General features: G+C 45.0%; 1 protein-coding gene across 1 annotated transcript; it reads left to right on the forward strand.

Moving 5' to 3' along the window:
• Positions 1 to 34,280: 34,280 nt before the first annotated feature.
• On the forward strand, positions 34,281 to 75,719 carry BMP10 (bone morphogenetic protein 10). Its single transcript, XM_075342917.1, has 2 exons — positions 34,281 to 34,599; positions 74,722 to 75,719. Exons 1-2 carry the CDS (start codon positions 34,281 to 34,283, stop codon positions 75,654 to 75,656), a joined length of 1,254 nt encoding a protein of 417 aa, XP_075199032.1. The 3' UTR covers positions 75,657 to 75,719.
• The last annotated feature ends 68,460 nt before the right edge of the window (positions 75,720 to 144,179 follow it).

Here is a 144,179-nt window from a genome sequence, read left to right on the forward strand (position 1 = left end):
CGTTCAGCAGTTTTCAGTAACTTTAACCCTTTAAAGGGGACCGTCACCTGCCACTTAGCATAACATTATTAGTCTATAGATAGTCATGTTCAAAAGTGTTGGCACCCTTGAAATTGTTCCAGAAAATTAAGTACAGTATCTCACTCAGAAAAATACCGGTACTGCCTTTATACACGTTTTGTTATTGACGTGTTTATTTCCTTTGTGTGTATTGGAACAACACAAAAAAAGTAAAAAAAAGTTTATTGGACATGAAGGCACATAAAACCCTAAAAATGGGCTAGAAAAAAATTCTTGACACCTTTCTAAAATTTTGGGTAAACAACTTTGTTTCCAGCATGTGATGCTCGTTCAAACTAACCTGTGGCAAGTAACAGATGTGGGCAATATGAAAATCACACCTGAAACCAAATAAAAAGGGGAGAAGTTGATTCAATCTTTGCATTGTGTGTCTGTTTGTTCCACACAAAGCATGGAGAACAGAAGAGAAGAGAACTGTCTGAGGTATTGAGAACCACAATTGCTGAAAAATATCAACAATCTCAATGTTACAAGTCCATCTCCAGACATCTTAATGTTCTTTGTCCATGGTGCGCAATATAATCAATCAGTTTACAACCCATGGCACTGTAGTTAATTTCCTTGAACGTGGACGGCAGAGAAAAATTGATGGAAGTTTGCAACACAGAATAGCCTGCCTGGATGGTGGATAAGAAGCTCCAATCAAGTTCCAAAAAAATTCAAGCTGTCCTGCAGGCTCAGGGTCTATCAGTGTCAGCGCGCACTATCCGTCGACAGGAGACTTAACTGAAACACTATGGGTGCAGACCCAGGAGGACCCCACTGCTTCACAGAGACATAAAAAAGTAGACTGCAGCTTGACAATATGTACTTTAGCAAGCCAAAATCTTTCTGGAAATCATCTTGTGGACAGATGAGACCAATTTAGAACATTTTGTTGAAGCACATTATTCTGTTTACTGAAAATGGAACCATGCCTAGAAAGAAAAGAACACATTACCTACAGTCACAAATGGCGGAGGTTCAAATTTGTTTTTGGGTTGTATTATTGCCTCTGGCCCTGGTTGCCTAGACTGTGTGCAAGAGATCATGAAATCTGAAACTTACCAAAGGATTTTGGATTGCAATGTAGTGCCCAAAGTCCGAAAGCTGGGTTTGCATCCTAGGTCACGTGTCTTTCAGCAAGATAATGACCCCAAACAAACTTCAAGAAGGAACCAGAATTGGATGGAAACAAAGCGCTGGAGAGTTCTGAAGTGGCAGCAATGAGTCCAGATCTAAATCCCATTGAACAGATGTGGAGAAATCTTTAAGTTGCTCTTAAGAGAAGGTGCCTTCTAATATGAGAGACATGGAGCAGTTTGCAAAAGAAGAGTCCAAAATTCCAATTGACCATTCGAAGTAACTTGTTAATGGTTATAGGAAGTGATTGATTGCAGTTATTTGTTTCTAAGGGCATGCAACCAAATATTAATTTGAGGGTGACAATCATTTTTTCCAGCCCATTTTTGGAGTTTTTGTGAAATTATGTCCAATTTGCCCTTTCTTCTGTGTTTTGGGGGTTTTCCTAATACACACAAAGGAAAAAAATATGTGTATAACAAAATATGTGTAATTCCAATAATTTTCTGGTAGAAATATTTTTTCTGGAGTAATTTCAATGGTACCAACACTTTCAAATATGACTATATGTGGTTGATCTGCATATTAATAGCGTTACAAGCTTCCTGACCATCATAGTGGGGAGTGGGAAAGTGGAGGAGGCAGTGGCAATCAGTTGTACAGGCATGCTAGCATGGCTTTAGTCAGCGTTCAGTTAACATTAACAGTAAGCGGGGGTTGTAAGTACGCCCTGCACTTTTAAATACAGCCGGTTAAGCAGTGTTTCAGTACAGAGCTGGCTGTCAAAGTGCCGAGGTGTGTTTACTTATAGCCATTTCTCAAAATGCAGTGAGCACTGACCACCTGTATGAATGAAAGCTGGCAGATTCTGGGATGAATAAAGTACATGTTCTCCCAGGAGCCACACTTTCAGTGGACAGGCACCTTCCTATCTTAATTAAAGGGAATTTGTTAGTAAGATTAAATGTCCTAAGTCATTTATATGGGAATGAAGTTCATAGGAATTTGAATAAAATCACACCTTGCGATCCAAAGTTTTATTCCAGCAATATCCAGGTTGTCTTATTCCAGGCTATGGGTAGGACACTGATCTGCATGAGAATCTGCATCCAGGGCTTATTATAAAACAGGGCATTTACCAGCGTGATATGTGATGGCCATTCTCTGATCTCCTGATCTCACTGCGGAGCTGTGTATGATTATAACTGACACATCCTGTTAGAGCTTCAGCCTCTATCTCACAGGCAGATAGTTTTTCTATACTGTTGATATACATCAGAGCTGCGAGAGCTGCAGTTGCTAACGTGTTTGTAAGAAGACACAGTTCAGTTTTCCTGTTCTGTGTTTAGTTCCCTGTCTCACACTGGTAACTCACACTTTCATTTACATAATCTATGGAGTCAGATTCTCATGCAGATCAGTGTCCTGCTCATGTCGGGGGTGGGGGCGGCGGTGGTACAGCAAACAGGAGTCCCTTCCACCTGCACTTAATGTTTGTGTCCTTAGTTTGACTACTCCGCTTGAAACGGGGAAGTCCACTCCCGGGGATTCTGTGTGTTGGGAGCTGTGGCCTGCAAGAACTGACCCGTGGGATCTTAGCAGGCAATTGCGGAGCCCTATACCCCTCGTTGGGCTTCTGTCTCGCTCTCTGGGCTTACTGGTGGGACAAGACGTGGAATCTTGTCCCCGGCTGGCTAATTGACAAGGGGTTTGAAGCTGTCCTCGCCCTAGGGTCCAGGCACCCAGACTGTGCACGGCCTCCGGACCGGATTCCCGCTGTCGGCACCGGCGGGCTACAACCCTGCCCCAGTCCATTTAAGGTTTCACGCAACCGGATCTCCGTCGCCTGTGGCCCTGTCTGCCGACTGCCACCTAGTCTGTAGTCCGGTAGTTCAGAGGCTCCAACCCCTGACTACCCTCACTGGACTCCTCTCACTTCCACTGTCCAGACTCAACTCTCTCACTATCTGACTGAGACTTAACTTAACTGACGTGTTCCCTCCCCTGGCACCTTAGGACCCATAGGTGGGTGTCACCATCCGCTTGGCCCCGCCCACTGGTGTGTCCCTATTGCCATGGGGGGTGACTAGGCTTTGCTAGCTGTTGTTGTGTACCTGGGTGGGGGTTTGTGTTGGTATACCAAGGAGGATGTAGTCCTGCACCTTGAAAATTTGTGCAGTCTCTGTGACAACCTGGTTTTGCCAGGGCGTCACACTCATAGCCTGGAAAAGCTCATTTACATACAAGAAAAACCTGGCTTTCTCTTGAATAAGATATCGGATATTATGGTATCATTTTATTAAGCTTCCAATGACTTACATGCCGATATAGATGGCTGAGGAGAGATGGTCCTTCTAACAAATTTCCATTAACTGCATATCTGCAGATTACTGGTGCTATCCAGTGAAACAGTTTCCCTATTGAATAAGGGATTGCTAATTATAATCTCATTAAAAGCATTTTTGTTTTTTCTGCTTGTTGGTTGGATTGACCAATATGGTTTATTGGAAAAGTAGAACATAAACATATAGATTGGCAAGAGATCTGCTGATACTGCTTAATGGTTTAAAATTGATCACACAGAAACTAGCAGACATACGAGGGTGCAACCTCATGACCTGAGCAGGGCTGTATTTTGCCTTCGTGCTGCCCTAGGCACTTTAAGTGGTCGCGCCCCTTAGTGACAACGTAACACTGAGTTTTCGCACACGACATCTGTTTAAGGCAGATCTACTCTGTAAAACACTTGAAAAAGTATCAATGAGAAACGAAGGGCACTAACTCCCCCAATGGGGATCATCACAGGCACATCAAAACATAGCATGAGTATAAATATTCCCACCACACCGTCCCCACTTATATACTGTGACTGTCACACTGCCCCTAATAAACTACACACTGCCCTCCCTTATAAATTATACCCACCACACCTTCCTCAATTATGAAATATGATCTGCACATTGACCTCACATCATGCTGCCCCCTCCTCACAATGTCCCATGCATGCTGCCCCCTCCTCACAATGTCCCATGCATGCTGCCCCTTCCTCACAATGTCCCATGCATGCTGCCCCCTCCTCCCAATGTCCCATGCATGCTGCCCCCTCCTCCCATTGTCCCATGCATGCTGCCCCCTCCTCACAATGTCCCATGCATGCTGCCCCCTCCTCCCAATGTCCCATGCATGCTGCCCCCTCCTCACAATGTCCCATGCATGCTGCCCCCTCCTCCCAATGTCCCATGCATGCTGCCCCCTCCTCACAATGTCCCATGCATGCTTCCCCCTCCTCCCAATGTCCCATGCATGCTGCCCCCTCCTCACAATGTCCCATGCATGCTGCTCCCTCCTCACAGTTTCCCATGCATGCTGTTCCCTCCTCCCAATGTCCCATGCATGCTGCCCCCTCCTCCCAATGTCCCATGCATGCTGCCCCCTCCTCCCAATGTCCCATGCATGCTTCCCCCTCCTCACAATGTCCCATGCGTTCTGCCCCCTCCTCACAATGTCCCATGCGTGCTGCCCCCTCCTCATAATGTCCCATGCGTGCTTCCCCCTCCTCACAATGTCCCATGCATGCTTCCCCGTCCTCACAATGTCCCATGCATGCTGCCCCCTCCTCACAATGTCCCATGCATGCTGCCCCCTCCTCACAGTGTCCCATGCATGCTGCCCCCTCCTCACAGTGTCCCATGCATGCTGCTCCCTCCTCACAGTGTCCCATGCATGCTGCTCCCTCCTCACAGTTTCCCATGCATGCTGTTCCCTCCTCACAATGTCCCATGCATGCTGCCCCTCTCCATGAGCTCCTAATGCTGCCTTCCTCTTTTTCATAATGACACCTCCATGCTGCCCCACTCATCCTAAGACCACCACACTAACGCTTATGCTGAGACACCCCTCCCACACACACACACACTACCCCACTCTTGATATTGACTCCCCTACATTGCTCCACTCCATACTGAGCCCACACATGCTGCCCCTTCTCCATAATGAGCTCCCAATGCTGCCCCCTCTCATTCTGAGTCCTTACACTCCCCCGCCATCGATTTCGTCATTGCACTATCCCTCAACCCTTGTCCTCTGTCTCTAGGATTGGCCCCTCTCTCCCATTCCCCCAGCAGCAGTCGCTCTCCCCCGCCTTCACCAGCAGCCTCTCCCCCAGCATCAACCTCTCTCCCCCAGCCTCCCCCAGCATCAACCTCCCCCAGCATCAGCCTCTCTCCTCCCAGCCTCCCCCAGCATCAGCCTCCCTCCTCCAAGCCTCCCCCAGCATCAGTTTCCCCCCTCCCAGCCTCCCCCAGCAAAAGCCTCCCCCCTCCTAGCCTCCCCCAGCATCAGCCTCTCTCCTCCCAGCCTCCCCCAGCATCAGCCTCCCTCAGCATCAGCCTCTCTCCTCCGAGCCTCCCGCAGCATCAGCCTCTCCCAGCATCAGCCTTCCTCAACATCAGCCTCTTTCCTCCCAGCCTCCCCCAGCATCAGCCTCTCTCCTCCCAGCTTCCCCCAGCATCAGCCTCCCTCAGCATCAGCCTCCCTCCTCCCAGCCTCCCCCAGCATCAGCCTCTCTCCTCCCAGCCTCCCCCAGCATCAGCCTCCCTCAGCATCAGCCTCTCTCCTCCGAGCCTCCTGCAGCATCAGCCTCTCCCAGCATCAGCCTCCCTCAGCATCAGCCTCTTTCCTCCCAGCCTCCCCCAGCATCAGCCTCCCTCAGCATCAGCCTCCCTCCTCCCAGCCTCCCCCAGCATCAGCCTCACTCCTCCCAGCCTCCCCCAGCATCAGCCTCCCTCCTCCCAGCCTCCCCCAGCATCAGCCTCCCCCAGCACCAGCCTCTCTCCTCCCAGCCTCCCCCAGCATCAGCCTCTCTCCTCCCAAACTCTCCCAGCATCAGCCTCCCCCAGTATCAGCCTCTCTCCTCCCAGCCTCCCCCTCTCTCCTCCCAGCCTCCCCCTCCCTCAGCATCAGCCTCTCTCCTCCCAGCCTCCCCCAGCATCAGCCTCCCTCAGCATCAGCCTCCCTCCTCCCAGCCTCCCCCCTCCCAGCCTCCCCCAGCATCAGCCTCCCTCAGCATCAGCCTCCCTCCTCCCAGCCTCCCCCAGCATCAGCCTCCCTCCTCCCAGCCTCCCCCAGCATCAGCCTCCGCCAGCATCAGCCTCCCCCCTCCTAGCCTCCCCCAGCATCAGCCTCTCTCCTCCCAGTCTCCCCCAGCATCAGCCTGCCTCAGCATCAGCCTCTCTCCTCCGAGCCTCCCGAAGCATCAGCCTCTCCCAGCATCAGCCTCCCTCAGCATCAGCCTCCCTCCTCCCAGCCTCCCCCAGCATCAGCCTCTCTCCTCCCAGCCTCCCCCCTCCCAGCCTCCCTCAGCATCAGCCTCCCTCCTCCCAGCCTCCCCCAGCATCAGCCTCCCTCCTCCCAGCCTCCCCCAGCATCATCCTCCCCCAGCATCAGCCTCCCTCAGCATCAGCCTCTCTCCTCCCAGCCTCCCCCAGCATCAGCCTCCCTCAGCATCAGCCTCTCTCCTCCCAGCCTCCCCCAGCATCAGCCTCCCTCAGCATCAGCCTCTCTCCTCCCAGCCTCCCCCAGCATCAGCCTCCCTCCTCCCAGCCTCCCCCAGCATCAGCCTCAGGAAGGAGCTGATTGGCGCGCCTGTGACCCCGGAAGTGCAGGCGCCGGCAGTTCCGGGGTCAATCAGCTCTCTGTGCCCGGCCGCTGCAGTTTGTCTGCATTCGCGTCTTAATTGACATGGATACAAATAAATAAAGGTGCGCCTCTCCCCCTCCCCCCTCCGAAAATACAGCGGATTTAATGAATGTGTAAAAAAAAAAAAAAAAAAAAAATTTTTTTTTTTTTTTTTATTTTTTTTTTTACTGCTAGAAGGTGCCGCCCCCTGCATCCTGCCGCCCTAGGCACGGGACCACGGGTGCCTAATGGTAAATACGGCCCTGGACCTGAGAACAATAATGTGACGGATATCCATAATACTATATTACTTTACAAATTAAAACTTCATTATTATAGCTTTTGTAGTTCCTGTAAAATTACACTTTACAGTATGAGCCAAATAAGCCCTGCCCAGGTCTTAAAGAATATCTGTTGTTTCAAGCGATTTTTCAGAATTGACTGTCTTTTTTTGTACACATGGCATAACTATTTCTGACCATTATATGACTTGTATACCACATTTTTCACCAGATTTTACCTTTTGCAGGCTCCATCTCTGATTTTCAGTTAGCCCTGAGCTATTGGCTGGAATCTAGCTTCTATGCACAGCACACAGAGACATGAGGGATTCCTTCTCTCTTGCCTCTATATAGCAATCTTTCAGAAACAGCATCAGCATGCAGGATGTCATACAGTAGTAGTGATTGGCGGACCCACTGTAAAAGTCCAGATCTGCAAAGTTTTAAAAGTCCCCGAGTGCCGGGCTTGGGCCCGGAGTTCGGGATGTTGATCTGGATCTGGCAACTCAGGAAATAAAACAAAAATAAAGAAAAAATAAAGAAAATAAGAATGAAGCAAGCGGGCTGTGCTTACTGAGGCTCCGGCGTGGTCGTAATTGCTCCTGCAGCCACTCATTCACTTCAAGGGCCGCTCATCCATATACACTGCTACACTGCTTTCCTTGACCACCAGTAGTCCTGGCGTCTGTGATTGGTTGCAGTTAGACGCGCCCCCAGGCTATGTGACAACGTGTCTGACTGCAACCAATCACAGACACTGTCTACGGGTCTATCTTACAGTAAAAATAAATAAATAAATAAATTGGTATAGGTTCCCCTATATTATGATACACAGCACAGATAAAGCCACGGCTACAGGCTGCAGCCCCCAGCAATGCACTTATCTTGGCTGTGCATCAAAATAGGAGGAACCACATGCAGGTTTTTTTAATTATTTAAACCAGCGTGCGGTCTACCCAATTTGGATACTCAGGCATGACACAGCCCGACAGTTGGGGACTGGTATTCTCAGGCTGGGGAGACCCGAGCTTATTGGGCCCCCCAGCCTAAAAATAGCAGCCTGCAGCCACCCAGGATTGTTGCATTCTTAGATGTAACCATCCCGGAACTTTACCCAGCTCTTCCCGATTGCCCTGGTCTGTTACGGTGGCAATCGGGGTAATAAAGGGTTAATGGCAGCTCACAGCTGCCACTAAGCCCTAGATTAGTAATGGGAGACATCTATGAGACCCCCTATTACTAATCTTGAAGTAAATAAACACAAACACTCAAAAAGTCCTTTATTGGAAATAAAATACAAAAATACCCACCCTCTTTCACCACTTTATTAACCCCTAAAACACACAGGTCTGACATGATCCACATGAGGTCCCAAGATAATTTCAGCTCTGCTACATATCTGAAGGAACATGACCGCCTGCTGTGCACTTCAGGCAAATAATGAATGAGCCACTTGAAGAGCAATGACATCACTCAGGTTAGTTGCAGTCACAGCTGGAGGTTCCCACGGTCCTCCACCTGTGACCACAGGTAACCAGACCTCAGGTGACTTCAGTGACCTCACCTCAGGTGAGAACTGCATCTCCCGGCAGAAAATCACGTTTTTTTGTCAAGAGATGCAGATTTGGTGCTGAAATTTTTCTATCATAGTCCTGCCTGCTCCCAATCTACACCAACTGGCATTGCAATTAAGGTACATAACCAGCCCCAGAAGAGAATGAGTGACCTGGAAGTAGTTACAGCCATTCTGGAGCATCGGTAAGTACAGCTCGCTTGCTCCTATGCCCCTATCCCTTTTATCTCTATTTTTAATCACTGGATTCTGGTCCCCATAGACTTATATGGGGACCAGCATCTTGCCCAGCACCAGATTTTTTTTTAATCCGGGGCACACGCTGGTAACGGTTATTTGGGAGTCCGCCCATCACTAGCAGTGAGCAGTGTAGTGTGAATCTAGTGACATAAACAACTTACTAGAAAGTAGCAACAAGGTCTGTCTGCATGTGTCTTTCTGTTTCTCTCTGTCACTCTGCTTCTCGCTCCCCTTACTCTCCCCAACATAATGATTTGATTAAGTAGCTATAATCTGATCCTTCAGTGAGCTGGCAGTCAATCTTGTTTTGATTTTTAAATAATGAGTTGAGAAGGTAAGAGAACAAATAGTTGATAAGTGGTGAAAGAAGCATTTTTTTTGTAGCATACTGTAAATTCCTTACATTTGCTTGTACATTTGATTTTTGCAATGTTTGTTGAAATGACAGTGACCATTTTACACTAGGGCTAAACAAACCCGAACTGTAAAGTTTGGAGTTTGTACCCAACACCGGTTGTTTGGGTCTTGGACCTGAACACAAACTTTTACCTGTATGTCCAGTTCCTGTTCGAGTTTCTCATCTGAATAAATCTTGTTGAAAGGTTGCAGAGCAGCTAAACATGAAGCTTTTCCCATGTGGGCAATTCTGTGCCCATCATAGCCATGTAAAGTACCACTGTAAAAGAAAAAAAAAGTGATAGCTCCCACTCTCTTTTTGATAACCAGCATTGGTAAAGTAGCAGCTACAGACTGCACCCCTCAGCTATCAGCTGTCAGCTTTAGCATGGCTGGTTATCATAAATAAAGTGGATCCCACACTGGTTTTTGTTTTTTTTTAATTATTTAAATATATAATTTAAAAACTGGTTTAGGGTCCCCCATTTTTTTATAACCAGCCACGGTAAACCTGACAGGTGGGGGCTGGTATTGTCTAGGTGAGAATATCCACAGGTCCGCTCATCTCTATTTAACATTACCACATCTCAAACCACTTGGAATTGGAGGATTTGAACCATGTTTGCACACATACTTCTCTACAAAACTGTGTGTTAATAACTCAGACCCTTTTTTGCTAACATTGTAGAACCATGAACATCCTCATAGCATTGCCCAGACTACCATTGAACTATGTGCGCAATTATTAAACAATTTGTAGGGTTTTATTAATTTTTTTTTCCCTACAGTGCTGTTGGTCAATCCAAGAGGTTAATAAACCTGAAGCTTGAATATTTAAGAAAGTAAAAGTGAGGTTTTGTCTTTCCATGGAGAATATCTGTGTGCAGAATTATTATACAACTAAATGAAAATTGTACATTTTCCCATTTCAGTTGTTTATTTTTGTTTAACATGAGAAAAATAACAAAACTACTCAAAATATACAAAAATAAAATTCTGACATTTCCCCAAAAATATCAGTAAGCAAAATAGCCCCCTTCTATTCCATAAAAGCCATGTCTTCCATCCATGAAATCTATCAGTTTCTTTATCTGTTGATGATCATTTTTTTGAGAAGCACCAACCACAGCCTCTGAGACACTGTTCAAAGTGTGACTTTTTACTCCCATTAAAGAAGGGCTCACAAGTTCTCAATAGGGTTTAAGTCAGGTGAGGAAGGGACCATGCTATTAGGCTGCTTTCACACTACGTTTTTTTAACATGCGTCCTGAACGTTTTTTTAACGCAAAAACGGATCCAGTGCAAATGCGTTTTCATTTCAATGCATTTGCAATGGACTCGCGTCAACATGTGTTCACATGCGTTTGCGTGCGTTATAGTCGGGATCCAGCGACTTGCAGTTTTTTAACATTTTTCAAAAACGCTACTTGTAGCGTTTTTGAGCTGCGTCCAAATACTGCAAATTGCTTGATCCTGACTAAACAGCATGCAAACGCATATGAACGCTGGCATGCTGATAGACAGGATCCTGCTTGCTCTACTGAGCATGCACAGAAACCAGCCTCGGGTGATCAGTCCCTCTCACCCCCTCCCTCTCTCTCCCCTCCCTCTCTCCCCTCCCTCTCTCCCATCCCTCTCGCTCTCCTCTCTCTCTCCCCTGCCTGAGAGCTGCGGACATTCGTAACCAAGATAAATATCGGGTAACCAAGGAAAGCGCTTCTCTTAGTTACCCGATGTTTACGTTGGTTACGTGTGCAGGGAGCAGGGAGCCCGGCTCCTAGCAACTGTAGACACTCGTAACAAAGGTAAATATCGGGTATCCAAGCAAGTTACCCGATGTTTACCTTGGTTACGAGCCTCTGCAGCTGTCAGAAGCCGGCTCCCAGTTTATCACGTTCAGTTCCACTGACTCCCGATCACATGACTCCAATGCCCGCCGATAAACTTAAAGTGACAGGATCCTGTAAAATAACACATGCGTTTGCATGCTTTTTTTTGCTGTAAAAGCAGGATCCGCTTTTACAGCAAAAAAACGTTCATGACGCATGTTAATAAAATGTAGTGTGAAAGCAGCCTCATTCTGTCATCTTTAATGCCTTTAATTGCAGCCGAGCAGTGGAGACTTCGCTGCATGTGATGGAGCATTGTTCTGCATAAAAATTATAGTTTTCTTAAAGGATACATACTTTTTTGTGTTGTGCTTAAAGAAAGTGTACTCTAAAAACTGGCACTAAGTTTAGGAGTTGATTTTGAGTCTCTAACTCGAAAAGGTCCAAATAGTTAATTTTTAGCAATACCAGCCCATACCAGCAACCCACGTGCACCTTGATGGTGTCAAAGTGGAGGTCTGTGATTGAGCCATGGGTCCATAATCTGGACCCTCAAGAGTCACTCTCTACTCATCATCGCTCCATATCACCCATTTCCAAACTTCTTCTGTACACTTTTCATACTTCTTTGCAAATCTGAGCTGACGCTTGTTTTGTCCATATTGAAGTCGAGGCTTTTTCACCTTTTTTCAGCCACCATTCTAGACTTGTGCAATGTGCATCGCACAGTGCTTGTCTGGACGTCTGTGATCTCACTATTATGAAGCATATGAGTCACCTCCACTGTCATGTTTATCGCCCCAGACCTGATAAACTTGTGATGAGCCGACTTGTTGACTCCAATATTTTGCCTTGCCTTGCCTTTGCCTCTTGGCTTTTGAATGGATGGACTGAATTCATTTTGTATTTTGCCAAGTGTCATGGAACATGATGCAGTTTGACAATTTTCTTAGCTGTGAGACCGCTATCGATGAGCTGGATGATGCGGTTTCTCTTTCCTTGGGAAATCTTCATGGCTGCTACTTAATTTGAGCCAGTATAAATTGAAGGTAGTCTCATGCTCAAAGATGTAGTGGATGGTGAAATATACAGCCTGAAAGTCAAAAGTTCAAAACATTGTTACCCTTTTGCTTGTCACTGTAAATTAAATTTTCAAAGTCAGTTAAATCTTTTATTTTTGTCTGAGAAAAACAAGCTATCTAATAATCCTGCACAACTTGATAAAGGGTGTATATATCTTTAGGCATAAAAATGCATAAAAATAATGATATGGTCAAAATACTCACTTGCCTAAACATTCTGTTTATACTGTATGTAAATACTTACTAGACACATTACTTGTTGTAGAAAGTAGCATAGCCTACATGTCCTTGTATCGTGTTTCCCTGAAAATAAGACAGGGTCTTTAAATTATTTTTTGCTCTGAAGATTGGCTAGGTCTTTTTTAGGCTTTGTCTTATTTTTTTTCCATGAACAGCAATCTACATTTATTTTTGAACAAAAAAAATAAAAACATTAATTCAAATATAGTCATATCGCATTCTGGAACATCAACATAACTCTCCAAAACATGTGAGTATCTATCTATCTATTCATCAATATCTATTCATCCATCCATACACACCTAACACACCTGTCTCCTCTACAGATTTAGATTACTGCAATTAGGAGACATTTTGGTGACAACCTAGTCACATAACGTGATGTCACAAAGGTCCTGAAGCAGTGTTATTATCAGAATATAAACAATGGGACCCATAGGAGAATGGGGACCCTGTGAAATTGCTCAGTTTGCCCTGCCCTCTGCCCTGCCCCTAATACCACTCCTGCATACCAGCCGGTCTCCTATCCAGTTATTTTAGATTTTTTTTAACTAAGAGACCTTTGGTCACATGACTGTGAAGTCATCAAAGATCCTTAAACAATCTGAATCTCGGAATATAACTGCTGGGGTCCCTAAGAGAGTGGGGACCTAACAAATTGTGAAGTTTGACACCCTGGAATTTTAGCCTTTACTGTAACTAGGTCTTATTTTTGCAGTAGGCCTTTTATTTGAGCATAATCCAAAAATCCTGTAAAATCATGCTAGGGCTTATTTTTGGGTTAGGTCTTATTTTCGGTGGAAAACATGGTAAATCTCATAGATGTAACGCAATTAGGACTGGGAAAACCATATTTTCTACAATTTAAGACTATTTCAATGAAAAAATAAAAAATAAATGGGAACACAACCTAAAACAACAATTGTAGTTCTAAAATGCTGCTCATTTAAGGCTCTTTGATATCACTCATGCTAGAAAATGTTCCCTAAACATGTTCTCTTAAATCTTATTTATTTCCTATGTTCTCCAAAGACAATATAAACTTTGTCCTATATGGTCATAAAATAAGAAGCTCTGTGATCCCAGTCAGCATAGACACTAGAATAACCAAGTAATCTTCAAATTGTTGTAGTAAAACTCTAGGTACAGAGTATAAGTGCAAAAAATGAACTTACTAGGGTCATTTCACATATCGGGGCTTACACCTTTTTCACTGTTTTCCCAAAATGTAAGAAGTACTTTAGAAAAGTGCATACAATTATTGGAGGAGGGCCCAGAAGAAAGTCTGCGTGAAGCTACTTCAGCCAATAGCAGCAAGGGTGAACACTTTTCAAAGATATGTGTGAAGAGTGTCTCTCACAGTTGAGAGATGTGTGACAGTCCTGTGATCTGAGCTTCACTCATTATTGGGTGGCTCAGCATATAAATGTATTTGCTTTCTGTTGGAATTTCAAGAGTTAATGTCAGTTTTTTCCTGCTAGCAGCTCCTACCTAATCACCTTATGTGCAGCCGGTATTTATCCCTCCCACCTCCTTTAAGTAGCCTCTCCTTTCAGCTTCCGCCATAAATAGAAACTTCTGACCCTGACCACCAGACTGTATGTCTCTAGGAGCTGCTGGATTTCTGCTACTTTTCCAGTTGTCCGGAGTCGTGTCATAGCAGCTATCAAGTTTGTGTTGTGCCATTTCCCCTGTCTGTCTATCTTTCCCTTTCTGTTGATTATTACAGTGGGGAGGCTAGTGTCTCTCACCGGCCATCTCACTAGCTAGGGTGTTTGAAGGGCTAGTGAGGGATTATGTATACGGCTCGGCAACGGGTTGAAGCACCCCATATAGAGATGCCAGGGAACTCAGGAAACAGCTTGAGGTGAATCCAAGAAGTGACCTTTAAGCCCACTCCCTAGCTGCAGGGCCCGCGTTATTCCCCTTGTTTGTTTTGTATTGTGTAGTGCACCAAACGTCCGTGAGTCAGCTGTCACGCAGAATATTCAGACACTACCTACTCCGAGCTTGACATTATGGTTCTGATTTTGGCAACTTCCACTCTACAGACTTAGGCTATGTGCACACGCTGCGTTTTTATGACGCTGCATTTTTGTGCATTTTTGGCCGCTAAAAACGCACAAAAATTCACCCGTGGCAAAAAAACGCAATTTGGTGCGTTTTTGGCTGCGTTTCTGATCTCTGCGTTTTTCTGCGTTTTTCCAATGCATTGCATGGGGGGAAAACGCAGAAAAACGCAGGAAAGAATTGACATGTCCATTTTTTTTTTTAAGCAAAAAACGCAGCTTAAAAAAAAAAGTTGTGTGCATACAACAAAAATGAAAACTCAGACTTTGCTGGGGAAGCAAAGTCATGCAGTTTTGAGGGCAAAAACACACCCGAAAAACGTGCAAAAAACGCCGCGAAAAACGCACTGTGTACATAGCCTTAAATAGACAGGAAAAAACTGTGGATATAAGGAGCGCAATAGGGTTTTACCAGTGTAAAATATGGTGACTTTTTAATAGGAAAACCGCTCACCTGGAAAGGTTGTGAGACTCACAACCAGTAGAGAGACAAATAACTGCTGCAGCCGATCCCACATGCCAACGGCAGAAGCAATACAAAAACCAGGATAATTGTGGTATACTCCGCGCTGCTGTACAAAGAATCACTCAAAAAAATAAAACCAATGGTGATGGTTTATTCTACGCGTTTCGAAGAGATATCCCCTCTTCTTCCTCAGGAAAATCCACCTTTTTCACATTTTCCTGAGGAAGAAGAGGGGATATCTCTTCAAAACGTGTAGAATAAACCATTACCATAACTTTTATTATTTGGAGTGATTCTTTGTACAGCAGTGCGGAGTATAGCACAATTATCCTGGTTTATTGTATTACTCTACAGACTTGTAACATAGAGTGCTAGTTATTGCTTTTGGTGTAAGGGACCCTTATTGTACATTTCTTGCACAGTAAAAGAATAATAGGGATTTTCTTGGACTATAATATTTTTAGGTCATCATCAATACTAATGATGATCCAACAGTCATTATTATTCTAATCCTGTATTATAGGAAGGTAATATTACACTGTGCAGAAAACATCTACTAACATTTTTTTAGACATTATAAGGAAACCAGAACTTATATACATAAGAAACGGCATTAGAGGAAAGCCTATGGCAATTATTCTTTCATCCTGCAATTTGTTTTGTGAAATCCATATGTATACTATAAGTGTAGTAACATGAGACTTCACTCGCTCACGTGTTTTTGTTTAGTTTCTATTCTTAACCATTAATGAACAGAATGAACATAAAGTATGTCAAAAGTGAACACAACCCTCACATTTTTGTAGCCATTGTTTCTACGTTTTTCAAACAGCAAACTTGTTGCTGATCTCAAAATAGGGATATTTTTTGAGCAGCTTGTTAAAAAGCCACTGCTTCTTCTCTTTCCTAAACAGCAATCCTACTACTGCTCCCAAAAAATGGATCATATTTGGAAGTCTTCTTAAAAAACAATAGCTTTATTTAATTCTTAATTTAATAAACAACAAATTCGTTGCGGTTTCCTAAACAGGGATAATTTTTGGACCATCGCTTGCCAAAAAATCATAGCTTCTTCCAAGCTACACTGCTTTTTTTTTTTTTTTTAAATACCAGAAAGTCAATTATTTGCCCCCAAAAAGGTATAGTTTTTTAATCATTTTTACATTTTTAAAAAGCATAAAACGTTTGTTAGAGCAGTGTATTGTTAAACAAGTTGTTGGTTACCACTTATTATCCATTTAGTCATAGCCATATACAGTATGCTGAGTTTCTATGGACATTACTAACGCTATGTTTGCGTTAAAGAGTTTAAAAGAGGTTCAATACAGTCCTAAGAGACCTCAGAGTGTTAAACATGTATTTGAGCAATTGAAAATTTTGGACCCCTCTAATTTTTATAAATATTTTATTATATCTATTCATGGGGACAACACGAAGATATGACAATTTTATATGATGTAAAGTAGTCAGTGCACAGCTTGTATAACCATGTATATTTGTTGTGCTTTCTGAATAACTCAACACACAGCCATTAATGTCTAAACCACTGACAACAAAATAGGCCAAATTGTGACCACAATGTTAATATTTTTTGTGACCACCATTATCTTCAAGTAGTGCCTTAATACTCTTTTGTATGGCATGGAGTTCACTAGAGCGTCACAGAAGCCACTGGAATCCTCTTCCCTCCTCCATGACAACATCATGGAGCTGCTAGCTGTTAAGGTACTGTCACACATAACGAGATCGCTAGCGAGATCGCAGCTGAGTCACCGTTTGGTGACGCAGTAGCGATCCCATTAGCGATCTCGTTATGTGTGACACTTACCAGCGATCAGGCCCCTGCTGTGAGATCGCTAATCGTTGCAGAATGGTCCAGGCCATTTTCTTCAAAGGCGATGTCCTGCTGTGCAGGACACATCGCTGTGTTTGACACTGTGTGACAGGGTCACAGTGACTGCTGAGATCGTTATACAGGTCGCTACTGCGACCTGTATTGTTCCTGCATCGCTGGTAAGATCTGACTGTGTGACATCTCACCTGCGACCTCCCAGCGACTTACCAGCGATCCCTATCAGGTCGCATCGTTTTCGGGATCGCTGGTAAGTCGTTGTGTGTGACTGGGCCTTTAGATACTTTAAGCTCCTCCACCTTCCATTTAGGGATGCCCCACAGATAATCAATAGAGTTTTAGTCTGGAGACATGCTTGGACAGTCCAGTACGTTTACCCTCACTTTCTTTAGCAAGGCAGTGGTCTTCTTCGAGGTGTGTTTGGAGTTATTATCATGTTGAAATACTGCCCTGCAGGCCAGTTTGCAAAGGGAGGGGATCATGCTCTGCCTCAGTATGTCACAGTATATTTTGGCATTCATGGATCACTCAATGAGCTGTAGCTTCCCAAAACGAGCAGCACTCATGCAGCCTCAAACCATGAAATTTCCACCACCATGCTTAATTGTAGGCAAGAAACACTTGTCTTCGTACTCTTCACCTATTTCTTACCACACACGCTTGACACCATCTGAACCAAATAAGTTTATCTTGGTCTCATTAGACTACTGGACATGGCTCCTGTAATCCATTCCCTTAGGGTCCCGTCAAGCAACGTTCTAGCGATCCCACCAGCGAGCCGACCTGGCAGGGATCGCTGGAGCATCGCTACATGTTCGCTGGTGAGCTGTCAATCAGGCGATCAGAGACCAGCCACCAGCGACCCGTGTAACAACGCTGTGCTTGGTAGGCAGGGTACACATAGGGTAACTATGCAAAGCGCTTTGCATAGTTACCCAATGTGTACCCTGGCTACGTGTGCAGGTAGCCGGCGTTTGGCAGCCTGTAACCGGCGTACGCTGGTAATCATAGTACACATCGGGTAACTAAGCAAAGAGCTTTGCATAGTTGCCCGATGTGTACCATGGTTTCCAGTGTACCGCCGCTTACAGGCTGCCAGACACCGGCTCCCTGCACATTTAGATAGTTGGTCTCCCACCGTCAAACACGCCGATGCATGCTGCACAGCGGGAGACCAACGAGCAAAAAATGGTCCTGATCGTTTTGTAACGATCAGCGACCTCGCAGCAGGAGTATGCTCGCTGCTGCTTGTCACACACAGCGATATTGCTGGCGAGGTTGCTGATACATCACAAAACCTGTGACGTTTCAGCAATCTCACTAGCGATCTCGCTGTGTGTGACGGGGGCTTTAGTCTGCATGTCTTCAGCCAACTGTTTATGGCTTTTCTTGTACATCATCTTTAGTAAATGCTTCCTTCTGGGATATAAGCCATGCAGATCAATTTAATGCAGTGTGCGGAATATGGTCTGAGAACTGACAGGCTGACTCCCCATTACATCCTTTTAAGCTCTGCATCAATGCTTAAAGCACTCTTACATCTATTTTGAAAAGACAATCTTGGGATATAACGCTGAGCATGTGCACTCAACTTCTTTGGTTGCCTATGGCAAAGCCTGTTCTGAGTGGAACCATGTTCTGTTTTCTGATGAGACCAAAACAAACTTATTTGGTTCAGATGGTGTCAAGCATGTATGGTGGCATCCTGGTGAGGCATACAAAGGCAAGTGTGTCTTGCATACAGTCAAGCATGGTGGTGGGAGTGTCAGTTTGGGGCTGCATGAGTGCTGCCGGCTGCGAGGAGCTACAGTTCTTTGAGAGAACCAAGAATGCCAACATGTACTGAGACATAGTGAAGCAGATGGAATCGGCTTCACTACGGACATTTCTGCAGCGATTTAAAGCGCACATGTGCTCTTCAGATCGCTGCAGAAATTTCTGCAGTGAACTGTACGCAACGTGCGCACATAGCCTAAAGGTGCTGGACTGGCTAAGCATGTCTCTAGACCTAAACTGTATTGAGCATCTGGGGTGAATCCTCAAATGGGAGGTGGAGGAGTGCAAGGTCTCTAACATCCAACAGCTCTGTGATCTTGTCATGGAGGAGTGGAAGAGGATTCCAGCAGATCCTATAAAGCTCTAGTGAACTGCATGCCCAAGAGATTTAAGGCAGTGCTTGAAAATAATGGTGGTCATACATAATAGACACATTAGGCACAATTTGGCCATTTCCATTTAGGTGTGCACTCACTTTTGTTGCCAGCGGTTTAGAGATTAATGGCTGGGTGTTGAGTTATCAGGAGGGCACCAAATTTATACTGTTATACAAGCTGTACACTGACTACTTTACATTGCAGCAAAGTGTCCTATCTTCAATGTTGTCCCATGATAAGATATAATAAAATATTTACAAAAATGTAAGGGGTGTATTTACCTTTGTCATATACTGTATGTGGTTTGTGGCAATTTGTTTAGCTGCTAATCAATTAAAAGAAAAAAAATCAACAAAATTAGTGAATTGGAATTCGGAAAATTTGCTCTTCTCTATTAGACCCCATTCTGTACCCATAGGCTACTGAGATAATCTAATTTTGTGGATAACTGATAAAATATCCAAAAATGGAGAATCTTTAACAGGTTAGTTTTAGACTTTTACATCTAGGATAGATTGACAGATTAGTTAAATAAGCTTTTCCAGTAGTGAAGTCAAAATATGGTAGAAATGCAAAGACTATTATTTTGCTTTCTTTATGAAGAAAGGATTAATGTTTTAAGTTGGAAGTGGCAAAAATGATAGGTGTATAGATGCACAGTGTAAATGAAAAGTCCTGGTCTAATCCTATGCCCAGGGGAGTTTTCATGATGGGATTATCGCAGGAGATAATGATTCTTAGAGTACCGTCACACTTTAGCGACGCAGCAGCGATCCCACCAGCGATCTGACCTGGTCAGGATCACTGCTGCGTCGCTACATGGTCGCTGGTGAGCTGTCAAACAGGCAGATCTCACCAGCGACCAGTGACCAGCCCCCAGCCAGCAGCGACGTGCAAGCGATGCTGCGCTTGCACGGAGCCGGCGTCTGGAAGCTGCGGACACTGGTAACTAAGGTAAACATCGGGTATGGTTACCCGATGTTTACCTTAGTTACAGCGCACACCGCTTAGCTTAGCGTGTGCAGGGAGCAGGAGCCGGCACTGGCAGCGTGAGGGCTGCGGAGGCTGGTAACGAAGGTAAATATCGGGTAACCACCTTGGTTACCCGATGTTTACCTTGGTTACAGCTTACCGCAGGCTGTCAGACGCCGGCTCCTGCTCCCTGCACATTCAGGATTGTTGCTCTCTCGCTGTCACACACAGCGATGTGTGCTTATCAGCGGGAGAGCCACAATAAAAAAACGAGCAGCGATCTCACAGCAGGGGCCAGATCGCTGCTCAGTGTCACACACAGCGAGATCGCTAATGAGGTCACTGCTGCGTCACAAAAAACGTGACTCAGCAGCGATCTCAGTAGCGATCTCGCTGTGTGTGAAGTACCCCTTACAGGTAGAGGGGGAACATATGTTAAGCTAAAGAAAAGACAGATAAAAATAATTCCAAGCACAAAAGAAGGCTTTTAAATTTGGTCAACATCAATGTATTTTTGATAACGAAATCCATAGTTGATGAAATGGACAAGTGTATAGGTGCAGATGTAAAATAGGAGCAATCCAAGAAAAATTTCCGGCATGACATGAAAAATGAAGAAAAGAGATTACATGGGAGCAGAAAATGCTAAATTAAAAGAAAACATTCTTGTCAAAGTTAATTTTAAACTTAAAACCTACTGCAGCTCCTACAGTCAACTTCTTTCAGGTAACAGTTATACCTCATTGGTTATACCTCATTGTCAAACTCTAAATGTCTAACTGCAACAATTACCACTATCCAATTTATGTGCACTGGCCTAGTGTAACTATAGGGAATAAGAGTTTAAGCATCCTAATGTCAATTCTGCATAACAATACACCCATACTCTAAATGGCACAAACTAGATGGTGACCAAATCTTCGTGATTTGGGCTCTGCTTGACACTTTTTTATTTAAAATAAAACAACTGAGATGCAGTTGAAGTGCAGACTTTCAAGTTTAAATTGAGGAGTGGAACAAAAATATTCTATGAAACGTTTAGGAACTGCCACCATTTTTCTGCAAAACCTCCTCATTTCGTGGACTCAAAAGTAATTGGTCAAAGTAAGTTTACCATTAATAAAATGTTCATTTATAATACTTTTCAAAGAATCCTTTGCAGGCAATGACTGCATGAAGTCTGCAAGGCATGGACGTCACCAAACACTGAGTTTCCTCCTTTACTGGCTTTTAATGCAGCTGACCAATTGTTGCTTGTTTGTGGGTCTTTCTGTCTTAATTTTTTTTACTTAAGCATGTTAAATGCGGCCCAATGGGGTTAAGATCTGGCAAATGACTCGGCCATTGCGGAATATTGTACTACTTTACCTAAAAAAATCCTGGGTTGCTTTTTCAGTATGTTTTGGGTTATTGTCCATCTGTACTGTGAAGCACCATCCAATCAACCTTCCCACATTTGGATGAATCTGAGCAGAAAATATTACCCTGTACACTTCAGAATTCATTCGGCTCCTTCTGTCTTCAGTAGTCACATCATCAATAAATACTAGTGTCCCAGGGTCACTGGAAGCCAGGCATGCATGGCCATCACACTGCCTCCATCATGTTTTACAGAGGTTGTGCTGTGATTTAGATCACAAGCAGCTCCAAGACTTCTCCATACTTTCTTCTTCCTATCATTCTGGTACAGGTATCAAAGGGTGTGATGAATAAATAGGAATGGGGGAGCCTAAACTGGCCCTGAGGCTAGGAGAACTCTAGCTGACATTGATCCCAAAGGTGATGATGTTTAGGCCGCCTTCTATGTGTCGCCAGGGGTTAAGGGGATACCCAGAACCGGGCCAAGGGGTCGCTTCTGGAAAGGGGATCACGGTGTCGTGACCCGGTCTGTGCTCCCTGGTTCCACAATAAAAAGGGGGGTTATGTTCGTGACACCACCCATGGAATGTGATCAGAGATGACCACCGCTGCTGCAGAACCTCCGGGGGTGATGGAAGGCAGCTTGAGACGGGACGGCTCCCCACGGGTAGAGCCTTTTCCCCGGGGCAGTGTGTTAGTCTATGGGGGGGAGTGCAGGACACGAGCACAATAAACAGGCAGACTCACGGTTTTGAAGTTTCTTTGTCCATTACTGATGATGGTATTCAGCAGAGTACTGTCGACTGAGTCTGTAAGGGGTTCAGGGTTTCTCCCACCCAGCCGGGCCATTTTGGCTTCCTTGCCTGCACTGTGTGTCTGTGGCCCTGCTGCTGTGTGAACTAGGCAGCCGGCTCTGCTCTGCTCCTAGGTACCGGCCTGACAGGCAACTCGAGTCCTTCCTAGTATGTTCCTGAACTCTGCGTTTGTTGCGGTGTCTGTGGTACAGATAGAGAATGTGGAATCCTCACTTCTCTGGGGTTAACTGTACAGTATGTAACCTGCAGTCTCAGATCCAGCATCCGTTCTGTGTGCTCCACTGGGGTGAGCTCTGCAATGCTCTGCCTCCCAGGAATGTTCCTCTGTGTAATCTGTCTCCTTTCCTCAGCCACTCGGCTTAGGCCTGGAATTGGTCAGTGGATCCTGAGGTGAGCTAGAGCCAGCTTCCAACCTGCAGAGATCCTTTCTCCTCAGTTCTCTGCACTGAACTGACTAAACAAACTAAACTGAAAACTGACCACTTCCTGTCCACACCAGAATATACAGGGAAGCAGCTTGGTCTCCCCCTTCTGGCCTGGAGGTCTTGGTGTTGTGTGTGGGGAGTTAACCCTTTGTGTTGTTACTGTGGCAACCCTGGGGTGCCACATCTATACCCTTGTTCCTGAACAACCAAGGTCTTGTGGCCCCCATCACACCACCCAGAAGAGATCCGCGACTTATGTTGTTAATCCCACACAAATAAACAGATGGAGGGAAAACCGAAACTCAAACTCACAGCAATTACTCACAGAGGCATAGACAATATGTGATTAGGAGGAAACTAAAGGAAAGGAGGCAATAATCAGACACAAAGTGTTCACAACACACACAGAAATTCAGCAGCAACAGGATAATGAAACACAAGGACCGATCGCATTAAACTATCATCAGCATGGGAGACCTGGCTCCACCATCATAAAAGGGGTGCAGGCGACTGTGATAGGTCTCTTGCAACTGACTCGCCCACCCCAGGGCTATGGGACACTCGGTGCCGGGCCGGACTAGTCCAGTGGTAGTCAGTGGTGGCTGGGCCCGGCTCCGTGGCCCTGGTGGGTGTCAGTGGAATATGTGGCTTGATTAATAAAGTTTGTGTTCGTGACGCCACCTGTGGTATGCGGCTAATAGGCCGCCGCTGCTGTATGAGGCCTCCGGGGGATGATATAGCAGCAATGGTAGTACTACTCCCCACAGGTGGAGCAATGCCCCGGGGCACAGTTGGTGCTTGTGAGTGTCTATGCAGATGAAATAACAGAGGCAACTTCAAGGGTGCAGTTTCAAGTTCTTTACTCACAATTCTTGTCACAGTCCTGCAGGGACCCTTGGACTGCTGGGACCACTGTCAGGGACCTCCGACGTTTCTGGGTGATTCTGAGAGTGAAAGCCGGTACCCTTCTCTTAAGTGTCTCTGCCTTCAGCTGTCTTCCTTAGCTTTGCCTTGGTAGGTTGAACCTGGCTTGGCCTCCACAACAGCCTCCAGGCTGGGGAGTCACCTGTCGGCTGATTATCCCTTTTCTAGAGGTACTGCTGTGGGCTGTGGCCCGGGGAGTTTACAACATTCCCTGGGCCTCGGTTTTTACTGTCTGGAGATAATTTTGCACTCCTCCGGTTTCTAGGGACCGTCCCCTGTTGCAGCTTGATCCCTCCACCGATGTTCTTGTGGAACAGGCCACCGTAGCTCTAAACTGCCCTGGACAGCTATACAGACTACCCGTGGCCCTGCGACTCCTTCTGTTCTCTGCGTGGTGTCACCTGGACCCTCCAAGTCCCAGGATCTTCACCAGTAAGCGTCTCTTTCTGTTTCTCAGCTCCTGACTGACTTGGAGCTCTTTTCCTTTCTCTTCTCCTCCTTGCCTGCCTCCAGCAGGCCTCCTCCTCCTTCCCCACTCTCTCTCCAACTCCTTCTTCAACTGACTAAACTAGACCTTCCTCTCTGTGTCTGCTCTCAGATGGCTCCTCCCACCTCCCCAGTTGCCCTGTTCAACCCTATAGGAGCAGGGATGGGTCTTACGACCCCTCCCAGCATGCAGCATGGGAGGGTTTTCTGCCACTTTCCCTGTTCCCAGTGTGTTCCTAGCAATGGGTGTAGTGTGGATTTACCAGGGGACCGGAGTTCACTCCCTTCCTCTCCCAGAATGGGGCATCACACCGCTGGATGGGGTGCAATGACCTGTGGCGACGGAAGCCTCAGGGGCGCCACACAACATGTGATTCAAGCAGTAATCCACAGGCTAGTAGAACTTAATTGATGAAAGCCCAGGTATTAACAAGAGCACAGCAGGTTGACACCTGAGCCTGTCTATGCAACTCAAAAGCAGCATCATGTGGAGTGTCTGACTCTGCTGTGTGGACAGCATCAGATGTAGTCTTGACACTTGGTGAGTTTTCAAACAGACGCCATGTGATGACAATAGGTTAATCTTAGTTTCATCTGTACAAAAAATGCTTTTCCAGAATCTGGCTGGATTTTTTACATGTTTTATGGCAAAGTCTAAGATTGTCTATAACTTTTTAAGGCTGATTAATGGTGTCCACCTTGTGGTGAACTCTCTGTAATTACTCTAATGAAATCTTCTCTTTATGGTTGGCTTAAATACTGGAACACCTACTTACTGGATAGTGTTTTTCATTTGGGTGGACGTTGGGAAAGGGATTTTCTTCACCATGGAAATAATTCTGCAATCATCCAGCACTGTTGTCTTCTGTGAACATCCAGGCCTTTTTAAGTTCCCTTGCTAACCAGTGCACTTTATCTTTTGCAGAATGTACCAAACTGTTGGCTGGGCAACTCCTAACATTTCTGCCATCTCTCTGATGGGTCTGTTTCTCTTTCATTGAGAGCTCATTTGACCATATACTGTGGGTTCTCAGCAACAACTTTTAAATGCAAATGCCACACCTGCAATCAGTTCCAGACCTTTTTTACCTGCCTAACTTTTGACAGATTATAGGAAAAATAGCCCATACAGCCCATTAAAGAGCTTTTGAGATAATTGTCCAATTACTTTTAGTCTCTTGAATAATAGGCATCTAAACCTTTACACCAATTAGGATGTGAATACCCTCAAATTAAAGAGGAGAGTCTGCACTTTAAGCTTATATCGATTACAGTATCTTGAATATATTTTGGTAAACAGCTAAATTGCAAAAACTTGTGTCATTATCCAAATATTTCCGGACCTAACTGTAAGTTTAACAAGTAAAATCCTTGATATCACTGGGTGTGGTAGATAAGTCTTCAATACTCTCCAATGTTCAAACTTCCTTACATATTCACCACTTGAGGACTTTCAATTTCCTTGAAAAAGACTGTTACTTTCAAGAAGTATAACATATCAAAAGCGATTTTTTGATCATGAGAGTTCAAACAAGAATGAAATTTTGTTTGTCATTACATCAACATTACATCAAGTACTGTATTTTATACGCACAACCACAACTGTTTGTGTCGGTCATAGATCACAGAAAACCAGCTGTACTGTTTGCTTATTTGTCCTGGAGTAAATAGGCATAGATCTGTTTGTCAGACTTTGCTATCTCATGTATCTCAGTGTCCAAACTGTAATACACAGTATATGCTGTTGACAGGGACAGAGAAGTGTCAGGTCACAGAGCAGAAAACAATGCAAGGCAATAGATAATCACACAAGGGTAGAGAAGGTTAGAGGGGCTCAAGAAGGGAAGAGCCAGGACATAACGATACAAGAAGGTTACATGACGTGAATCAGATAGGCAATTTTCCTTTTATGGACCTTCCATTCTGTCCAGAACTACAGTGAAGGAAATAATTATTTGATCCTTTGCTGATTTTGTAAATTTGCCCACTGACAAAGATATGAACAGTCTATAATTTTAAGTGTAGGTTAATTTTAACATTGAGAGATATAATATCAAAAATTAAATCCAGAAAATCAAATTGTATGAATTATAAAAATGTATTTGCATTTTGCAGAGAGAAATAAGTATTTGATCCCTCTGGCACTCAAGACTTAATACTTGGTGGCAAAAGTTTGGGTCATAGGCAGCAGTTCTCTTCCTCCAAACACGGCGAGTTGAGTTAATGCCAAATAACTCATTTTTTGTCTCATCTGACCACAGCACCTTCTGCCAATCACTCTCAAAATTACCCAGGTATTCATTGACAAACATCAGACGGCCCTGCACATGTACCTTGTTATAAACAGTGGGACTTTGCGGGCACTGCAGGATATTAATCCATTACGGTGTAATGTGTTACCAGTGGTGTTCTTGGTGACGTGGTCCCAGCTCCCTTGAGATCACTAACAAGTTCCCCCGTGTAGTTTTAGGATGATCTCTCACCTTCCTCATGATCCTGGATACCCCACAAGGTGAGATGGAACCCAAGATCGATGTCAATTGACACTCATTTTGCATTTCTACTATTTTCTTACTATTGCACCAACAGTTGTCTCCTTCTCACCTAACATCTTACTTATGGTTTTGTAGCCCATTCCCGCCTTCTGCAGGTCAATGATCTTGTCCCTGACATCCTTAGAAAGCTCTTTGGTCTTGTCCATGTTGTGGAGGATAGAGTCTGACTGATTAATTGAGTCTGTGGACAGGAGTCACAGGTGACAATTAAAGACAGCTGTCTATAATGCAGGTAGCGAGTTGATTAGGAGCATCTAACTGGTCTGTAGTAGCAAGAACGCTTAATGGTTGGTAGGGGATCATATACTTATTTCTCTCTGCAAAATGCAAATACATTTTTATAATTTATACAATGTGATTTTCTGGATTTTATTTTTGATATTATATCTCTCACTGTTAAAATTAACCCACCCTTAAAATTATAGACTGTTCATGTCTTTGTCAGTGGTCAAACTTACAAAATCAGCAAGGGATCAGATAATTATTTCCTTCTCTGTGTGATCACTTGTACGGCATGCAAAATATCAAAATAAATTATAGAAGGTCAAGTAGTATCAGCATAACTAAAGGGGGCTTTACACGCTACGATATCGCTAATGCAGAGTCGTTGGGGTCACGGAATTTGTGACGCACATCCGGCCGCATTAGCGATGTTGTTGCGTGTGACACCGATGAGCGATTTTGCATCGTCGCAAAAACATGCAAAATCGCTCATCAGTGACATGGGGGTCCATTCTCAATTATCGTTACTGCAGCAGTAACTAAGTTGTTCCTCGTTGCTGCGGTAGCACACATCACTCCGTGTGACGCCGCAGGAAGGAGGAAGCTCTCCTTACCTGCCTCCCGGCCGCTATGAGGAAGGAAGGAGGTGGGCGGGATGTTACGTCCCGCTCATCTCCGCCCCTCCGCTTCTATTGGGCGGCCGCTCAGTGACGTCGCTGTGACGCCGCACGGACTGCCCCCTTAGAAAAGAGGCAGTTCACCGGTCACAGCGACGTCGCCGGGCAGGTAAGTATGTCTGACGGGTCTGGGCGATGTTGTGCGGCACGGGCAGCGATTTGCCCGTGTCGCACAACAGATGGGGGCGGGTACCCACACTAGCGATATCGGGACCGATATCGCAGTGTGTAAAGCGGCCTTAACATAATGGGGGCAATGTTTGCGTACATGATGTCGCTTGTGAAAAAAACGGTAGAGATGAGAAAATCTTTTGAAGTTCAAATTCACCAGATTTGCCAAATTTTCACATGAAATTCTACATAATTCAAAGTAAATCAAACATACTTCAGTCTCCAATTCATAATAATAATAATAATAATTTTATTTCTATCAGACTAAAATATTTTGCACACTTTGCACATCAATTGCTAAAATAATGTATTACGCTATTCTCTTTGCTTCACTATCACTTCTTCATTACTGTGGTGTCACATACACTGTCTGCACAGTTTCTTCATTGTCTTCTTGTTTTGTCTCACTATCTCTTTGGCTAAGGTATGAGCCGTGACGTCCTGTCACTATCCAGATTCCCCACAAAATGGCTTCTGCATTCCCTGCTTCTGCTTCTGCTTTATACAGACTATGATGTTTTACACTGATTGGCTGTCCTATACCATGGGATGTGATTAGCTATTATAGGAAGCCCACCCAAGGTCATGTGATCTTTCCCTAGCTCATTTCTTTGGCCATTTTAGGTATTTCACAAAAAGTGAATCTCAAATTGTTAAAATTCTCTGTGTTCAGTAAATTCCTAGAAATTTTCTGCAAATTTGACTCAGATGGAATCGATATGCTCGTCTCTAATACACTGTATAGTTTATGATATATTTGCAACACTAATGGCTCTTATTATTTAATTTTGTTATTAGTGCACTATATGAAGTAAGACAAGGTAATCTGAGTTAATGCCAAATAACTCATTTTTTGACTCATCTGACCACAGCACCTTCTGCCAATCACTCTCAAAATTACCCAGGTATTCATTGACAAACATCAGACGGCCCTGCACATGTACCTTGTTATAAACAGTGGGACTTTGCGGGCACTGCAGGATATTAATCCATTACGGTGTAATGTGTTACCAGTGGTGTTCTTGGTGACGTGGTCCCAGCTCCCTTGAGATCACTAACAAGTTCCCCCGTGTAGTTTTAGAATGATCTCTCACCTTCCTCATGATCCTGGATACCCCACGAGGTGAGATGGAACCCAAGATCGATGTCAATTGACACTCATTTTGCATTTCTACTATTTTCTTACTATTGCACCAACAGTTGTCTCCTTCTCACCTAACATCTTACTTATGGTTTTGTAGCCCATTCCCGCCTTCTCCAGGTCTATGATCTTGTCCCTGACATCCTTAGGAAGCTCTTTGGTCTTGTCCATGTTGTGGAGGATAGAGTCTGACTGATTAATTGAGTCTGTGGACAGGAGTCACAGGTGACAATTAAAGACAGCTGTCTATAATGCAGGTAACGAGTTGATTAGGAGCATCTAACTGGTCTGTAGTAGCAAGAACGCTTAATGGTTGGTAGGGGGATCATATACTTATTTCTCTCTGCAAAATGCAAATACATTTTTATAATTTATACAATGTGATTTTCTGGATTTTATTTTTGATATTATATCTCTCACTGTTAAAATTAACCCACCCTTAAAATTATAGACTGTTCATGTCTTTGTCACTGGTCAAACTTACAAAATCAGCAAGGGATCAGATCATTATTTCCTTCTCTGTGCTACTGCGACCTGTATCATTCCTGCATCGTTGGTGAGGTCTGACTGTGTAACATCTCACCAGCGACCTCCCAGCGACTTACCAGCGATCCCTATCAGGTCGCATCGTTTTCGGGATCGCTGGTAAGTCGTTGTGTGTGACTGGGCCTTAACAGGAGAAAAAGGGTAATGAGTCAGTTTGCCCATTGTTTCTCTGCCATTGTTACACGTGCCCTTGTAGCTGGGAATCTTTGGAGTTTGACATAGTGCATGAGGAACAGTAATGTGCCTCCCAATCAACATGGCAGTTCTTGCATTTCCTACATGCCATGTGTACTTTTCTTTCTCTATGACATTATTTACATTATAGTGTGCAAGTTAAGTGATTTTTTAGAAACATTTACCTTTGTTGATCCCTGTTAACGTCTGTGATTTGCTCCTAATAATAACATTTGACTCACAGGCCTGAGCGTCTTGACAAATAGTGATCTCCTCGGTACACTTGACCTGTTTGTGTTTGTGATCTATTCCCAGGTAGATGTACTTTTTATGGCTGCATTAAGCCACAGGCTACAAGAGAAAATAATAATGTTGTATACATTTTATTGTCCTTATCAATCCTATTTTATTTACAACTGCAAAGCACCCACCTCAAAAAAGTCGACCGTAATCTAAAGAATGCCCTCATGAGTTCAATTAAACTCTAAAACCACAGAATATACAGCAAAAAGAGAGCGTTTCACACAATTTTAATAATTGCCTATAAAACACATAAAGTATATCTAAATAATATACCTAAAGAAAAATGTGACGAGTGCCCAAAGTGCGTACGCCTTTGTCACATAGGTAAAAAATGTATCAAAATTCCCTATAAGTAGACTCGGAAAAGGAACTAGTGATGTTAGGCTGGGGCCACACGAGCGTATCGCATTCGATGCAGGTGCATCGGATGCAATATGCTGATGACCCTCAGCTCCCACTGTGCTGTGAGTCTAATCGGATCACAGCTGCGGAGGAGAGGGAGGGATTAATCTCCTTCATTGCCAACTGATGCGATTATCCCACTGCAGGCCGGTGTCATCTGAGTACAGTGCGATGATTCACTCGCACCCATAGACTTGTATGGGTGCGAGTGAATACAGATCGGATTCCACCCACAGCATGCTACAACTGTTTTCTCAGTCCGATTAGGGATGAGAAAATAATTGCAGATGGGAACGGCCCCATAGAGTAGCATGGGTCTGAGTGGAATGCAATTTTTTATCGCATACCACTTGGGCCGTTTTACACGCCGTGTGTCCTAGCCCTTAAACGGAGACCCTTGCTGTGAGGTCGCAATGTGTCAATGATGAAGGACACACTAAAACATACCTATCTAGCAGGACAAACATAGAGCATCCCAGTAATTTACACCACACAGAGTGGTGCACAGTAATACACAATAATGGATTTTGGATAGATAAGACTGTCCTATTATCCTATATTAAATACACATTACTTTCATACTGTGTACCACACAGATACAAAATGCTGAAGAATATCCAGTTCACAGTGGTGGCTGGATTGGCCCAAGGTCATGATAATGGCCCTTATAGGCACCATGAAGTCACAGTGGTAATGTTCATTTAAAATGGAACAATCTCACCCATTTAGACAAGTCAGCGGTCGTGGAGTCAACAGAATTGGGTCCCAGAGTCCAACACCATCCAGATGTTAGGCACGGTCCCTACAACAAATCCGGCACAAGGGCTTCCAAGACTCCCACCCTAACAAGGGCAGTCCACAACTGGCCCTATTTTGTCTATGACTCTATCAATCCCTTCCAGCCTCCCAATCCATTTCTTCCATCAGAATTCATTAGGGGAGTGGCTAAGTGAATGCCGAATGATCAAAAAGCTAAAAACTCATATCAGGACCCAGGCATTTGCGCCTATTACTTAAAGTGCTGATCCTCAAATAAGACTGCATTATATTAGCATAGCAATGCTGCACCCCACCACACATTACATGTGGGGTGATATCAAATCAGCATGTTCCAGTGCATACAGTCAGACACCTGCCTGCTGCCCCTTCACAGTTGATACCATCTAAACATGTTTATGCCAAGCAATTACCTTACATCCTTAATGCCTCAATTCCACGAATAGGTACCAGTACTTAAGAATTCCAGCGTGCGCTCCATCATGGAACGCAAAAAATGCTCACCAAACATCTTCCACCGGAAACCCCAGGCCAAAGCCAATTATATTGGGGCACTGGTCGGAAGTGTAATGTGTTCCACACTGGGATGCATATGTGGGCAATGTTCATTACAATATTCCTGGCGTGAGCAAGAAGCATCAATAGGTGCACTCCAGCCTGGAACGCAAGCCTCAGAGCATACATGCTCCCACCCTTCATATAGCCTAGCAAAATACTGCTGGATATCATAATTGAGAAGCGTAACCCGGAAGTGTCCGATTAGATGCGTTTCTCACTGGAACGCACATAGATCTCTCATGGTAATCTTTAAGTGTCATAAATCCTCGTCAAGTACAAATTTATTAGTCTTATCGCCACACTGTAACTCAATAAAAGCAGATGATTATACATATGGTTAGGCCATGAAGATGGTTGAAAACTCTTTGGAATAAATATTTGCAATCAATTGCTTCTTATAACTATCAACAAGTTTCTTACACCTCTCAACTGAAATTTTGAACCACTCTTCTTTTGTAAACTGCTCAAGGTCTCTAATATTTGAAGGCGCCTTCTCCCAACAGCAATTTTAAGATCTCTCTATAGGAGTTCTATAAGATTTAGATCCAGAGTCATTGCTGGCCACTTTAGAACTCTCTAGTGCTTTGTTTCCATCCATTTTTGGGTGCTCCTTGAAGTTTGTTTAGGGTCATTGCCCTGCTGGAAGACCCATGATCTAGGATGCAAACCCAGCTTTCTGACACTGGGCACTTCATTGCAATCCAAAATCCTTTGGGTTGCAATGAAGGACCATTGTGGCCCAAAGGATTTTGCACACAATCAAGGCATCCAGTGCCAGACACAGCCAAACAACCCTAAAACGTCCTTGAACCTCCATCATGCTTGACTGTAGATACTGTGTTCTCTTCTTTGCTGGCATCATTCTGATTTTCTTTATCAAAAAGCTATATCTTGGGCTCATCTGCCTACAAGATGCTTTCGGCTTAATGACATACATGTTGGCAGACTGCAGTCTAGCTTTTTTATGTCTCTGTGTCAGCAGTGGGGTCCTCCTGGGTCTCCTGCCATAGCCTTTGATTTCATTCAAATGCCAATGGATAGTTTATGCTGATACTGATTCACCTTGAGCCTGCAGGACAGATTGAATTTCTATGGAACTTAATTGGGGCTGTTTATCCACCATCTGGATTATTCTGCTTTGCAACTTTTCATCACATTTTCTTTGCCATCCATGTCCAGGGGATTAGCTACAGTTCCATGCCTTGTAAACCTCTTGATTATGTTGTGCACCTTAGGCAAAGCACCATCTAGATCTTTGAATTTGTAACCTTGAGATTGTTGATATTTTTCAACTATTTTGGTTGTCACAGTTCTCTTCTCCTCTTTCTGTTCTTCATGCTTTATGTGGCACACACAGACACACAATGCAAAGTTTTAGTCAACTTCTCCCATGTTTATCTGGTTTCAGGTGTGATTTTAACTTTGCCCACACCTGCTACTTGCCACAGGTGAGTTTGAATGAGCATCACATGCTTGAAACCGATTGTTTACCCACAAATTTGGAAGGGTGCCAATAATTATGTCTGGCCCATTTTTGGAGTTTTGTAGGACTTTATGCCCAATTTGCTTTTCTTTCGTCTGTTTTTTTGTTTGCTTGCTTTGTTCCAATACACACAAAATAAAAAACATGTGTATAACAAAATGTGAAATTACAATAATTTTCTGGGAGAAATACTTCCTTTTCTAGAACACTTTTAAGTGTGCCAGCACTTTTAGCCATGACTATATAGTGACCCTTGTATGAAGTCTTTTTTTGTGTTTACAAATGTTTCAACCAAACAAATGTAACATTATTTGAAATATGTCCATTTCCGATCAGTGAAGACTTTTTTTGTGTATTTTTGTGAAACATGTGGTTTAAGGTTTAGTGGCTCCTTAAAATGGTGAGGACATTACAATACATCCTGAAAGAGAGAAACCCTATTTATGGGAATATTTGCTTACGTCCATACTGAGGAAGGCTCATCTACTCAGGGAGTTGTCTTTCTCACCAGCAAACACATTCAGTCACATAACCAGAATCTCATTTGCTAAAAATCTGTGATACAAAAGGTCTAATTTGCTGAAAATTACTTGCAGGCGCATGTATCCCTGAAAAAGGTTGTGACCTCCATAATATTACAGTTAAGACAAAAAACGTTTCCCATCCTTCTTTTGAAGAAGATCCAATTTTTTTTTAAGCTTTAACATATACTCTTTCAGAAAAGCAGCTTCACGCGGTAATGTAAATTTGTCCTGAAAAAATATATTCATTCACTCTGAGCCTATACATGCTTCTTGCATGCTAGCGAAAAATCACATAAAACTTCTCAGAGGGAAACTTTGGCAGACTTCAACAGGGAAGTTTAGCTGCAGAACAAGGGCAAACTTTTTTTTTTTTTCCTCTTTAGCAGAGAGAAAAATTGGCCTATCTCACAGGCAGTGTCAGAATATGGAAATGTTTACAAAATGCTCATTAGGAAAAGTGGGATTCTGAGATAGCAGCGAAATCTGGTGAGACGCTTCTAGTGTGGGAGATAAGGGAAGCAGGGATGCTGTAGGGACATGTTATCAAATTAGTGAAACCTGGCGTTTTTGAAAGGGAAGAAGAGAGGGAGGGAGAGAGAGCAAGGAGTGTGTATGTGTGAGAGAGAATGGTCACAAGTTTCAGATGAGTGTTTCCATACTTGTCAACTGCAGATGACAAAAGGACTGTCCTCTCAAGAGATTAAAACAGACACCCTGGACACCACTGGCAGCTAAGATTATTCCGGAGCAGAAGCAATCACTGAAAATGGATCCCATCTCCCTGCGGGTATACGTGGTCGTAGGTTTTCTGGTGCATTGTGTATCAACGAGTCCCATCATGGGCTTGGAAGATGATTTGCCTTTATATGATGAAGTCCTCTCTGAGCAGGATGGGGTCGATTTCAACTCCTTGCTGGAAACTATGAAAGATGACTTCTTGAAGACCTTAAATCTTTCCGGAATCCCGGTGCAGGCACCTGTCAAAGTGGAGCCACCAGAGTACATGCTGGAACTCTACAACAAGTTTGCCACAGACAGAACAACAATGCCTTCAGCCAACATTGTACGCAGCTTCAAAAATGAAGGTAAGACATAGATATACTCTACCTTGGAGCATTTATTTAATTTTTTTTGCCAATTCCAAAAAATCTATGTCCTCCAATATATTCTAAATTTACTGATTATTTGGTAGCCAAATGTAACATGTGGCTAATTCTATTTTTGTAATTCTGATTGAAATTGTTAAAAGTTTTCTGCTTTGTTCCTCCTTGGCAATAAGACGATTTCACAAATGACCATTTCTTCCTAGTTTTAGAATGTTTTTCTAAATGAAGGCAGCCATGTACATCTGCCGAGGAGCTCTTGAGATGATGCCATATGGCAATGTTTGGGCAAACTGTATGGAAAAGGAAAGAGGCAGCTTAGCTAACTTGTCAGAACAGCAGACATCCCACAATCTCCTTTGACATTGGTTCATTATAAAACAACTTCCCTGAAGGCTTAACCACGTGTTTACATCATTCCAGTTGTTCTACGTTTTTCATGTACAATTCTATATGCAGAAATGCTTATATTAATATACATTATCACATTCTGCCCAGAGGAATACTTTGGATTTCCATACTGATAGCCAAAGGAAATTTATCACAATAAAAATATATTCAATATCCAAAGAATACATTTAAGTATCCTTGAGTAAGGTAGGTACAAATTCATATTCCACATATATAATACTTATTTTATCAGCTCAACATCCCATAAATATAAATGGTAGAATTCTTTTTAAAAATTGCAATTGAAGAGTTAACCTCAGTTGGCTTGTGCATGTGAGATTTCCTCTGAAATTCCCGCTTCTCTTGAATAGAGACATGAAAGAAGAATATCTCCAACCATTTCACAATTTATTTGCTCACAAAAGCGAAACCTTCAAACTATCAGAGAATTTTATACAATAGTTCCAGCTGCTTCTCATCTCTTATATCAAGTCATCTCTCTCCAGGCTCATATAAAAGTCATTCTGTTGTGGGAAAGGCCTCACCTAAACTTCTTGCTGGAGGTTACATTTGGGTATCTGGAATACAATATTTTTTTGGAATCCGGTTTGACTTAACGAACGTTTTCAAAGGAAACGTTCATAATTCTAACTACATACAAACATTTTAAGACATGGGTATAGAATTTAACCTAAAGTCATTCACTTAAAGATGGAGTATTGGATAGGATTTGAAAACAAGGGTTTCATTTATTCCCAAAACTGTATCAGTCTTATCTACAGGCTATGCCTGGTATTTCAGTTTTGTACCATAAAGGTAGATAGTATAGAGCTGCAATATAAAAAATGTTTTCTTTTTAATTCAGTACAATCCAATAAAAGCTTAGAGCTTTCTAACTTTGATTGATATGAAAATGTAAGAAAACTGACTTACCAGTCATATAATTGTTGTGGGCTTGGTGTCTGTGGGTTCCTTAGTCTCCTGCGCTACATAAGACAACACTACTGTTATAAATTGTACATAGTCAAAGGGGAATATTGTACAGGGAGCCAGGAGCTCCAAATGTTTGATCCTTATGATTATTTTAGAATAAGCATTGTTTCCTGCATGCACTATTAATTGCTTAAATAAATGCATTTTAGCACATATTGTATTCAACACTAACATTTTTAGAACATTTACAAATTGTATAGGAATTGTTCTCCAATAGTTTTAGGAGCAACAGTAAAAAAAATGAAGGAATTCCTATAAGTGTTCAGTGAGCTGTGCAAATAATAGAGATGGCTAATAAGGGTGTTCTATTTTACGGTAGGACTAGTGGGTGGTGTACTTTTGATATGCGCTGTCAGATTACATATCAACGTACAACCTTAAATATGCACTTGAGGGTTGTTACATATTAACCCTAGATCCATAACCCTTTTGAACACAAAGGGTGTTTTACAGAGTCAGGTTGGCTTTTACCCAGAATAAATCTGTAAGTGTATGATATACAAACAGGACGTCTGTCTTTAATTATGGTTAAACTTCTCTTGCTCCCCAGTGGGCCATACTTTCTGAAAAAGTACAGTACACTCGATAAATATTTTACATGGCCATCATATATCCATTTCGTTGCATGCAAAATCTCATTAAAGCAATTATTTTCTTTGACCCAAAACGCTAAACTTCTTTAATTGCCCAGACAATGGCGTAAGACTGTGGTGGTTGATTACTGTTTCCCCTTATCTGGAGTATAAATGTAAGCCAAGCTAAAGAAAAATCATGACCTTTATATATTGCACACTCTAGGGCTATCTGGAAACCTCAACCTTCCCCGAATGTTCTACACTCTGTTGACAGAACTGAAATTAGGAATTTGAATATTATTTTGTTTTCCGTCACACATCGCCGGTGTCCCTACGGATGTTAAGGGTTGTCAGTGAATAATAAACTGGGTTTTATGTGCATGTTTCAAGGCCGAGTCCTGTCAAATCCAGTCTTTCTACTTCTGACACATTCCATTTTCTTGCAGCTCATTAGTATATGTTTTATTGGACTTGGGAAAAGTGTGTGGACGGAGCTGCAATCGTCAGACTCTATTCCCCAGGAGTACTTTCTAAGAGTAAAAGAACATTCTGTTGGATTGTGAGGTCCGTTGTATCAACCATAGTCTTGTTTATAAAGAATTGGCACATAAAACGTGTAGTTGGATGAAATATAGTCTGGAAACCTATCACTAGAGGATGAATTCTTGTCTGTTCCCATTACAGAGACTGTCCATTCTAATCATGTGAATCCCTCTAAAGGATAGCCTATAATAGGCAGCAATTAGCTTCTAGGATATGATACCAATGGTGTTAGTTATTTGCCACCATTGACTGAGGCATCCACAGAAACTTAATGGAAAATCTGATCCTTATAGACAGTTTATTTTATTGCCATATGTTGAAGATTTTTGGAAAATTGATCCTAAATATAATGGAACCAAATATGTCCAAAAGATTTGTTGGACACAATTTTTAAAGATTAACTGATCATTTAATATTTCAATACTCGTAGTTTTCAAAGTCCATTGTGACCAGTTATTTTTAATCTAATGCAGCCTGACTCAGTAGGAAAAAGTGTAAAACTAGCCTCTCCAAAGACTGAATGACACATCATATAAAAGAAACCTGCCCATAATGTTTGGACTCAGCAAATGGAGATTGTAACTATGTGCAACTAACTCTTCAATTGAAACATAAAAAAGGAGAATCTGTTAGACCGCAAAGATGCCCATAAAATAAAATAATCCTCTTCCCCTGATTTCGACAGAGCTGGCTAAATAACTTGTAGGTGTGGAAGGCTCCTGACTGTCCAAACCAAATTATATTAAAGGAAAAAAAGTGAAAGGATTATCAGGGATGTGGAATTCCAAAAACAGATCCTTTTATTCTTAGGGAAGAAAAGCCAGTGCCTGAGAAGTTGACCAGTGACTTATGCCTCTCTTCCTACTGAAAACACATGCATGCTCAGTTGGACCAAGAGTGCATGTGTATTGCGAGTTTTACAGGCAGCTTTTAAGCTTTATGGGCTCTTCGGGTTAAGTTCACACATAGCAGCCCACCAATTATGGTAATGCTGCCAATGTGCACTTTTCATGCATATTTGTTTGCTTTACGAATGTTGTTTTTACATGCAGTTTATCAAAAACCTAACCGAATTGCAGCAAAACTGTGCTCTGGCAATGCTTTCAGTCTTGTAAGTAGTGTTACATATGCTCCTACCCTACAGTATTTCACAAAAGTGAGTACACCACTCACATTTTAGTGAATATTTCATTATATCTTTTCATGAGACAACACTGAAGATGTGACACTTTGCTTCAAGGTAAAGTAGTCAGTGTACAGCTTGTATAACAGTGTAAATTTGGTGTCCTATAAATAACTCAACACACAGCCATTGATGTCTAAACCGCTGGCAACAAAAATGAATACACCCCTAAGTGAAAATGGCCAAATTGTGCTCAATGTGTCAATTTTGTGTGTGGCCATCATTATTTTCAAGCACTGCCTTTACTCTCTTGGGTATGGAGCTCACTAGAGCTTTACAGGAACCCCTGGAATCCTCTTCCATCCTCCATGATGACATCTCGGAGCTGGTGGATGTTAGAGACCTCCTCCGCCTTCTACTTGGGGATGCTCCACACATGTGCAATATGGTTTAGACCTGGAAAAATGCTTGGCCAGTTGAGCACCTTTACCTTTACTTTCTTTTGCAAGGTGGTTATCTCAGAGGTGTATTTGGGGGTCGTTATGTTTGATTACTACCCTGCAGCCAGTTTCTGAAGGGAGGGAATCATGGTCTGCTTCAGTATGTCACAGTATATGTTGGCATTCATTGTGACCTTAATGACCTTTGGCTACCCACAGCTGGAAGAGGCCCCAAACCATGACACTCCAACCACCATGCTTGACTGTATGCAAGACACACTTGTCTTTGTACTCCTTACCTGGTTGTTGCCACATACACTTAACACTATCTGAACCAAATAAGTTTATGGGTCTCATAAGACACAGGACATGTTTCCAGTAATCTATGCCCTTAGTTTGCTTGTGTTCAGCAAACTGTAAGCTACTCTTGTGCATCATCTTTAGAAGAAGCTTCCTTCTGGGACAACAGCATGCAGACCAATTTAATGCAGTGCACGGCGTATCGTCTGAGCATTGACAGACTGACACCTCACCCCTTTAACCTCTGTAGCAATGATTGCTGCACTCATGCATCTATTTTGAAAAGACAACCTCTGGATATGACGCTGAGCACATGCACTCAACTGCTTTGGTCGACCATGGCAAGGCCTGTTCTGAGTGGATCCTGTCTTGTTAAACCGCTATATGGTCTTAGCCACCATGCTGGAGCTCAGTTTCAGGGTGTTGCCGTTCATAGGCATTGTTGCTAGGCAGGTCTGTGCAAATGCTGTGCAGGGCTTTAGATAACAGTGTCTGGCTACATCAGCTCTGGCATCATGCTCTGCATTTTTTCATTGGAAGGGATAGAAACTGAGGCTTCCTTTGCTGTCCTGCTACCTACTGCACCTGTGCATTCTACCCTCCTGCCTATTTTTGCTATGCTATTTTTTATAGCAAACAGTGCTGACACTTAGTATAGCAGACACTTTTTGGATGCCACTAACTTAGTGTCCCACTGCTGCCAAGCAAGGTCCACCACCTCCGCATTCTACCCTCCTGCACATTTTTGCTATGCTATTTTTATAGCAAATAGTGCTGACACTTAGTGGCATCTAAAAAGTGTCTGCTATACTAACAGTGTCCCACTGCTGCCAAGCAAGGTCCACCACCTCCTCATTCTACCCTCCTGCCCATTTTTACTAAGCTATTTTAATTTCAAAAAGTGCTGACACTTTTAGGGGCATAGCAAAATTGTCAGGGATACTACCTTTGGGTTCCTGTTCTGTCAAGCAAGGTACATCACATGTGCATGCTACACTCCTCTCCATTTCTGCTACGCAATTTTTAACTGCAGTTAGTCCAGGCAATCTGTGACGACGGTGCAGGCGTGGATATAATGTTGCCTTCATCCAAAGGTGGTTGGCTTTACCCTCATCTCCCTCCACCATTTCACCAAGACTATTTTTAAGGGGGGCCAACACTATCGCTTTTCAGTTTTTTACTGTTCATGTAGTTAAAGAATATTTTAGGATTATTTTTACTTTCTCTCGCAATGAGTCTCTCTGTCTCAAACTTAGCTAACTTAATTTGCTTTTTACATATTTTATTTAATTTTCTATAATTATATAATGCCTCATCACTACCTACCCTCTTTAATTCTTTTAAGGCTTTCTGTTTTTCTTTTATTGCTTCCCTTACAGCTCTATTTAGCCATAGGGGTTTCTTCCTATTTCTAGCATGTTTGTTCCCAGTTGGAATTTTTAGTGCTGTAGTGCACATTTAGAGCTGGCTTTTTTGTTTTTTCTTCATTGAATTGGTCGGTGGCTGACCCCCATTTTGCTATGCACCCCAATTTGGGATGTATTCCACCTGTCTAGAGTTTGGCAATTGGTGACTGTTCACATTCAGTCATTAGGCCCTGTCCACAGGCTATTTACTTCATGCAGCCTTTGTTTGGACCTGTCCCGCCCACAGCCATGATTCAGTCATCGGTACAGGATTGAAATAGACCAGGTGAGTGCTGCTGAGAGAAGTTCTACTATTTCATATGTGAGGCCATTTGGCACATTTTATAAAAATATTTTAGTGTTAGGACTGCCCCAAATGAGATTTGCCATGGAGTGGCGGGGTGGCTCAAGAAATTGCAATTTTTTGCCAAAAATCTCAAATTTATAATAAGTACAGTTGGAATTTTCAGTGCTATAGTGCACATTCAGTGCTAGCCTTTTTGTTTTTTCTTCAGTGGATATAATGTTGCCTTCATCCAAAGGTGGTTCTCTTGATGTCTGAGAGAGCTCAACACCAGCAGCTGTTTCCACTTCAAAAACAACTCACGACCTGCCAATCACACTGCCTGTAGCGGGTAAAGGGGTGGAAGGTCAGCGTCAAAAAACATGTGTGACTGCTGTCCCCATAGTCACAGAGGATGAAGAGCACGCAGATGCACTTGATGGGGCAGACGGTGCTTGCACAGCCCCGCTAGGCCGCTTTGTAGCACAGTGAACTTCCCATTGCGACTTATGAATAATTTAAAGTAGTGTACAGGGTGGGCTCCCCAGTATACAGCAAAACCACACAATAGGAAAGGGACTCTAGGCAGTTGGGTTGATAAATGATTGCTTAACTTTCCAAAAACAAACAATAAGAACCATGCATAAAAAAGAAAGAATAGAATGTGTCGCTGTCCCTCTATGATTTTAACTGTAACTGACAAATTGATTGAGCAAAGGCATCAAGTCTTATTGGCTATATAGTCAGCTAAGCAGAACAGATATGTGTTTTGCTAAGAAAACAAAGTGTTGCCATCAATACAGAGTTTACGATCCTCTCCCGGTAAACAGTATAGACAGCACCGGAAGAATGTCGGTCTCTAGCACAGGATGCTGCTCACAGGAGTTACGTTCCTCCTCACCAAACTCCAACACGAGTCCCCTCACAATTCACCAAAGTGTTTCCACAGTGGCTCCTTGCTGTAACGCACACCTGTAGCTTTTCCTTCACTTCGCAGACAGCACCTCCTCCTCAGCTCTCCAAGTCCTCAGCCGAAGACCGTTTTGCTATTGCTATAGTGACCAAACAGTCAAAGGCAGATGCAAAAAACCAGCAGCCCCTTGTGGGTAGTCTGCAACAATGCATGCAATGAATGGCAAATAAACATGTTGCATTCACAGTGGATAAAGCTCATCAACACACCCTCACGCTATCACTTCATATCCATGTGACAGTTCATGGACAAAGTAGTGATTTTTTGGACTCTGCTTAGAGATTGGTGACAAATCTTACAGATGACATGACTTGGGTGATCTTTTACGATGTATAAAAAGCCCCAGGCTAGGCACGGCTTACAGCCCATGCAACCTGCAGAGCCACCACGACTTCTGCTCAGAGGCAGAGTTGTGGCTGAGGATTCAGTTGTTGACGTGCTTCCAGTACTTTGTCTCTGTCTATGAAGACGCAACGTAACCTTGTTGACAGTAGCATCCTCCTCCACCTCCTCTGCTGACCTCATCGACTGGCTGACTTTGGTTTGAAAGTAAGTGGGGTCTCCAACCTCATCATCACCCTGTGTGTTTTCACGCCCCTTGTCTTGACTCCTGCAAGCCAACCTCTTCCTGCCCTGACCGAATAGTAAAGTTGTCGTTCCAATCAGGTATCTGAGTCTCCTCAGCATGTTCCCCATTATCTCCACCAGGATGATTTACAGTTTGGGAATGAGGGTGTAAAGTATGATCAGCACTTTCTTCATCGGGTCCTGGATCAGACTGACAAAGTTTCTGGACATCAGTGCAGATCATTTCCTTGACTGTACTCACTGCAGCTTTGGAGCAGACCTCTGATTCCCAGCTCTGCCGACTCAACCATCTCTGTTACCGCCTACTCAGCAGGGCTGGTGGAAACTTGTGAGCTGTTTGGAAGCAAGTGCAATTGGGTTGACGCCACAGAGGAATGGAGTATTTGGGATATTGAAGTGGAGGTGCAGGAGAGGCCACTTGATGGAGCACTGGAGATCCATTCAAGCACCTGCTTTTTTGTTGCCTCATCTACATTTGGTAGCGATGGTCGTGTCCCTGAAAAAAGTGATCATATCAGATTATCCAAGGGAAGAAATAAACCTCTTATTTTGGCTGGTAGTTAGTGTTAATCGGTGCCACCGTAGACGCAAGCAGCCAGCTGCGATTCCAGTTGCGCCCAGGCGTCAGCTGCCATTTTTGTCCGTACCTCGGGTCGTCCCGCTGGCTGCTTCCTCATCCACGTCTAAGTGTGGAGAGACGGCTAGTGTGCATGCATGTGCCGATTTACCACAGACACAGCCTAAGTACAGGAGTTTCGCCTAGTGAGCATGTTCAGCATGACTGTGCCACTCCTGAGGCTAAGTCCTCAGTTTGTGCTACTGTGCATTCTCCCACACTTAGTGCGAAAAGCCTCTTTGCACAGGTACTTGGACTCCGTGCCGTGTCTAAGGGTGGCTTTACACGCTACGATTTCACTACAGCGATCTCGTTGGGGTCACGGATTTTGTGACGAACATCCGGCCGCTGTAGCGATCTCGTTGTGTGTGACTCCTAGGAGCGATTTTGGATCGTTGTCGCTGGGGCGAAGTTGATCCTCATCCCTGCGGCAGCACACAACGCTACGTATGACGCCGCAGGAACGAGGAACCTCTCCTTACCTGCCACACGCCAGCAATGAGGAAGGAAGAAGGTGGGCGGGATGTTTGTCCCGCTCATCTTCGCCCCTCCGCTTTGATTGGGTGGCCGCTTAGTGACGTCGCTGTGATGCCGAGCGTACCGCCCACTTAGAAAGGAGGCGGTTAGCCAGTCACAGCGACGTCGCCGAGCAGGTAAGTACATTTGACACTGCCGTAGCGATAATGTTCGCTACGGCAGCCATCTCCACATATCGGCATAACGATAGGGGCGGGTGCTATCACACTCGCTATCGCTAGCATCGGCTAGCGATGTCACAGCGTGTAAAGCCCGCTTAAGTCCTGTTTTGGGCCTACAGAGCATGCAGAAGCTGATAGTCTGTTTTCCAAGACTGTTTTCAGGCAAATGAGCATGCTCATGCACTTACTGCATCAGAGGCTAGATCCATAAAGGAACTCAATGGCCATGTCCGTGAAGTGTCATTCCATGATAGTCCAGAGGGCATCAGGTGTCTCGATGATGTGGCCACTCTGGACTGGCTCACAGAGGCCCGCCCCTATGATTTTGCACCTCATCATTGTTCGTCAGACAATGACTGGTGAGGTGTTTGGGGCGTGGCTGCCATGAGGTCATCATTGAAGTGGCGGTTCCGGATAGGTTGCTGGTTATGTCACTGATGACGTAGCAGTCTGCTTTTGGCTCATGGAGGTGCATTGTGGTCCACCCTGGGTTCGGGCGGACCCAGGTTAGAAAAGGGGCTGGAGACAACAAGGAGGTGCGCAGTCTTCTATTATGCTCAGACAGAGCACACCTCCATGTGTTGAACCCATTGCGGCTTGAGGCCAGAGGTAGGGAGGGATAGGGCGTCGGTGCAGAATGCCACCATACATGGTAACGCGGCACGTTTACGGCCAGCTCCTGTCCTACCAGTCCTGCTAGTGCAGCCCAGGGGCATTATCTGGGCTGCTGCTGCGCCTGCTGTCCACAGGTGTGTGCCCTATGCACACGGACAGCGTACCCAATGGCCCCTGTGTTTTTAACAGGGAGTTCCTGGGCTGGGTGTGTGTGTGGTCCCTGTGACGCTAACAGGGTTCCCAGTCTCCAGATCCGATTGTCGTCTAACTCGGTTCAGGCTACTATTTGTTTCAGAGCCACCCAGCTCAGTATCCTCCGCCTAACCTTTGGGTTGCCAGCTACTCCTTTTCCATATAGGAGCACAGTGGACCCCGACTGGCGATTGGGATATATACCACCTTATCCAAATCTGCCAGTCCTCCCGTAACAGATGGTGTTTCTTCAGCAGATGTTACTGTTCCTTAAGCACCAAAGCCACGGACACAAACTTTTTTCCTCTTTCCAACACACCTGTTCCCCTTTCCACCAGCATATGGTCTTTTTCCACTCATTTTGTATATGACCAAATTTGCAACTCTGCAGGGACACCCTACGACGTTTCAGCACAGTATCCACCCCTCGGTCCCTCAGATGTGGGCAAGTGAAAGACCATTTCCTCCTAGCCATGACAAAGCGTTGAGATTCACTCTGTGCAGCAGTGGTGTTTAGTGGAAAAGCCGATCTAAGATTGCATACCAGCTTCTGCTGATGCTCCTGCATACATGCGTCCCTTTCTATGGTAGGACTTATTTTGCCAAATTTTGTCTTGTACCGGGGATCTAAGAGTGGGCCAACCAGTAGTCAGCATTCCTTCGAATTCTGACAATCCGAGGGTCATGTTGTAGGTAGTGCAGCAAGAAGGCGCTCATGTGTCTTGCGCATCCAGGAGGACAAAGTCCTTGCTGTGTTGGTGGCGGAGAGGTGAGAATCATGCTTCCTTCCTCTGCCCTCTCCCCCCAACCTGGCACAACAGAAATGTGATCAAGCTCTCCCTCATCTACTGAGTCTTTCATGCCCATCGCCAGATCGTCCTCCATTTCTTCCTGGGCTCCTGCACCTTCCTCATCAGTTTGGCTGATACTATGTGCCCTTGTTAATCCCTCTACCCCAAGATCCCATGCCTGCCACCTTGATGCTGCTGAACGTGTGGACCTTGTAGATCTTGTTATCCCTTCCGCATATGACTCCTCCTGTACTTCCTCCCCTTCCTCTTGTCCCACCACCTGACTCTGAATAATGTTTAGAGTGTGCTCCAGCATGTAGATGAACGTAATTGTCATAATGATAATGGCATCGTCAGCGCTTAACATCTTCGTCACCACTTGTAAACTGTGAAGAAGGGTACATAGGTACTTGATCTGAGACCACGTCAGCAGCGTGATCTGTTCCACCTCTGGATCTCGTTAGCCCAGGCTAACGTATTGCATAGTCATAACGTATTGCAGCAGGGTTCACCGTTGCTGCCACAGGCGCTGCAACATGTGCAGATTCAAATTCCTGCGTGTCTGAACCTTGCATTGCAGGCGGTGAACAGGCAGAGTGAAAGACTTCTGGAGCGATGCAAGTTGTTCAGCTGCTGGTTGTGAATAGTGGAAGTGAGCACAAAGCGAGCGTACCCTCTGCAGAAAGCCATGTAGGCCGGGATAGTGGTTTAAAAATTGATGGACAACCAGGTTGAACACGTGAGCCATACAAGGCACGTGCCTCACATTGCCCTGGCGAAGGGCCGCACCCAAGTTTGCATCATTGTCGCGCACGGCTGTTACGTCACCACCGGAGTACGCTCCAGCAACTTGTACTTCAATCACCAGGTGACACCATGTTCCTTTCGTAGATTGTGTTGTAGATGGGAGAGGAGTCAATGACAGCGGCGCCGGTGGCCGCTGGTTTTGCACAGCCACTGGGCAGGGTTACCTTGAGATCTGCAGTACCAATGGCTGACTGTAGGTGGTTGTTGTCTCACAGCTGAAGTAACATCATTCAGCTACAACCAATGGGAAGGCACCACACTCTTTTTTAGGCACCTCCTGTCTGCTGACCACTGCCAGATATAGTTCTGAACTTCTGGTTCCTGTTCCGCCCAGTTCTGTTTTGTGATTTTGTGTGCTGACTACCGCTTGTTTCCTGACCACATCTCCTGCCTGAGGTTTATGTAGCTCGTTGCCCAATCCGCATTAGACCTCTGCTTGTTTTCTGATGAAGTCCTGGCTGTACGATTCTGTTCCTGTTCCTCAATTCATGCTTTGACCCTGCCTGACTACTACTCTCTCGGACTGCAGCCTTCCACAGGTATTGATCACCTTTGGCCCTGTGTAATTCCAAATCCCTGTATAGGGGTTAAAGGGTTTCAGGGTTCTAGCCGTGCAGCTTGTTGAGTGGCTTCCCTCTAGGCTATCCTTTACAGCCCGTATGAGTGTGTGGATCCAGGTAGGCATTTCCCCGTGCCCTCTGCAGAAGGCCATGTAGGCCGGGATGTGGTTTAAAAATTGCTGGACAACCTGGTTCAACACGTGAGCCATACAAGGCACGTGTGTCATATTGTCCCGGCGAAGTGCTGCACCCAGGTTTGCATCATTGTCGCACACGGCGTTCCCTGGCTGCTGGTTGAGTGGAGACAACCATTGATGAAACTCGGTCTCCAGAGCTAACCGTCCACAAATCCTCAGCGGTGTGACTCACATTTCCCATACATTTCAAAGTAAAGATTTGACCGCCTGATGACGTTGAGCTCTGCTGCCAGCATAGTAAGGAGGTGTGCGGGATTCCTTGTGCACAGTTACAACACGGGTGGCCTCACCAGACAGGTTTTGAGCGGAGGTTGAGGACCTAGACAAGGTTGAGGAGGCAAAAGCAGTGTAGGAACTTCTACATACAGAGGAACGATTGACACACAACTCATGGGGATGGCAAGACTTGTACAACAGACCCTTCTCCATCTCTCACCATAGTTACCCAGTGCCCAGTCAGCGACATGTAATGCCACTGTCCATGCTTACTGGTCCAAGTATCTATGGTGAAATGCACCCTGTCACACACAGAGTTTCTCAAGGAAGCGGTGATGTTGTGTGCGACATGCTGGTGTAGCGCGGGCACGCCTTTCTTGGAGGAGTGGCGACTGGGCATCGGCTCTTGGGGCACTGCGATGGGCATAAGGTCTCGAAAATCCTCTGTGTAAAAAGGGTGGAAAGGCAGCATTTCTGTAGCCAGCAGCTTGCAGATGCTGACAGTCAACCTCTTAGGCATGTCATGCCCTTCTAAAATCATGTAAAACACAGCAAGGGGACACCAACCACAGTCTCCCTCATTTCCAAAAATTGGGCCACACACACACCACTTCACTGGCATTAGTTGTCCCCCAGTTGCAATCTTACAAAGATGCTTTGCATGAAGCACTCTCAAAAATACACCAGACTTCCGCCTCCCCTGGATGACACAGGGGTAGAAAAATCCTCTGTGATCCATGACTTGTTCATCTTGATGAACGTTAGTCTGTCCACATTGTCACTGGACAGACGCGTGCGCTCATCTATCAGCACACATCCAGCAGCACTGAAGACACGTTCCGAGAGAGCGCTGGCTGCGGGACACGACAAGATCCCCAAGGTGTAAGTGGCGAGCTCAGGCAATTTATCCACATTGGAAGCCCAAAATGAGCAAGGCTCAAGTTGCACAGTAATGGCATCTATGTTCACTTGCAGATACTCCGATATCTGTGTCTCCTCCTCTTTTTACTCGTCCAGCTTTTTTGTTTTCGTGTGAGTATATGTCCTTGTCACTTTCCCATGTGTTTGTGGTGTCTTCGGAGTTGTTTGTCCCCTTTTGGACACCTTTGAAGGTGTTTTCTATCTGTTTTTATGTGTTTGTGTTTGCGTCCCATTGTTTTCAATGGGGTTCGAGTGGTTCATCGAACGGTTCGTCGAAAGGGGCGTCCGTTCGACGAACCGAACCAAACTCAAACGCCAGGGGGGTGGCTCATCTCTACCTATGACCCATTCTTACCTGAGACCTTGTAACACTAAATGAGTCACATGACACCGGGAAGGAAAAATGTCAAATTGAGCACAATTTGGCCATTTTCACTTAGGGTGTACTTACTTTTGTTGCCAGCGGTTTTGACATTTATGTCTGTCTGTTAAGTTACAGTATTTAGAATGCACATCAAATTTACACTATTAGGCCCGTTTCACACGTCAGTGAAAAACACAGACGTTCTTCACTGACGTGTAAAACACGCACAAGTCCCTCCGTGTTCTATGATTCACGGCACACGTGGGTTGTCCATGTGCAATCTGTGATCCGTGATTGCATATGGACATCACTCACCTGCCTTTGATCCTGCTGTCCATGGTGCTGAAGTCTCTGGCTCTGCAGTGTCCGCCCACCGCTCTCTGCACCTACTTCCTGGTCGGCTATTCCTGTTCTCATGAATATTCATGAGCCAGACAGGAGCTGCCGAGAACAGAGGCTGCAGAGCGAATCGCAGGCAAGGTAAGTTGAAAATATTTAATATGTCCGTGATTTTCTAGTAAGTGTTTCACTGATCACACACGGATCACACCATAGTGTGGTCCGTGGGTCATCAGTGATGCCAGAAAAAAAACTGACTTGTCTCTGTGCAGAATCACGTCCACGGGTGTACGCTGCACGGAGACAAGTTCAGTGAAAAATCACTGATGTGTGAGCAGACCCATTGATTATAATGGATTAAACCAAATTATCCCAATAAAGCTTATAAATTGATAAAAAGTTTCTTTATTAATGGCATATTAAAAACATAGACAAACATTTTTTTTTTTTTAAATTACCATAAATAGAGGCAGGGGGAGCACGTATTATACCCGAAATATCCAAGCATATACAATAAAATTACTAAATCCTAGCAGGCCAAATTCAATGCATATACTAGAGTTTAACAAGAGCATTTCAAACAAATATGCAGTTTACAATGTCCCTATATTGGTAAAATACCAGCAAAAAACCTGCATTAGTAGCTGCCCGTTATAACACTTTGCTTATATAATGAATATCAGACCTGCTGCCATATTGTGGTATAATACTGCTCCCCTGCCAGCCACTCCAACACGTGTTTCACACTGCTTCCTCAGGGACCATTGATTATAATGGGTCTGCGTATGTCAGTGATTCTGGTACGTATAAAAAAAAGCACAAACGTACCAGAATCACTGACGTGTAAAAGGGGCCTTATACAAGTTCAGTGTTATCCCATGCAAAGACATTAATAAAATATTTACAAAAATGTGAGTGTACTCACTTTTTTCATATAGTGTAAATAACAGGCAATGATATTTACTCTTCTTCTAGGACTTCTTCTAGTCCAAAGAAACAAATGAAACAACTAAAAGAGTAGATCGATTGAAGTACTCTGGTCTAGCGTCTAGATCAGTTGTACCCAGTGGCTAGACAGGAATCCAATAAATGTCTTACCTTTCGACATCCCTGGCGCAGCTGATAATTAGCCAGGGCTGACGGGACCTCATCTGTGTATCACGTCACACAGATGACATTGAACCAGACCTGACAAATTAAATACCATGATGGGGATGCTGGAGGGCAAGAGCACCACTGACCTGGAGGATGCACCAGAGTTCTGCTATTTGATCTGCTTATCTCTAGAAACAACTAATGTAACAACTTGGCATCACAGAGATATTCTCATTTCATACATTTATAAAATGTCCACAAATTATGCATACATGTGTAATAGATATTAGGTTCACCAATGTGAGTTGCATCTGTCTTGAGAGCAGGGTTTTTGTGACATGCTGTTGTCAGTGGAGAGGTGGTTGGAATATGAGGTAGGATGAGGTATGGATGCAGGTCCTACTGGTGGGATCTGGAACATACGATGGATATAAAAATCTAAACACCCTGTTAAAATGCTAGGTTTTTGTCAAATAAAAGAAATCATATCAAGAAAAATAATTTCAGAACTTTTTCCACCTTTAATGTCACCCATCATCCATTATGAAACAAACTATATTATTTTGACTGGTTATATAAAGCCTATATAAATGATAAAAATCTACAATAGTATGGTTCAGTTTGAACACCCTTTTATAATTGGGGATGTGGTGGTTCTCTTCAGAATTTCCCAATCACATTTAAACTTGTTAAACATTAGCCAGTAGAGATAATGTATGGAGAATTATTTGGACTCCGACTCAACATCCAGGCCAGAGGGGAGTCCATGAATCTCTTACCTTCCGGCACCCCAAGTGATGCATTTGATTTGTCATGACTGGCATATTGTCATCTGTGTGTCAAAACTAATCAAATGCCAAAGGTAAAAGATTCACCAGGTGTCACGATACTGTTTGCTCTCTGCTGCGGCAGAGCTGTATCAGTCACCTGATCATGTTGTCTACATTCCCAGTGGGAGGAGCTTTTCCTTCCATGCCTCGTTCCCAAGAGCTCACCACTACATCAGGACGTCCCCTCCACTATCACGCTGCCAGTTATAGATCTGCTCTGCAGCTTGCTCGGCTGGTTCCTGTAAGTGCTCTAGATTCTGTCCATTACCTCCCCCGACCCTTCCTGACCTCCCTGATGTCCGTTCTGCCTGACCTCCCTGTCTCCCAGATCCTCTGTTTTGTCTTACCTTCCTTGCCCCTCTCCTGCTCTTTGTCCCGTCCCTGTGCCCCTTCTTCGGCTTCCTCTCTCTGTTACCGACTTCTGACTTGTCTCGGACCCTGACTCCGCCTCCTCCCCTGTTCTGCGCTCACTCTCTCAGCTCTGACCCGATTAGTATGACTCCTCTTAACAACCATTCAGTTGCCTAGGACGCCGTGTGCCTGGGCTCCCTCTAGTGGTTATATTCCATATTACATTCCACACACTGTGTGTTGACTCCCCCTAGTGGTGACATCACACCAGGTACCACTGACTTGCATGCTGGACGTGAGTCCTTCAAATCGATCTGCTTACCTTTAGTAGACCGTACACAGCTGCCATAATTTCCATAGTTTCTGATAAACCCCATATAAAATATATCTCTTCTAGTAAAATTTCCCATACATTTTTTTAGTTACAAAAGCCATGGTCTGTAAACAGTTTACAACACAGCAAAGGGATCTCACTGTTGAATGTTATCATAAAGAGAAAGCTACAAAAATAATACCATAGCATTAGATAGCATGGAACACTGTGAAGATGGTAATTAAGAATTGGCTTAAATTTGGCACAACAGGTACTTTGCTTATAACTGAACAGCCTTCAAAAATTGACAATAATTAAAAAAGACAAGAAAATTGGTCCAGCAAGCTGCCAATAGGCCTGTGGTTGTGTGCTGCATGTGACCACAATCTCCCGTATTCTTCATATTTCTGGTCTGTGTTATAGGGTGGCCAGATGAAAGCCTTTTATTGCAATGAAAAACATCCAAGCTGAGCTATGTTTTCCAAAATCTACATCAAGTCTGCCAAAAGCATGTGGGAAAACGTGTTATGGTCTGACGAGACCAAGGTTGAAATTTTGGATATAATAATAATAATTTGGATATAAAGGTATGTTTGCTACAAAATCAATATTGCACATCACCAAAAGAGCACCATATACACAGTGAAGCATGGTGGAGGCAGCATTATGCGTTGAGGCTGTTTTCAGCAACTGGAACAAAAGCTTTAGTCAGGGTAAAGGGAACTGTGAACAGCTTCAAATGTTTGCCAAATTTGGAACAAAATCTTCAGGCCCCTGCTAAGCAGCTGAAGATGAAGAGGATTTCATCTTTCAACACGACAACAACCTTAAATATACATCAAAATCAATAAAAGAATGGCCATTGCCAGAAGAAGATTAAAGTTTTAGAATCGCACAGTCAGAGACCAGACCTGAATCTAATTGAAAATCTGTGGATTGTCCTAAAGAGTGCACTGTACATAGGAGATGTCCTGGCAATTTAATAGATTTGAAGCACTACTACAAGAAAAACTGGACAAAGATGTGACATGCTGATACTGTAGTACCCAAAAGGCTGAATGCTGTCATAAATTTCGAGTACTTCAGCAAAGTATTAGTTTAAGGTTGTGTATATTTTTGCATCCACATTATTTTAGTTGTATATTTTTCTTTTTTCAAAAATAATTGAGATTGTTTTTCAAATGAATTGTGGAGATTATGGGTGACATTAATGGTGGAAAAAGTTCTGAAATGATTTTTCTCGTTAGGATTTTTTTTTACAGGACAAAAACCCGGTATTTTACGTGTGAGTATTTATTCGTAATCCGTCAGTAAATCCCCCCTTTCTTCCTAAACCACATATTTGGACATGCAGATCTTTGAAAGCTATATCTCCCAACATTTCTATATCACCCAGCTGCATTCCTGAAAAATCAGTGTTCAAATTCACATGCAAATGAGGCCATAAGTGCTCTAAGTATGACAGAGCATTTACCATTTGTTTGCCTAGCAAGGCTGCCCATTCCCCCCCACCCCCCTTCAGCCTCTTTAGCTTAATTGATAGCTGTCTCTGTAACATCAGACGCTGGTCAAAAAAACCCGGACAGTGGGCTATCAATTAAGGGGTGGGAAAACAACATTCAGGCATAAGCATTGGAAATTCTCATGCCCAGAACCCTTAATGCTGAGGTTATATACAAATTAAAATTTTGGGAACACAGCAACAGATAAAAGGTATAAAGGTGTCGATAGATTTACATTTCGGACCATATATGCATTTTAAAGGGATTTTTCTTACTGATAGATTCCCTTTAAGGTATTTACAAAAACATGATAGTAACGTTGCCTCAGACTTACCTGTAAATTCATGAAGTGTTTTATCAAACATTATGTTGATATTATCTAATATTTAAAGAGTCTATCCACTACTTTAACACTGATGGCTTATTTTTAGGATAGGTCATCATAGTATGATCGGCCAGAGTCCGACACCCAGCACCCTCGCCGATCAGCTGCTCTAGGTGCTAAAGGAGGCAGCAGGCAGCCAACAATGCTTAGTTCTGGAGCTACCCCGTCTTCTGATAGCAGCCTCCTATTGATTTGAATAGAAGATGAATGTGCAGTACCTGGCCACAGCCGCTATCAGTTTACGGGGCAGCTTTGGAACTGAGCATTTTTGTCTGCCTGCTGCTGCGACTGAGAACAGCTGGTCGGTGGGGATGCAGGGTGTCGGACCCCGGCTGATCAGACATTGATGAGCTAACCTAAGGATAGACCATCAATGTTAAAATAGTGGCCAAACTCTTTATCTGTGAGTATGTCATGTGTTATAAAGCCCCCTTTCACATTAGACTAAAGTGGTCCAAATCCTCCGATATGGGCAGGAATAGCCAACAGTCTAAATATGATGCATCATGGCCTCCTGAATCTCCCTCGACAAATGATGTCAGAGGAGGGAAGGATTTGTCCTCTTTATTCAATGACCAAACCTTTTGTGTTCAGTAATGAAATAATCCAGAGAACACAAGAACCTTCGGCTGAGTTAGGGTACCTTCACAATTTAGCGTTGCAGCAGCAATTCGACCAGCGATCTGACCTGGTCAGGATCGCTGCTGCATCGCTACATGGTCGCTGGTGAGCTGTCAAACAGGCAGATCTCACCAGCGACCAGTGACCAGCCCCCAGCCAGCAGCGACGTGCAAGCGACGCTGCGCTTGCACGGAGCCGGCGTCTGGAAGCTGTGGACACTGGTAACTAAGGTAAACATCGGGTATGGTTACCTGATGTTTACCTTAGTTACCAGCGCACACCACTTAGCTTAGCGTGTGCAGGGAGCAGGAGCCGGCACTGGCAGCGTGAGAGCTGCGGAGGCTGGTAACGAAGGTAAATATCGGGTAACCACCTTGGTTACCCGATGTTTACCTTGGTTACAGCTTACCGCAGGCTGTCAGATGCCGGCTCCTGCTCCCTGCACATTCAGGATTGTTGCTCTCTCGCTGTCACACACAGCGATGTGTGCTTATCAGCGGGAGAGCAACAATAAAAAAACGAACCAGGGCTGTGTGTAACGAGCAGCGATCTCACAGCAGGGGCCAGATCGCTGCTCAGTGTCACACACAGCGAGATCGCTAATGAGGTCACAAAAAACGTGACTCAGCAGCGATCTCAGTAGCGATCTTGCTGTCTGTGAAGTACCCCTTAAGCAACCCTGTTTATAGGGAGCCGGGAGAGATAGTTATCGCCGAATAACAGTTTGGCCAACAGCTATCTCATGTGTTTAAGGCATTTAGAGAATACGGTGCTGAGATGCGGAGCCTCAGATTTATTTTCAAGTACGGTATATCAGGTGTATGACACAGAAGCAATGACCAAGAGACCATTACGGTGCAGAGTAAGTTATGGTAACAGACGAGCCTACAGACAAAACAGGGTATTTTATTGCAGGGAGATGACACTTAACCCCTTCAGCCCCCGGGCACTTTCCGTTTTTGCGTTTTTGTTTTTTGCTCCCCTTCTTCCGAGAGCCGTAACTTTTTTATTTTTCTGTCAATCTTGCCATATGAGGGCTTGTTCTTTGCGGGACGAGTTGTAATGTTAAATGAAACCATAAGTTTTATCATATAGTGTACTGCAAAAAAATTCCAAGTGCAGAAAAATTGCAAAAAAAGTGTGATCGTACAATAGTTTTTGGGATATTTTATTCACAGTGTTCACTATATGGTAAAACTGATGTATCTATGTGATGCCTCAGGTCCGTGAGAGTTTGTAGACACCAAATATGAATAGGTTTACTTGTATTTAAGGGGTTAAAAAAATTCAAAAGCTTGTCCAAAAAAAGTGGCGCACGTTTTGCACCATTTTCCAAAACCTGTAGCGTTCTCATTTTTCGGGATCTATGGCTAAGTGACAGCTTATTTTTTGCGTCTTGACCTGACATTTTTAACGGTACCATTTTTACGCAGATGCTACGTTTTGATCGCCTGTTATTGCATTTTGCGCAAAATTTGCGGCGACCAAAAAACTTAATTTTGGTGTTTGGAATTTTTTTTGCCGCTACGCTGTTTACTGATCAGATTAATTAATTTTATATTTTGATAGATCGGGCATTTCTGAACGCGGCGATACCAAATATGTGTATATTTTTTATTTTTTTAACCCTTTCATTTTCAATGGGGCGAAAGGGGGGTGATTTGAACTTTTAGGTTTTTTATTTTTTTAAACTTTTTTTTTTTTTAACTTTTTTTTTTTATTTTACTAGTCCCCCTAGGGGGCTATAGCGATCAGCAATCTGATCGCTCTGCCCTATCTGAAGATTACAGCTACAGAGCTGAGAACTGCAGATTTGGTGCTTTACTTTCAATGCCGGCTGTATTCCGGCATTGAGATGAAGTGACTCATGTTAGCTACAGGCGTCATCACATGACCCTGTGCTACCATGGCAACCACCGAAAGTCATGTGATAATGTCACGTGACTTCCGATGGGGGCGGGGTAAGTGACTGTCATGGCGGCGCGCATAAACATCTTGCTGCCAGATTTTGGCAGCGAGATGTAAGGGGTTAATAGCCACGGGTGGAAGCGATTCCACCCGCGAATAGCAGGCACACATGTCAGCTGTTGAAAACAGCTGATATGTGCGCGGATCGCCGCCACCTGCCCACGGCAGGGGGCAGGGATTAACTGGAGACGATCCATGACATACCCAGTACGTTATGGGTCATTAAGGGGTTAAGGGCTGCTGGGCAACATGGAAAAAGGTGTTTTGGAACAGGAGATAATACACAATAGAGCTATGTAGCTGGAGTGAACTACAACTGTTGCCTCCACAATCACAATGGATAACAGTACAAACTGCAGACAATATGTACTTATACTTTACTACTCTGTGTTCTCATCTAACTGGCCTCCACTAATGGGACCATGCGGACAACGCACTCACTGCAGAGGCCTGTCATAGACCCTAACCAATGTGCACAAGTACAAACTCACGGTACCGTCCGGGTAAACGGTCCTCTCTCGGGGTATGAGGTCTGTTGGTGCGCACTTCTCTGGGACTGAATGGAGGCAGCTTTTCTTCTCCTGGGTCAGGTACCGACTGGGCAATGCTCTGGATTTTCTCCTCTGGCAATGTCCTGGCACCTGTGGCACAACCACGTATTGAATCTCCCTCAGGAAGTCTTCCTCACCTCTCAGACAGTTTCCCGCACTTTTTTTGTCCGGGTTAAACCACGCACAGTCTAAAGGAGGGGAAGCATCAGCCAATCCAACTCACACCTGGAACAGGGGGCACTGCTGCCTTAGGCTAGCGCCACACATCCGTGCCGCCGGCACGTGTTTGTCATTTTTTACACGTACCGGCGGCACGGAGACACGTACAGCAATGCTACCCTATGGTAGCAGGCACACACACGTAAAACCACACGGAACGTGTGTCCGTGTGCGTTTGTACGTGTGTGCGATTTTCAAAGCGCTGACATGTCAGTGTTTTCTCCCGCAGCACGGGTGTCACACGGCCCGCGCCCGTACCACACGGGTGTAGTGTGGATGCGGTCCCGTGTGACACGCGCCGGAGAAAACACACATGTCAGTGAAAAAAAAAAAACATTAACTCACCTTCTCCAGCCCTCCTGTCTCTGCCGCTGCTGCCACTTGCTGCCGACCGCCGCTCATTATTCTCATTGAATATTCACTTCACTGCCTGGCAGCAGCAGCAGCGGGGAGACGGGAGGGCTGGAGACCGAGGATCAGCACCACGGACAGCAGCGCGGACATCAGGAAGGACCAGGTGAGTATAATAATTACCGGTTCTACGTGTGCTATCGCGGATAGCACACGTAGAACACACGTGTCACGCACGTACCAGAGACACGTACTTACCTGCACGCAACACGCAGGGAAAATACGTGTCTCTCGGCACGTGCGTGAATTTCACGTGAGTGTGGCAGAAGCCTTAGATACCAAAAGTATCTATTTCTGTGCTTTCCAGCACCTCCATATTACACTTCCTGCACCAACAAACCTTCCATCTATTCCAATACAAATAACCATAATTCATGTGTATGACATGCATAGTTTACACCATAATCCCAAAATATACATTATGCCATAGACTTTAATACAACACTTAGTAGGAGTGGGGGTATACTGACCAACTCCTACAACACAGTATGATGGTGATATTTTCAGACATGTACCTCAGATTATATTGGGATTATGGCAGAAAAAGACAGAGATATTACCACAGATTTACTTGCAGATATATCGGTATATCAGGTGTTTTATATAATATGGTGGTGAGTAGGGAGACATTACCTCAGATTATATTAGGATTATAGCAGACAATGACAGGGATATTACTACAGATTTACTTGCGGGTATATCAGGTGTTGTATATAATATGGTGGGGAGTAGGGAGAGAATTAACTCAGATTATAGTAGGATTATAGCAGGCAATGACAGGGATATTACCACATGTAACGTCCTGGAGGTGGGATTCACAGGACCGTGCACCGGACTCCCCCAGAGAGGCAATCAAGAGCTAACCCCTATACAGGGACTGTCTGGTCACCCCACCAGAGGGCCTAAATGCACGGCACCCGGAACACAGGGAGTACGGGGTACGGGTCCTTCAGAGATCGGCATGTGAGATGACTAATAGTCCAACGGGAACCGGAGGCAGGACAGATGACGGGAACCGGGTACAGGTGCCGAACAGACATAGTCGACGGGATCCGGATCCAGCGGGACGTGCAGGCTGGAGCTTCCAGGTAAAGTCCAGGTGACGGGTTCAGGCTGACGGGAGATGGCAGGATCCTCAGCAAACAGTCACCGGGACACCTTCTGGGTAATCGGCACTCTGGGACCAGGTCAGGACGGCAGACGGGCTCTGCGGAAAAGACAGGGTTAATCTGGGTACAAGACAAAGAGGGACCTGAACACCTAGCTATGGGAACACGTTCACATGGAAAGGAAGTCGTAATATATCCTGTCCCTGTAATTGACCATATCCTGTTTTCCGGGATGCTGGCCCTTTAAGAAGAGGTGAGTGAATGCGCGTGCGCCCTAATGCGCATGTGCGAGTCTTGTGTGCCGGAGACCAGAGCAGGAAGCGGTGCAGGAAATGCAGGGGGACAAGACAGAGTGTCCTGGGTCACAGGGGGACGCCGGGACTGGCGGGCAGGAGGCACGGAGGACGCAGAGGAGGAAGAGTGAGGGGGGCAGCCGCGGGCAAAAGGACCGGGAACTGGAGCGGTGAGTGACAGATGGCGCCGGGACCCGGGGAGCGTGACACCACAGATATATTTGTGGGTATATCAGGTGTTTTATATAATACTAGAAGGTGGCCCGATTCTACGCATCGGGTATTCTAGAATTTACGTATTGTGTAGTTAATGTATGATTTTTGTTATATATATAGATGTTGTTGTGTGTAGTTGCCAAGTGTTTGTGTAGGGCGCTGTACATGTTCTGGGTGTTGTCTGGGTGTGGCGGGGGGTTAGAGCGGTGTTGTTTGTGTGTTGCGTTGTTTGTGTTGCGTTGTTTGTGGAACGCTGTGTGTCTGTAGCGTTGTGTGTGTGTGGTGCTGTGTGTGTTGCACGGTTTGTGTGGGTGTGGGGTATGTGTGTGTGTTTTGGGGGGAGGTATGTTTTTGTGCAATGTGTGTGTTGTGCGGTATGTGCGTATATTTGTGTGTGCCGCGGTGTTTGTGTGTTGGGTGTTGTGTGTGTGCGGCGTTGTCTGTGTGTGTGGGTGTCTGTGTAGGGAGGTGTTTGTGGTTCCCAGTGTGTGTATGGTGTGTTGTGCAGTGCGTGTGTGGCAGTGTGTGTGTGTTTTGGGAGGAGGTGTGCACCCCCCATCGTGCTCCATCCCCCATGCTGCGCACCCCCCATCGTGTTTCATCCCCCCATTCTGGGCACCCCCTATCGTGGTCCAACCCCCATACTGCACCCCCCATCGTGCTCCATCCCCCATGCTGCACACCCCCCATCGTGTTTCATCCCCCCATTCTGGGCACCCCCCATCGTGCTCCATCCCCCATGCTGCACTCCCCATCGTGCTCCATCCCCCATGCTGCGAACCCCTCAGAGAGGAGTATAATAGGAGTATAATAGGAGGAGTATAATGGGAGGAGTAGTCCTGGGGAAAGAGGAGTATAATGGGAGGAGTAGTCCTGGGGGGTGGTGTACAGGTGCCCAATATGTGCGGGGGCGTGGCCGAGCGGGCATAATATGAGGGGGGCGTGGCCGAATGTGCATTGTGTGCGGGGGGCGTGGCCTAGCGGGCATCGCATGCGGGGGTGTGGCCTAGTGGGCATCGCGTGCGGGGGGTGTGGCCTAGTGGGCATCACGTGCGGGGGGCGTGGCCTAGCGGGCATCACGTGCGGGGGACGTGGCCTAGCGAGCATCGCGTGCGGGGGGCGTGGCCTAGTGGGCATCGCGTGCGGGGGGCGTGGGCTAGCAGGCATCGCATGCGGGGAGAGGGCCTGGCCAAACGGTTAATCCATGCGGGGGGCGGGGCCAGGCCGAGCCCAGCGGCCAATCCGACGGTTGTCACTGTAAGGACACAATTTTGGAGCAAGACAGACAGACAGACAGACAGAATAAGGCAATTATATATATAGATGGTGGTGAGTGGGGTGACATTACCTCAGATTTACCTACCAGCTTCTCATATACAGTAGATTAACATTTCCACATCAACCTGATGAACCCTTTCTTCAATTCACAATGAACCAAAGTGTCCATACAGCAGCTGACAATACTCTTTCCCCATAAACATGTTGTAGTCATAAACCCCTTCCTCCGGTTTACAGTAATAGCGCTGATGTGTGACCATTTCTACAATCATCCAAACATTAACCACACCGAGCCCCTCTTCTTCCAGCTCATGACCTGATTGTGATTAAAACTTCATTAACGGTTCAGTTCTTCTTGAGAGCTTTATATGAACTTTTATTTGTTGTAATTAACAAAGACAGTCTCATTGCCCATAATCTCGGATTGCGGTTTGCGTGTTTTCCAAGGATACATTTTGTTTCTTGTTATGTGGTAAGAAGTTAAAATAATTAATTACAGTAAAACCAAATACACCCTGCTCTTCTAATATGAATTATCTCAACCACTACTTATTTCCTTTTTTTATGTGGTAGGTTTTTTTTACTTTTTGGCCTCATATGTGTAGGCAATGGCATACCTCCCAACTGCTGAAGAACAAAAAGACGGGCAAAGTGTACAGTGCATATAGCGCACTGTGGGGAAAATGACCACGCCCCTAGCCACACCCCCAAACCACACCCATTTGTAATTTCTTTCTCCTCTGGCAGAAGTAGATGTCAGGGGGGTGGTGGCAATGAGGGAGAGTCAGCAGACACCCATGACTGCAGAGTATAGACCCAAATCCAGGACTTTCCCGCTGTATCCAGGATGGTTGGGACTACACACAAGTGGATCGATTAACAGAACTCCATTCCAGAGTCTGGGTGAGTGGCCGCGAATCTCTTACCTTTCGGCGTTCCCAGCGTGACTTTTGATTATCCAGAGCTGGTGTGACGTCATCTGTGCATTTTAGGCTGCTTTCACACTACGTTTTTTTAACATCCGTCATGAACGTTTTTTTAACGCAAAAACAGATCCAGTGCAAATGCATTTTCATTTCAATGCATTTGCAATGGACTCGCGTCAACATGCGTTCACCTGCGTTTGCGTGCGTTATAGTGAGGATCCAGTGAGTTGCAGTTTTTTTAACATTTTTCAAAAACGCTACTTGTAGCGTTTTTGAGCTGCGTCCAAATACTGCAAATTGCTGGATCCTAACTATACTGCACGTAAACGCATGTGAACGCTGGCATGCTGATAGACAGGATCCTGCTTGCTCTACTGAGCATGCCCAGAAACCAGCCTCGGGTGATCAGTCTCTCTCCCCCTCCCTCTCTGTCTCTTGCCCCCTCCCTCTCGCCCCCTCCCTCTCTGTCTCTCTCCGCCTCCCTCTCGCCCCCTCCCTCTCGCCCCCTCCCTCTCTGTCTCTCTCCGCCTCCCTCTCGCCCCCTCCCTCTCGCCCCCTCCCTCTCTGTCTCTCTCCGCCTCCCTCTCGCCCCCTCCCTCTCGCCCCCTCCCTCTCTGCCTCTCTCACCCCCTCCCTCTACCCCGCCTGAGAGCTGCGGACACTCGTTACCAAGATAAATATCGGGTAACCAAGCAAAGTGCTTCTCTTAGTTATCCGATGTTTACGTTGGTTAAGTGTGCAGGGAGCAGGGAGCCCGGCTCCTAGCAGCTGCGGATGCTCGTAACCAACGTAAATATCGGGTATCCAAGCAAGTGACCCGATGTTTATCTTGGTTACGAGCCTCTGCAGCTGTCAGAAGCCGGCTCCCAGTCTATCACATTCAGTTCCACTGACTCCCGATCACATGACTCCAATGCCCGCCCATAAACTTAAAGTGACAGGATCCTGCAAAATAACACATGCGTTTGCATGCGTTTTTTTGCTGTAAAAGCAGGATCCGCTTTTACAGCAAAAAAACGTTCATGACACATGTTAAAAAAACGCAGTGTGAAAGCAGCCTTACTCATCTCTCGTTGGGATTTTTGGATTTATTTTTGTTCATTCATTCATTCATTCAGAGTTAGTAGAAGCCAGAACTTTCTCATCTTTATGTAGCTTCACATGTTGCTTTTTCCTGTCTATATGGCCATGTTCACATGTGGTGTAAATACTGTGTTTTTTTGTTTTCTGCAGGTGTCTACATCAAACTACACAATAGTAATCTTCCCTGGGTTATTGTATATTTGATGCATGTTTCAAGCCTTTTCATCCTTATTTGATGTTATTTCAGTGCAGACGAGAAGCTGCTTTTTAAAGTGTTTTCTTTTATAGTAGAGAAAAGCTTTGATTCTGAACTTGAAAAAGTAACTACAGTCTTTTCTATGCATCATTTTTAGGTTCCACATAGAAACTTCTAGAAAAGCCAAAAGCACCAAAATCGCACCATTCAGCAGCATATTTAGATGCACAGTGGGTGACATTTGCATGAAATCACATCCACTTTGCTTGGACAGTTAAACAGCAGAATTTGTGTGCAAGAAAACCAGCAGAAAAAACGCATCATCTACACTACACGTGAACGCGGCCTAATTGTCCAAGCAAAGTGGATGTGATTTCATGAAATCTCCGCCCTCTGTGGACATATGTGCGCACACAGCGTTATTTTGTCGGTGTGTTTATGCGTTTTGGGCCTCAAAAAAACGCACAAAATGCAAAACAACGCACCAGCGGCAAAAACGCACCGCGTTTAGGTGCATTTTTAGCTGCGTTTTGCTGCATTTTTGATCACTGCATCACTGCGTTTTGCTGCGTTTTTTCCAATGCATTGCATGGGTAAAAAACGCATGAAAAAATTGACATGTCCATTTTTTTTTTTTTAGCTCAAAAACGCAGCTAAAAAAAAAAAAAAAGGTTGTGTGCGGACAGCAAAAATGAGAAGTCATACACTTTGCTGGGGAAGCAAAGTCATGCAGTTTTGAGCCCAAAAAAATCACGCAAAAATGCCGCGAAAAACGCTCTGTGCGCACATAGCCAGTGGTTTTCGTGCTTTTTTCCTCTATAAACTTATGTGGAGCCTGAAAAATCCTCAAGTAAAAAAAAACAAAAATGTAGTTGCATTTTTAAATGCAGAATCAAAGTTTTCCTTTGATATTAAACAAGCATTAAAAACTAGGATTAACATGTGAAATAAAAACTCATCAAATAAGGGGGGAAATGCATGAAAGAAACACAGCAAACACGCAATAATCAGAGAAGATTGTTACTACATTGTGTGGTGTAGACATATGCAATAAAAAGCAGTAGAAAAAAACACAACATTTATGCTACATGTGAAGAGTGTTACATTTTTATTACTTTTTTAATGGATTTAATAGAGAAAAATAATCAATCACGTGATGTTTTTAAGCGATTTACTGATTACATGATTTATCTGATCGCTTTGTTGCTCGGGTCGTTACAATTACAGGGTCACCAAATGTCATTTGATGATTTGCGACGTTTATCATTTTTTTAAAAAGCACATTAAAAAAGTCATTATTGTAAATGCTTTTATTTATTTTTTTATTTTAAGGAAAGAAAAAAAAAATCTCTTTTCTTCCCCCTCTAAATTAAAGGATATAGAAATAGACTGCTATGTACAGATGTAACGTATTTTTCGTTTTATAAGACGCACCGTAGAAGACACACGCCAAATTAAGAGGGGGGAAAAAAATGGTAAAAAAAAATTAGGTTCATCTTCCAATCCAGGGGTGTCTTACCCGATGCTGAGGTGGGTTTCCCAGATCCTCGGCGGTGCTGAGGCAGAGAAAACATCCAGGAATATAGCTTACCGGGGGAAAAGAATGGTGGAGAATGGTGACAGAAGGGAGGAGCGATGCTCTTGGTACTGCGGGCTGTGTGCTGCTCTGTGCTGCGGTCAGGGTGCTGCTCTGTGCTGCGGGCTGGGTGCTGCTCTGTGCTGCGGGATGGGAGCTGCTCTGTGCTGCAGGCTGGGTGCTGCTCTGTGCTGCAGGCTGGGTGCTGCTCTATGCTGCGGGTGATGAGGCAGGGGACATCCTGAAGATGTCAGAGGTGCGGGCTTCAAAGAAATGCCGCCCAGAGTCAGCGCATGCGCAGACTGAGTTATCGGCTCGCTGACAAGCCAAGATCTCATTTGCGCACGAGCCACTGCCGGGCACCATTTTCCATAGGTCCGCTTCTGGGATATCAATGGGCCAGAGACAGCGCATGTGCAGATGAGATCTTGAGCCGAGAGCTCCATCTGCGCACACGTCGATTCCTGGGCGCCATTATTTGAAGACCGCACTGCTGATGACTTCACATGATGTCCTGTGCCTAACCGCGTGCAGCACCCAGCCCGCAGCAGCACAGAGCAGCACACAGACCACAGCATCGCTCTGGCCTCCTGTCACCATTCTCCACCATTCTTACCCCCCAGTAACATCAATAAAGCGAGTGGCTCTAGTTGTTAGCTATTGCTTATAATGTTGTAGATTTTCAGTTCTAGTCATGGGGAGAAAGTACAAAGAACAATTATTATATTTTTTAAATTGTTTTCATTGTTTTTAATATTTTTATACGAGCAAAAAAGTCTGACATTTTCTTCAACTCAAAATACATGTACATAGAAATACGCTGCTGTGTACAGATGTATTTCTATGTATCTAAATAATCTGCTTCTGGGTTCGGAGCTACAGAGCCAAGACTTTGAGAGAAAGTCGGGACAGAGGCCTGACGTGCCAGGACAACGCTGCTGAAATACGGGACAGTTGGCAGCTATGGTGAAGGCTTTCCTTCATATATAAATTCAATTAAACTGTTCGCATAGCTCAGTTAATAAACGACTAAAGATAAAGATTTTAATTGATGGCTGAAGATAAGTGAATAATGAGCATGCATAGTGCACAGAATGCCCCTTTATGATGACAATGCACCTTGGAAATAGGGACACTGTCCCTCAAAGTCTTTTCTAGCTGCTTCCTGTATAGTTTTTATAGATAGTCTTATTATTTGCCATGTTTTAGGCTCTATTCCAGGATATTTAAGTCTTTGCAGGATACTTTGCCCTACTTTGAACTATTTAAGAGGCTATGACTCTTCTGAATGTGCAAATGAACACAATAAACCTTCTGAAAGTGATGGTTTCCTAAACGTTTTGGGAGGTTCAGTAGTGCCCATGGGGTCTGCCAACTCTTCAAGGAGTCTGGAAACTCTCCTGATGTTCTTGTAGAATTGGCATGTATGCTGTATTGGCACACAGGGTCCTGTGTCCATGGACATTGTGAGTATGTCCATTTCTATGAATATCAGTGCAAGATAATGGCTATGCTGTAATAAGAAAGGAAGTAGTACTCAACTATGTACAAATTTAGCAACCAACAGAATAGTTTAAAGTAACCTGTCAAGAGGATTTCATACCTTAAACTAATGTCATGTACAGTGCCTATAAGTAGTATTCAGCCCCCTGCAGATTTAGCAGGTTTACACATTCGGAATTAACTTGGCATTGTGACATTTGGACTGTAGATCAGCCTGGAAGTGTGAAATGCACTGCAGCAAAAAAGAATGTTATTTCTTTTTTTATTTTTTTTTTTTAAATTGTGAAAAGTTTATTCAGAGGGTCATTTATTATTCAACCCCTCAAACCACAAGAATTCTGTTTGGTTCCCCTAAAGTATTAAGAAGTATTTCAGGCACAAAGAACAATGAGCTTCACATGTTTGGATTAATTATCTCTTTTTTCAGCCTTTTCTGACTAATTAAGACCCTCCCCAAACTTGTGAACAGCACTCATACATGGTCAACATGGGAAAGACAAAAGGAGCATTCCAAGGCCATCAGAGACAAGATCGTGGAGGGTCACAAGGCTGGCAAGGGGTACAAAACCCTTTCCAAGGAGTTGGGCCTACCTGTCTCCACTGGTGGGAGCATCATCCGGAAGTGGAAGGCTTATGGAACTACTGTTATCCTTCCACGGCCTGGACAGCCTTTGAAAGTTTCCACCCGTGCCGAGGCCAGGCTTGTCCGAAGAGTCAAGGCTAACCCAAGGACAACAAGGAAAGAGCTCCGGGAAGATCTCATGGCAGTGGGGACATTGGTTTCAGTCAATACCATAAGTAACGTACTCCACCGCAATGGTCTCCGTTCCAGACGAGCCCGTAAGGTACCTTTACTTTCAAAGCGTCATGTCAAGGCTCGTCTACAGTTTGCTCATGATCACTTGGAGGACTCTGAGACAGACTGGTTCAAGGTTCTCTGGTCTGATGAGACCAAGATCGAGATCTTTGGTGCCAACCACACACGTGACGTTTGGAGACTGGATGGCACTGCATACGACCCCAAGAATACCATCCCTACAGTCAAGCATGGTGGTGGCAGCATCATGCTGTGGGGCTGTTTCTCAGCCAAGGGGCCTGGCCATCTGGTCCGCATCCATGGGTAGATGGATAGCACGGCCTACCTGGAGATTTTGGCCAAGAACCTCCGCTCCTCCATCAAGGATCTTAAGATGGGTCGTCATTTCATCTTCCAACAAGACAACGACCCAAAGCACAAAGCCAAGAAAACCAAGGCCTGGTTCAAGAGGGAAAAAATCAAGGTGTTGCAGTGGCCTAGTCAGTCTCCTGACCTTAACCCGATTGAAAACTTGTGGAAGGAGCTCAAGAATAAAGTCCACATGAGACACCCAAAGAACCTAGATAACTTGGAGAAGATCTGCATGGAGGAGTGGGCAAAGATAACTCCAGAGACCTGTGCCGGCCTGATCAGGTCTTAAAAAAGACGATTATTAGCTGTAATTGCAAACAAGGGTTATTCCACAAAATATTAAACCTAGGGGTTGAATAATAATTGACCCACACTTTTATGTTGAAAATTTATTAAAATTTAACTGAGCAACATAACTTGTTGGTTTGTAAGATTTATGCATCTGTTAATAAATCCTGCTCTTGTTTGAAGTTTGCAGGCTCTAACTTATTTGCATCTTATCAAACCTGCTAAATCTGCAGGGGGTTGAATACTACTTGTAGGCACTGTATGTAGAGGCGCTTTCATTCTGAAAACAAACTCAACAGCTTGATTGTAGATATTCATTTTGTAGTTTCTGAGAAATCCAGAGTTGAAATTGTATGCAAAAGAAATGCAAGCGCCCAGGGTGACACATTGCACTTGCAGCTCTCCTACCCTCCCTTTACTCACCTGTTGCCTGCCTCCTGTGTCTGAACGACAGGTCATAATGAAATATTGCACTTGCAGCTCTCCTATTTCCCACCTGCTGCTTACCTCCTATGTGTAAATGACAGATCACTATGAGATATTGCACTTGCAGCTCTCCTGCCCTCCTTTTCCCAACCCATTGCCTGCCTTGTGTGTCTAAATGACAAGTCACTATGAGAAATTGCACTTGCAGCTCTCCTATTTCCCACCTGTTGCCTGCCTCCTGTGTCTAAATGACAAGTCACTATGAGACACTGCACTTGCAGCTCTCCTGCCTTCCCTTTTCCCACCCATTCTCTTGATAGGTCAAGAGACATTGCACTTGCAGTTCTCCTATTTCCCACTCGCTGCCTGGTTCTGTCTGGCTAACAGTTCACTCTTGTTTCAGTGATTTTCCCCCACCTCTGACCTGTCAGGCACAGGAAGAATCAGGAAGGGGATGTTGAGTTGCAAGTGCAGTGTCCCACCCCAAAGTACTTGTGGGTCATTTGCATACAATTTCAAAAGTGGTTTTCTACAAAACTAGAAATTTCCTCAATCAAGCTATGGATTTAATCAGCATAAAAGCTCATGCAGATACATGATACTAGTTTAGGGTGTAAAGTCTTTATGTGCCCTGCCTTTTTTTTTTTTTTTTTTTATATAAATATCTAATATATAAAGCTGAGTGTGTGTGTGTGTGTGTGTGTGTGTGTATGTCCGCTAAAGGAATCCGCACCGTCGCATTTACAATCACGAAATTTTGTACAGACACTTCATGTGACTCAGGGAACGTCGTAGATTATGTTTGGGCGGGAAAATTTAACCCCGTGCTTTCCAGTTACTCTACAAAAATCCTGCCGCCATTAAACTGAATGGGTGGCACGGTGGCTCAGTGGTTAGCACTGCAGTCTTGCAGCGCTGGGGTCCTGGGTTCAAATCCAACCAAGGACACTATCTGCAAGGAGTTTGTATGTTCTCCCCGTGTTTGTGTGGGTTTCCTCCGGGTACTCCGGTTTCCTCCCACACTCCAAAGACATACAGATAGGGACTCTAGATTGTGAGCCCCAATGGGGACAGTGTTGCCAATGTATGTAAAGTGCTATGGAATTAATAGCGCTATATAAATGAATAAAATTAATTATTATAGAGCTGGGAGCTGCTTGCTATAAATAGCAACTGTTAGTGGTTGCTATAGGAACAAAATAAACTGTTAGTATAAGATAGGATATAGAGAGACAGAAAAAGACAGAGAGAGACAGCCGGGAAAGACACAGCCCGGGAAAGAGACAGCCCGGGAAAGAGACAGCCGGCCAAAGAGACAGACCGGGAAAGAGACAGCCCGGGAAACAGACAGCCGGCCAAAGAGACAGCTGGCCAAAGAGACAGCCCGGGAAAGAGACAGCCGGCCAAAAAGACAGCCGGCCAAAGAGACAGCCAGCCAAAGAGACAGCCCGGGAAAGAGACAGCCGGCCAAAGAGACAGCCGGCCAAAGAGACAGACCGGGAAAGAGACAGCCCGGGAAAGAGACAGCCAGCCAAAGAGACAGACCGGGAAAGAGACAGCCCGCAAAAGAGACAGCCGGCCAAAGAGACAGCTGGCCAAAGAGACAGCTGGCCAAAGAGACAGCCGGCCAAAGAGACAGCCGGCCAAAGAGACAGCCGGCCAAAGAGACAGCCGGCCAAAGAGACAGCCAGCCAAAGAGACAGACCGTGAAAGAGACAGCCCGGAAAGAGACAGCCAGGCAAAGAGACAGCCGAGCAAAGCGACAGACCGGGAAAGAGATAGCTGGGCAAAGAGACAGCCGGCCAAAGAGACAGCTGGCCAAAGAGACAGACCGGGAAAGAGACAGCCCGGGAAAGAGACAGCCGGGCAAAGAGACAGCCGGGCAAAGAGACAGCCGAGCAAAGAGATAGACTGGGAAAGAGATAGCTGGGCAAAGAGACAGCCGGCCAAAGAGACAGCCGGCCAAAGAGACAGCCGGCCAAAGAGACAGCCGGCCAAAGAGACAGACCGTGAAAGAGACAGCCCGGAAAGAGACAGCCAGGCAAAGAGACAGCCGAGCAAAGCGACAGACCGGGAAAGAGATAGCTGGGCAAAGAGACAGCCGGCCAAAGAGACAGCTGGCCAAAGAGACAGACCGGGAAAGAGACAGCCCGGGAAAGAGACAGCCCGGGAAAGAGACAGCCCGGGAAAGAGACAGCCGGGCAAAGAGACAGCCCAGTAAAGAGACAGCCAGGCAAAGAGACAGCTGGGCAAAGAGACAGCCCGGGAAAGAGACAGCCCGGGAAAGAGACAGACGGGCAAAGAGACAGACAAATACAGAGAACTGAGACAGACTGATGCAAATACAGAGAGATAGAAACAGACAGACAAGGAAAGAGACAGATAGACAGCGACACACAGACAGAGACTGGAAAAGAGATAGAGAGACAGTTACTATCCCGGGCAATGCCCGGGTACTACAGCTAGTAGTTAAATACAAATTCCTTCCAAATGGCTGAAATATGATTTTGGAGGCTTTGTATGTATACAACAAATTTGATTCTAAATAATTTCCTGCCTATGGAAATCATGGTGAACTTAGAAATAAAGGTCTAACAATTCTGAAAATATGTTACTTGTTAACGAATCCACGATCTGTGGCACTATGCCAGTTCTGCAGATGCTTTAATCTAAGGCACACCACCATATTTTGTACATACATACATTCTCCTGCTTCAAACAAGTGTGCGAATATTCAGCGCACAAGTTCCCAGGCAAGAAAGGTGCTAACAGCACGGGACTGACCCGGAGGCAGTGAGAGCAGACACGATGCAGACCTGTCTTTTCAGCTGGATTATTTCAGGGCACCTGTAAGGGTGTACAGGATGAAATGCAATTCTGCAGAATGGTCATCATAGATGCAAATCTTTTATAACACACAGACACAGTTTGGTATCATATCACAGCACCCATTTATAACCTGCTTATTTCTACAGATAATTTCTTGTAAAAGGCAAAATGTATTCATATATCCCTAACACTTATGAACCCAAGTCATTGAAGAATGAGTATTGCAGCAGGGATATCATGATTGAGGCTCTTTTACGTAGGTCAATAGTCAGTCAATCCCAATTCTTGACCTGTGTAAGGGGTACTTCACACATAGCGAGATCGCTACTGAGATCGCTGCTGAGTCAAGTTTTTTGTGACGCAGCAGTGACCTCATTAGTGATCTCGCTGTGTGTGACACTGAGCAGTGATCTGGCCCCTGCTGTGAGATCGCTGCTCGTCACACACAGCCCTGGTTCGTTTTTTTATTGTTGCTCTCCCGCTGATAAGCACACATCGCTGTGTGTGACAGCGAGAGAGCAACAATCCTGAATGTGCAGGGAGCAGGAGCCGGCGTTTGACAGCCTGCGGTAAGCTGTAACCAAGGTAAACATCGGGTAACCAAGGTGGTTACCCGATATTTACCTTCGTTACCAGCCTCCGCAGCTCTCACGCTGCCAGTGCCGGCTCCTGCTCCCTGCACACACTAAGCTAAGTGGTGTGCGCTGGTAACTAAGGTAAACATCAGGTAACCATACCCGATGTTTACCTTAGTTACCAGTGTCCGCAGCTTCCAGTCGCCGGCTCCGTGCAAGTGTCGCGGGCGGAGGAGGGGACTCTACGCTCTCCCACTGCTCGGGTCCGGCTGCCGCTGCTGCGGCTGCTGCTGCTCGGTGGTGGCTCGAGCGGTGGGCCGGATCCCGGGGACTCGAGCGGCGTTCCTCGCCCGTGAGTGAAAAGGGGATTTGATTGTGGGGATTTATTGTCCGTGACGCCACCCACGGTTGTGGTGATAATGGTGACACCACCGCTGCTCTGGACGGGGATCCCGGGAGCGGTGACAGGGAGCAGCTTGGTTGTTATTTCTCCCCTCCGTGGGTAGGGGGCTGGTTGTCCCGGGGCCCGGTGATGGGGTAGGGATGGATGGCAGGCGAGTTACGGGGCCTGGCGAGGTGCAGGGTCGCAGGGGCAGCGCTGTGCTGCACGGCATGGTGGTACTCACTCAGCCCATTGATGAAGACACAGTTCTCGGTAAAACACTCGGCTGGATGGACGGGTCCCACAGACGGCTGCGGTGTTGTTTCTCCCGGCAGGCTGATGGTGACTGCCTTTCCCTGCACCTAAGTACGGTTGATAGTTCCGATGGGTTCCCACCGGTAACCCGCTCCCCAGCTTGGATATGGGCTGGAGAAGCCCCTCTTTGCCCGCAGGCTCTGACCCTGAGAAACGGTTGCCTTGGCGGTGGCGGTGTCTCCCTCTGTTGGTTGGACTGTTGCCTTCTGTCGGGACTTGACTGTTTGGAAACCCAGGAGGTCCCCTTCACTAACGGATTCAGCAAATTCACGGCGACTCCTAGCCTTGCCGGGGTCCGAAAAGCCCTTCCAGATGGTGCTGGCTTCTCTTTGCGTACCGGTCTGGTACCACCGGGCCACCGCCCGTCCACGGTCCTTACGGTAGACTCCAATCAGCCACTCCTGCAGACGGTCACCACTGTCTGCCAACCTTGCTGATCCGTCCAGGCCACACACCCGGACCAACTTCAGGCTGCTCAACTACCACTTCCTTCTGCTCACTTTCACTACTCAACTCAATCTCCTGGTTTTCCCGCCTCCAGGACTGTGAACTCCTCGGTGGGCGGGACCAACCACCTGGCCCACCCCCTGGTGTGAACATCAGCCCCTGGAGGAAGGCAACAAGGGTTTTGTGTCTGACTTCGATGTGCCTGCTGGGAGTGTGGGGTATTGGATGTTGTGCTCTGTGGCCCCTGGCTTGTCCAGGGCGCCACACAAGCGCAGCGTTGCTTGCACGTCGCTGGGGGCTGGTCACTGGTCGCTGGTGAGATCTGCCTGTTTGACAGCTCACCAGCGACCATGTAGCGATGCAGCAGCGATCCTGACCAGGTCAGATCGCTGGTGGGATCGCTGCTGCGTCGCTAAAGTGTGACGGTACCCTAAACCTTGCAGCAATCAGCCAATGAATGAGCAAACTTTGATTTGTCAGCTGAGTACATATTTTTTGTGGCTTAAAAATAAAAAATTATTGACAGCAAATTTCATATGCCGGCACTATAACATATTTTTAAGGGCTAAAAAGTATATGACTGATTGTACTTCCCCAAACAGTTTGCAATGTCCAATGAAGAAAAAAAAAAGCAGTAACGTGAGTGTCAATCAATTTGTTATTTTACCATAGGTGCATTTTATAGCCAGAAATATGCTCTGGTTAATGGACCCTTAATCTTGACAAAAAGGCTATATAGCATTGAGAAGTCACCAAATGTCACATCATGTTTAGTCTTTGTAGATGTCCTTCTGCTTAAAGAGGGCCAACCACCAGGATTTTCATACATAAACTAAAGCCAGTGCTATACTGGTGCCATCATGCTGATTCTAAATATACCTTTAGTTGGGAGATTCGATGCATACGTTATGAAATATAGGCAAGTAAAGCTTGTGAAATGCACTGTTATTTGATAGATAGCACAATATCTAATAGGTGGGTCAGGTTTGCTAGTTATTTCCGCTCCTGTCTGCCTGCCTGTCCTTCCTCCCCCCTGTCCTTCCTCGCTCCTTCTTCCCCTTGTAATAACAGACAGAGGGAGGAAGGACAGGCAGGCAGATAGGGGCGGGAACAATTAGCAAAACCGAACCCACCTATTAGATATTCTGTAGCTGCTATCAATGAAATAACAGTGTATTTCACAAACTTTGCTTGCCTATATTTCAGAAAGTATACATCCGATCTTACAACTGGAGGTATATTTAGAATCAGCATGATAGCGCCAGTATAGCACTGGCTTTAGTTTATATAGGAAAATCCTGGTGGTTGGTCCTCTTTAAATCACTGCTTTAACAAGAATGGAGAGGTGGAAGTTCTAAAAAGGCTGTACAACAAACTTAATAGTCATCTGCCGCAGTCATTAGTCATTTCTCCTTGAAGTTACCTCGCCAACTCTTTTTAAATTGATTTCTTGACCTGCCATGCAAAGTCACTGCCAGTCCAACTGAAGAAGATACCAATTGATCCAGATTGTTGAATAGTTAGTGCTGCGGCACATCTCACATGACCATTGACAGTTTTACCTGGGCCATTAAAAAAGAAAAATATAACAATATCACCCTTACTGAAAAGATCTAAGGAATCATAGTTATTCTCAAATGTAACCAATTGTTGTAGGTCATTTACAGCCATGGTTGGATACAGTATATCACAAGAGTGAATACACCCCTCACAATTTTGTAAATCTTTTGTTATATCTTTTCATGGGACAACACTAAAGATCTGACACTTTGATACAATGTAACGTAGTCAGTCTATAGCTGTATAACAGTGTAAATTTGGTGTCCTCTAAACTCAACATAGCCATTAATGTCTAAACACTGGCAACAAAAGAGTACACCCCTAAGTGAAAATGGCCAAATTGTGCCCAATTAGCCATTTTCCCTCCCCGGTGTCATGTGACTCATTAGTGTTACAAGGTCTCAAGTGTGAGTGGAGAGCAAGTGTGTTAAATTTGGTGCTAATTGCTCACACGCTCTCTCATACTGATCACTGGAAGTTCAACATGGTTCCTCATGGCAAAGAATTCTCTGAGGATCTGAAACAAAGAATTGTTGCACTAAATAGAGATGGCCTAGACTATAAGAAACCCAGAAACTGAGCTGCAGCATGGTGGCCAAGACTATATAGCGGTTTAACAAGACAGGTTCCACTCAGAACAGGCCTTACCATGGTCGTCCAAAGAAGGGGTTCAGCGTCATATCCAGAGACTGTCTTTTCAAAATAGACTGATGAGTGGTCCCAGCATTACTGCAGAGGTTAAAGGGGTGGGGAGTCTCAGTGCTCAGACCATATGTTGAACACTTCCTCAAATTGGTGTGCATGGCTTTCTTTCCAGAAGGAAGCCTCTTCTAAAGATGATACACAAGAAAGCCTGCAAACAGTTTTCTGAAGACAAGCAGACTAAGGACATTGATTACTCTAACCATGTCCTGTGGTCTGATGAGACCTAGATAAACTTATGTGATTCATATGGTGTAAAGAGTGTGTGGCGGCAACCATGTGAAGAATACGCAGACAAGTGTGTCCTGTCTAAAGTCAGGCATGGTAGTGGCAGTGTCATGGTTTGGGGCTGCTAGAGTGCTGTGTTGAGGGGAGCTACAGTTCATTGAGGGAACCATGACTGCCGACATGTACTGTGACATACTGAAGCAGAGCATGATCACCTCCTTTCATCTTCCAACATGATAACAACCCCAAACACTCCTCCAAGATGACCACTGCCTTGCTAAAGAAACTGAGGTTAAAGGTGCTGGACTGGCAAAGCATGTCTCCAGACCTAATCCCTATTGAGCATCTGTGGGGCATCCTCATATGGAAGGTGGGTGAGTATAAGGTCTCTATCATTCACCAACTGTTATACAAGCTGTACTGACTACTTTACATCATAACATCAGTGTTGTCCTATGAATACATATAGTAAAATATTTTCGAAAATATGAGGCGTTTACTCACTTTTGTGATATACTTTATGGACTGATCAGTCATAACATTAAGACCACTGACAGATATATTGATTAACTTTTGACAATGAAACCTGTCAAGGGGAAACATATCAGACACAGAAAAAAATAGTAATCGTAAGGATCTGAGCAGCTTGACAAGGGACAAATTGTGAGGGTTAGAGGACTAGGTTAGCGCCTTTCAACAATAACGGGTCTTTTGAGGTATTCACAATATGCCAAGGTTGTTATTTACGGTATATATATCACTTTATAATTCTGCTTACAATATATTTTGTCACTGATTTTAATTTATTATATATTTATTTTAAAACAGATTTTTCCATGCCATACAGTGATGTCCCAGAGGTGAAGAAATACCCACTATTCTTCAATGTGTCCATTCCTCAACATGAAGCAATAGTAATGGCTGAGCTTAAGCTGTACATACTGGTTCCAAGAGACAGGGTGCCTTATGATGGAGTGAGCCGAAAAATTACTGTTTACGAAATACGCAATGATGATCAAGGAGAAAGAAAGGTGGTGGAACTGGCCTCCAGGCTGGTATACAAAACAGTGAGCGAATGGGAAATGTTTGACATCACGGAGGGTGTGCTTCAGTGGAGCAGATCAGAATTTGCCACCCGAATGCTGGAGATTCATTTACAAAATCCAGACATTGATCTGGAAGATGCAGTGGATGCAAAACTGGACATAGATGTGCGACCAGAGACCAAGCATGAACCTTTGCTTGTTGTTTTTTCAGATGATCAAAGCAGTGAAAGGAAAGAAGAAAAAGAGGAACTAAATGAGATGATAAGCCATGAACAGGAAGTAGGCCAAGAGAACGTAGAATTTGGGGGGATAGGTAACATGCCAAGTGAGGAATCCCTGCTGCAGATGAGATCCAACATCATCTATGATGCCAGCTCCCGTATTCGAAGAAATGCAAAGGGCAATACATGCAAAAAGACCTCACTCTATATCAATTTCAAGGAAATTGGTTGGGATTCATGGATTATTGCCCCCGCAGGTTATGAAGCTTATGAGTGCCGAGGTGTTTGTGCCTATCCCTTAACTGAAAATGTCACACCAACCAAACACGCCATTGTGCAAACTCTTGTCCATATGAAAAACTCACAAAAGGCTTCTAAAGCGTGCTGTGTGGCAACAAAACTGGATCCTATATCCATCCTGTATCTGGATGCAGGAGTAGTTACTTACAAGTTCAAATACGAGGGCATGGTAGTGTCAGAATGTGGGTGCAGATAGTAGTCCATGGAAGGAGGTGACCTCTTGTAAATTTGTACATTTTGTATTTCCTTATTTAAAGAGTTTATTTAAGATTGTGTGTACAGTTAATATATGTTTCTAAAGGGCTACTAGGAAGTGCAAAACCTCCACTTGGTCCCCTTATACCTGTAAGGTATCAGCGTGATCCAGAGTAACCCTGGTTCTGTAAATTCGACACTGCTGATAACTTCATCTCTAAATGGGACTTAACTGTAATATTTTTGCCAAGGAAGCAATATGTCACTTTGAAACTGATAAGCAGATTTATTTGTATATCTTGTTGTGCTGTTTTTGCTGGCACGGTTCATAGTAGTCCAGCAACAGGAACTGAGTCATAATCATTTTTGATTCCCCAAAGATTTGTTCCCTAACTAGATAATAAACTTAGCCTCTAATGTACGGGTCAGTATGAAAGTTTATCTTAACCAAAGGAATCAAATGTCACACAATACAATTATTATATTGTTTTATATAATTACATTTATAAAAAGTGCAACATAAAGTACTGGAGATATAATGATTATGTCTGCAACCCATATAAAAATGTATTTTCATATTTAAAGGAGTTATCTGAGACTTCAATATTGATGGCGTAGCCGTACCAAAAGGTAATGAATATGTGATCAGTAGGGGAGTGACAACAGGAACCTTACTGTATAGCTGTGCCCAGTGCCGACAGTGACGAGATGTGCTCAGTTACTGAGCTGCACAGCACAACTCTGTTAACTGTATAATGGCCACGGATGAGTACTGCTTATCCACCTGCTATTCAAATCAATAGGTGGCAGATCTGCAGTTCCCGATTGCGGCCACTTTGCAGCTGACACCTGCACTGGGACCAGCTGATCAGCAGATATGCCCAGGAGTCGTACCCCCATAGATCAGATATTCATGAGGTACGGAAATAATAGGCCATCAATATAAAAGTCCTAGACAACTCATTTAAGGCTCATGCACACACACACATTATGGCCTTGTTTTGTGCTGAGAATGGCTCCCATATAGGTACATGAACACACTATTGTACCGATATCTGATGGTAATTTTCAGAAGACAAAAAATCATTGCATGCTCCATTGGATATCATGTATGGACCCATTACGCCCTAAAATGATTTCTTCACAGGCAAAATATCTCAGTGTAATGGGGCAGTGCATGGAAGCTATATAGCTTTGCCAGTTTGTATGAGGTCCAGGATAAAACATGTGAAGAATTGTTCCCTTTCCTATGAAATATTCGTATAAGGGTCTACTTTGGGTCATTATATGACCTCTTTTTATCTGATAGTATATTGTGTTGTTGTAATCACAATGTAGAGTATTATTTGTGAAGCAATGCACTCACCATTGGGTGATCTGCTGCATTTAACAGCCTTTGATACACCTATACTCGGGTTTACTGCTCTAAATAATTAGGACGAAATTCTCTGGTCAATGTTTGTTGGCATCCTTTGGTCCCCAGTAGCCACCTAGTCAAGGCTTCATTCCATTCTTTGGTCTCCAGTAGCCACCTGGACAAAGCTTGTTGGCATCCTTTGGTCCCCAGTAACCACCTGGACAAGGCTTGTTGGCATCCTTTGGTCCCCAGAAGCCACCTAGTCAAGGCTTCATGCCATTCTTTGGTCATCAGTAGCCACCTGGACAAAGCTTGTTGGCATCCTTTGGTCCCCAGTAACCACCTGGACAAGGCTTGTTGGCATCCTTTGGTCCCCAGTAGCCACCAGGACAAGGCTTATTGGCATACTTTGGTCCCCAGTAACCACCTGGTCAAGCCTTGTAGGCCTCCTTTAGGCCCCAGTACTTAGAGGAGATGCCCTTCCAGCCCCTAATCCTTCAGATGCCTGATTATCAAACTTTTACTGTATACCTTTAGCCTGACATGCTTTCAGCCCGGCAGCCCCAGAACTTCCTATGAATTTTATTTAGAAGATGTGACATGATGTTATTGTGTAACTTTTTCCCTAGATTATGTGCTCTACAGCGAAGTCTCAGCACACGTGGGCTGTGTGTGCCAGTGGTGTAATTGCATTTATACCGCTCAGCATAATGAAAGACAGATGCCCTCACAATTGATCTGTATAGGGTTCTCACCGAATTGCAACTGAGAAGGAGAGGGGGGCAGGGTGGGATCACTTGTTCATTAACCTCTTCAGCGACCAGCAGAATATGGTTATCATCAGCGCTCAATGGTTTTTATTTAACCTCTGCAAGATTGTTTTACTTTGTTTTACACAATTGAGAAAGAAAGACTGCAACGTCAAGGAGAAAATGATTTGTGGCGAGAAGCAAAACGTATGCTCAAAGACTTGGCTTGAAATTCTTTTTCTTTGTCAGGCAGAAAATAAGCAAAAATAGAGAAAAAACAAGATAGGGAATAAAAAGTAGCTGGATGTCATTTCAATTTGTGTTCAGTTTTGTACCAAGGGACTAATGTACAAAAGTAAGGGTCACTCTGCATCTCGTTTTCCACCCTTACAAGTCCTTGAGTTCTCCTCTTCTACCAAGTTGTTAAAATGTTATTCGGCTAATTCTAAAGATATGTGTTTCACTGAATGGTGGCTAAGAACGAGTTCGATCACGAAAAGGGACCCCCAAAAGTTGTTTTTTAGCTTTTCAAATATTCTAAGAGTTAAAGGTAAAATATCAGGGCAATTTCACATTTGACTGAAGCCAGCCCATTCAGCAACTGATCATTGTGGGCAAAACTTGTCTAACCCTAGTAAGCAGCTATGATGCCCTGTAAAAGCACCGCATATATAGCATTAAACACATTGATTTGACACCTAGTTTATTGAAAGGGCAGAGATGTAATACATTGTGATTCAAGTCTCCAAACTAGAAGCCAATCTTTGCAGCAACTCATGTGGCTCATAGATTGGAGTCTTTTATGTGAACCCCTTATGATGTTCATATGCTCAAATAAGTTAAATAGAAATATGTTTTGGAGAGAGGACAATACTTTTAAACAAATATTTTTTTTTTGTATTAGACCAGTAATAAGAGGAACCAGTCAAGTCCCCATGCACCCAGAACCACAAGCGGTTCTGGGTGCATATTTCTTACCCCAGCATAACTGTCCCAGCCTATAGTAGCATACATAAAGAGATCTTTACAAAAAGTATTTATAAAGATTCTTTATGATATGATAATGAGGCCAGGGACTAGTTGGAAGGGCATTAGTCATCTTGGCTAGTTGACCCCCATAGCATATAAGCACACCCCTGTAGGCGTGCTATCATGCTAATGAATGCCCAGCGACGATGAGCTCAGCTCTCTGCTGCCACCACGCCCGACACTGGATTTCGGGTTAGTGCGCATGATCCCAAGACTTCCAGTCATGCACACTACACCAGTTTCAAGCCAGGACACGTACATCCGGCTTCATAGTGCATATGTCTGGAAGTTCGGGGATCATGCGCACTGAGCCAAAATCCAGCATCGGGTGCCGTGGAGGCAGAGGTGAGAGTGATCTCTGACTCTGCGCATTCATTAGCATGTTAGCACAGCAAAAGCGGCGTGCTTACATGCCAAAGTGGCCGACTAGCCAAGGGAACTAACGCCATTGAAACTAGTCCCTGGCCTCATTAGCATAATATAAAGAATCTTTAGAAATAATTTTTCTAAAGATCTGTTTATGTATGTGTACTGCCCCGTGCTCGGCAGCCGAGCCGCTCGTATCCGGACCTTCAGTGCGTGGCTCGAGGATCTCCAGCCCTGGGGGTCTCGCGGTCACTTCAACGGAAAGGGGGGTTGTGGTTTCGGGACGTAGGTGTACGGCCTGAGCCGTGTTAAGTTCGTGACACCACCCACGGGATGTGGTGAAGGTGGACACCACCGCTGCAGTTACGGGGCACCAGGGGGAGATGTTCGGCAGCAAGTTGTTAACCCCTCCAAGGGCAGGGATGGTGGCCCAGGGACCCGTTGGGAGTGTTTGCCAGTGCAGGGAGATGGGCGACCGGAGGGTGCTGTTGTACTCACTATTAGTAAACACACGAATCTCTGGTAAACCAAGGTGATGGTGGTCGGTGCCCGCAGCCGGCTGCAGTCTGGTCCCCCACCCAGCTGGTGGTCTCTGTCTTTCTCCCGCACCTGTGTTGAGTGGTGGACTACCTGTGCTTGCAACTTCAGGAGTCCGCTCCCGGTGTGTTGTTGTCTAAGGAGACCTTTGCACGCAGACGCTGGCCCGTGGGATCTCTGAGCCGTGGCGGTGCCTGCTTATCCCCCTCGTTGGGCTGTTGCCTTCAGTCGGGACTTTGGGTGGGACAGGACCTCTAGTCCTGGCCGCAACCAGTTAATTAGCTAGCCCCCAGTAGCTTCTGGACCTAGCTTCAGGGTCTGAGTACCCCCCTGTGTGCTCCGGTTTCCGAGTCGGTTCCCCATGTCGGTACCGGCGGGCTACAACCCTGTCCCGGTCCACCTCGGTTCCACTGAGTCGTCTTCCCGACTCCTGCAGACAGAGGCCTCCGTCTGCCTCCTAGCCAAGGGTACCAGGGCTCTTACGCTGGCACCTGCTCAAATTGGTTTCTCTCCTCTGCTGGAGCTGCACACAGCTCCAGCTCACACACCTCTCCAACTTGAACTCTCAACCTTATCTGGCTACTTTCCCACCCCAGGCTGTCTGAACTCCTCGGTGGGCATCTTCCAACCGCCTGGTTCCGCCCCCTGGTGTGTCCATCAAGCCCTGAGGGGGTGACTAGGGTTTAAGTGTTTGGCTGTGTGTTACCTATGAGGGACAGGTGTAATGCGGGGCCCTATCTGTGACTACCTGGCCCGGCCAGGGCGTCACACATGCTACTATAGGCTGGGACTGCTAGGCAGGGATTAGAAATATGCACCCAGAACCGCTTGTGGGACTGGCGGGTGCATACAGGACCTGACAGGTTCCTTTAAACAGTGCAGATTGTGGAACCGAAACCTCACAAACCTCTCCAGTGATTTTAGTTAACTAAGTTTGTACAGTGATTTATGTTGAGTCCAGTCTACACATAGGTGGTCTGGATGTTGTCCATATAATACAGACAGATGTGTGAAACAGCCCAAATGATTCATATAAAGTCATTTATCACTGCTGTGACCTTACATGTAAATTTCTCTTAAAGACAACCCTTTTTAGGTATAATGGTGGTCATATTGATTGTTTTTATCAACTGGATAATGGTGATTAACCCACATTTTTACACCATAGTGACATATGGGGGGAAATGTTCTTTAGGTATATTGAATAGTATTTTGCTTGAGCATTTACAAGCCTAAACTAGGGGTGCAAAACAAGAAGAGGCACAATAAGTTTGTTTTTCTGATAATGATGAACTCCTGATTTTGCGCTACAAATGCTGACCCAAATATACAAGTGTGGACAAGGCCTCATTCACATGTCTGACTTTTCCATGTATGAGAAAAATGGACTGATTATTCTGATAAGACTTTGATCAAAGTATGGAACAAGTGTCATCCTATTTTCTCATACAAGGAGAAATAGAAAACAAAAATAGTTTCTCCACCTTCTCCATTGACTTGCATTCCCGAATTTGATCAAAATCAGACACGTCTCCGTTTTTTTCCATGGGCCACTTGGTCAGAGGAAAAAAATTGCATATGTGCACAGGCCTATAGAATATCATGGGTACGAGTGCCTTCCTGAGACTTTTCTGTATCATGACAATGGTAGAAGAAAAATCACTGAGATCTAAAAAAAGAGGCTTCTTTACGTGGAATAATCTGAATTATGCACTGACATTGCTGGAAACTTTATTATGTAGTTATCTCTGTTTATATAACTCAGTATATTATAACAACTGAAATACAATTGTTTCCATATTCTGCTTCTCGAGCACAATATTGGTCCTCTAATTGGCAGTAATGAAGTGAACATGTACAGTAGGTAGAGTATGAGGTTACCAAACCTGCCAAGAGAAATATACATCCATCCAGAGCGAGTCCTCACTCTCCATGATTAGTCATTTATATCTTAGCCCCGGGCTGCATCTTATTCAAGAACACGGCCGGTACAATGAAGTGGTTAAGCCCTAAAATAATAGAAGAGAAGGCGATGAGGCAAAACACATTGCTTACCCCGCAGACAGATGTAGGCAACCTGCAACCAATTAACATAAGGCTGAGGATAAAACTCCGGTTCTTTCCCATGTGCTTTTGCTCTCTGGATTCTGCCCTAAAATCAGGGTTGTGGGGAGTGTGGTTTGAACTTAGCATAATGATATTTTGCTTTTGTGGTTAATTTACCTCCCTATGCCTGACCTGAGAACTTGGATGGGTTTAATGTAGCGATATAAAGCTAAGAAATGATTTACAAGGGGACGTGTCTTATGATATGTGAAACGTGTTACAAATGTTCACATGCTGTGCTGTGTTATATGGAGAGAGGCCGTAATAAGAGTAAGTCCAGCCAGACATGGACACATTATTCTACACATTAAGAATTGTATACTTGTTTAATGCCATACTGTACTGGCAGTGTGAATACAGTACAGACCAAAAGTTTGGACACACCTTCTCATCTCTAGAACAACTATTAAGAGGTATACTTTGTGCAGCAGGCCTTCATGGTAAAATAGCTGATAGGAAACCACTGCTAAGGACAGACAACAAGCAGAAGAGACGTGGTTGGGCTAAAGAACACAAGGAATGGACATTAGACCAGTGGAAATCTGTGCTTTGGTCTGATGAGTACAAATTTGAGATCTTTGGATACAACCACCGTGTCTTTGTAGAAAAGGTGAACGGATGGACTCTACATGGCTGGTTCCCACAGTGAAGCATGGAGGAGGAGGTGTGATGGTATGGGGGTGCTTTGTTGCTGACACTGTTGGGGATTTATTCAAAATTGAAGGCATACAGAACCAGCATGCCTACCACAGCATCTTGCAGCAGCATGCTATTCCATCAGGTTTACGTTTAGTTGGACTATCATTTATTTTTCAACAGGACATTGACCCCAAACACACCTCCAGGCTGTGTAAGGGCTATTTGACTAAGAAGGAGAGTGATGGGGTGCTACGCCAGATGACCTGGTCTCCACAGTCACCAGACCTGAACCCAATCGAGATGGTTTGGGGTGAGCTGGACCGCAGAATGAAAGCAAAAGGGCCAACAAGTGCTAAGCATCTCTGGGAGTACCTTCAAGACTGTTGAAAAACCATTTCCGGTGACTACCTCTTGAAGCTCATCAAGAGAATGCCAAGAGTGTGCAAAGTAGTAATGAAAGCAAAAGGTGGCTACTTTGAAGAACCTAGAATATAAGAGATATTTTCAGTTTTTCCCACTTTTTTAAGTATGTCATTCCACATGTTTTAATTAATAGGTTGATGCCTTCAATGTCAATATACAATTTTTAGAGTCATGAAAATAAAGAAAACTCTTTGAATGAGGAGGTGTGTTCAAACATTTGGTCTGTACTGTATATCGCTAGGGCATCTTCCCTTTATTGGGGCTCATTCCTTTTAGCACAGTGTTTCCCCGAAAATAAGACTGATTCTTATATTATGTTTTGCTCTGAAAGATGCGCTGGGGCTTATTTTCAGGAGATGTCTTATATTTTCCCATGAACAACAATCAACATTTATTCTTGAACAAAAAAAAATCTACATTTATACAAATTTAACCATGTCATCACATTCTGGAACATCAAAATTGTGTGATAATCTGGTTACTGGTTAAGATGCACATTTTCTTATATGATCGGCTATTCTCATGGTGCAGAGCCAGTGCTATAGTGGTGGATATTAGTGATGAGCGAGTACTAAAAAGCTCGGGTGCTCGAGGCTCGGGCCGAGCATCCCAAGATACTCGTGTACTCGGCCCGAGCACCGAGCCCAATGTTATCCTATGGGAGACCCGAGTATTTTTATGAAATGACCCCCGGCAGCATGTAGAAACCCTAAAAATGTCACAAAAGTCTCAGAAGAGTGCTCAAATGACATGGCAACAGCATGGGGAAGACCCCTTGAAGCATTTATCACTCAAAAGTCACAGCTGTGAACAATTTTGTCCGAGTTTTACGCCATTTTTACGGACTCACCAGAAAACCTTCCAAAATGACACCAAAATAAATTTTCATGGCGGAAATGTTAAGGGCACATACCCAATAGTGAGATAGAGCTGGTGTATGTTACTTTTTGAGATTAATACATGAAAGATTTTACGTAAAACATTGTGTGGCACTCCGATGTCCAAAACGCACGTTTTGTGCTTTTTACTAACGATGTCGGTCATTTTTTTTTTCATTCTATCTCCCGTCGGTCGGTCTCGCTCTGTCTGTCTCTCTCTGTCTTGTCTGTCCCCCTCTGACAGTCTGTCGGTCATTCTCCCCCCTCTCTCTTACTTACCGTTCCCCGATCTCCGGCGCGGCGCTGCACGGCTGTTCACACTGTTCCGGCGGCTTTTCCTCTTTTGAAAAAGCCGGCCGCTCATTAATCAATCTCGTATTCTCTGCTTTCCTGCTTTTCGGCGCCTATGATTGGTTGCAGTGAGACACGCCCCCACACTGAGTGACAGCTGTCTCACTGCACCCATTCACAGCAGCCGGTGGGCGTGTCTATACTGTGCAGTGAAATAAATAATTAAATAATTAAAAAAAACGGCGTGCGGTCCCCCCCAATTTTAATACCAGCCAGATAAAGCCATATGGCTGAAGGCTGGTATTCTCAGGATGGGGAGCTCCACGTTATGGGGAGCCCCCCACCCTAACAATATCAGTCAGCAGCCGCCCAGAATTGCCGCATACATTATATGCGACAGTTCTGGGGCTGTACCCGGCTCTTCCCGATTTACCCTAGTGCGTTGGCAAATCGGGGTAATAAGGAGTTAATGGCAGCCCATAGCTGCCACTAAATCCTAGATTAATCATGTCAGGCGTCTCCCCGAGATTCCTTCCATGATTAATCTGTAAATTACAGTTAAAAAACACACACACCCGAAAAATCCTTTATTAGAAATAAAAAACACTAACAAAGTCCCTCATTACCAATTTATTAACCCCGACAAACCCTCCATGTCCGGCGTAATCCACGGACCTCCAGCGTCGCGTCCAGCTGTGCTGCATGCAGGTGACAGGAGCTGCAGAATACACCGCCGCTCCGGTCACCTCCACGCAGCTAATGAGATGAGTATAGCGATCAGCTGAGCTGTCACTGAGGTTACCTGGATCCAACGGTGGATGCAGCGGTGGCCGCGGGTAACCTCAGTGACAGCTCAGCTGATCGCGCTACTCACCGCCGCTCCGGTCAGCTCCATGCACCAACTGAGGTGAGTATAGCGATCAGCTGCTGTCACTGAGGTTAATCGCGCCCAAAGTCCTGTGGGCGTGGAAAGCAGGGAATATGAGATGGCTGTGTACAGAGCACAGCGTGCCCGCCGGTATAAAGGCTCGGTCACGCTGTGCAGGCCGGCCAATCACTGCAATTCCACAACTAACAGGGCTGTGGCATTGCAGTGGTCTGCCAGCCAATCCCTGCATGAGGGCTGGCTCTCAAAAGAGCGCCAACATGCAGGGATGAAGACCACGAGTACAGCACGAGTATTGCAAAATTACTCGGTACCCGCCGAGTAGCCCGAGTACAGTGATACTCGTGCGAGTACCGAGTAGTAACAAGCATAGTCGCTCATCACTAGTGGATATATACCATATTTACAAAAGTTTAAATTACCTGCATAAATTTATTATTCTTTATGTACTACTAAGTTTACCCTCAAAAGAAAGCAGACTCCCCCTAAAAGAATAGCACTTACCAGACACCAATTAGAGTTGACAAGTGAATGGGCTCTCACATACAAATCTGAGTTGCTGTCAGGTCCCTCTATGTTCTACAGCAGTTGGCTCCCCCTGGTGACTTGAAGCAGTATCACTAACATGGAGTGATATTGGTACCCAATCTGTTTGTGAGAGCTGCAGTGCAATGCAGCTGGAATGGTGAGGGAACGTAAAGCAACAGAGATCTCTGTGTGAGAGCCCATCCACGATCAGTAGTTGCCACCAATTCTTTGGGGTCTGCTTTCTTTTGGGGGTGTCTGCTTTCTTTGATAAAGAGTCCTGCTCCATTCTTTATCCTTTTTTAGCTTCTTGGACATTTCCTTATGGAGCCACAACTGGGGGGGGGGTTTTGGAATGGGGCTTATATTTTAACAAAACTCCAAAAAGCCCCAAAAAAATCCTACTAGGTCTTATGTTCGGGGAAACAGGGTATATATTTGGTGATTAGTATGTCAATATCTATACAACGTAACCAATATGAATAAGTAGAGCTGCAGTGTAAAACATGGAGAAAAGTGAAATCTGAAGCTCTGAGGTAGGAGGTAGATTTCAGACTACCTTGAAAAAAAGTCAGATTTTCAGGTCGATACATGAACGCACGAGTGTACTTCCATGACTACTATTCTCATTAGAACCATACCCATCATACCAAAGCCAAACCTGCAAATTTTGGCACAATCATATTGTAATTCTTTTACTATCCAGACTCATATCCGTCTGCCCATTGAAAAGACCTACACAGTTGGTCGCATTGTATGCTTTAAGATGGATAGTAGTGGATCAGCCAAACAAAATGTGTATGGGTAGCTTAAAAAAGGAGACAACCATGAACAAAAATGAAAGCCCCTCAACAATTAAAAAGAATATGACCCATGTACTCTATCTGGGGATTGATTTTGAGAAAAACGTATGTGTTAAGAAAAATCTGTTCTTTTAATAAATGTTTTTACCATTGAAATTAGGAATTTGTACATCATCATTGCTATTAATATCGAGTGTGACTGGAATATCTCTATTTTTGAAGTCTAGAAGAGTTTTTGCACAGATTGAGTTCATTTTTCGTAATCCATTTCCCAATCCTCCCTGCATTCCCCGAGCTCATCCCTGGTCGTTGCATGTTACTTGCCATGTTTCCGCCACTCTCCAGCAACTAACCTTGTCGATAACAAGGTGTCAGGCCAAAGTAACCACACTGCCAGCTCACGTTATTTATTCTGAGCTGCAAATTTGTCAGATTCTTGCCGGAGTGTGACTGACGTTGCTGCCTCCTCCCAGAGCTAAGAGCTTGCAGATCATCCTGCTCCCCTTTTACACTTTTAAGGCCACATTATCTCTGCCTTTCGAGATTACAGACTTGCTATTGAGAAGGTCTGACTGATATGTTAATAGGCATCAGCACACTTAGCAATCCAAACCCAACCAGCCCATACAGCTTTGCTCTAAGCGTTTCCCATGTGATATGCTGGATTAAGGCTTTACAGCGTGGATAGATAGATATAGATATAGATGTATCTAAAAATATGAATAGTAAGAAACTGGTTGGTAGCTTCAAACTCTTGACCCTTGCCCCCATATGTATAACAGGGATATTGCAATATAACTGTTGTCTACAAAGAGAGCTTCTTCACTTCCTTAGGGGTACTTCTCACAGAGCGCTAGCGAGATCGCTGCTGAATCACAGGTTTCTGACGTATCACTGACCTCATCAGCGATCTCGCTGTGTGTGACACTAAGCAGCGACCTGGCCCCTGCTGTGAAATCGCTGCTCGTTACACACTGTTCTGGTTCATTTTTTTGATTGTCAGGCTCCCGCAGGGTCGCACACATCGGTGTGATTGACAACTTACCCAACAACCTCGTTCGCGTCTCATGTAGGCATGCATCTTCGTTGTTTTCCGCACCCTCTTTGTTCCGATTGGTGATCGCTACTGCGTTCGGATTGGCCGCTTCCATCCTCTGTTCTGGCTTGTAGATCGCAGTACATTTTAGATGGCTGAATTCACTTGTCCCGGACCGCGTGTAGCAGCAGATCGTAATACAGTCCATTCTGCATTGGGACTGTAGGATGGACGAGGATGGAGAAGGATGTAAGCACTATTATGTTGCCTTCTCTAAAGGCAAGGCCGCCAAGTCACAATGCAGTTACGACCACCAATCGGAGCAGAGGGGGCGCGGAAAAGGCAATGGAGATGCACGCCAATGTTACTAATCAAGATTTGAATCGTGCTATGTGACAGGGTCCCAGCGACCGCCAAATTGGTGCTGTGTTGTTGGGAAGATCTGACTGTTTGACAGCTCACTAGTGACCCTGTAGCGACGTACTAGAGATTCTGACCAGGTGGTATCGTGGTCGGAATCGCTGGTACATCGTTTAGTGTGACGGTACCCTTACCGGCATGATGTACCTCTGACTTTGAAGCAGGCTCGCCTGCCAAGCACGCATATTCCAAGCAGATGATGGCTGTGATATTAAGCCATTATCTGCCTTTAACAGTGGCAGCTAACCTGCTAAATGTCACTGTCAATCTCTAACAGTTGGCATTTACAGTGTACCAGCTTGAGGGCACTTCATTTATACTTCCATTGGTGCTCCCAGAATGTGATCGAGGGGCGCCAATGGGTCATGACAGAACTCCTGCGAGAGCCAGCCTGTTGCTGGCGGTCATAGGAGACCATGATTTTCGCTTTATGTAACAGTGTTGTAGTATTGCTGTAAATATTGCAAACAATCAAATGACGACAAGTTCAAGTCTTCTAAAGGGAATAAGATAACAGTAAAAAGTGTAAAAAAAGTTTTTAAAAATATATTAACATTCAACTCAGTCTCCTTTTCCCCCCATTAACAATACATAAATGAAAAATACACATATTTAGAATTGCTACTTCCATAAAAGGTGCCATATATCAAAATATAAATTCAGCTAACCGATCAGTAAATGGCATAATGAGAAAAAAAATAGAAATACCAGAATTATGGCTTTTAGGCCTCCGCAACACTGCAATAAAATGCAATAAGAGGCGATCAAAACATCCGATCGACCCCAAAATGATATAATCCAAAATATAATCTCAGGGCGCAAAAAATAAGGCCTCAAGCGGCCTCATCAACTAAAATTAAAAACGTTTCTCACGGTCTCAGAAAATGCCGACACGGGCAAATTTTTCTTTGTTTACAAAGTCCAAATTGTTTTCATCAGGTAAATAAAAAAACTGCATGTTTGGTATTTGCACAATCGTACTGACATGGAGAATCATATTGCCAGGTCATTTTTACAGTAAAATAAACACTGTAAATAAAAAAATATATATAAATTGCAGAAATACGAAGGGGTTTTTTTTTCACAATTTCGTCGCATGTGGATTTTTTTCCCCCCACTTTCCAATACACCACATGATAACATGAATGGTGTGCATTCAAAAGTACAGCTCGTCCTGCAAAAAAAGTCCTCATATGGCTATGTGGATAGAAAATTAAAAAAAAAAAAGTTATGGGCTCTTAGGCGGGCTTTGCACGCTGCGACATCAGTAACAATGTGTTACCGATGCTGCAGCGATAGTCCCGCCCCCGTCGCACGTGCGATATCTAGTGAATGCTGCCCGTAGCGATTATTATCGCTACGGCAGCTTCACACGCACATACCTGCCGTGCGACGTCCCTCTGGCCGGCGGACCCGCCTCCTTCCTAAGGGGGCGGGTCGTGTGGCGTCACAGCGACGTCACACGGCAGGCGGCCAATTGAAGCGGAGGGGCGATGAGCAGGATGTAAACATCCCGCCCACCTCCGTCCTTCTCATTGCAGCCGGGAGGCAGGTAGGTGATGATCCTCGCTCCTGCGGGCTTCACACACAGCGATGTGTGCTGCCGCAGGAGCGAGGAACAACATCGCACCTGTCGCTGCACCGGCATTATGGAAATGTCGGAGGCTGCAGCGATGATACGATAACGACGCTTTTGCGCTCGTTCATCGTATCAAAAAGGTTTTACACGTTGCGATATCGACTGCGACGCCGGATGTGCGTCACTTTCGATTTGACCCCATCGACATCGCACGTGCGATGTCGTAATGTGCAAAGCCGCCCTTAGAAGGGGAGGAAAAAACGAAAACGAAAAAATGGAAATTGCCTGCAACGGGAAGGGGTTAAAGTGACACATATCAATTGAAGAAACCTTTGCTTTATAGGTGGTTGATTTAGAAAAAAGTGGTGCCAATGGACAAAATGACTAGATAAATAAAGATTTATTACTTTTTAAATAATTTTTCCAGATTTGGTCCTTTAATTTTCATAGCGCTAGCCGGGAAATGTAACAGATAAATGTCAAATGAAGTGCCCTGACTGGAATCCCTGCACTGGTATAACCCCCGGCAGTATTGTCATTGCATACCATCCATTATCAATGTCCTTCTTACATAATGACCTACTGTATTTCTCCTTGTTCCTCTCACTGCCTCCATGTATCCTTATCCTACAACATCACATTGCATGAAAGGTCCTTTACTTCAATTATCTATTTCTGAGCTGACACTAATGAGCTATCAAAATTCAACTGGATTAAAAGGCGACATTTTAAACATTAATTTACTATTACAGATTATGAGGCGCCATGATATCACGACGTGCTCAAAGTGAAGTCATAGGATGAACATAAAATTTAGGTAAAAAAAGGGTTTGTGCTCAAAAGAGATCAATAAAAATCCAATTGTGCAATATAAAAGTAGTAGATTTTTATGTGTTCCGTTTATCTAATACCTAAAAAATGAGCGCGATGATCAAAAAGATATTTCTCGTCAAGCATCGAAAAATATCTAGAACAAATCAAACCAAATACTCCAGTGGTTTTCATGAAGACTACAGTAATGTGAACAAAGGGGAAACTGTTGTGGTTTTATATTTTTTATGCTTTTATTGTAATCTTCACCCCTACATAATGTCTCACTTGTTTTGATGGCATTAAATGACTTTGTAATGTATGAAAATATATTTGACTGTAAATATAGTACGATAGTATGATTGTCATCTAGCCACTATATATTTTTTTAACAAATCCTCAATGTTGTTTGTGTTTATTTCTTTCTTTATAACAGCATATGCTCCACGCATTATCCTCACACCTCACATTTATTGTTCCAAAACGCAAATCATAGGTGATTTTAAGGGATCTTCTTTCATCTAAATACTGATGACCTTTAATACAGGCCAATGATTGGGTAAACATTTGTGATGAGCGAATATATTCGGCACTATTTGTTACTAGCACGAATATTCAGGTATTCGGGACATTCTTTACTCATCAAGTATTTTGGCATTCCCCTCCCCACATCTTTGTTGAATGTTTTCCAGCCACAAAACATGCGAGGATTGCAAGCCATTCACAGTAATGTTATAGACATCTTTGCTACTGGCATTACTGTGACTGGCAGGTGCACTGAATAAAAAGGATGTGCTGTCCCCCACCTATTTGTTATAACCCACGCAGATAAAGCAGACAGCTGGGTACTGGTATTTTCAGGCTGAGAGGGTCCATGGTTATTGTGCCCTCCCCAGCCTAAAAATAGCATCCTGCAGGCTGTAAGGTCTGGTAACCTAAAAGGTTGCCGAAGCTCACAGCCCTCAGGTCTCCCGGCCTCTGTGAGGCCCAGAAACCTTAACCGAGCCTTTAATGTTCCTGGATTTTCCAGCTGTTGGGAAATCTGGAGGCTGTAAACACTGGTGAGAGTTCACAGCTTCCAGGTTTCCCTATAGCTGGGAAATCCAGGAACCTTAAAGGCACCCTTAAAGCCTCTTTTAAGGTTTCTGGACCTCACAGCTACTAGACTGTGTCGGACTTCTATGTCGCCATGTCCTCCAATCTGACAGTCCAGCAATCCAACATTCAGGTCACCAAAGTTCAAAGCCAGATTGCCGGACTGTCGGATTTCGAGAGTGTGAACTCCAGTGATCTGTCTACCGGATTGCCAGATTGCTGGATTGCTGTGCCACCATGTCCCGCAATCCGGCAGTCTGTCAATCCGACAGCAAGTTCACTGGTGGTCACACTTGGTACCGTGGGAATCCAGCTGTGAACTTCGGTGACCTGACTGACATCACGGTTTATCACAGCCAGGTCCCCTACTGCCCTCAGTTTGTCGCAGAAGCTGCACTGACTAGTCACAGTTTCCATCACTGCAACTTCTGGATAAAGCATAGCCAGGATCGTCGTAGGTCGTCACGTGGATTACATCAGACCTGCAAAAGTGTTTTTGCTATTAATAAATTGGTGAAAGAGCGTTTTATTCATTATTTAAAAGGATTTTACTGTGCATTTGTTTTGTTTTTTCTTTTTACTTACAGGGTTGGTATGGTCTCAGACACTCTCCATTTCCAACCAAGGACTTGATGGTAGCTGTGATTTTTGACAAATCACAGCTGACATCAACCCCATATATTCCTACGATTGCCACCACACCAGGGCAATTGGGATGAGCTGGGTAAAGCACCACAATAGGCGTATCTTATGGGTGCACTGCCTCTTGGACGGCTGCGGGCTACTATTTTTAGGCTGGAGCGGCTCAATTACCATAGACCTTCCCAGCCTGAGAATACCAGTTCCCAACTGTCTGCTTTATCTGTACGGTTATCAAAAATGGGCAGGAGCCCATGATGGGCTTTTTTTATTATTTATTTAAATAATAATGTTGTGGCACAGCCTCTATTTTTGGTTTGATCAGCAGAAATCTACAGGGGATTGGACTGTGAAGTGATAAAAGTACTCTAGGGGGACTAGTTAAATAAATAAAAAAAATATATAAAAAAAGTTTTAAAAAATATGGAAAAAAAAACCCTAAAAGTTCAAATCACCCCCATTCGCCCCATTGAAAATAAAACAGTTACAATTTTTTAAAAAAACCCATATTTGGTATCACCGAGTTCAGAAATGCCCGATATATCAAAATATAAAATCAATTAATCTGATCGGTACATAGTGCGATGAGAAAAAATTCCAAATGCCAATATTGCATTTTTTAGTGACCGCAACATTTCTTTAAAATACAATAATAGGCGATCAAATCAGCGTATCTACACAAAAATTGCATAATTAAAACTGCAAGCTCAAGGTCGCAAAAAATAACGAATCACTGAACCCCAGATCCTAAAAAAATGAGAACGCTACGGGTCTCAGAAAATGGTGATAAAAGTGCTATTTTTTTTTCTTGGACAAACGTCTGAATTTTTTCCCCTACTTAGATAAAAGTATACATGTTTGGTATCTAGCAACTTGTACCGGCATGAGGCATCAGTTTTACCAAACAATTGTGCAATTGAACTTTTTTTGCAACTTCACCACACTTATGCGGGCGTCACACGATACGATCTATTGTGCGATCGCACGAGCGATCGTTCCGGCTCCTGTCGTTTGTGCGTCACGGGCAATTAGTTGCCTGTGGGGCACAAAGTCGTTAAACCCCCATCACACGTACTTACCTGCTGAGCGACGTTGCTGTGGGCGGTGAACATCCACTTCCTGAAGGGGGTGGGACATTCGGCGTCACAGCGACGTCACACAGCCGCCGGCTAATAGAAGCGAAGGGGCGGAGATGAGCGGGACGTAAACATCCCGCCCACCTTCTTCCTTCAGCATTGCCGGCGGCTGCAGGTAAGCTGCAGTTCATCGTTCCCGGGGTATCACACAGAGCGATGTGTGCTACCTCGGGTACGATGAACAACCGGCGCAAAGAAGAATAAACGACTTTTTAAAAATAAACGACGTGTAAATGATACACGATTTGTAACAGATTTGCGATCGATCTGAGACACTCGTAGGTATCACACGAAATGACGGCGCAAACGATACCGGATATGTGTCACGAAAACCGTGACCCCAACGACATATCGCACAATGGATCGTCTCGTGTGACGCCCGCATTAGAGTTTTTTTCCTGTTTTTCAGTACACTATATGGTAAGTCTAAAGCGGGCTTTACATGCTACGATATCGTTAACTTATTATCGTCGGGGTCACGGTGTTTGTGACGCACATCTGGCGACGTTAACAACATCGCAGCGTGTGACACGTACAAGCGACCTTAATCCATCGCAAAAGTGGTCAAAATCGTTCGCAACAGAGAGGTCGTCCTGAAACAAAAAATTGTTGATTGCTTATTAGCGATGTTGTTCGTCGTTCCTGCGGCACCACACATCGCTGTGTGTGACACCGCAGGAGCGACGAACATCTCCTTACCTCAGTCCACCGGCAATGCGGAAGGAAGGAGGTGGGCGGGATGTTACGTCCCGCTCATCTCCGTCCCTCCGCTTCTATTGGCCGGCCGCTTAGTGATGCCGCAGTGACGTCGCTATGACACCAAACACACCTTCCCCTTGAGGGAGGTATTGTTCGGCGGTCATATCGACATTGCTGCACAGGTATGTGCGTGTGACGCTGCCGTAGTGATAATGTTCGCTACGGCAGCGATCACCAGATATCGCATGTACGACGGGGGCGTGTGCTATTGCGCACGACATCGCTAGCAATTGCTAGCAATGTCGCAGCGTGTAAAGCCCGCTTAATGGTTTCATTCAAAAGTACAACTCATCCCACAAAAAATAAGCCCTCAAATTACAATATTGACAGAAAAATAAAAACGTTATAGCTCTCATAAGAAGGGGAGGAAAAAACTAAGGTGAAAAATGGAAAAATCGCCCGAGAGTGAATGGGTTCAAGTCATTGTTTATCAGCAGCACAACACCTTAGGTTAAAAAATAATGAATCTGTGCAAACAATTATTTGGTCGCATACAATGCTGATGATCCATGTAAATTAACAAACAGAACGTTGATCAACTTGCTATATCATTAATCGGTGTTAGATTTGGGGAGAAGTCTGTTGATGTAAAAGGAAACTAAGGGGCACTTTGCACACTGCGACATTGCAGGTGCGATGTCGGTGGGGTCAAATTGAAAGTGACGCACATCCGGCATCGCATGCGACATCGCAGTGTGTAAAGCCTGGATGATACAATTAACGAGCGCAAAAGCGTCGTAATCGTATCATCGGTACAGCGTCGGCGTAATCCATAATTACACTGACGCAATGGTCCGATGTTGTTCCTCGCTCCTGCGGCAGCACACATCGCTGTGTATGAAGTCGCAGGAGCGAGGAACATCTCCTACCGGCCTCACTGCGGCTTCCGTAGGATATGCGGAAGGAAGGAGGTGGGAAGGATGTTTACATCCTGCTCATCTCCGCCCCTCCGCTCTGATTGGCCGCCTACCGTGTGACGTCGCAGTGACGCCGCATGACCCGCCCCCTTAACAAGGAGGCGGGTCGCCGGCCACAGGGACGTCGCACGGCAGGTGAGTGTGTGTGTGAAGCTGGCGTAGCGATAACTTTCGCTACGCCAGCTATCACCACATATCGCTGCTGCGACGGGGGCGGGCACTATCGCACTCGACATTGCAGCATCGGCCTGCGATGTCGTAGTGTGCAAAGCCCGCCTTAGAATGGACCAACAATGACCAGGGGGCCATCAGTCACAGGAATTCCATAATACATAATTTAAAATGTCCTGCTTTTAGTATACTTGCATAGCCTTTTAGTCTGTAATTTGAGCATTTAGAAAGGCATTTATATGCAAAATGGAATGCAAAGATGGACATGGATACCCTGGAATAGAGCTGCCACCACAAACAAGGGCTAATGATGAGCAAACCCATGGATATTCAGGTTTGCCGAAGCAGCACGGACTAAATAAAAACAAAAAACTAAATCGGCTTTGACAGCCGAATTTGACCCTGAATTTGACCTTGGACAATGAACCCCATACAAGTCAATGGGGACAAGAAGTTCTGGGCTGTAAAATGGCCGTAGTAAGCGCTACAATACAAATGGAAGTTAAATGGTAGTAAGAGCAGGATAGTTATACATACCGTGTTTCCTGGAGGATCACACTGCAGTCGGACTCTTTTCCCCACTAATTAAGGATCATCTATATTTACTGCTTCCCCCGCCCAGCCACGCTACTAGTGTCTGTGATTGGTTGCAGACTGCTATACATGCCCCTCCATCCTGTGTCTGCATCTGTGATTGGTTGCAGTTAGTTTGCTTTATAGTAGTGTAAAAAGAAATAAATCATTTAAACAAGTGACTGGACACCCACCATATTTTCATAGCCAACTCAGGTAAGACAATAGCTACAGGCTACAGCCCCCACCTGTAAGCTTTACCTTGGCTGGATATCAAATTAAAGAAGGGAAAAAAGGCATAGGGTCATCCTTTTTTTATAAGAAACCAGAATAAAACAGACAGGTGGGGACATGGTATTATCAGGATGGGAGGAGGCATGGATATTGGCTACTCCCAGCCTACAAATACCAGCCAGAAGGTCCCCAGAATCGGCACAATACATTAGATGTGCCAATCCTGGCGCTTGACCCAGCTCATCCCGATTGCCCTGGTGCATTTGCAATTGGGGTAATATGAGGGGTTAATGACAGCTATGATTTGTAAAAAAAAAATGACAGCTGCCATTAAGCCCTGGATTAGTAATGGGAGGCATCTATGAGACACCCCATCACTAATCCTGTAAGTGAAAAGAAATAAAACACAAATACCGAAAACAATCTATTAATAGAAATAAAATTCACATAGCCTCTTTTTCCCCTATATTAACTCCAAAAACATCCTTGCAGATCTGACGCAATCCATACGAAGTCCCACAACAATGTTTAGCTCTGCTACATCCAGAGGCTGCAAAAAGAGAAAACATGTCCGCTCTGCAGGCTCCAGGAGTCACTGAGAAAGGGACCCGGCTGTGAGCAGGGGATGTCACTCAGTTCACCAGAGGTCATATCTGGGTTCCAACGGTGTGACCTCAGGTGATCTGACTTCTGGACTGTCAGATTGCAGGACATGACCGTGATAATCACAAACACTGACAAAGAGAATGGGTGGAGGAAGCATTGAATATTGATGAACCTTAATTAGTGGGCTACGGAAAAAAGTCTGACTGCAGTGACATATGGTATGTATAACTATCCTGCTCTTACTACCATTTAACTTCCATTTGTAGCCAACGTCATTTTTTTTACAGTGATTTCCCCAGCCAATCACAGCCATGCCACTACTTGCCATGGCTGCGATGTCTCCGGAAGCACCCACAGCCTAAAAGCTTGCTGATTGGCTGCTCTGGAACCTTTCAATAAAGTTTGTTTGGGTGACAAACTCAAACTGGAACAAGATGTACAGTAAAAAGTCTGTGCTTGTGGGTTCAACGCCGGACACAAGATGTACGGCACAGACCCGAACTTTACAGTTCGGTTTCACTCATCCATACCCAGAATAACCTGGTGATGGTGCTGATACTAATGCATCAATCCTGGACAAAATTAACATTAATGGAAGAGAACATAATTATCTATCACTTAAAGGGATTTTCTCAAGTTTTAAAGCACTGCTGCTCAATTCGCTCTTATGAGAATGCAGAAGAACCAGCCCAATGCTGTATGGTAGTCTCAATAACAATAATTGGAGCTACTGTGAGCATGACCAACCATATGGGGTTCTTCAGAACCCAGATTCTTGTGACTGGGGTCCCAGCAATTGGACCTTCAGTAATCACAAAGTTATTTCCTATTCCAAAAATAAAGAAACTCTTCCAAACTTACGAATACCCCTTTAATATGTACAGTAGATCACAAGTGAATACACCCCTCACATTTTTGTAAATATTTAATGATAACATTGTATCAAAGTGTTATATCTTCAGTGTTGTCCCATGAAAAGTTAAGTAGTCAGTGTACAGCTTGTATAACAGTGTACATTTTATATGCCATGAGGAGCCATATTGAACTTCCAGTGACCAGTATGAGGGAGTGTGTGAGTGATAACACCAAATGTAACACAGCTGCTCCCTATTCATACCTGAGACCTTGTAACACTGATGAGTCACATGACACTGGGGAGGGAAAATAGCTAATTTGGCACAATTTGGCCATTTTCACATAGAAGTGAACTTATTTTTGTTGCCAGCAGTTTACACATTAATGGCTGTGTGTTGAGTTATTTAGAGGGTACCAAGTTTACACTGTTATACAAGCTGTACACTGACTACCTTCAAAGTGTCAAATTTTCAGTGTTGTCGCATGAAGAGATATAGTAATAATAAATAATAGGTTTTATTTCTATAGCACCAACATATTCCGCAGCGCTTTACAATTCAGAGGGGACATGTACAGACAATATGAGACAATACAAAATAACAAAATTAAGATACCAAGAGGAGTTTACAGTCTATGAGGGAATAGGGGAGGCACAAAAGTTGAATGGGGGAGAAAAGCTTGTCATATTTGGTCCAGCCATCGATTTAATAGGGGATTCAAAACCAGCTGCATGGACCGGTCGCCTGCCAGAATTTATATAGGTACAGAGTGTAAAAAAGTACATGAGGATGAAGGAACCAGAAGATACAGGGGACCAGAATAGAAAGTAAATTTTATGAAGGGCAGAAAGGGACTAGATTAGATGAGGGAGGTGAGGTGATAGGCTAGTCTAAAGAAATGTGTTTTTAGGGCTTGCTTAAAGGTATGGATGTTGGGAATTATTCGGATTGTTCTTGGTAGTGTGTTCCAGAGCATTGGTGCAACTCGTGAGAAATCTTGAAGACGAGAGTGGGAGGTTCGGATTGTTGAGAATGTCAGTCTTAGGTCATTAGCAGAACAGAGGGCACGGGTCGGGTGATAGACAGAGATGAGGGAGGAGATCTAGTACGGTACGGAATAGTGGAGAGCTTTGTGAGTGAGAGTCAGAAGTTTATGTTGGATTCTGTAGCGGATAGGCAACCAGTGTAATGACTGGCACAGAGCAGAGGCTTCAGTGAAGCGGTTGGAGGAAAATGATCCTGGCTGCGGCATTTAGAATGGATTGGAGAGGAGAGAGTTTAGTAACAGGGAGACCAATTAGTAAATAATTACAATAATCCAGGCGAGAATAAATGAGAGCGACAGTAATAGTTTTTGCACAAAGGACGAATTCCAGAGATGTTTTTGAGGTGGAATTGGCAAGAACGAGGGAGTGAACGAATATGGGTAGTGAAGGAAAGATCGGAGTCAAATATAACCCCAAGACAGCGGGCGTGCTGCTGGGGTGTAATGGTAGAGCCACAAACAGAAATGGTAATATTGGGTTTCGGAAGGTTGGGAGAGGGAGGAAACAGGAGAAGTTCAGTTTTAGACAGGTTCAGTTTTAGATAGAAGCAGGACGTGATGTTGGAGACAGTGGACAGACAATCGGTAGTATTTTGTAATAATGCAGGGGTGATGTAAGGAGAAGATGTGTAAAGTTGGGTGTCATCAGCATAGAGAAGGTACTGGAAACCAAATTTGCTGATCGTTTGTCCAATATTAAAATATTTAAAAAAAAATTGAGGTGTGTACTCACTTTTGTGATATACTGTATGCAGATGTAACATGTTTATGCAAAGTTAAAGCAAAGTGGGTACTTTAAAGAATCATCGGGGGAGGGGCTTAAATGCCTAGATTTCTGGATAAGTATACTTGTTGAGAAATAGTGGTCATTTAAACAGAAAATCAAATCTACAAAAACATTAATGAAAAAGTACCATAAAAAATGTTTTATATCTTTTTATTACATCTAAATCTTTTAAGGTAAAGATTAGAACTAACCATCAAATATCTGCAGTTTATTGGCAAACACTGGGTTTAGGCAGAATAATAAAATGTCTCAATCAGACAAATGTCCAGTCATTATGAGCTGAGATATTTTACTTGGATGAGAAAATAAAGATATGTTCCCATTTTAGCAAAATAAAGCCGTCCTATTCCCCATAATGGGGATTTCCTTCAGATCACATTTCATATGCAACTATCATTGTTAGAGCAAAACAATGATTAGATTGGAGAACAATCAGGTTATGAGCACTATTCCTCGTAGTAATAAATGGTCCATCAGCATTGTATTTATCAAAACTGTAAGCAACAATTATTTATAAACCCATGTTTTAAAGAGTTAATCTATTGGTGGTCTCAAGAAAGCATCACTCCCTTGGCTAAGAGAAGAGGTGGGAGAGAAAAGCTATATTTTGTTGTAAGATGAAACAGAGCCAAATGAAAGAAGAAGAGGCCAGATCCCAACATCACCATGTGAAAGCTTCCTTGTTTACATGAAGAACCCATCTATCTTCATTAGGAAGGAGGACAGCTTCTTGTACGGACTGCAGAGTAGGGGTCCAGAGGGGTTACAGAATGAAACAGGGTAAGGAGGAAACACAATACATTTGTACTAGTTGTGAAACTGACCGCTACACTCTTTAATCGCTGGAAAGAGACAATTCATGAAATGTGTTACCATTGTTTTATACATGATACAGAGGATTAAAGACATCTGTCATCACCGTGAGAAATGGTTTATCCAATGTCAGGCTATGAGTGAGCTGGACGGAAGGCAGAATCACTTGTAATCTTGTGATGTGACTGCTGTTCAAGCCATGTCATGTGGTCATCAAGAACTCAAGAAAAGCCAAGAAAATTGTTGCATTAGCAATCCAAAATTCCTTCAGTCGTCCTTTGTAGTATCTCACACGTCACTGACAAACCTTTGATCTCATATTTTGTAGGATTGTCAACTTTTTTTTTTATCTTGGACAACTTTACAAAAAATAAAAATTGTGAGTATTCATTGGGTGAGACAGCCAACGCTTTTTCTGATAAATTTCAAAACTATTTTAAATCATAAAGTTGATAAATGATAACTATGTACAGCATTATCCACTGTGACCTCATACACGGCACAACCTCCTCCAAAACTGAGACATCCATTTTTTTTACAGACACAGTAAAAAAAATCTTCTTTTATGGGCTTAAAAGGAACCTCTCAGCAGATTTGGGGCCTATAAATAGCAGCCACCAAAGTGGGCTCTTATATCCAGCATATTAGAATTCTGTATATAAGAGCCCAGGCCGCTGTGTAGAAAGTAAAAAACAATTTATAATACTTACCTAAACCGTCGGTGCGGAGCAGATGGGTGGCTCCGTTCTCCGGGTGGGGCACCTCCTCTTTCGGCCATCTTTGTCCTCCTTCTTCTGATGCAAGTGCGGATGACGTGTCCTACATCATCCACAATAGCCGGCATTGAGGTTCTGCGCATGCGCACTACAATATTTTGATCTTCCCTGCTCAGTATTGTAGTGCGCATGTGCAGGATCCCAGTGTCGGCTTGTGTGTATGATGGAGGACGCGTCATTAACACTAACTTTAAAAGACAAAAGACGGAGGACAAAGATGGCTGAAGGAGGAGGCGCCGGTACCAGAGAACGGAGACGCCCATCCGACCCATCTGTTCCACACTGACTGTTTAGGTAAGTATTATAAAGTGATTTTTATGCTCTACACAGTGGCCTGGGCTCTTATATACAGCATGTTAGAATACTGTATATAAGAGCTCACTGGTGGTGGCCACAGCTTATAGGCCCCAAATCTGGTGACAGGTTCCCTTTAAAGAGATAAAAAATAACAGACACTCAATGTGTAACACCGTGGGCAACAAATAAGGGTGAGTTGGAGAGTTGGCTTGTGTGCTGCAGAGCCATGTGAAGAGTGACGTGTAATTCCAATCATGGCTGCTGCTTCGGCCGCTGTACTCATACCAAATGGAGAGAAGACATAAGAAGTAAAAGAGAGAAGAGTGTGGTGGATCCCAGGCGCTGCTGCTGACAAAGGTTAATCCAAGCTGATAAATATAAAAAAACTTCCAATTTATGGCCTCACATTTCGAAGTAGAACCTTCTCCTTCCTCATATATGAAAGGAAATGTATCACCTCCTCTGTTACTAAAGGGTCAGATGTGATGGTTAAAATACATATTATTACTTGACAACTCATTTAAATGTAGAAAAATTGAACAAATGATTAAATATAACAATGCAAAAACTAAAAATGTAAGATATAAATATATATATATTTATTTTATTTTTTTTAATCCTAATAGATGTGTGACGCCCTGGCGCCGCCAGGTGGTCACAGAAGTGTACAACACCCTACATAACACCTTCCCACATAAGGTTCAATCAGCCACAAAAGTCTAGCCACCCCCCCAAGGGTAGGAAGGACACACCAGTGGGCAGGACCAGGCGGATTGGGAGCACCCACCTAGGGGTCTTGAGGATCCAGGGGAGGGAACCAGTCAGTCTTAGATGAAGTTTGGAGTTTAAAGTTGGAGGTCAAGTGGAGAGGAGTGACAGTGACAGACTGTCAGAGGAAAGCTGAGCCTAGTGGAGAGTAGACAGGGTAGTGGCCCTGGTCTACTGGCTAGGTGGCAGGCGGTGGACCATGTCCAAAGGTGATGGGAATATGGTCGTGGGAGATCCAGAGTGGACTGGGACAGGGTTGGCGCCCGCCGGTACCGACAGCGGAGATCCGGTCCGGAAACCGTGCACAGGCCAGGTACCTGGATCCTAGTTAGAAGACTGTTGCAAGCTCCTTCTCTAATTCACTAGGCCGGGAGCAGGTTTCAAGCCTAGCTCCAGAAGTTTAGCCCAGATAGAGCGAAACGGCAGCCCACCGCGGGGGATAGGGTATCCGCAAACAGCCACTCAAATCCCAAGGTTCAGTTTTCGCGGCACATCTCCCAACCAGAACATACCGGGAGTGGACTTCTGCCGTTCCAGACAGAGTCGTCCAAAAGTGAGGAAAATTTCAGAGTGCCGGAGGAAGGGACAGCGGTACACCAACCGGGTGTGGGACCCGAGTACACCCGGACGCGGCAGCCGGCCACTGACACCTTGGTTTACCAACGGACTTGTGTGTAATTCTTCCACAGTGAGTACACCAACACTCCCCGGCCCGGCATGCCATCTCTGGCCCACGTCACTCCCCGTGTTATGGACACTGAGCCACGGGGCATCCATGCCAACCCATGGAGGGGTTAACATCCAGCTGCTATTCCATCTCTCCCGGGTGCTCCCCAATAACAGCGGTGGTACCATATCTTATCACACACCGTGGGTGGCGTCACAAAGTATCTACAGCAATTCCCGTACAAGTACGTCCCCTTTTTATTTGAGTGTCCGCGCGACCCCCGGGTCTGGAAATCCCTCGAGCCAGTGCGGATCTGGATCCGAGCAGCCCGGCTGCTACGGATATGGGGGCGGCACAGATGCATATACACATGCTGTATATATTACTGATCTCAAAATGGCATGCATCATATAAAAAGTGCAAATTCACAGATTTATTCCAACTGTACTATAATAAAAAATAAGAGATTTTTAGCAAATGATTGATCAATTCTTTGAGCCACCCCTGCCACCGTCACGGCAAATCTCAATAGGGGGGTCCTACACTATATTATGTATTTCATGTGCCATGCGGCCTCCTAGATAAAGGTAAAAGCAGAACCATAATGGAGCACACATACCTGTAACCTGTATATATAACCGCTTCTATGTTGCAAAAGACGCAATTATGGATATAGGCCAGCCCAGGTCCCAGCATGTGGAGGAAGCTCTACACATACCAGGACTATATCAGAACTGACCCTCCCAGTGCCAGACAGCAACCATTGATAGAGGCAGACCAGATCCAAGTATGGTGCTTAATTAGCATTGCCTGTGGAAAGGGGTGAGGCAACTGAATGTGAACAGCTACCAACAGGAGGAATACATTGCAAACCAAAATCAGGATAGTGCATAGTATAGTGGTGGCCTCTATCCACAATTGCCTCTTTTGCAACATAGAAGTGGTTATATATACAGGTTACAGGTATGTGTACTCCATTATGGTTCTGCTTTTAACTTTATCTAGGAGGCCGCATGGCACATGAAATACAGAATATAGTGTAGGACCCCCCTATTGAGTTTGCCGTGACGTTGGCAGGGGGGGCTCAAAGAATTGATCAATTATTTACTAAAAATTTCATTTATATTACAGTACAGTTGATATAAATATATAGAATTTGCACTTTTTATATGATGCATGCCATTTTCAGATCATGCTGGCTCCCCTCTCTCAGACGTTATCCTTGGTAGGATTATGAAACCAGGACTCCAGCACTGCAATGCTAACCACTGAGCCACCATGAAGTCCAAATAATTAACATGTTAATTTTCATTATTAATTTAATGCATTGATTTTTCTACCTTGGTGGTTACAGGGGTGGGGGCTCCGCCAGTCAGCGCTTAGACCACATGCCGCACACTGCATCAAATTGGTCTGCATGTCTGTCATCCCAGAAGATGATGCACAAGAAAGCAGTTTGCCGAAGACAAGCAGGGTAAGAATATGGATTACTGGAACCATGTCCTTTTGTCTGATGAGACTCAGATAAACTTATTTGGTCCAGATGGTGTCAAGCCTGTGTGGCAGCAACCAAGTGAGGAGTACAAAGACAAGTGTGTTTTGCCTACAGTCAAGCATGGTGGTGCTAGTGTCATGGTATGTGGCTGCATGAGAGCTGACAGCTGTGGGGAGCTACAGTTCATTGAGGGAACCATGAATGCCAGCATGTACTGTGACATACTGCAGCAGAGCTTCATCCCCTCCCTTCAGAAACTGTTGCAGGGCAGTATTCAAACATGATAATAACCACAAATGAACCTCAAAGATGACCACTGCCTTGTGAAAGAAACTGAGGGTAAAGGTACTGGACTGGCCAAGCATGTCTCCGACCTAATCCCTATTGATCATCTGTGGGGCATCCTCAAATGGAAGGTGGTGGAGCGCAAGGTCTCTAATTTTCACCAGCTCCGTGATGTCTGTCATGGAGGATGGACGTGGATCCAGTGGCTCCTATGAAGGTCTAGTGACCTCCATGCCCAAGAGAGTTAAGGCAGTGGTTAAAATAATAGTGGCCACACAAAATATTGATACTTTAAGTACAATTTGGCCATTTTCTGTTGGGGTGTATTCACCTTTGTTGCCAGTGGTTTAGACATTAAAGACTGTGTATTAAGTTGTTTAGAGGTCAAAACACATTTACACTGTTATACAAGCTGTACACTGACTACTGTTCATTGTATCAAAGTGTCATATATTCAGTGTTGATATAATAAAATGTTTACAAAAATGTGAGAGGGGTACTCACTTTTATACTGGATATACACTTTTTATTCAGTCATATATACAGTATATGTACATTCATGTATGATGTTTTTGGGTTTGTTTTGTTTCTTTAAAATTGTTTTGTGCACATTTTTATATTAAATCAATTGTTCAACTGCTCTTAATTTAAATTACTCCTTTCCGAGGGAGGAGACGATTCCTTTCTTGTTATGCCTGAGGAAGGCGTAGGTTCTACTCCGAAACGCGTTACAATTAATTGGAAGTTTTTATACTAACTACCGGTATTAGCCTTTCTCAGTGGCACCGCCCGGGATCCACCACACTCTTCTCTCCATTACTTGTTTTTATTTGCCAACCTATATAATATACATTGGAGGGTTATTATTGGCTATTTACTTCAACCAAATGAAAATTGTTAGCGGTCCATTGTCAATTATCGTAGGTATTGTTGTAACAGCACGTATCCCTTCAGAAAACCTGAAGCCTTTCTATCCATTCTGACACCACTGGCATCGGAAGTCTAAAAAATATGGAACTTGGAGAGCGCTGATGACATCTGCTGTGATATTCATGGATTGAACACAAACCCATTATAGTCTATGGTGCTGTTCACACGTCCGTGTTTTGTTTTTTTTTGTTTTTTTTTTGGTTTTTTTTGTTTTTTTTTTGTTTTTGTTTTTTTTTTATGTTTTTTTCTTTGTTTTTTTTGTTTGTTTTTTTGTGGGGAGTTTTTTTTGGTTTTTTTGTTTTTTTTCAGACTGTGTAGGCATGCAAAAAAAAAATCACAGAAATATAGTCATGTTTTACCCATATCATGAATGAAAAATATTCATTTCATGGATCCATGAAAATCACAGCACACAGATGGCATTAAGTTTGTAATGTATAGGAGAAAAATTGTAATTGATTTAATTTTTCACCTGTGAAAACCAGTGATGAAACACTCATGTAAAAACTGACATATGGGCCAAACTCGGTCCAAAACACTGATGACCCTCTGTTTTTTGTGCACATGTAAAATACTGGCGTCTGTATAAGGCTAGAGATATTGATAAAAGTCATCTGTAAACTGAGTTTACTTTCATGCTGTGAGGATCAAGGGACTGGAAACTGTCCAGGTTTACTACATTCTAATAGATATTGCAGCTTGTGTGGGAGATAAACCAACAAGAGGAAAATAGAAAAATATGGTGGATTTCACGGAGACAATGAAAAGTGTATTTGTAGCGCCTCTAAAGCCATCAGGGAGCTACAAGGTACTGCATCCCCACCAGGATGCAGGACCTACCCCCTAAGGACCCAAAAGACCAGTGTCGGTAACAACCAAACAGTCCAGATAATCCCCGTTTTCTACAAATCTCCCATAGACTGGTACCAGACTAGGGTTGGACCAATGGATGGCCGCCTAGAGGTGGAGCCAATCCAGTCCACTAGACGACCAGGTGGGAGGGGCAGACAGTGGACAGACAGTCAGTGAGTCGGTGACAGAGGGAGAGGAAGGACTGCCAAGAGTGAACAGTGACCTGAGGGCCCAGGCGGTTGGTTGCCGGTGGAGTATGGTGGAATGCTCCCGAAACCACGCACCAACGGGGTACAGAATCCTATGTGAGGCAAACGGTCCAGGCAGATCTGATAAAATCTGCACAGTGAGGGGACCATCAAGGACCTCACTGACCTTGAAGTTCGGGACACAGTAGCAACAGGAGAAATGGGGACCAGGACCAGAGACTCAGACCACACAGGGTTCATGCTACTGTCATACGGACTACCGTTAGGAGACTACCAGGAGGGGACCCCCAGCCGCACAATCCACGGGGACCCACCAACCAAAGACAGGTGCAGGGGAAAGAAGCTATCAGGTCACTAAACTGGCACTGGGATTAAGGAGACCTGCGGTTGAGACTAGCCGGCCTCGGGTGACCAGTTTCCAGCTTACTGTGAGTAAAGGAACCAGTTACACTTCAACCCCTTGTGTAGCCCACCTTCTTTCAACACACATTTACATTACCTATCCTCTAGGGCCCGGCCCTGCTTGCGGAGGGCCTAACATCCAGGCTGCCACTAACACCAGCCCCAATAGTGAAAACTGTGCAGCGGCGGCTCCATCCACATAGTCGTAAACCGCAAGTGGCGTCACATAATAAACTTTCCTTTAATTCCCCTGTAAATATACCCCTTTTAAAAAAAGCACCAAGGGCACGGAACCAGGCAACGTCCACCAAAGTGACATTCTCCAGTTATACACAGCCCGACCGAGTACCTCATAACCCTGGGTGACACATATTAACCGTTAGATTTCCTATCTTGATTTGATGGGTTCAATGAAAAAAAAACCCACCAACTTAGGTCAATTCTTCAAGATGCTTTCCATTTGCCACCTATTTTTTTTAGATAAACACAATATACACCTCCTACAGATGTAGCTTTGCTGTTTTCCTTCTCCTCTAATACTACTGACTAAACATGGCTACTCCCTATTTTTCTACCACTAAACTCCACCCTCAAGAGAGTGTCTACCTAAGGCCTTAACCCTCTTCCTACTCTGAGGGAACAAGGGAGCAGTCATTTACAAACTCGGCCACTAGATGTTCACAGTGTACACTAAAACACCATATCAAGTTTATTTCACAAAACAGTGGATTGCAGGGCAGGAGCGGCTGAGCATTACACCCTCTTACATATGCAAACCCAGTATGCTCGTTGCTTGGTCCAGTGCGAGCTGCTTGCAGTGTTTGAATAGCTCGCACTGGGGGGCAACAAAGACATTATCGGTTTAGTGTGCACCAACAAAAAAATGGATAAACTCCACCCACCCATCCCCAGAAGTGATCTGCTTATGGCTGGCTGTTGTAAAGCCGGCATCCCTGCAGGGTTGTCCACTCACTCAAAGCCATGGCCAGCTAGCGCCTGGCTTCCCCGCTGTCCTCCACATGAGTGTTCTGTGATTCCCTCAACCGGGACCTGTGCATGCTGCTCAGGCTCTACGGGAATGCTCCTAGGGCATACACGCGCACCGCTGCACTTTTCTTAAAGGGCCAGTACATAATTTCCTGGAAGTGCCTCTCAGCCTATTGCTGAGAGGCACTGGGTATTTAAGGCACTCTTCCACTAGGGGAGGTGCTTGATCAACATGATAAGTCAGTTAGTGGTTTGTTCCTTAGCCAGCTAGTTGTTAGGTCTCCTTGTCCACTGTGTGTCCTCATAATAGTGTACAGTAACCTTTGCCTGTTTCCCAGCCCTGTTGGTACCCTAGTGTCCATCCTTTGTGGCCATACCATCTGCTTCAGCTACCCTGGTGGTACCAGCTATACTAGTGACTGAGTCCGTCCACCCTGGTCATGCCATCTGCCTCAGCCTTCTCAGTGGTTCTTGCTGCTCTAGAGACTCTTCATGTTTGTCCTCATGTCCATCGCTGTCCTGGGGATCAGCTGCCACAGTCCTGGTTACTGTCCTGTTATTGGCACCTGGCGTCTGCTTCGCAGTGGGTGCTTAGTCAACCCCCTCCCACTAAAGGGAGTACACTCCTGCTTGCCACTTTACCATCTCCAGCGGTGATCGTTACAGCTGCATGTGCGAGAAGACCCAAACTGCCCAATTAGTGACATCAATTGGGATTCAGGTCAAGTCAAGGTCACAAACCGAACTATATCTAAAGGCCAGCTAAACCTACCAAACTGAACTTCCTCGGGTCCATTCATCTCTAATACTGAACAGGCTACAGCCAAAATGTACTTACAAACAGCATGAGAACATTAGAACTGGACCAGGGAGAATGAATAAACATGGACGGGTTATCATCATTGTGATACCAATGTGATATGACTGAAGAATGAGTGTGATTAGATAGGGATCATAATCAAAAGATAGTGATCACAGGTATTATTGATCCATCCAAAATTCAGTATCAGAGAGAGATGTCCTCTTGTTGACCCTATTTCACCATGACCAAAGCGTACATGTTAGCAGATCTTGAATAAACCATGATTATGAGGAAGTAACGTTTACAGTTCCACAATCAGGAAACTCGTGGTTAGTTGACAACAGGTGTAAGGAAACTGGCATGTAAAATTCACGGCTCCTTGCAATATCTCCAGGAAACTGTGGTCGGCCAGTGGTCAACGGGCAAAATGTGCAGGAAGCTACTGGTGCCCACAGCAGCTTGTGGTCAAGTTACATGAACATGACACAGCTGTCACATGCTGGTCACCAATTCACCGCTCAGTTCACGTGACGTACAAAGTTTTACTATAAAAAGACAGGACTCGCTTAGTGAAATCGGGGACGTTTCCGGGACGCTCAAGTGGACGCACTGTTCCTGTCATGCAGATGCCATGTTGTTTCCTTCTCACTAATCGAGTCCCTCCGATGAGAAAGGAGTGCTACAAGATATGGTAATGTTGATTCATATTTCTGTTATTGTATAAGATTCTATGACTATAAAGTAGTTCTAATGCCTATGTACCATTGATTATTCCTGTGCTATTAAAATAAATAGTATCTTGCTATAAAGAATCTTAGTATTTGTGCCTAATTAGGATATCAGTGAGTGCTTCGTAAGTACGGGCTTTCAGCCCCATTTCAGGAGAATTTAGCAAGACATAAATTGGCGTAGTCGGCAGGATTAATTCTATAAGAAGTAATTAAACGAATTTTTGTAATTTAGAAATTAAAAACATATATTTGGCAAATTTCCAAATTTTTTTTTTAATCGTTTTTCATAGTGTCAAAATTTTCAGAAAACGTAAGGATAATGTTAAGGAGGTTGTTGTGGAGATCCCCGGCTGGACTGAGGCTCCCTACAATCTTATAGCACATGAATTGGTCAATTGTGGATTGGCAGAACAACGGCAGGATAAGCTTAAGGGTTGTGAACCTGCTGATGTTGTGAATGTACTCAGTAGTGTCCCTGTGAAAGCAGGTGATGTCAAGGGTTGTGAACCTACTGATGTTGTGAATGTGCTCAGTAGTGTCCCTGTGAAAGCAGGTGATGTCAAGGGTAGTCAACCTACTGATGTTGTGAATGTACTCAGTAGTGTCCCTGTGAAAGCAGGTGATGCAGTGTCTTTAGGACGGCGCATCTGGATTTTGGCAAGTGCATATCGCGCGATGCATGAGCGTAATCTAAAGATGCAGAAGAAATGTTCCCAGATGGAACAAAAGATGATAGAATTAGGTGGCCAGAAAACAGTTCTGGAATGTAATACCCGACTGTTGAAGGAAGAATCCCCGGTGAAGTGGGGGAAAGCATATGAAGATTTAACCAAACAAGAACCAACACATGCATTGTTCACAGATGGATCGGCTTGTTATGTGAGTGGAAAAAGGTTGTGGAAAAGTGTTGCATATAATCCCAGATTAGAAAAATTTCTGTCAGTAGAAAGGGAAGGCAAAAGTAGCCAATATGCAGAACTCTATGCCATATTCTAGGCATTATCTTTTGAACAGGGAAAAGAGTGTCATCTTTATACCGATTCTTGGTCAGTAGCAAATGGATTAGCCACATGGATGATGGGATGGAAAAAACGCAAATGGTTAATTCATGGAAAAGAGATTTGGGGCAAGGAAGTGTGGCAAGACATTGAAGGGATTATTCAATGTACCAAGACCACTGTATTTCATGTCGATGCTCATGTCCCTACTAACTCACTTGAACGTTTGTTTAATTCAGAAGCAGATAAAGTAGCAGCCATCAGACAAGTCGGTACAACAGTTGACAAGGGAAAAAGAGGCATGGTTGCAAGGTACAGCTGTTTGGGCACACCAGAAAGAGCGACACCTTATTCAGCAGGTTTAGACCTCAGTAAATTGGAAACTGTCGTGGTACCCCCAGGTAAGGTAAAACCAATTTTAACAGGATTGGGTTGCCAGATACCAAAGAATCATTATGGTCAAATAGCCACTCATTCTAGTTTAGCGTTAAAAGGAGCCATAGTGGTGGGAGGGGTAATAGATGCAGATTATCAGGGAAAAATCAAGGTACTGATACTAAATTTGGGAAATGAATCTTTGATCTTGGTGAAACACCAGAAGGTGTCTCAGATGTTGATAATTCCAATAAACTTGTCTGAGATAAGAGAAGGAACTGCCCTGGCAGAATTAACAACATGGAGTACTAAAGGTTTTGAATCCTCTAATACTACAAATGTAGGAGCAAAAATATGGATTCAAAACCTCCAAGGACTGCCCTCAGAGACAGAGGTAATAGCGGTCAGAAAAGATCGTACTCTCCTGATAATGAGACCAGGAGTGGAGAAGTGGGAATATGTTCCACAAGAAAAATGTTATTTACGAGAATAATAGTGTATCTCTATTTGCAGATGGTGTTGTAAATAAGCGGAATCCATGGTGTCGGTAACTGGGAAGAGCTCGATAGCGATGAGATGGAGAAATTCCTGTGTTTGATGTTTGCCTCTTTGGTCGTTGGATGGACAAGTCTACATCAGGAGGAACCTATGGCAAATAAATTTCTGATGCACCATCACATTTTAACTGATGCGCTGAACAGTAGTCAACACAGATTGTTGGATCTGTACACATTCTCCGGTTACAGCCACCAGTATCCCTTATCTGGCTACCCCGGTATCAATGGAGGAAATCTTAAAGTGGAAAAGTTGTTCTGATCATCTTGCTGATAAAGACACTCGAAATGTTCGTCTATGGAATACTGCAGTATCCATTCCCGTAGTGGGATGGATCAATCTTCAATGGTGGCAAGGCAATTTGAATGCAACAGTCACCAATTTACAATATCTGGCTTATAAGGGAGGAATTTGGGTACCAAGAAATAAGACTGGACTGACTAACCTGGGATTCATCCCTATGGGGAATATAAAAATAAGTTTTGGGACAGCTATAAATACTGTAGATGCTTTTAAACCCAGCTTAGAGGAAAGGACAATTCATGATATGTTATGGCCTTATGCCAATATGTTCATAAATGGGACTAGTGAAACTTGTAGTAACATATCGGGAAATTTAATGTGTAATGATTCCTTTGAATATCGAGCAAATGCCAAAACACATGATATTCAAGGGAGCTTTTCAGATAATATTGCTTTTAGCTTCATTATACATAGTAGTGAAAGTGATTATATTTGTGATTCAATGTTTATCCAAACAAACCAAGAAATCAAAATTTGTGGCAAAGTCAATGATAGTGTCCTATTAAAAAGCGATACTTCTTGGTCGTGGTATGGTGTTTTCCGAGTGATCTTCCTCTAGTGGAATACTGATGATGGAAAATAATCCCTGGGATCAAGGAACGATTGTGATACCAATGTGATATGAATGAAGAATGAGCGTGATTAGATAGGGATCATAATCAAAAGATAGTGATCACAGGTATTATTTTATGCATCCAAAATTCAGTATCAGAGAGAGATGTCCTCTGGTTGACCCTATTTCACCATGACAAAAGCGTACATGTTAGCAGATCTTGAACAAACCACGATTATGAGGAAGTAACGTTTATAGTTCCACAGTCAGGAAACTCGTGGTTAGTTGACCACAGGTGTAAGGAAACTGGCATGTTTCCAGGATGCTCAAGTGGACGCATTGTTCCTGTGATGCAGATGCCATGTTGTTTCCTTCTCACTAATCGAGTCTTTCCGATGAGAAAGGCGTGCTACAACATACGGTAATGTTGATGCATATTTCTGCTATTGTATAAGATTCTATGACTATAAAGTAGTTCTAATGACTATGTACCATTGATTATTCATGTGCTATTAAAATAAATAGTTTCTTGCTATAAAGAATCTTAGTATTCGTGCCTGATTAGGATATCAGTGAGCGCTTCGTAAGTATGGGTTTTGAGCCCCATTTTAGGAAAATTTAGCAAGCCAGTTGAGTATAAGCCTAGGGTGGGAAATGCTACTGATAAATTTAAAATATATAAATAGATACCAATAAAATGTAATGTGAACCATCCTTGTGCAGGTCAGATTACCTGCGGTCACAGGTGAGGGACCGTGGGAACCTTCAGCTGTGACCATACCTAACCTGAGTGATGTAACCGCTGATTGCGGCTCACTCTCTGCCTGCAGTTACAGTGTGCAGACATGTTCCATGATCACGTGCTGTAATTTCAGATGTAGCAGAGCTGAATCATCATGGGACCTCGTGTGGATTACGTCGGATCTGAAGGGGTGTTTTGGGGGTTAGTAAAGTTGTGAAAGAGGGTGTTTTTTTGTCTTTTTTTTCCAAATAATGGATTTTTTGGGTGTTTGTGTTTATTTCCTTTCATTTACAGTTTGGTAATGGAGAGTCTCATAGACTAATCTAGGGCTTAGTGTCAGCTGTGAGTGGGCATTAACCCCTTATTACCCCATTTGCCATGACATCAGGGCAATTGGGAAGAACCAGATAAAGTTCTGGGATAGTCACATCTAATGGATGCAACAATTTTTAGGCTGCAGGGGATCCAATAAGCATGGGTCTCCCCAGCCTCAGAATACCAGCCCCTAGTTGTCAGGCTTTATCATGGCTGGGTATCAAAATTGGGGGGAGGAAAGGGGATAGCCGCACGGTGTTTTTCAAAATGATTTATCTAAATATTTAAACAAAAACCTGCATGTGATTCCTCCTGTTTTAATACATAGCCAAGATAAGCGCACGGTTGGAGGCTGCAGCCTGTAGCAGTATGCTTTATCTGTGCTGGGTATCATAATATGTAGGACCCTAAACCATTTTTTTATTTATTGTCATTGCACAGACCGGGTCTGTGATTGAAAGTGTCAGAAACACGGTCACTCAGCGTGGGGGCACGTCTGACTGCAACTAATTAGATGCCGATGGACAGGGAATACAGTGCATATGTATGAAGGATGATGTGCGACCCTGGATGTTAATGAGCCGCCACGGTAGCAGTTACAGTCACAAAAATGCCTCGGTAAGTATACAAGTAAAATATATCTTTGTACCGTGTTAGCCAGTAGAGATAAAAAAATTGTTTAAAAGAAAAATCTGTTCTTTTAAACAATTTTTTTATCGGTAAGTATAGCACCACTTGCTTTATTATATTTTTCTTTATTTTTCCTTTATTTTTTTGTATTACCTGAGTGACGGATCTGGATCATTACCCGGAAGTCCCTGAGAATTCTGAGCCTGGGTCTGGCACTCGGTTACGTTTGAAACTGCACGGATCCAGATTTTTACAGTCTGGGTCCGCCCATCACTAGTTCTGGCTTACTATTGCCCTAATCAGAAATACTTTGGTCTAATGCCTTTCGTAGTAAACCTCAAACTCCTCCAATTATGCAAAACTTCCTTTTCTTGACTCTTCTTTCATTCACCTAAAAGCACATTACTCTCTGTCCCTCATTACGCTTTATCCCTTAGCTAGATTCTTTCAGGCCATGTCTCGCCTTTGTCTGTCCTCTCAGAATCATGTCAATACTTCCTTTAGTCAAAGAATCAATGATATTTTCTGGAACCTTAAGTAATGGCTGTCAAACCTCCTGTAGGGGTAAATACAAGATATATACAGTATATGATACAAATAAATATACATCTGAGCTGCCTTTCAGAAAACAGAAGGATGGATGCAGGGGCATACACAGAAATCATGGGTCATATAGCAATATCCATAATAGGGCTCCCCCTCCCTACATTCAAAAAAATATTTGGTAGAGGAAGTAGGGTAGTAGATAGGTGCCATTTCAGAAGGGCATACTTCCAGACTTTTAAACTCAGGTAGAGGGAGATGTATTACACAGTAATTTTGCTCACATTGAAACCCCTTAAAGTTCTTATTCACTACAATACACCTTTCATTCCCCTCATAGTGTATAATGCCCCCTATGCACAGTATGATACACCCACATTCACAGTGAATTACCCACCACAGTACCACCCACATGCATGTTTTGACCTAACAGTGCCCCCAGCAAAGTATTATATTCCACAACCACTGAAACAGTACAATCGCCCCTGAGGTATCATGGCTTCATAGAGTGCAATGTGCTTATTGTCCCCCACAATGTATGAAGCCCCCCAAAAAGTATGATTCCCCCACACAATATGAAGGCCACTACAGCCCTCCCCACAGTATGATAGCCCCCACGGTCAGTGCAGTTTTATAAGAAAAGTTTGCGTTCACTCTTTGTAACCACAGACTGACAATTCGTGACAGTGTGTGATCTGCGCACCATCACAATTCCCGAGAAGGTTAGTGGTCACTCGTGTATATGTAGCACCCAAGGGGCAGGGGGTTAACCCTTTACTCGTCGCCAGGCCAGTATGGGTAGGGAATGTCATGGGTGGCCCTGCCCTTCCCTGAGGTATCCACAATAAAAGGGGGATTAAGAGGTGGATGTTTGTCGTGATGCCACCTACGGTATGCGGCCAGGGACTAGCCGACGCTGCGTTCGCTGTACTCTGGGGCGGATGGTAATGTCACAGCCAAGATGGTTCTACTCCCCGCAGGTGGAGTGGGCCCCAGGGAGATGAGAGCGGTGGAGATGGCCGGTGGCACCGAAGCGCGGGCCGGCAGTTCATGCCCCAGTGGTGCCGCTTTCCACTGCGATGGGCTCCACCCGGTCCTGGGTAAATCAGAAGCAATCACCGCTGTTTGTGGAGTGTGACACCTTCCTCCTCTGTGCTTACTTGTGGATCCCCGTGGTTTTAAGCAATTTGGGGACCCCGGAGTTCTTGTAAAGTGTCCCATCCCATATGCAGGTTGTGCGGGTCCTCGCCATGGGGCCCGACTGTGATCTGGACCCCGGACACTATGTGTGGGTGGTGAGCGATGGGACTTTAAATCCTCGTCCTCTGCAGATTCTGGTAGTCCAACGTGGAGTATGGCCTACCCCAGGGCTCTGCACCCTGACTGCGCTGGCACTGTGGGAACAGTTAGGCTCGACCTCAGCTACCATGTTGTCCTCTCTCTCACTAGCTTCATCGGTTGGCTCTAACCCTTTTCCAGTCTGCCCGATTCTAGCTAAGAGAAGCTCTCAAGCACTCTCTCTTAGCGACCGTGTTCTTCAGAGTCTCAGACAACTCTAAAGTGAAACTGTTTGTGTGTTCCTACTCCCTCAGTGCAGACCCCACCTTTCGGATGACTCAATGGTGGTTGTCCCAGCAACTGGGAATTTCCCAAGCTAGCTGGCTTTCTGAGTTACGTAACTGTCTGACTCACTGGCTGGATGTTGTATAAGTGAAAAACACCAGTGATTAACCTCTTCTTACCCAAATAAGCATTGCACCTTAAGTCAGATGCAATACACTGTGGCCATTGAGACTCAGGGGCGCCACATATAAGATTTGCATACTGTACTTGTAGTCACGTGCCCACTAGACTCAATAGATGAGAATTGAGAGATGTGCAGTACTCTAGTTGGTACATGACCACAGTGACCACCAGTAGAAAAATTGCAAACATGCAGTGACGTGACCTCTCAATTACACGGGAAGTACAAAGAAATTGTGACAGCGTACAGTAACCACACTGTCATGATTAGTCACATAGAGCGACTGCAAACTTTTCTTATGAGAAAGGACTACCCCTTTAACTACAGAAACTATTGGAGGTGTATGTGCACAAGCTTTGGATTCCGTGCAGATAAATAATACAGAGTATTTAAAAAATTACTTAAACTGTGCTGAAAGCTAAACAAGAAAAGCATAGACTTCTTACCCAATGTTCATGGAATAGTAAGAGATCTCTTGATCATATGGATCAGGGGTCTCAAACTCGGCTGGGTGTATGGGCCGCACATAGAAAAAAAAATATTTGGGGGGGTCGCATTCTTTGCAGGGCCAAGTGACATTTTAGTGATTCCATGTATTTCTTCTATACCTATATATCTTTCTTGTGCCCAGTAGTAATGTACCCATCCTTGTGCCCAGTAGTAATGTGCCCATCCTTGTAGCATTATGCGCATCCTGTAACATTGTGCTCATCCTTGTAGCATAGTGCCCATTCTTGTAGCATTGCGCCAATCCTCGTCCCCTATAGTAATGTCCACCATCCTTGTGCCCAGTGGCATTGTGCCCATCCTTGTAGCATTGTGCCAATCCTGTAGCATTGTGCCCATCCTTATAGCATTGTGCCCATCCTTGTAGCATTGTGCCCATCATTGTAAAATTGTGCCCATCCATGTATAATATAGATGTTCCATTTAAGCCTATGTAGTGAAAGATCCAGAAAATGAGATACCTGGATACAGTTGCATCTAATTTAGATAATTTAACACTGTTGTAAATAAATATTGCTGTTTAGTACATAATAGTTTGTAGTAATTAGCTAGAGTTGTTAATGAGTGTGGGGTAACATCCTTGGAATATAGAGCAATGAAGGGGTTAATGTCAGTATTTCTAGTTTACATCATGGTCTATACCAGGAAAAGGATTTCAATTCATATCTGGTGCCCAGTAGGTTACTCACCTCTCCAGGGTCCATTAATGCGCCTGTTAGAGGAGGACTGAGAGACTAAACCAGAAATTTCCAGCACTCAAAGTTAATGACTATTCTCTATCCTTGTTTTTGTTTTTTTTGTGGAGTGCTGCACACAAAATCACAGAGAAAATCCGATATTGTAAGATCAAAATTGACAATGCAAGTCTAAAGGCCCATTTACACACAACGATATTACTAACGAGATATCGTCAGGGTCACGGTGTTGGTGACGCACATCCGGCCTCGGTAGCGATGTCGTTGTGTGTGACACCTTTTTGCGATCAGTAACGATCGCAAAAAGGTGTCAAATCGTTCGTTGTTTACACGTCGTTCATTTTTAAAAAATCGTTCATTTGGAACACAGGTTGTTTGTCATTCCTGGGGCAGCACACATCGCTATGTGTGACACCGCAGGAACGAGGAACAACATTGTACCTGCGGCCGCCGGCAATGAGGAATGAAAGAGGTGGATGTTCCGGCCGCTCATCTCCACCCCTCTGCTTCTTTTGGGCGGCCACTTAGTGATGCCGCTGTGATGCTGAACGAACCTCCCCCTTAAAGGATTGTTTGGCAGCCAAAGCGACGTCGGTGAACAGGTAATTGCGTGTGACGCTACCGTAGCGATATTGTTCGCTACGGCAGCGATCACCCTGTGATGCGCCACCGACGTGGGCGGGTGCTATCGCTCGCGACATCGCTAGCGATGTCGCAGCGTGTAAAGCCCGCTTAAGAGTCGGTGAGAAAATTTGACAACACTTGGATGCAGGCACAGAGGGGTGAAGTAACATGGGCTGGGAAGGGGTGAATATTCATTTTCATTTACACATGTTCCAATCACTGACACTAGCACAGAGATGTTGGCAAGGGAAGGGTGTGAATATTCATTTTCCATTAACGGGTGACCCTGTGCCGCCCCTGCAGCGGTAGAACCGCTCGGATCCAGGGGTGGCTTGAGGGTCTCTGGACCCGGGGGCTAGGGGCCACTCTTAAATGTAAAAAGGGGTTTATTTACAGGGGGAGTTTGATAGTTCGTGACGCCACTCATGGTGTGCAGTAATAGGGAGTACCGCCGCTGCCGTTGGGGGTACCCGGGGTGATGGAGTGGGGCAGCTGGATGACATTACCCTCCATGGGTAGGGACAGGCCCCGGGACCCTGGATGGTGGTATGGGGTGCAGGGGAAGCGCAGGCTCACTGTTTGCAGGGGTTAATCAGGTACTCACTCAGCACAAAAGCAGACGCTGACAACCTGGTAAACCAAGTCTTTGGGTGCCGCTGCTCTCTTGGGGGAGCTCGTCCGGCTCCTGTCCCCTGCAGCATTGCCTGGTGGTCTGTGGCCTGCCTCCTGGCACCGTATTTTAGAGTGTTCAAGTGTCCCGTTAGCTTGGAGCTTTCCGGGCCTCGCTCCCTACTAAGGATGCTTAGGGATTTCAGTGGGCTGCTTTGCTTGGAAAGCCCTATCCCCCTCGTTGCACTAGTGCCCCCGATCTCTGATCTTCGTGGAAACAGTCCATATAGGCCCTGTCCTCCGCAGGTTAATTGCCGGGTTGCTTGAAGCTTCTCCCCAACCTAGTGTACATGTACCCCGACGTGCCTTCGGTCCCAGCCCGGCTATTGAACTGCGGCTGCTGGCTATCCTCCAAGACTAGCCAAGCACCCAGTCCCAATCTCCCGCGACTGGGTCTCCGACTCCTCCGGGTCCAGACCACTGTCTATGACCTAGTCTGTTTATCCCCTGGGAGCTCCAAATCCCAGCTTCCTCTGAGCTCCTCACAGCTCGAGGGCTACCACTCAACTGTCTTGTCACCTCCCACCTCCCTGCCTGACCCCTAGGTGGGCGGCCCTATTCCAGCTTAGCAGCCCACTGGTGTGCCTGACAGGGTGTGGTGCGAAGTGTCACTAGGATTTGTGGATGCTGGTGGAGGCAATACTGCAAGATGGGGACACAGAACCATGGGGGTTGAGTCCTACACTCGGAGAGAAAGAGCGTGCAGTACCCTGCAATGACTTGAATAGTCCACGGGCATCACAACCCAATCACATCAATTAAAAAAAATATGATATTGATTGCAAGATCAAAATTGGCAATGCAAGTCTATGGGTCCATGAGAAAATCAGACAGCACTTGGATATCTTCTGAGTGCTGTCTGTTTTTCATGCTCTGTTAGAGAGGGGGAGATTGAGAAAGTTTTTTTTTTGTCTTGAGAAAAACTGATGCAACTTGTACCAAACTCTGATGAGCAGTGGCATAACTTGAAACACATGGGCCCCAATGGAAAAGCTTCAATGGGGCCATAAATTATTGCAAGTCTTTTGTATCATTGGTCTTTTTATACAGGTTAAAACGGCTTTTAAGACCCTTAACACTTCAGAGCCGAAGTGTGATTGCAACCCCTGCACCTATTGTAGCTATGCCCCTGCTGATGACACTCTGCTGAAACTTGCATAAAATGCTCATCAAATACACTAAAGGAACTGTCTGTTTTTCTGAGAAGTGAAAAAATTGACCTCTGAGTGACCCCTGAGATGGACTACTATCATACACCCCTCTCTCACAAACTGCTCCCCAAGTCTCCCTTTGTAACACAGAGCAAATATTTGGCACTCAATTAGTTGAATAAACTGGTATTTTATTGAGTAAGCTGGACCAGATACAGCACAGACATTTCGGTCTAACATAGACCTTCATCAGTGTGCAGTGTAGATGATCTGCTCAGCTTATCATTGAAAGCAACGCTGATGTAGATCACGATATCCAGCACTGTGTGGCAGAAGCGCTTTGCTACATACGGGACTGGATTTTACTTGAGCACCTACCACACAGAAGTGCCATGTAGTTGTAGGGGAGTGCAGCTCCTACTAAGAATGTTGCTTCACTGTACTTTTTGTGTTGTGTTGCGCTGTGGCTTTAAGAGACTGGCTCACAAGCAGAGCATAAGGGTATGGCCCAGATCTCCACCCTGCTGCTGGAGTTGACTTGGTCTGATCGGAAAGTTATGGAGAAGGAAGCAGGGAGTCACTTAGGGTGGAATCCAGGAAGTGCTGAGGGGTGCATAGATAGGAGAGTCGGATTCCAGCCTGCCAGAGTTCCCTGCCAGATGAACCCTGCTGCCAAGCGGAATTGGGGAAAGGAGTCATGCATTGCCCTCCTGGAGTGAAGTGCGCACCATCGTACTGACAAGCCCCAGAGCGGACTGGTCCTGCGTACGGAGCCTTGAGTCAGTACCCAGGTATGGCAGTGAGGGAACCAGTATTGGCCTCCATTGTGAGAGTGCGGTATCCGCACAGTTCCTTTAGAGGAGATTAGCCAGGTTAGTGGATTGAGTAGGATTGGTTAATGTTGTATATGTGCATATCGTTGTATTGCTATTATTGCTTACTGTACTAGTTGTGGCATCCTGGCCTGTTTGCATCAGCTAAACTATACATAATTGTATCTGGAGTTGTCTCTTTGACCGTTTGTTCCTTTTTGCCCTATCTCGCCGCTGATCTGCAGCTTCCGTTTGTTAACCTGATAAATAGAGATGAGCGAACCTCTAGAGGCTCGAGTTCAGTTCAGTTCGTCGAACGGAGGCCGCGTTCGAGTTCAGTTCGGCGAGCCGTTCGACGAACCTCTCGAGCCCCATTAAAACCAATGGCAGGCAAACACAAACACATAAAAACACATTATAAATGTACACATACAGTTAATAAACATTGCAATAACACTTACCTGTCCCCGCGATGCGTCCTGCACTCTGTCTCAAGCCGCTTTTCCTTCCGATAATCGCTGCGTCCTCCCAGTAACCAGCACTGATGATAGGACCTATCGTGACGTCAAAATAGCATGTGACCAGTCACGTGTCTATTATCTCATTGGCTACAGACTGGTCACATGGCTAGACGTCATTGCTACGTCCTGTCAGTGCATCTCTCCAGTACACGGTGCACGTTTGTGATTCTCCATGTACCGGCGAAATGCTCTGGCACACGGTCGACTCCCCGTTCTGCTTCCCCGTTCCGTTATTCACCGGCTGCCACAGCCGGTCAATAACGGAGATCACCGTTGCTATAGCAACGCGCCTGTCACTGCTTACAGCCAGCAGCTTCTTCTCACTCACGGAGTGAAAAGACTGCACGGGAAGCAGTGGCGTCCTTCCTCCCATGCAGCACTGTGTGATGTAGCAGAGCTGCATTGGTTGAAGGAGAAAGAAGACAGAAGACCATGGATCGTGGAGGGGTGACAGGGAGTAATAAAAATTGAGTCTCTAAGTGTGTCTGTGTATATATTTCTATTAAAGTATTTTTTCTCTGTGTAGTGTCTTTTTTTAACCCTTTATTGGAGATTCTTAATGGCCGGGTCAAACTTGCCTGACATTAAGAATCTCTGGCTTAATACTAGTTAGTAAAACAAAGCTAGTATTAACTCATTATTACCCAGCAAGCCACCCGGCTTCATGGCAGCTGGAAGAGTTGGATACAGCGCCAGATGATGGCGCTTCTATGAAAGTGACATTTTCTGGGGCGGCTGCGGACTGCAATTCGCAGCAGAGGGGCCCAGAAAGCTCGGGCCAACCTGTACTGCGGATTCCAATCCCCAGCTGCCTAGTTATACCTGGCTGGACACAAAAATTGGGCGAAGCCCACGTCATTTGTTTTTTAATTATTTCATGAAGTTCGTGAAATAATTAAAAAAAAAACGGGCTATATTTTTGGTTCCCAGCCCAGTACAAATAGGCAGCTGGGGTTTGGGGTCAGCCCGTAGGGGCCTGCTGTACCTGGCTAGCATGCAAAAATATGGCGAAGTCCACGTCATTTGTTTTTTTAATTATTTCATTAAATTCGTGAAATAATTAAAAAAAACGGGCTTCCCTATATTTTTGGTTCCCAGCCGGGTACAAATAGGCAGCTAGGGGTTTGGGGAAGCCCGTAAGTGCCTGCTGTACCTGGCTAGCATACAAAAATATGGCGAAGCCCATGTCATTTTTTTTTGGTGGCCAAAAAACTTCTGCATACAGTCCTGGATGGAGTATGGTGAGCCTTGTAGTTCTGCAGCTGCTGTCTGCTCTCCTGCATATACTAGTGAATGGAGCATGCTGAGCCTTGTCGTTCTGCAGCTGCTGTCTGCTCTCCTCCATACAGACAGCAGCTGCAGAACTACAAGGCTCAGCATACTCCATCCAGGACTGTATGCAGGAGTTTTTTGTTCCCCCAAAATATTATGTGTGCTTCGTCAAGTTTTTGTATGCTAGCCAGGTACAGCAGGCACCTACGGGCTGCCCTCAACCCCCAGCCCTCGGTCCATCGCTTCATAGTAATGGGCAGTCCGGCTGTTTTTGGTGATCCAGTTCCCATGGCTCCGCTCACCAAAAAGAGGCGGTTCTTTCGGATTGTTCATGGCTCTCTATTAAATATGTGTTCACCACAGGTGAACACAGTTAGACTTGTGTTGACACCATCGAAGCCATGCCCAATTACAGCTAAACCCCGCCCACTCCCAATGGGCCAATTAATTTGCTGAGTGGGCTGGGTTTTGTTCAGGTGGGTGAGGTTTTCCCACCAAACATCAAACGTTTGCACCCAGTGAGAGCCTTTAAGAGAATTTAGTGGCTCTCACTGAAGATCCAGCTCCTGTCAGTCACAGCAGGGAGCCAGATCTTTGTGTCAAATCGTTCGCGACCAACACATCACTAGTGCCATGTTTATCCACAATAACGCTTTGTAACACAGACAGCTCCCAATATGAGGTTCTCAAACTCAATGCTTCTCTCTGTTAGAGAGACTGCTCTTAGTGCTCCATTAAACAAAATTCTCTCAGTGACTCCTCATACACAAACACACCCTTTGGCCAAGTTGCTGCTTATACTGGGATCCAACATTTCCCAGGAAAAAATTCACCTGTCTGTGACAGTTTATCTTTTTTCTTGCATGTATTGTTTTTCTGAGAAAATAAGACAAGGTCTTATATTATTTTTGGTTGCAAAAGATATGCTAGGTCTTATTTTCAGGGGATGTCATATTTTTTATTGGAGAAAGTGATTGGGTCACCCATTAATGGAAATGAATATTCACCCCCTTCCCCTTTCCACCCCTCTGTGCTGGCATCAGTGATTGTGTGGCGCCCCTGACCTGGTCAGGCACCACTGAGTACTGCACCCATGCTGGGACAGTACTTCCAGGTAAACCTAAAGGCCAGAATGAGGTGTGTACGCACAGACACATAGTAACCAGGTCTCCCACACCTTTAGAGGGGACCCTTGGGTAGTCTCAGAGGGGCTAGCTTTCAAATCTTTTGAAGAGGTGGAGCGGAGGGGCTGGGAGCTAAAGTGCAGAGGTTGTCAGGAAGAAAGTAGTGGAACCAGTCTGGTAGTAGTGAGCGGCGGTTGCTAGGAGATGCAGACGCACGCTCACACTAGTCAGACCCTGCGCGGTGTAGTGACAGTTAGTGGGGGAGAACGGTCATCAAGTGAGGATGCTGAAAAGATGCTACTGGTGACTAGGCACGTACGGGGAACAGGTCCCAATAGCAGACTCCAGTTTAACTATCTGCTAAACCTGCCAGTGAGGGGAACTACAACTACCTCACCAACCTTACAGAGTCAGAGCCTCAGCAGCAACGCAGGGACCCATAAGGAGATAGAGCCTGAAGCCATCTCACCTGGTCCATGCTGCAGGCAAACTGGCCAAACACAGGGGAGAAAAGGCAGTTGCGACTCCCTGGATAGACCCCACGGTACTTCAAGTCAGGAATTATCTGAAAACAGAAGTGCTAGGAAGGTGAGCTAAGTGTCACCCTCAGACTGGCTTGAAGGATACCTGGTTTCACCTGGTTTATTGAAGCATCGCCCGGGTCAGATCACAGAAACATCTAGAAGTGAGTAAAAAGCAGTTAAATGACTTTTGGACTTTGCCTGAGTTATTCTGGGACCCGTTGTTCTACACACCTGAGCCCCTCGGACCTGCCTCACTCACGGGAGGCCACACCATCAGACTGCAGACCCCATCAGCCCCTGATGCTCATTAAATCTACAGTGGCGGTCATCCATATCCCTGACCGCAAGCTGTCAGTGGCATGACGACACATATAAATCTGACATACCTGTTTGCCAAATACAGAAGAAGACCCCGTGGCGTCCCTGAAGCTGGAGCAACATCCCGGGGCGACACAATTGAAACATGTGTTAATGGAAAAGAATATTCACCCCATCCCAAGCCATATTGATTCACCCCTCTGTGCAGGCATCAGTGATTGGAAAGTGTGTTAATTACAAATGAATATTCACCCTTTTCCCCTGCCCACCCCTCTGTGCCGCCAACAGTGATTCAGTCAGACTGCCGTATTACTGCTTGAGAACAGCATCGCAATGCTCGGACTGGCCCGATGACTTTTCTGACCAGAGTGTGTCAGCCTTTATTTCTATACAGCTGTCACAGTCAGGTCAGGAGAGCAGACAGCCAGTCTAAGGATTGCGATGCAATCCTCAAACAGTAATAAGGCACTCTGACTGAATCACTGACGCCGACACCAGAGGGGTGGGCAGGATTATGGGTGGGGGAAGGGAATATTCATTTTTCATTTACAGTGCCTACAAGTAGTATTTAACCCCCTGCAGATTTAGCAGCTTTGATAAGAGGCAAATAAGTTAGAGCCTGCAAACTTCAAACAAGAGCAGGATTTATTAACAGATGCATAAATCTTACAAACCAACAAGTTATGTTGCTCAGTTAAATTTTAATAAATTTTCAACATAAAAGTGTGGGTCAATTATTATTCAACCCCTAGGTTTAATATTTTGTGGAATAACCCTTGTTTGCAATTACAGCTAATAATCGTCTTTTATAAGACCTGATCAGGCCGGCACAGGTCTCTGGAGTTATGTTGGCCCACTCCTCCATGCAGATCTTCTCCAAGTTATCTAGGTTCTTTGGGTGTCTCATGTGGACATTAATCTTGAGCTCCTTCCACAAGTTTTCAATTGGGTTAAGGTCAGGAGAGTGACTAGGCCACTGCAACACCTTGATTTTTTCCCTTTTGAACCAGGCCTTGGTTTTCTTGGCTGTGTGCTTTGGGTCGTTGTCTTGTTGGAAGATGAAATGATGACCCATCTTAAGATCCTTGATGGAGGAGCGGAGGATCTTGACCAAAATCTCCAGGTAGGCCGTGCTATCCATCTTCCCATGGATGCGGACCAGATGGCCAGGCCCCTTGGCTGAGAAACAGCCCCACAGCATGATGCTGCCACCACCATGCTTGACTGTAGGGATGGTATTCTTGGGGTCGTATGCAGTGCCATCCAGTCTCCAAACGTCACGTGTTTGGTTGGCACCAAAGATCTCGATCTTGGTCTCATCAGACCAGAGAACCTTGAACCAGTCTGTCTCAGAGTCCTCCAAGTGATCATGAGCAAACTGTAGACGAGCCTTGACATGACACTTTGAAAGTAAAGGTACCTTACGGGCTCGTCTGGAACGGAGACCATTGCGGTGGAGTACGTTACTTATGGTATTGACTGAAACCAATGTCCCCACTGCCATGAGATCTTCCCAGAGCTCCTTCCTTGTTGTCCTTCCGTGAGCCTTGACTCTTCGGACAAGCCTGGCCTCGGCACGGGTGGAAACTTTCAAAGGCTGTCCAGGCCGTGGAAGGCTAACAGTAGTTCCATAAGCCTTCCACTTCCGGATGATGCTCCCACCAGTGGAGACAGGTAGGCCCAACTCCTTGGAAAGGGTTTTGTACCCCTTGCCAGCCTTGTTACCCTCCACGATCTTGTCTCTGATGGCCTTGGAATGCTCCTTTGTCTTTCCCATGTTGACCAAGTATGAGTGCTGTTCACAAGTTTGGGGAGGGTCTTAATTAGTCAGAAAAGGCTGGAAAAAGAGATAATTAATCCAAACATGTGAAACTCATTGTTCTTTGTGCCTGAAATACTTCTTAATACTTTAGGGGAACCAAACAGAATTCTGGTGGTTGGAGGGGTTGAATAATAAATGACCCTCTGAATAAACTTTTCACAATTTAAAAAAAAAAAAAAAAAAAAAGAAATAACATTCTTTTTTGCTGCAGTGCATTTCACACTTCCAGGCTGATCTACAGTCCAAATGTCACAATGCCAAGTTAATTCCGAATGTGTAAACCTGCTAAATCTGCAGGGGGTTGAATACTACTTGTAGGCACTGTACATGTGTTCCAATCACTGATGCCAGTCCAGAGGGATCAGTGTCAGAAGGGGCAATATTCATTTTCCATTGAATAGCTGGCATGTAACCATAAAGTTCTGGGATATACAGTAACAATAAGGCAACATATACCAACAAAAGTTACGTATCCTGAAAGGGCTGTCCAAGCCCTACTTCAGAATATTATTATAGTATGATATGCAACTAGGGTTTATTTTTGGAGTAAGGCTTATATTATAAGTATACGCCAAAAAGGCTGAAAATCCTTCTAGGGTATATTTCTAGAGTAGATCTTTTTTTCAGGGAAATACTGTAGTGATGAGTGAGCACCACTGTGCAAAACTCGACCGAACATCAAGGTGCTTGTTCATGCTTGTTACTAGATCGAGTATCACGGGTGCTCGAGTGCCATGCTAGAATTCCCACCCCGCATATTTCGCAGCATGGTGGCTACTTTTGGCTACTGTTTATTTCCTCCCTGTACTTTATTTCTCCCTGAGCATGTATTGTCTTTACCCCTGGGTGTGCGTGCAGTGAGTTTGGGCTTTGGTTTTCACTGTCTGTCTGTCTGTTTTTGTAGGATTCATCACTCCGGTCCTGGCTTTCACCGGGGGTGGGTGACAAGGGGTATTAGACCAGGGCTGTTCAGGAGTTAGGGCTATGCTGGCGATCCAGAATTTTTTGCCATCTGAAGTACCTCTGAATTAAGGGACAGCTTAGGGTCCCTAGTCTGAGAGCCAGTCTAGACACCTCCATTCCAAGTTACCGTGTCACAACCCATGATAATATAATTGGCCACATTTAAATTTCCCCATGGACTCTGTTAATTCCCTTGCAAAGCAGTTGCAGAAGCTGTCACTCCAAGTAGAAAAGTTGAAGGTGTTGGTTCAGCTGCAGCTTCAGTGTTCTACTTCGGCACAGTCTGGGTTGGTTGCTTGATCACCTGAACCTAAACTGCTGCTTCCAGTGTGGTTTGCTGGGGATCGCAGCAGGTTTGTCTCCCTCTGGGAGGCATATAAGTTGAATTTCTGCGTGCATCCTCTTTCTATTGAGAGCAAGACACCGGGCGTGGGTATTTGAATGCAGAAAATAGAAAAAAGGGGGTTCCATAGTGTTAATATCTAATAGAAATCAGTAATATGCCATATAAAATTCTTTTAAGCTGCTTTTTTATTTGAAAAAAGTGCACATAAATACAGCCAGAAAAATAGCAAGTGATTTAAAATACAAGTGAACATAAAGTACCAGAAAAAAGGGGTATGAGGAGGAAAAAAGATCCCACAAACATGAAAACATCCCCCTGGATGATTTAGTAAAGGTTACATATTTTGTAAAAAGTTAGGATTAGTAAAACAGAGGAGGTCAGACAAAGGGCCACTTACTTAACAACCAACCAATAGTTCCATTAAAATAGCCAATATAACAGCATTTAACAATTGTAAAGGCATTGGTGGTGAAGTGGCACCTGGAGACCTACCTACTGCCAGGGAGCCAAGGGGGACGCCAACACTGGAGTGTGGGAAGGTCCCAACACGTGTTTCGTGGATGACTGCTTCAGGAAACCAAGGGTGTGGGTATTGTGGTCTCCTTTTTTTTGCCTCCTGATTTTCCTATGTTTGGGTCTGTGGACGTATTTTCTTCTGCACTCGGTGTAACAGTGTGTCCCTCCCCCGCCTGTGCTCATGGTGTAATAGTCTGTCTCTCCTTGACTGTCCTGTATGTACTACTGGTGGGGATTGTTTGTTCTTCTCAGCATCGGACTTCTCCAGTCCACAACTTGGTAAACAGAACACAGCCAGAAGTCTAAAGTCCATTCATGTATCAAATGTCATCAAATGTCCAGGCGGAGTTGGGCCCACCTTAGGGGCTGATCCCAGGAGAGAAGAACAATGAGACCCATGCAAGGTTAGTTAGCTGGATCTCGGCTGGAGAAGGACTAGGATCTATAGCTGAGGCTAGATCTTAGAGCCTGTGTATGGACTGTTACAGACTGGAGATCAGTGGCCACGTGGGATTGTGTTTTGTTATTCACCATGTTGGACTCAAGGAACTCATATAAGGACCATTGAATATTTTCCCTGGCGTTGGAATACCGGGAGGCGCCCCTGGATCTTTTGTTTTGTTGTGGACTCCTTGCAGACTTTATGGATTTATATTTATGTTTGGTGCTTTTGCTATGGATGGGATTTAATACATATTGAATATAAATCAAGAAAATGCTGGACTAAGAAAAATGGCACTTGATTTCGCTTGATCTATCTAAACACACCCATGTCTGGCAATTTCAGACATGGGACTTTCCACTTTATCATAAGACATACTGTGGAGACACGGGGCTCAGTGGGTGGTCTCGTCCACTAAAACCCGCCACCTTTAGAAAGACAGCATGGCTCAGGGCTCATCCCAACTGAACGCCGGCCTCCTTAACCGTGGGCGTAACACTACTCAGACAACACAGGGTGAGGGAACCACAATAATTAGACTTTATTGGATCCCCAAACAATTAACGGCACATAACACATAACCAGCAAACACACAAATGTAACAGGCAACAGAGTCTCACCCTTCCGCTGGCTCACCAGGGATTTAGAATGTCCTTGCCTCAGAGGTTCCAGGGCCGCTTACTCCAATCCAGCAGCACCCCGCTTTTGGCGGGCATCCACCGAGAAAGGAATAATGCCAGATTTAGAAAGCTGTCTGAGGTCTGCAAAGTCTGTAACAGGTGACTGAACTGTCCCAACCTGAGTGTCCTCCTTAGGTAGTCCTGGTTTGATGTTCCAATCCTGGCAGCCGGAGTTGAAATCCCTAGGCTGTGGATATGGTCTCCAACCGGAACCGGAGTCCCTAGATTGAAGCCATAAGATATCCTGATCCTCTAGTCAGCTCCAAAGAGCTTAGACTGGATCCATCAGCATCCATCAACCTTCATCAACCTGGTGGCTTAAAGAAGTCCTCTCTTATAGCCACAGCCCTCCCTCTGGGAACACTGCGTCCTCATCGATTGGTTGGACAAGATTGCTTCTCCCATTGGACGAATTTCAAGCTGCATGGACAATGTTCATCCAAATGATGTCTACAGAAAGACTGAGGGTATACATGTAATCTGGGAGTCACCGACTAGACAATGGCTACTAAGGTAATCACATTAGCAATACACAACTACAATACAATGGTTACTGGAAAAGTCTGGAGAACAATACGTCTGGCTTTCAGTGGCCAACACAATTACATTGAGTCAACAAGAGTCTTGTAAAAACAATGAGGGACTTCTCCCCTGTCTATAGACAATCTATCATGCTGTCTGGCTGAAGTTTAAGAAACTTTAACCCATGAGAGTCCATGTCGTCACATTCCTCCCCCTTCTTAATATTAGCCAGACATGATAGGCTTCCATTCATCCTTCTCCTCTTGACGGCATTATCCTTTTTAATGGTGAGGTCAGCAACAGAGGCTTGCATCTATACACCTCCCCCTGATTACCTCCCCCAAGTTGAGCAGCCATATTGTGGACAAGCACTGAGGTGGGGTCCATGAGTTGGGCCTGCACAAATCTCCCACTATCAATCCTCCCCCAGTCAATAGCCACAGTGTGGTCAGGCTTACTCACGGTTCTTGGCTTAGAAGTGGATGCTGAAGACCGGGAATGCAAACCATCCCTGGAAAAGATGTTAGAAAGATCCACATCAGGGTCCTGCTTGGCTTGGAGGTGGGTTATGGCTGCTTCAAACTGACTGGATAGTCCTTGTCCTAGGTCATTCTCCAAAATGACTGGTGTGAGCAGGTAATTCACAAGCCCCACTTTCACTTCCCTTTGAGTGGTATCCGAAACAACAGGCTTGGTGGGGCCATCTATGAACCCCACTTCAACTTCCTCCTGGCTAGTCCCCGAAACAACAGGTGTGGGGAGGCTGTCCATAAACTCCATATGGACCTCTTTCTGGTCAGACCCCAAAGTAACTGGTGTGGGGACGGTGTCCATAAGCTTCACATCAGCCTTGCTCTGATTAGTCTCCACAATGACAGGTGTGGGGAGGCTGTTCACAAGTCTCACATCAACCTCTCCCTGGTCCTTTCCCAAAATTACTGGTGTGGGGACGGTGTCCATAAGCTCCACATCAGCCTTGCTCTGGTCAGTCTCCACAATGACAGGTGTGGGGAGGCTGTTCACAAGTCTCACATCATCCTCTCCCTGGTCCTTTCCCAAAATTACTGGTGTGGGGACGGTGTCCATAAGCTCCACATCAGCCTTGCTCTGGTCAGTCTCCATGATGACAGGTGTGGGGAGGCTGTTCACAAGTCTCACATCAACCTCTCCCTGGTCCTTTCTCGAAATAACTGGTGTGGGGACGGTGTCCATAAGCTCCACATCAGCCTTGCTCTGGTCAGTCTCCACAATGACAGGTAGGGGGAGGCTGTTTACAATCCCCACATTGATCACTTCCTGGTTGGTCCCCAAAATACCAGGTGTGGGGAGGCTGTCCACAAGCTCCACCTCGACCTCTCCCTGGTCGGTCCTTAGGTCCAACTGCACACATGCCAGAGGAATGTCTGAGTGCTGGCCCTCAGCCAGGGAGATGGATAATTGGGAATCTGGTACAGGGTCTTCTGGGGAAACAATAACTCGCCTTACCAGGGTAATGGAGGAACCAGTGTCTCGTAGTCCCTGGCTCTTGACCGGCTGAGCTGGTAGATGGGCTCTAAGCATGCGGCCTCGGTTTTGGAGACAATCTTTATCTATATGTCCATGGCGCCCACATGTATAACAGCGCCATAGATTGGGCGAGTCACAGGCCCTGTTTGTAGTCCTTTGTTTTGGCGCAGCTTCTGCTGGGTAGCGGGACCATCCTTCTCGACCGGCTGGTGTTAGCAGTACTGCAGCTGGAATCCGATAAACATATTCCAGAACATAAGCCCTCTCTTCTCTTGAGGATCTCGGCCCCAATGCATCCAACAACGCTGTGGCTTGGGCCATTTTGGACAAAGGTGATTCCCGATTGTCACTAGATCCATGATGTGGCACATAGTTTAAATCCTCTGGGTCAATATCGGCGGGATCCTCATCGTCCTCTGCATCATTCTTGGCATCCCAACGGACTAATTTCTGGATCAAGTCCTACCGAGTCTCAGCGTTCCAGTAGATAATCTTTCACCTCTGGCACAGATCCTGCAGCATCCATTTACTGCAGCGGTCGTAACTCCTCTCTTGTCCTTGTCCCATGGCTGAGCTGGTGGGGTTGGACATGGCAGCGTCCGAAACCTGAATGCCTCCCCTATGGCCTGCTGGGTATGCTTATGTGCCTCCCTGGTTGTTGAGCCCTGGACGGTGTACACGAACACCAGTCCGCTGCAGCTCCCCTGGATAAACCAGGCTGAGTAGTATCCCAACGCTGCCACCAATTGTGGAGACACGGGGCTCAGTGGGTGCTCTCGTCCACTAAAACCCGCCGCCTTTAGAAAGACAGCGTGGCTCAGGGCTCATCCCAACTGAACTCCGGCGTCCTTAACCGTGGGCGTAACACTACTCAGACAACACAGGGTGAGGGAACCACAATAATTAGACTTTATTGGATCCCCAAACAATTAACGGCACATAACACATGACCAGCAAAGCACACAAATGTAACAGGCAACAGAGACTCACCCTTCCGCTGGCTCACCAGGGATTTAGAATGTCCTTGCCTCAGAGGTTCCAGGGCCGCTTACTCCAATCCAGCAGCACCCCGCTTTTGGCGGGCACCCACCAAGAAAGGAATAATGCCAGATTTAGAAAGCTGTCTGAGGTCTGCAAAGTCTGTAACAGGTGACTGAACTGTCCCAACCTGAGTGTCCTCCTTAGGTAGTCCTGGTTTGATGTTCCAATCCTGGCAGCCGGAGTCGAAATCCCTAGGCTGTGGATATGGTCTCCAACCGGAACCGGAGTCCCTAGATTGAAGCCATAAGATATCCTGATCCTCTAGTCAGCTCCAAAGAGCTTAGACTGGATCCATCAGCATCCATCAACCTTCATCAACCTGGTGGCTTAAAGAAGTCCTCTCTTATAGCCACAGCCCTCCCTCTGGGCACACTGCGTCCTCATCGATTGGTTGGACAAGATTGCTTCTCCCATTGGACGAATTTCAAGCTGCATGGACAATGTTCATCCAAATGATGTCTACAGAAAGACTGAGGGTGTACATGTAATCTGGGAGTCACCGACTAGACAATGGCTATTAAGGTAATCACATTAGCAATACACAACTAAAATACAATGGTTACTGGAAAAGTCTGGAGAACAATACGTCTGGCTTTCAGTGGCCAACACAATTACATTGAGTCAACAAGAGTCTTGTAAAAACAATGAGGGACTTCTCCCCCGTCTATAGACAATCTATCATGCTGTCTGGCTGAATTTTAAGAACCTTTAACCCATGAGAGTCCATGTCGTCACACATACTTTTATTTTAATACATGCTGAGTTAGCTTAATATAACATTATGAAATGCATACATATATATTACTCGATGTAAGCTGTTTTTGCAAGTTAACCAATAGGGTTATAGTAGGCACCCCTGGCCCTCAGCCAAGGGTCTTTGCATATTATTCCCTTCACTTCCCCAAATAAATCAGAATTCTGCATCGATCATGACTGGCTGTCTTTGGTTTGTGTAGATATAGATATCGCATGCGATAAAGGTCTTTAATTACTAATTTGGAATACAGGTGTAAAAGGGATAGATGCGTATCATATGAATGGCATCAACCTAAATTAAGGCTTTAACATCTGGCGTGACAGCGCGGGGCTAGGGCAGACGTACGTCCGGGACCGAGGAAAGCCGTGATATCACCTTCACTCTACCTTGACCACAGAGGCTTCGAGGTTGCAAACTCCAAGGAGGTGAGAAAATTTGTGTTATCTTATCTTTGCCTTCTGTGTTAAAAAAAAAAATTTCCGGGGAAGAGTGCGGTGTCGGCTTCCAGAGTCCAGACACTTGATGACCGAACTGTCAAAGTCTTAATTATGACCTGAACCTGGTCATAATTAAGACTTTGACACCTGGTATCGCTCTAATCGCTGTGTTTGCAGCAAGGCTGGCCGCTGAAACAGGAAGTCAGGAAGTCCTGTGTGCTTTGTTCGTACGGCTTCAAAAAGGGGAAGTGTCACAAGAATGTACTTTGATACTTTGAAGCTGTTTCTTCTTTGAGTGAATGAGGAGAAACTTGTAACTAGTAGTGATGAGCGAGCATGCTTGTAACTACTCGGTACTCGCACGAGTATCACTGTACTCGGGCTACTCGGCGGGTACCGAGTAATTTTGCAATACTCGTGCTTTACTCGTGGTCTTCATCCCTGCATGTTGGCGCTCTTTTGAGAGCCAGCCCTCATGCAGGGATTGGCTGGCAGACCACTGCAATGCCACAGCCCTGTTAGTTGTGGAATTGCAGTGATTGGCCGGCCTGCACAGCGTGACCGAGCCTTTATACCGGCCGGCGCGCTGTGCTCTGTACACAGCCATCTCATATTCCCTGCTTTCCACGCCCACAGGCGCCTATGATTGGTTGCAGTGAGACACGCCCCCACGCTGAGTGACAGGTGTCACACTGCACCCAATCACAGCAGCCGGTGGGCGTGTCTATACTGTGCAGTAAAATAAATAAATAAATAATTAAAAAAACAGCGTGCGGTTCCCCCCAATTTTAATACCAGCCAGATAAAGCCATACAGCTGAAGGCTGGTATTCTCAGGATGGGGAGCCCCACGTTATGGGGAGCCCCCCACCCTAACAATATCAGTCAGCAGCTGGCCAGAATTGCCGCATACATTATATGCGACAATTCTGGGGCTGTACCCGGCTCTTCCCGATTTACCCTGGTGCGTTGGCAAATCGGGGTAATAAGGAGTTATTGGAAGCCCATAGCTGCCAATAAGTCCTAGATTAATCATGTCATGCGTCTATGAGACACCCTCCATGATTAATCTGTAAGTTACAGTAAATAAACACAAACACCCGAAAAAAATCCTTTATTAGAAATAAAAAACACACACATATACCCTGGTTCACCACTTTAATCAGCCCCGAAAAAGCCCTCCTTGTCCGGCGTAATCCAGGATGATCCAGCGTCGCATCCAGCGCTGCTGCATGGAGGTGACCGGAGCTGCAGAAGACACCGCCGCTCCGGTCACCTCCACACAGCAAATGAACACAGCCGCGCGATCAGCTGCTGTCACTGAGGTTACCCGCTGTCACCGCTGCATCCACCGGTGGCCGCGGGTAACCTCAGTGACAGCAGCTGATCGCGCGGCTGTGTTCATTTGCTGTGTGGAGGTGACCGGAGCGGCTGTGTGTGCTGCGGCTCCGGTCACCTCCATGCAGCAGCGCTGGATGCGACGCTGGATCATCCTGGATTACGCCGGACAAGGAGGGCTTTTTCGGGCTGATTAAAGTGGTGAACCAGGGTATATGTGTGTGTTTTTATTTCTAATAAAGGATTTTTTCTGGTGTGTGTGTGTTTATTTACTGTAACTTACAGATTAATCATGGAGGGTGTCTCATAGACGCATGACATGATTAATCTAGGACTTATTGGCAGCTATGGGCTTCCAATAACTCCTTATTACCCCGATTTGCCAACGCACCAGGGTAAATCGGGAAGAGCCGGGTACAGCCCCAGAACTGTCGCATATAATGTATGCGGCAATTCTGGGCGGCTGTTGGCTGATATTGTTAGGGTGGGGGGCTCCCCATAACGTGGAGCTCCCCATCCTGAGAATACCAGCCTTCAGCCGTATGGCTTTATCTGGCTGGTTTTAAAAATGGGGGGAACCGCACGCCGTTTTTTTTTAATTATTTATTAATTTTAATTATTAATTTTAATTATTTATTAAATAATTAAAAAAAACGGCGTGCGGTTCCCCCCATTTTTAAAACCAGCCAGATAAAGCCATACGGCTGAAGGCTGGTATTCTCAGGATGGGGAGCTCCACGTTATGGGGAGCCCCCCACCCTAACAATATCAGCCAACAGCTGCCCAGAATTGCCGCATACATTATATGCGACAGTTCTGGGACTGTACCCGGCTCTTCCCGATTTACCCTGGTGCGTTGGCAAATCGGGGTAATAAGGAGTTAATGGCAGCCCATAGCTGCCACTAAATCCTAGATTAATCATGTCAGGCGTCTCCCCGAGATTCCTTCCATGATTAATCTGTAAATTACAGTTAAAAAACACACACATCCGAAAAATCCTTTATTAGAAATAAAAAACACTAACAAAGTCCCTCATTACCAATTTATTAACCCCGACAAACCCTCCATGTCCGGCGTACTCCACGGACTCCGGCGTCGCGTCCAGCTCTGCTGCATGGAAGTGACAGGAGCTGCAGAAGACACCGCCGCTCCGGTCACCTCCACGCAGCTAATGAAGACAGCCGTGCGATCAGCTGAGCTGTCACTGAGGTTACCCGCTGTCACTGGATCCAGTGACGGCGGGTAACCTCAGTGACAGCTCAGCTGATCGCGCTACTCACCTCATTTGCTGCGTGGAAGTGACCGGAGCGGCGGTGTCTTCTGCAGCTCCGGTCACCTCCATGCAGCAGCGCTGGAAGCGACGCTGGAACATCCTGGATGACGCCGGACATGGAGGGCTTTTTGGGGCTGATTAAAGTGGTGAACCAGGGAATGTGTGTGTGTATTTTATTTCTAATAAAGGATTTTTCGGGTGTGTGTGTTTATTTACTGTAACTTACAGATTAATCATGGAGGGTGTCTCATAGACGCCTGACATGATTAATCTAGGATTTAGTGGCAGCTATGGGCTGCCATTAACTCCTTATTACCCCGATTTGCCAAAGCACCAGGGCAAATCGGGAAGAGCCGGGTACAGCCCCAGAACTGTCGCATATAATGTATGCGGCAATTCTGGGCGGCTGCTGACTGATATTGTTAGGGTGGGGGGCTCCCCATAACGTGGGGCTCCCCATCCTGAGAATACCAGCCTTCAGCCGTATGGCTTTATCTGGCTGGCATTAAAATGGGGGGGACCGCACGCCGTTTTTTTTTAATTATTTATTAATTTATTTTACTGCACAGTATAGACACGCCCACCGGCTGCTGTGATTGGGTGCAGTGTGACACCTGTCACTCAGCGTGGGGGCGTGTCTCACTGCAACCAATCATAGGCACCGGTGGGCGGGGAAAGCAGGGAATAGGAGATTGTTTAATGAGCGGCCGGCTTTTTCAAAATAGTAAAAGCCGCCGGTCACCTCCACGCAGCTAATGAAGGGAATAGCGCGATCAGCTGCTGTCAGTCAGGTAACTCCCGGCCACCGCTGGATCCAGCGGTGCCGCGATTAACCTCAGTGACAGCAGCTGATCGCTCTACTCACCTCAGTTGGTGCATGGAGCTGACTGGAGCGGCGGTGAGTAGCGCGATCAGCTGAGCTGTCACTGAGGTTACCCGCGGCCACCGCTGGATCCAGGTAACCTCAGTGACAGCAGCTGATCGCTCTACTCACCTCAGTTGGTGCATGGAGCTGACTGGAGCGGCGGTGAGTAGCGCGATCAGCTGAGCTGTCACTGAGGTTACCCGCGGCCACCGCTGCATCCACCGCTGGATCCAGGTAACCTCAGTGACAGCTCAGCTGATCGCTATACTCATCTCATTAGCTGCGTGGAGGTGACCGGAGCGGCGGTGTCTTCTGCAGCTCCTGTCACTTCCATGCAGCAGAGCTGGATGCGACGCTGGAGGACTGTGGAGTACGCCGGACATGGAGGGTTTGTCGGGGTTAATAAATTGGTAATGAGGGACTTTGTTAGTGTTTTTTATTTCTAATAAAGGATTTTTCGGGTGTGTGTGTTTTTTAACTGTAATTTACAGATTAATCATGGAAGGAATCTCGGGGAGACGCCTGACATGATTAATCTAGGATTTAGTGGCAGCTATGGGCTGCCATTAACTCCTTATTACCCCGATTTGCCAACGCACCAGGGTAAATCGGGAAGAGCCGGGTACAGCCCCAGAACTGTCGCATCTAATGTATGCGGCAATTCTGGGCGGCTGCTGACTGATATTGTTAGGGTGGGGGGCTCCCCATAACGTGGAGCTCCCCATCCTGAGAATACCAGCCTTCAGCCGTATGGCTTTATCTGGCTGGTATTAAAATTGGGGGGACCGCATGCCGTTTTTTTTAATTATTTAATTATTTATTTCACTGCACAGTATACACACACCGGCTGCTGTGATTGGTTGCAGTGAGACAGCTGTCACTCAGTGTGGGAGCGTGTCTCACTGCAACCAATCATAGGCGCCGAAAAGCAGGACAGCAGGGAATAGGAGATTGATTAATGAGCGGCCGGCTTTTTCAAAAGAGGAAAAGCCACCGGAGTTTGAACAGCCGTGCAGCGCCGCGGCAGTGATCGGGGAACGGTAAGTAAGAGAGAGGGGGAGACTGACCGACAGACTGTGAGAGGGGGACAGACAAGACAGAGAGAGACAGACCGACGGACTGAGGGAGATAGAATAAAAAAAAAAAAATGACCGACATCTCTAGTAAAAAGCACAAAACGTGCGTTTTGGACATCGGAGTGCCACACAAGGTTTTCATGTAAAATCTTTCATGTATTAATCTCAAAAAGTAACATACACCAGCTCTATCTCACTATTGGGTATGTGCCCTTAACATTTCCGCCATGAAAATTCATTTTGGTGTCATTTTGGAAGGTTTTCTGGTGAGTCCGTAAAAATGGCGTAAAACTCGGACAAAATTGTTCACATCTGTGACTTTTGAGTGATAAATGCTTCAAGGGGTCTTCCCCATGCTGATGCCATGTCATTTGAGCACTCTTCTGAGACTTTTGTGACATTTTTAGGGTTTCTCCATGCTGCCGGGGGGTCATTTCACAAAAATACTCGGGTCTCCCATAGGATAACATTGGGCTCGGTGCTCGGGCCGAGTACACGAGTATCTTGGGAGGCTCGGCCCGAGCTTCGAGCACCCGAGCTTTTTAGTACTCGCTCATCACTAGTAACTAGTTAACTGTTTATGTATACTGCTGTGTATACTGCGAGATACACTGGTGTTTGACAAGTCCGGTCGATAGTTGATGTTTGATAAGGCCTTGGGCCTGATCTTCGGGAATAGAAGATTTGGAAGGGTTTTCTATGTACAGGTGCAGTGTTATAAAGTGGGGGAAAGAGCCCTGACTGTTACCTGGTACGGTTTTCCTGCTAAGCAGTGAGTTGAACGTTGTATGCGTACTCATTGGTCTTGTTTTAGTGGATGTCAGTGTATTCTTACCTAGGATTGAATACATTGGGGAAAACCCTTGATTTTGGGCTTAATCATTGAGTATTGATGTTCTGGACGGATTTGTTCAAATAAGGTGTATATAGTGTGAACAGAGGTTACTAGTACTTGAAGTAAGATATAGTGAGGGTGAATTTAGTATCTATCACCCACGTGACACTTCTTCCTGGTAGGACAACCCGTTTGTGTTGTGGTTTTGTGGACTGAGGTAGAAAATCTGTGTATTCTGTGGATGTGTATTGTCGCTGTATGGTCCAGGAGAGAAGTGTTAGTTTCTATTTCATCTTCAGTGAAGGTTACCTGTAAGTGACACATGTATGTTAAAAAAAAAAAAAAGAGAATTCTCCCAAGGGGGGAGATTAGATGAGAATTGATTGAAGGTACAGGATGTTATATTGAATTATTGAATGTCAATATAGTGAAAGTGTTGAGATGATTAGAAGAGATGTAATTCTGAATCTAGTAACTACACTATGTGTATTTTACCTGTCTGTGAAAATAAGAAATATAAGCTGATATATAGGGTGGACTTGTGTGCTGTCTGTGGAGCACTGTGTCCACGTAAGCCCACCCCATTATTTCCTGTCCTGAATGTAGATTTCTTTCTGTCACTCTGTGTTTTGCCCAGCCCTGGGTGGGGTATGGTATGGGGATATTATTGCAGGGGCTGACAGGAGATGAGGGCGAGTACAGGGTCCTTAGTAGAGTTGAGCGCGGTTCTAGGTTCGAGGTTCTCCAGTTCTAGGCTCGAGTGATTTTGAGGGCTGTTCGAGATCGAACTAGAACTCGAGCTTTTTGCAAAAGCTCGATAGTTCTAGATACGTTCGAGAACGGTTCTAGCAGCAAAAAGCAGGGCTTTTTACAGCTACAGTGTGCAGGAGCCATCGCTGGCAGCCTGCCAGAAGCTGGTAACCAAGATAAACATCGGGTATCCAAGCAAAGCGCTTTGGTTAGTAACCCGATGTTTATCCTAGTTACGTGCAGGAAGCCCACACTTCCCCGCTCAGCTCACCCCGCCCCCCCCTGCCCGCGGCATGTACACATACACATACACATACACACACACACACACACACACACACACACACATGGTCCCGCTCGGCTTACCTGCGGTGATGAAGTCCCGCCATCCCGACCTCAGCGCTGTCACTGTCCTCCATGGCCGCCGCTTGTCACATCACCTCTCGCTTCCGACCCGAGACTGACTAGCGGTGACGTCACGGGCCTCTCGCGATACTTGGTGTGAAGGCGCCGGTCATTGAACTCAGTGACAGGGGCTGTCAGTGTGCTGGAGATCAGCGCAGGTAATGTACCTCGCTGACAGCAGCACTTGTCATGCCCTGCAGTGACCTGGGCTTACCCATTGAGGTTAGCTCAGGTCACTGCACTGCTCTCCCAGCCAATGGGGAACATTCTGCTCTTCATTGACTGGGACAGTGTGGATCATCATGGCAACCCCTTGGATTACACCAGACCTGGATTTGTTTTTCATTCTAATAAATTGGTTAAAGAGGGAATGTATTGGGGAGTGTTTTTTCAAATAAAAATGTGTTTGTCGTCTATTTTTTTTTATTACTGACTGGGTTGGTGATGTCGGGTATCTGATAGACGCCTGACCTCACCAACCCCAGGGCTTGATGCCAGGTGACATTACACATCTGGTATTAACCCCATATATTACCCCGTTTGCCACCGCACCAGGGCGCGGGATGAGCTGGGGCGAAGCACCAGGATTGGCGCATCTAATGGATGCGCCACTTCTGGGCGGCTGCGGCCTGCTATTTTTAGGCTGGGGAGAGTCCAATAACCATGGACCTCCCTAGTCTGAGAATATCAGGCCCCAGCTGTCTGCTTTACCTTGGCTGGTGATCCAATTTTGGGAGACCCCTACGTGTTTTTTTTTTTTTAATTATTTATTTAATTTAAAATAACATCGTGGGGTGCCCTCAGTTTTGGATTACCAGCCAAGGTGAGGTTGCCAGCTGTGGTCTGCAGGCTGCAGCCGTCTGCTTTACCCTAGCTGGCTACAAAACTAGGGGGAACCCTACGTCATTTTTTTTTTCATTTTTTTGGCTAAATACAAAGCTAAGCACCCCTTAGTGCCACATGAAAGGCACCAAAGGGTGCTCCACTTTTTCTCCACTTTTTCTCCACTTTTTCTCCATTTTTTTCTCCATTTTTTTCTCCACTTTTTCTCCACTTTTTCTCCACTTTTTCTCCATTTTTTTCTCCACTTTTTCTCCACTTTTTTCTCCACTTTTTTCTCCACTTTTTCTCCACTTTTTCTCCACTTTTTCTCCACTTTTTCTCCACTTTTTCTCCACTTTCTTCTCCACTTTTTCTCCACTTTTTCTCCACTTTTTCTCCACTTTTTCTCCATTTTTTTCTCCATTTTTTCTCTATTCTTTTTCTATGGTCGGTCTACCCATTAGCTCTGCCATGCATTCTGTAGCTCTACACCTACTGCACATGTTACTTTATGATTGACATCTCTTTCGTACCAGAGCTGTCTAAGTCTACTCTGACCCCATATTTGTCATTACTATATTGTCCTTGTACTGTATTATGACATTTGTATCATGTGTTTCATTTCTTGCTGTGTTGCAATTTTTTTGCTGCATCCCAATTGTACCTCTACATTGTTCGAGTTTATGTTATTGTTCTCTCACTCTTATGTGATACTGATTATTGTCATTTTTCATGATTACATGCAGATAAGTCCAATCTGACGAAGACTCAGGCCGAAACGTCATTTGTAACTTGTTTTGGACAAAAACATATATGCTTATGAAAAAATTTTTTTCTTAATACGGACCAATAAAGAGTGATTTTGCATTACTATCCGTTGTGACTTATTGACTTAGTCTGGGAGATTTAGAGTGCCGAGGTTACTCACTAATTTTATCTATTATTACCTCTGAGCACCTATATACCAGTGAGCAGAGCTTCCTCTACAGTAGTTCTCCTGATTAGGCATGCCCTTACCTCATGAGCAGGGCATTGCAGCTTTGGTAGCAACCATTACGACATGGACTCTGCTGCTGTGGACCCGAGAAGAGTGAGTGCAGATTCATTGCACCCACACTCCTCACATGAAGGGTCCGCACTCCTAGAAAATGGGGGATACGTTCCCTGAGTGTCTCCCCCCATATTCTAGACGGTCCAGAGTCGTCGTGGGACCCCTTTATTTTTTTTCTTACAATAAATTGGTGAAAGAGGAAATGTTTTGGGGACTGTTTTTTCAAATAAATTTCTTTTGTCGATTTTTTTTTTTTTGTTAGTACTGACAGTTTATGATGTTGAGTATCTAATAGACACCATGACATCACAAACTGCTGGGCTTGATCTCAGGTTACTTTACAGCTAGTATCAACCCGATTTATTACCCCGTTTGCCACTGCACCAGGGCACGGGATGAGCTGGGGTGAAGCGCCAGGATTGGCGCATCTAGTGTATGCGCCACGTCTGGGGTGCCTGCGGCCTGCTATTTTTAGGCTGTGAAGGCCCAATAACTATGGACCTTCCCACTCTGAGAATACCAGACCACAGCTGTCCGCTTTACCTTGGCTGGTGATCCAATTTGGGGGGGACCCTACTTTTATTGTGTAATTATTAATATTTATAAAATAATTATAAAAAAGAGCCTGAGGGGACCTCCACATTGGATCCCCAACCACGGTAAAGCTGCCAGCTGTGGTTTTCAGGCTACAGCCGTCTGCTTTACCCTAGCTGGCTATCAAAAATGGGGGGACCCAACGTCATTTTTTTTTTTTTAACTATTGTTTAAATAGAAAAAATTAATGGGCTTCCCTGTATTTTGATTGCCAACCAAGGTAACGGCAGGCAGATGGGGGTGGCAACCCATAGCTGTCTGCTTTATCTGCGCTGAGAATCAAAAATACCGCGGAGCGCTACGTCATTTTTTTAAAGATTTATTTTTACAGCACTGTGATGTCCAGCAATCAAAATACAGGGAAGCCCATTTTATTTTTAGTTATTTAAATAAATAATTAAAAAAAATATATATGGGCTCCCGCTGCATTTTTTGTATTGCTAGCTAAGGGTAATCCAAGCAGCTACTGGCTGCTAACCCCCACTGCTTGGTGTTACCTTCACTGGCAATGGAAAATCCAGGGAAGCATTTTTTATTTTTTTTGCCAAAAAACTACAAAAAAAGGACGTGAGCTTCGCCATATTTTTGTATGCTAGCCAGGTATAGCAGGCAGGTGCTGGAAGAGTTGGATACAGCGCCAGAAGATGGCGCTTCTATGAAAATGCCACTTTCTGAGGCGGCTGCAGACTGCAATTCGCAGCAGTGGGGCCCAGAAAGCTCAGGCCAACCTGTGCTGCGGATTCCAATCCCCAGCTGCCTAGTTGTACCTGGCTGGACACAAAAATGGGGCGAAGCCTACGTCATTTGTTTTCTAATTATTTCATGAAATTCATGAAATAATAAAAAAAGGGCTTCACTTTATTTTTGGTTCCCAGCCGGGTACAAATAGGCAACTGGGGGTTGGGGGCAGCCGTACCTGCCTAGCATACAAAAATATGGCGAAGCCCACATAATTTTTTCAGGGGGCAAAAAACTTCTGGATGGAGTATGCTGAGCCTTGTAGTTCTGCAGCTGCTGTCTGTCTGTATGGAGAAGAGCAGACAGCAGCTGCAGAACTACAAGGCTCAGCATACTCCATCCAGGACTGTATGCAGAATTTTTTTTGCCCACCAAAAAAATGACGTGGGCTTTGCCATATTTTTGTATGCTACGCAGGTACAGCAGGCAGCCACGGGCTGCCTCCAACCCCCAGTTGCCTATTTGTACCCGGCTGGGAACCAAAAATATAGGGAAGCCCGTTTTTTTTTAATTATTTCACTTATTTCATGAAATAATTAAAAAACAAATGACGTGGGCTTCGCCCCATTTTTGTGTCCAGCCGGGTACAACTAGGCAGCTGGGGATTGGAATCCGCAGCACAGGTTAGCCCGAGGTTTCTGGGCGCCTCTGCTGCGGATTTCAGTCCGCAGCCGTCCCAGAAAATGGCGCTCTCATAGAAGCGCCATCATCTGGCGCTGTATCCAACTCTTCCAACAGCCCTGGAGCCGGGTGGCTTGTTGGGTAATCATGAGTTAATACTGGCTTTGTTTTACTAGCCAGTATTAAGCCAGAGATTCTTAATGTCAGGCACGTTTGACCCAGCCATTAAGAATCTCCAATAAAGGGTTAAAAAAACACCACACAGAGAAAAAATACTTTAATAGAAATAAATACACAGACACATTAGAGACTCCATCTTTATTACCCCCTGTCAGCCCTCCACGATCCTGCTCTTCTGTCTTCTTTCTTTCTAGTGTAGTAGTAGTGACGATTGTAGTGAGGATGAGGTTCCCCAGCCCATCATGGGCTGAGGCATCTCATCCTCACTACAATCCTCACTAGTGTAGTAGTAGTGACGATTGTAGTGAGGAGGATGAGGTGCACCAGCCCATCATGGGCTGGGGAACCTCATCCTCACTACAATCCTCACTACAATCGGGAAGCAGCATGCAGCCTTCACTCCGTGAGTGATCAGTGCTGGCTGTCAGCGGTAACAGCGGTAACGCTGACAGACGCGTTACCATAGCAACGGTGCTCTCGGAGCCGCGGTTAGCGGTGACGTCACCGCTAACTGCGTTGCTATGGCAACGGTGATCTCCGTTAATGACCGGCTGTGTCAGCCGGTCCCTAACGGAACGGGGAGTCGACCGCGTGCTAGAGCATGTCGCCGGTACACGGCGATACACATATGTGCACCGTGTACCGGAGAGATGCACTCGCAGGTCCTACATGACGCGTCATAGTCATGTGACCAGTCTGTAGCCA

Source organism: Anomaloglossus baeobatrachus, chromosome 4, assembly GCF_048569485.1.
Source record: "Anomaloglossus baeobatrachus isolate aAnoBae1 chromosome 4, aAnoBae1.hap1, whole genome shotgun sequence".
Lineage (NCBI taxonomy): Eukaryota > Metazoa > Chordata > Amphibia > Anura > Aromobatidae > Anomaloglossus > Anomaloglossus baeobatrachus.

Excerpts from the sequence above, each read along its gene's own strand:
- BMP10 (XM_075342917.1), top strand. The coding sequence starts at position 34,281 with ATGGATCCCATCTCCCTGCGGGTATACGTGGTCGTAGGTTTTCTGGTG. Across the intron at positions 34,600-74,721 it reads ACGCAGCTTCAAAAATGAAG|ATTTTTCCATGCCATACAGT; the intron begins GTAAGACATAGA and ends ATTTTAAAACAG.